Source organism: Aquarana catesbeiana, linkage group LG03, assembly GCF_042186555.1.
Source record: "Aquarana catesbeiana isolate 2022-GZ linkage group LG03, ASM4218655v1, whole genome shotgun sequence".
Classification (NCBI taxonomy): domain Eukaryota; kingdom Metazoa; phylum Chordata; class Amphibia; order Anura; family Ranidae; genus Aquarana; species Aquarana catesbeiana.
Window position 1 is genome coordinate 545,193,505 of NC_133326.1, and position 117,827 is coordinate 545,311,331.

The following is a 117,827-nucleotide window of genomic DNA, read 5'->3' on the forward strand; positions in this document are numbered from 1 at the left end:
GTCCTTGGTGTACAGTTTATGTTATATTTAGGGTTGCCACCTGTCCTGTATTGACCCGGACAGTCCGGGTTTAGACACCCATGCCCTGTTTTCAGTTGATACCTGGACACGGGGTCGGGACAAATGGCGGTGGAAAGTGGGAGGAGCCCTGGGCGGAACAATTTACTGGGGGAGGGGGCGCAGGTGAAATCCCTCACCGTTCAGAGATGGTTGCGGTATGCTGAGTCCACTCCTGCTGCACCCGGCACATTCTCTTTCCTGTCAGGCGGAATAAGCTCCGCCCGACAGATGCCTTCTAGGGCCGGCCCTGCCGTGACATCATTCAGAGGCTCGGGAGGCGGGATAGAAGAGGAGAAGGAAGTGCTGCGGGTGTCTTGCCGAGAAAGTTCCCCCGGCAGGTAAGGACCCCCCCGTACTGCGCAGGCGCAGCGCTTGCGCAGTACGAACTACTAGGAGCCGCCGAAGATAGCCGAAGCTGAAAATCTTCAATCAGCTGTACACGGCGCCTGCGCCCTGGGTCCAGGTTCAAGCCCCACCATCCAAGTGGACCTAGGAGGGAGAAGCGAGCGAAGCGAGGCCGTGCCCGAAGCGTGGCGAGCGAAGCGAGCCCGCGAGGGGCCCTCTTACAGGCGCCGTGTACAGCTGATTTCCAACTATTCGGCTTCGGCTATTTCTGCTGGCCCCTACTGCGCAGGCGCAGCACCTGCACAGTAGAAGGGGGTCCTTATCCGCCGAGGGGAACTTTCTCGGCAGAACACCGGCACTGCGAGGGAACAGTGTGCATGTGAGTAATAACCTGTCAGATGATCCGTTCTTCTGTTCACGCACACACTGCATACTGCGAGGAGCCCAAGAGCAGCTCAGCCCCCCAGCTCAGCTCTCACACTTCCCTCCTTGCAGTGGCTCCCGGGTCCTGCTGGTAAGACATGAATGGATGTCTTAAAGAGGGCAGGGGGCGCTGTTATAAGGGAGGGGGGTCTCTCTGATCTCTGGAGGTCTCTAAGGAAGGGGGGGCTGTGAGCTAATGGGGATCTCTAAGAGGGGGTACTGACTGCTGATCTAATGTGTGGTAACCAACCATTAATTCAGCAGCACCTCCCTTGGAGACCCCCATTAGCTCACAGTCCCCCTTATATCAATGCCCCCCCTTCCTTATCAGTGATGCCTGTCAGTGCCCATCATTGCCGCCTATCAGTGCCACACATCAGTGTAGCCTTATAAGTGCCACTTCTTCAGTGCCCATCATTGCCGCCTATCTGTGCCCATCATTGCCGCCTATCTGTGCCCATCATTGCCGCCTATCAGTGTCGCACATCAGTGTAGCCTTATAAGTGCCACTTCATCAGTGCCCATCATTGCCGCCTATCTGTGCCCATCATTGCCGCCTATCTGTGCCCATCATTGCCCCCTATCTGTGTTGCACATCAGTGTAGCCTTATAAGTGCAACTTCATCAGTGCCCATCATTGCCGCCTATCTGTGGCCATCATTGCTGCCTATCTGTGGCCATCTTTTCCGCCTATCTGTGGCCATCTTTGCCACCTATCAGTGTTGCACATCAGTGCAGCCTTATCAATACCGCCTATCTTTTCCCATCATTGCTGCCTATCAGTGTCACATATCATTGCAGCCTCAACAGTGCCAATCATTGCCACCTATCTGTGCCCATCATTGCCGCATATCAGTGCCCATCAGTAAAGGAGAAATATTTAATTTGAGTACAGTGTAATATGACTGCGCAATTGTCATTCAAAGTGTGACAGCGGTGAAAGCTGAAAATTGGTCTGGGCAAGAAGGAAAGTGCCTGGAAGGCAAGTGGATATATTAGCATAGCAACCCCCCCAGAGACCCCCGCATTGTATCAGAGTCCCCTTTTATCAGTCCCCCCCTTAGAGAATAGTTGGTCTCTAACGGGGGGGGGGGGGGAGTCACTGATATAAGGGGCCCCTAATCTAAAAAAGATGAATGAATGAAAAACGCAGTAAATAAATAGCTGCCATCACTTATATATGTTCCCACACCTCAATTTTAAAAGAAAAATACAGCGCCCCCCCCCCCATATGATTATATTTATTAATTCATATGTGAAATATATGGATTAATATAGTTATAGGAGGAGGGTGTGCTGCATTTTTTTGTTTTTTTGTTTTTTGGGTCTCTAAGGGGAGCACTGATATAGGGGGGTTTCTGATCTAATGGGGGTCTGTGAGGGAGGGGGGTCACTGTTACAAGGGGACACTAAGGGTGGTCTCTCTCCTGGGGGGGGGCTGTATTATTAAGGGGGTGACACTGACCCTGTATTATGGGGGTGTGATACTGACCCTGTCTTATGGGGGGGGGGGTAGTGACACAAACCCTGTATTATGGGGGTGTGACACTGACCCTGTATTATGGGGGGGTGGTAGTGACACTCACCCTGTATTATGGGGGAGGGGGTAGTGACACTGACCAGTGCAGGGACAAGGCCATTTGGTGCCCAGGGCGAAGATGGCAAACTGCGCCCCCCCCATCTCCCCCACTGTAATATCCACATCTCCCCCCACTGTAATATTCACATCTCCCCCCACTGTAATGTCCACATCTCCCCCCACTGTAATGTCCACATCTCCCCCACTACTGTAAAATCCACATCTCCCCACTGTAATATCCACATCTCCCCCCACTGTAATATCCACATCTCCCCCACTGTAATATCCACATCTCCCCATTGTAATATTCACATCTCACCCACTGTAATATTCACATCTCCCCACTGTAATATCCACGCCGTCCCCCACTGTAATGTCCACATCTCCCCCACTGTAATATTCACATCTCCCCCCACTGTAATATTCACATCTCCCCCCACTGTAATATTCACATCTCCCCCACTGTAAAATCCACATCTCCCCACTGCAATATTCACATCTCCCCCACTGCAATATTCACATCTTCCCCACTACTGTAAAATCCACATCTCCCCCACTACTGTAATATCCACATCTCCCCCCACTGTAATATTCACATCTCCCCACTGTAATATCCACATCTCCCCCACTGTAATGTTAACATCTCCCCACTGTAATGTCCACATCTCCCTCACTGTAATGTCCACATCTCCCCCAGTATAATATTCACATCTCCCCCACTGTTATACCCACATCTCCCCCACTGTAATAACCACATCTCCCCCATTGTAATACTCACATCTCCCCCACTGTAATATTCACATCTCCCCCACTACTGTAAAATCTACATCTTCCCCCACTGTAATATTCACATCTCCCCACTGTAATATCCACATCTCCCCCACTGTAATATCCACATCTCCCCCACTGTAATGTCCACATCTCCCCCACTGTAATGTCCACATCTCCCCCACTGTAATGTTCACATCTCCCCCACTGTAATGTTCACATCTCCCCCACTGTAATGTTCACATATTGTGGTGGACAAATCGGAAATTCTTTAGTTTTTTTCTCTAAAGATTCGCACTTGTCACTTTCTGTCATTGTACAAAAAAAAAAGTAGGTGTGATTGCACAGCAACCAATAAGATTATTTCTTTCTTTCTTTTTTTTTTTTTTACATGGAAATTAAGATTTATATCTCTTCACCCAGAATCTAACGTTTAGATTCATCTTTGACGAAGATAGACAACAATTGAACTTGGAAAAAGAATTGGCTGAAAGGACCAAACACTTCTCAATGCAAGCATTTAGGGCCCTGCGTGATCTTATGCTCCTATACGAGGAAGGCTCTGAGAATGAGGACTCATCGGCCTCATCTCAAGATCCCCCTCTATCTACACCCCTAAATGTTCCTGTCCCCCCTCCTATAATAGTTACAGAAGACCAACAACAAAAAAGTTTAAACTCAAGTCACAAAAATTTCCTGATCTAATGACTTGTCCAGCAATATGGGCTTTTTTACATGAATCAGTTAAAACACTTAAGAAGCAAAAATTGTCAAGATACCTTCGAACCTAACTAAAAAACAGACACAGGCCTTAACTAAACTACATGTCAGGAAAGGTTCCCCCCCTCTAATAGCACTGTCTGACATTTGCCGTGCAGTACTGATGTCCACCAGCGGGTGTCTCCTGGCAGTCTGGAACTGTCAGGGAAGCTTTCCCCTGCTGATGGTACTATGTGATCTTTGGACCACAGTACTGGCGTCCACCAGCGGGTGGTTCCTGGCAGTGTGGAGCCGACATCATCTCCTGCGATCAGGCGTCACCTGAGCCTGATTGCAGGAGATGTGTACCCGGCAAGCACACACACACACACACACACCTTGCCTTGGTATGTTCCTTGTGCCCTGACCTGAACCTGAGAGCTCTGTACCTGTATCTGAACCTGAACCTGATCCTGTCTCTGTACCTGAACCCTGAACCTGAACCTTGTCCCTCCTGTGATCCTGTTACCCTCACCCTTGCCCTGCAGCCTTATCCATCCAACCTCTCCTTGTCCTGTTTGTTCCCTGTCCCGATCTGCTGACCTCCCGTTGATGACCCTGGCCTGGCTACGTTTATGATTCCGGTATTCCCCATTGTGTATATCTATCTATCTATCTATCTATCTATCTATCTATCTATCTATCTATCTATCTATCTATCTATACACACACACACACACACACACACACACACACACACACACACACACATATATATATATATATATATATATATATATATATATATATATATATATATATATATATATATATATATATATATATAGATCTATATATATATAGATAGATCTATATATATATATATATATATATATAGATCTATCTATATATATATTTATATAGATATACCGTATTTATAGGAGTATAACACGCACAGGTGTATAACATGCACATTAATTTTAAGAGGGAAGTTTCAGGAAAAAAAAAATTACATTTGAAATAAGGAACTTTGAAGCAAAATAAGGGTCAGTGCCCATCTGCAGTTTCACCATTGCCACCAATATAGCCCCATCAGTGCCCATCTGCAGCCTCACAAGTGCCATCAATGTGACCTCATCAGCCCACATCAATGCAGCAGCCTCACCATTGCCATCAATGCAGCAGCCTGATCGATGCCCATTTGCAGCCTAGAGGGGACAGGGAGGGGGGCGGGACGAGCACCAAAAGATTATATACAGTGAGAATTTCCTATGATAGACAGAACAGTGGTCCAATGGCGGCCCAGGAGACGGGACTTCCTATTACAGAGGCCGCCAAGTAAACAGGAGATTCTCACTATATGTAATCTGACAGCGCTCATCCCGCCCCCCTCCTTGTCCCCTCCGAGGCATCTAAAATTGAAGAATTGGCGTATAACACGCACGTGCTATTTGCACCCAATTTTTAGGGTGAAAAAGTGAGTGTTATACGCCAATAAATACAGCATCTCTCTCTCTCTCTCTCTCTCTCTCTCTCTCTCTCTCTCTCTCTCTCTCTCTCGAGAGAGAGAGAGAGAGAGAGAGAGAGAGAGAGAGAGAGAGAGAGAGAGAGAGAGAGAGAGATCTATATATATATATATATATATATATCTGTCTGTCTTATTATTATTATTTGTGGGTCTCTGTTTGTGATTTGGTTGGTTGTGCACTGTATTGTATTTGAGGTGGTTGTGTTTATATGTTTCACTTATCTTAATAAATCATAATGTTTTCACTTACATACGTCTGGGTTCCTCTCTTGCTGTCCACACAGTTCTGTTCACACCTGATACGTGACACTACAAAAACTCCCAGATACGATCATCAAATGATCTGATAAAGGCGGGAACACATTTTATATATATATATATATATATATATATATATATATATATATATATATATATATATATATATATATACATATATATATATATATATATATATATATATATATATATATATATATATATATATATATATATATATATGTGATGACACATCATCAATACCAAAAAATGTGCCTTGATGTTTTAGGTAATTGGACTTGATATAGACCCATTAATGATACACTAATACAGCAGTTTATTGGGGAATTTCAAGGACTCTGGGAGGGCCTGATTGACAGAGATACTTTAGATTTCATCAGTACAAAAACTCCATGTATGCCCACTTTTTATACACTTCCTAAACCCATAAAAATCTAGACTGCCCACTAGGAAGACCGATAGTCTCAGGAATAGGCTCCCTAACAGAAAATGCTAGCAAATTCATAGATACATGTTTGATGCCCCATGTCCTTAGCCTACCTTCATATATTTGGGATACAACAGATTTACTTAAGCACATTGAGGGAGTCCAGGTCCCTCCGGATGCCCTGCTCGTGGCTATCGATATCGAGGCACTTTACTCGAGTATCCCCCACGAGCAGGGCTTCCGAACGGCTGGTACCTTCCTAATGGAGCAGGACAAAAATACCTTGCCTTTGAATCTTTTTATTTTGAAATTGCTGGAATTTATCCTTACCAAAAATTACTTTATTTACATAGATCAGATTTACTTACAAACACAAGGTGTGGTCAGTGGCACATCCTGTGCACCCTCATATGCCAACCTATTCTTGGGAGGATGGGAGAGGACAGTCTGTGCTGATGAGACACTCCAACCCTTTCTAGATCAGGTCCTTTGCTGGCATAGATTTATCGATGATCTATTTATAATCTGGACAGGAACAGAAACAACTTTAATAAAATTTGTTGAATCACTTAACAACCATTTCAATCTTCGCTTTACCCTTAGCTACGATCACAGCAGCATCCCATTTTTAAACTTGAGGATTGTTAAAGGTCGGAACGGCCAAATCAAAACAGACCTCTATCGCAAACCCACGGCCGGAAATACGTTACTCCACGCCTCCAGTGCACATCCTCGCCCTCTGGTTCGCAGTATACCTTATGCCTATACTTAAGACTACGTCACAACTTCACAGAGGACGAGGATTTATACACTCAGGCTTCTGCCCTACGCGAACGCCTACTGCTAAGAGGCTAAACTCGAACTAACCTTAAAAAAGCCTACAATAAATCTTTGGCACATACTAGATCTTCGCTCTTATATGGCCCTATTCGCAGCAAACAGCCAGAAACAGTAAAAACAATAACCAAATTCTCCGCCCATCATAACCAATTAAGAAATCTCCTTTCTAACCAATAGCACTACTGATCACCATATCCTTAAAAAATACGTTAGACCAACTCGAGAGCTGGTATTTCTTAGAGCAACCTCATTGAAAGATAAATTAACAAGTAACCACTATCAGGAAGGACCTCGTGGCCCAAGGAATCCTCGCTGCATTTTTCGCTGTGGACAGTGTGCGCGATGTCCTTGGATACAGGAGGGCACAAAATTTATACTCTCCATTGGAGAAATATTTGCACCTACCTTTCATGTCAATTGCAGCACAAGAGGAGTCGTCTATTTGATGGTTTGTGTTTGCAATGCGTTTTATGTGGGAAAGACCATAAGAGAGCTTCGCTAAAAAATAGGAGATCACCTATACTATTCCACTAATGGTAAATTTAGCACAGTGGGACGACATATAGGCCTGCACCACAGATTCAAGCCTGAAGTGGCCAAATTTGTGGTGCTTGAAAGAATCCCAGATGATGTTCGTGTAGGAGACTGGGATTGCATAATGGATTGAGCATTTTTTACGCTAACATACCCCTCGGTCTAAACGAAAGTCATACATTTAAAGCATTTCTGTAACCAGTTTTTGAAATATCTTTATATATTGATTAGGTTGGACCTGTCCCTATCTCTATTGTACGGGACCAACACGCTCGTTCTGGTGAGACCCACTGATTCAACTTCTTTCTTTTCGACTCTAATACAGAATCAAAACGAATAATTATCACAATATCAACTAAAATGCGGAGTTTAATATATCAATATCTCTGTATTTATATGTATCTGTTTGTAATTAGGCTAGTAGGACAGCCATGGTTAATCTTTATAACCAGGTTGCCCCCTATCCTATGTCTATGCAAAGTTATAAACTGTTATGAATGCTGTATCTTGCACTGCCCCTAGATTGACTGTGGCGTGAGACAGCTTGAGGTTTAGCTCCCCCAGTGGCGGGCACGCACCTCTCCAGGAAATGCTCCTTAGAGAGCTACAATCCGTTCCCACCAGGACGATGGCCGCGCCCACTATTTGGTCACTGCACGTGCGCAATCTCGGCTGAATTGGAGGAATATAAGGATGCTGAGAATGGCCCCTAGCAAGGCGGCCGCCCCCCGCGAATACATGGAAGCAGGAGTTAAACGGTGACTCATGCGATATCTAAACAGCAATTTACCTACATATATGCCGACCCCATGCTAACTGTATACCGTATGCATACTTGCCAACTGTCCCGAATTTCCCGGGATGTAGACGTTTTTCACGATTTTATTGTGTCCTGGGAAATCGGTTTTTTCCTGATTTTTTTCACCGCAGCTAGGGGTCCGCGGCCAGCGGAGACTTTCCAGTGGCCACCATTTTTAAGAAGACCAGAAGAAGAACAATAGAAGCTGCGGCGCCGACACCCCCCGCCCCGCTGCCAGTCTGTCTCTGACCTGTTATGGAAAGGGGCGGTGTGGGCGGTGCCGCAGCTTAATTTCTATTGTAGCCACGCGGCCGGCTCTGCCTCTATTTTGTTCCCCCTCGGGGAACGGAGAAACCGTAATGGCGGCGGAGACACCGCTATACCTGATGTAAGGGGGCTTCAATCGGGGGGACTGATGTAAGGGGGCTCCAATGGGGGGACACCTGATGTAAGGGGGGCTCCAATAGGGGATGCCTGATTAAGGGGGGCTCAAATGGGGGAACCTGATGTAAGGGGGCTCCAATGGGGGGACACCTGATGTAAGGGGGGCTCCAATGGGGGGACATCTGATGTAGGGGGGCTCCAATAGGGGGACGCCTGATTAAGGGGGGCTCCAATGGGGGGGCACCTGATGTAAGGGGGGCTCCAATGGGGGAGGACATCTGATGTAATGAGGGACTCTGCTGGGGACGCCTGATGTAAGGAGGGACTCCGCTGGGGATGCCTGATGTAAGGAGGGACTCCGCTGGGGATGCCTGATGTAAGGAGGGACTCCGCTGGGGGCATCTGATGTAAGGATGGACTCTGCTGGGGGCACCTGATGCAAGGACAGACTCTGCTGGGGGCACCTGATGCAAGGACGGACTCTGCTGGGGGCACCTGATGCAAGGACGGACTCTGCTGGGGGCACCTGATGCAAGGACGGACTCTGCTGGGGGCACCTGATGCAAGCACGGACTCTGCTGGGGGCACCTGATGCAAGCACGGACTCTGCTGGGGGCACCTGGTGCAAGGACGGACTCTGCTGGGGGCACCTGGTGGAAGGACGGACTCTGCTGGGGGCACCTGGTGCAAGGACGGACTCTGCTGGGGGCACCTGATGCAAGGATGGACTCTGCTGGGGGCACCTGATGCAAGGACGGACTCTGCTGGGGCACCTGATGCAAGGATGGACTCTGCTGGGGGCACCTGATGGCATCTGGTGGCAGGTGACATGCTCAGGGATCCCACTGCATTATGGTGAGTTGAATGATTTCATTTTATATTACAATGTAATAATATAAATAATACGCTTCAATCATCCTGACACCATAACAACCATGGTGCTGGGATGATTAAAGCGCTAACACCAGATGTTTGGAGTATCTTTATCTGTTGATTTGTTAAACTCTGGAATACACATTTCTATTGTGGTGTAGGATCTGGGCCTGCTGTCCCTCCATCCCCCTTTCCTTCCCTCCCTCTTTCTTTCCTTCCTTCTCTCTCCTTCCCTACTTTCTTTCTTTCTCTCTCTCTCCCTCTTTCCCCCTTTCGTTCTACCTCCATCCCTCATTCATCTCAGACTCTAACCACACCCCTTTAAGCCACGCCCGTTTAAGCCACACCCACTATTTGGTGTAAACCACTCCCATTTTTTGCCGCAGCAGGCCACATTTTTATTTTTCTATGCCACGCCTACAAACGCATGCCGCCCCTAATTATAATAAGACTTCGCCTGCAGCCAAAAAAGTGTCCCTATAATTTTTTTTACAATGTTGGCAACTATGCAAATGCCAAGCTTGGCACCGGAGACAGACGCATGGCTATAGGCATTAACTGCCATGTAAATATGGCAGGAAAAACCTATTATATATCCACTTTCCCTATTGATCTCTGACTACTCTAACTATGTTTATCTATCAGGGGATGCTATCTTGCTGTGACACATCGTATGAATAGATCACCGTTTAAACACTAGTCAACAACTGCCTGGCAATAGATCATGAAGCAGCTGACCTGATTGAGCACAAGGTTTACATAAACATGTCTCCATCCCGGTATTTAATAAAGAACAAGAGAAAGGGGTAATGGGACTTTAAATGAGGCATGGGTATGTCTTTGAAATGGTCTAGGATACCTTAAATTAAATTTAATGTCACATTCCCAGGAGGGAAAACTGTATAGACATAGAGAATTGCTGATCAATCAAATACATAGGAATCAATTCATGAGTAACAAATATATATAATGTATCATAATATTCAATACATGAATCATGCATATCGAAGCATAATAAGAAATAGTAGTAGTCATGTTGATATAAATGCTGTTTATAAAATAGACATGATTGATACAGACAATCACAATTAAAAGATTGAATGGATATACAAACAAAGTGAACATGGTAATCCTAATAAAAGAATATATAAATGGCATACGATAGAATTCATAGATAAGGCAAACTTGAACTGGCATCCCTGAGTGTAGACTCTACGCATTTCATGACGTTTACAGCCAATCATCAGGAGTGGAATGCATCAAAAATGGCTAAAGAGATGAAAATAAATAAATAGATTAATGGAGTCTCGAATACAATCATGCTTTCAAGAGAGAGAGCAGGTTTTGAGATATATAAACACACATTACCTTTTGGCAACTCCCAAATGGATTACCCAACAGTCCACTAGAGGGAAGGTGAAGGTGGCCCTGAAAGAGCTGTCTCCCCTGGGCCGGGGTTGAGGCAGAGACACACATGGCTAACCCCTAAACCAAGACTCTCCATGAAGGACGGAGAACCGGAGAGGGGGTGGGGGGAAAACAGCAGCCATGGAGAGAATCAGACAGCCATACTACATTACCAGAGTGTGAGGTATGCAGGTATGGGCCACAGATCGAATTCTAAAAAAAAAAAAAAAAAAAAAATGAAAGGAAAGAAATGATGAAATGTTGGAAAAAATAATAGGAACCAAAGAATGTAAATGTGTGTATCAAAAAGATTAAAATGAGAGGAAGTGGATAAGTAAAACCCAAGTGGCAATTGGGTTTAAGTCTGATGCCTGCCCAGAAAGTAACTGGGTAATAGGAACCATCAAAAAATATATACTAATATATATATATAATATATACTTGCCTGGCAATAGACCGCTAAATAACAACCAACATTAACTATCAATACTCCTGCATCTCCTTTTCCTGAGGTGTTATACTGGACATCCTGACTTAATAGGTCGGTAGTCTAATATATTAGTCTTTTAACCACTCTCACTTTCTTCTATTGTTAAACACTTAATTTTTACTATTTCCTTCTATCTGATCCCACCATGTTTCTTTTTTCTCCCCCTCTTTGTTTCTTCTTTTTCCCCCTGTATTCCTTTCCTCTTTTCTTTGTTTTTCCCCCCTTTTCTACCCCCCCCTTTCTCCCCCCTTCCCCCCCTCATTTCCTTTTCCCCCATTCCACCCCCTCCTAAATCGCTCCCCCCTCCTCTTTAAACCCCCCTTTTCCCTTGACCCTCACCCCCCCCCCCTTTTTTCTGCCCCCCCTTTCCTTTTTTTTTTTTTTCTTTTAATTCTGTTTTCTTGCACAACACACCTTATAGATGATTGCCAGATGATATACCATACTACCTATAAATTTTATAAATCTAAAATTCAGTGGTCCTAGTTGCTTCCCGTGTCCGCTGTAGGGGGAAAATTGCCTTTGGGTGCCTCTGTAATTGCTGCCACACTGCCGCGGTCTCCCCCTTCTCTAGGTAAGCAGTGCCTTTGTATCCTTCTCAGAACTCATATCAATCTTATACGATATTAAAGAAAATAACCTTCATGTTTTGAAATATATATCAATGTCATAAACAATGGTTTAAACATGAAAATATGATTATTATTTATCTCAATAGATGCTTATGACTGACTCATTCTGAATTGCTGCAAAATTAGTTAAGGACAATCGCCAAGATGCATCATATCCGATACCACCCCACTTCAACACTAGGGGTCACCTTCATTTCTTGTAAAATTGTTTGAAGCAGCATACAAGGCTGTAATTATCAATTGTATCTAACTATTTTGTCAATGTGGTTTTGTCCCACAATGTTTTTATATTTTATATATTATTACATTTATTTTATATAAAATTATATATACTCTTGTCTATGTCCTTGAGGTACCGAATAGTCCAAATTTTTCTCCTTTTTCCAGGGGCACTTCTGAGGTGACCCCAGGCACCTATTTACATGGAAATTAAGTGTAAATCTTACTGGCTGCATCTAACAGCACAGAAGCCCTTCTGCACTCTTTGGCAACCCATGCATGATTTCTTTTCTTTCATTCAACTAGCGGGTTACACAAAAGAAAATTAATCGATTCCCCCATCCGCACATTGGAGGTGGATGGGGGAATCTTTCCTACGGAGCTATTGTATTCTAACAATGGGGAGTCTTGAGAATGCACTCATCAGCACCGCTGGCTATAGCCAGAAGCACTGATTGAACAAAGATTTTCCAGGAGGCTAGTTGTACAAAAGTCGGTCAAGAGATCAACTTCTGTACAACCAGCCTGCCGATAGATCGAAATTTGTTCGATCCCTGCTGAACTGGCCGAATTTTGATCCATCTATGGCCGGCTTTAGTATTACTATATCACTAATTTTATTTGGCACTACATTCACTGTAGCACCTCCGTGATTGGAGGAAAGCTAAATGTATGAAATGTTATATTGTTTGTTCAATAAAGACTTTTCCATTTGATACTTTAAATTGTCTCCTAAATTCAAATTATTGGACTGTGTCTAGGAGCTTCAATACTTTTCAGTCACTGACCCAAAACAGGTTCTGATTTTATGGTCTTCATACTACTTTCAGGTCAGTTAGTAACGTGTCATTCTAACACTTCCAGGTATTTATTGTCTCTCACAGAAATCACAGTACTGTATGTTAAAAAACTTGTATGTTAAAAAATTAAAATAAAGATAAAAAAAAAAAACAGTACTGCTCCCGACAATGCCTTAATCTGTTTGTAAGGGGGCTCGCGGCCGGATGTGTGTTGCCGACAAATGGTGCAGTTCTCTGCCCTGCATCTTCTTGGATAGGACAGCTACCCACCTGCTGGCAGTTGTAGCCCTTTACCATATTGTGTCAAGCTCCTGGCCATAGGCCCACTGTGGTTGGCAAAGGTGATGGTGTAATTGTGTATGGGAACACTTTCTTAATGCCCAGTGAGAGTGCAGACCAGCACAGGAGTAGGGAGGGGGGCAATTGATACTGGACAGGGTTCAGTTCAACCATGCACAGTGTAAGTGCACCCTTAGATGGATGTGAAGTTTTAAATGGTCTTAAGTAGTGGTGCAACGGATCGTCACCGATCCGTGATCCAAACGGGTCAACCTGTTCGGATCGGCACACCATGCGATCCGCAGAGCGCTCCGCTGCCTCAGCCATAGAAGAGGCCGCAGCTTCGGCCTAGCTCCGGAGCGGCGGCCATCTTGGTACACCCGGCGGCGTCTGCTGTCTCGTCAGGAAGTGAGGTTTCGTCGCCGCCATCTTGCTACACCCCACACTCCTGCACAGTAATGATAGAGTGACAAGGGGGCAAGCGGAAATTTTGTTACACCCACCGGAATTTTAGATTTTACAGTTATTTTCAACACAAAACAGAGCTTATATGCTTAAATATAGTATTTGTAAATCCGACAGACTGTTTAGATGTTAAATTTTAAAAGCAGCAGCAAACCTGCTGACCTTACATGGTTGCTAATGTGACAGAACACCTCTGATTTTCAAATAAAAACCTAACTCCACCTTAGACCTATTAAAACAGTATTAAACCCATCAATTTAATGGTTTCCAAAAGCAGGTATGTTCAAGACATGCTGTGAATGCTAACTGTCACAGTTGCTTTTGCTCTCACCTGAACTGGCAAACCATCAAATGGGGGGTGTCATATAACTGATCACCTGTGCAGCACCATGGCAGCCATGGCAGCTGCAGATCAAACAGAGGCTAAAATGGCAGCTTCCTTGGCTGTAAAGGAAAAGAGGGTTTAGTTTTACTTTAGGCAATTACAACAACAGTTCTTTCTTTATTTTGGAAAAAATCTAAACTACATTAATAAAAGCTGACTTTTGCAAGCACCCCCAGCATTGTTATATGTACCTGTCTCTTTTTTTCTGGACAGCTTGATCTGCATGAAAGTGCAGGAAAAAAACAAAACAAATCGAAGCATTTGGAATTAAAAAGACAAATTCATATACTGAATACTATCATTGCAGGTATTAACCCATGTAGCTACCAGGATACAATACTTTTCAGTATGGGGGCTCTTTCAGGTTACAGCTATGAATCAGCAGGCATCCCTGTCAGTTGATAATGCTGTATTTACAAGTATACTGTAAGAAAAACACAGGTCAGGTCTGATGTTAATGGGAGGTAAACATAGTTGCCAACATTGTAAAAAAATTTATAGGGACACTTTTTGTCCCGTGGGCGGAGTCTTATAGTTAGGGGGCGGTGCATTCGTTTGACTTAGAGGGGGGAAAAAAAAATGCAGTGCGCACAGCATGCTGCAGTGAAAAATGGGTGTGGTTTAAGCAAACCATTGGGCGTGGCTTTAAGGGGCGTGACTCGGTGCGCCGCAGCGAAAAATGGGTGTGGTTTAAGCAAACTATTGGGCGTGGCTTAAAGGGCGTGACTTAAAGGGGTGTGGTTAGAGTCTGAGATGAACGAGGGATGGAGGGGAGAAACAAAGGGAGAAAGAGAGCAAAAGAAAGAAAGAGGGGTGGGGGGACAGCAGGCCCAGATCCTACACCACAATAGAAATATGTATATTTCAGAAAGTTTAACAATCAGCAGATAAAGATACTCCAAACACCTGTTGTTGCCTTTCCCGGCATTCCCAGCGGAGTCCCCCTTACGTCAGATGTCCCCAGCGAAGTCCCACCTTACACCAGGCAATCCCAGTAGAGTCCCTCCTTATACCAGGCAATCCCAGCGGAGTCCCTCCTTACATCACGTGTCCCCAGTGGAGTCCCTCCTTACATTAGGCATTCCCAGCGGAGTCCCTCCTTACACCAGGGAATCCCAGCGGAGTCCCTCCTTACACCAGGCAATCCCAGCAGAGTCCCTCCTTACACCAGGCAATCCCAGCAGAGTCCCTCCTTACACCAGGCAATCCCAGCGGAGTCCCTCCTTACACCAGGCAATCCCAGCGGAGTCCCTCCTTACACCAGGCAATCCCAGCGGAGTCCCTCCTTACACCAGGCAATCCCAGCAGAGTCCCTCCTTACACCAGGCAATCCCAGCAGAGTCCCTCCTTACACCAGGCAATCCCAGCGGAGTCCCCCTTACATCATGTATCCCCAGTGAAGCCCTCCCCTCATCAGGTATCCCCCAGTGCAGCCCCCCTCTCATCAGGTATCCCCCAGTGAAGCCCCCCTCATCAGGTATCCCCCAGTGGAGCCCCCCTCTCATCAGGTATCACCCAGTGAAGCCCCCCTCATCAGGTATCCCCCAGTGGAGTCCCCCTCTCATCAGGTATCCCCCAATGGAACCCCCTCTTATCAGGTATCCCCCAGTGGAGTCCCCCTCTCATCAGGTATCCCCCAGTAGAGCCCCTCTCTCATCAGGTATCCCCCAGTGAAGCCCCCCTCTCATCAGGTATCCCCCAGTCAGAGCCCCCCTCTCATCTGGTATCCCTCTGCAGTGGAGACTCTCTCCGCCGCCATTACAGAAAACCGGATCGAACAGGCAGAGTCAGTGGAACAAAATAGGCAGAGCCGGCCAGGTGGCTGCCAAAAGAAATTGAGCTGTGGCGCCACCCACCCCCCGCCCCTTCCCACATCAGGTCACAGACAGACCGACAGCAGGGCGGGAGGTGGGCGGTGCTGCAGCTCAATTTTTATTGGCAGCCACCTGGCCTCTTGTTTGTTGTAGTCTTCAAGAAAATGGCGGCCGGTGGAGACATTGTCTCTTCTGGCCGCGGACCTCTAGCACTTTCCCCCCCCAAAAAAATGGGGGGAAATATCTGTGTGTCTTATGGAGCGAATATTGACCCGCCGCCGCCGTGTTAGAATAGTCCTCCTCTAAAACCTAGGTGCGTCTTATAGTCAGGTGCGTCTTATGGAAAGAAAAATACAGTATTTAATATCAACACCAAACTATCCAAACTGTGAAGCATGGTGGGAAAATACATTTTAAGTAAACAATATTGTTTGCCAGGCTGTAGCATCTCACACTTTACAGTAATTACCCAAACAATACAAAACAGGAAACACTGAGGGACTTTTAAAGTACAGAACTTGTCTATCCAAGTTTCATATCAGCTTAAAATTATTATTTTTATTGGTATATATATTATATATATATATATACCAATATATATATATATTGGTATATATATATGATTAAAGTTTATCATAAAACAATACTGGGAGACATCAGTGGTGGCTGGTGAGGTTTTAGGATGGGGGGGCGTCAGACCCTGCCCTTCCTTTTTGACACCTCCCACTTTGTGAAAAAGGGCTTGGTTTCAGCGAAATAGTGGGCGTGGCTCTAAGGTGGTGTGGTTAGTGTCTGAGATGAACGAGGGATGGAGGGAGAGGGAGAGGGAGAGAGGGATGGAGGGACAGCAGGCGCAGATCCTACACAACAATAGAAATATGTGTATTCTAGAAAGTTTAACAATCAGCAGATAAAGATACTCCAAACACCTGGTGTTAGCGCTTCAATCATCCCGGCACCATGGTTGTTATGGTGTCAGGATGATTGAAGCGCATTATTTCTATTATTACATTGTAATATAAAATGAAATCATTCAACTCACCATAATGCAGAATCAGTGGGAGCCCTGAGCGTGTCACTAGCCACCTCTCCTGCCTCCAGATGCCATCAGGTATCCCCAGCGGAGTCCCTCCTTACATGCAGCCTGTGTCACATAAAATGCAGCCTGTGTCCCACCAAATGCAGCAGCCTGTGTCACCACCAAATGCAGCAGCCTGTGTCCCACCAAATGCAGCAGCACGTGTCACCACCAATTGCAGCAGCATGTGTCACCACCAATTGCAGCAGCATGTGTCACCACCAAATTGCAGCAGCACGTGTCACCAAATTGCAGCAGCATGTGTCACCACCAAATTTCTAGCAGTATGTGTCACCATTAAATTGCAGCAGCATGTGTCACCAAATTGCAGCAGCATGTGTTACCACCAAATTGCAGCAGCATGTGTTACCACCAAATTGCAGCAGCATGTGTCATCAAATTGCAGCAGCATGTGTCACCAAATTGCAGCAGCATGTGTCACCAAATTGCAGCAGCATGTGTCACCACCAATTGCAGCAGCATGTGTCACCACCAATTGCAGCAGCATGTGTCACCACCAATTGCAGCAGCCTGTGTCACCAAATTGCAGCAGCCTGTGTCACCAAATTGCAGCAGCATGTGTCACCAAATTGCAGCAGCATGTGTCACCACCAAATTGCAGCAGCATGTGTCACCAAATTGCAGCAGCATGTGTCACCACCAAATTGCAGCAGCATGTGTCACCACCAAATTGCAGCAGCATGTGTCACCAAATTGCAGCAGCATGTGTCACCAAATTGCAGCAGCATGTGTCACCAAATTGCAGCAGCATGTGTCACCACCAAATTGCAGCAGCATGTGTCACCACCAAATTGCAGCAGCATGTGTCACCATCAAACCCCCCTCCCCTGGTTACTTACCTTGCTGTGTGTTGTCCTCTCCAGCGGTGTCTCCTGTTGAGAGCTCCGTTCCTCTCATACTTCCGGTTTCCTGCCTCTCCTGGGCGCAATTGGAGAGAGAAACAGGAAGTGACATCATACTCAGATGTCAATCAAACCACCCGGCCATAGTAATAGATACTAGCGCCGGGCGGAAGCTACTCTGCGTTTCAGGAAGCACCACAAGGCGGGCTAAACGCATGCAAATGGAGCGCCGTGTCTGCAATCGGACTGTGTCCGGCGTCCGAACACAGTGCACTTAAAGCGGAGTTCCACCCTAAAGTAGAACTTCCGCTCATCGGATTCCCCCCCCCCCTCCGGTGCCTCAATTGGCACCTTTCGGGGGAGGGGGGTGCAGATACCTGTATAATACAGGTATTTGCATCCACTTCCGGGAATAGCTAGCCGCAGCTAGCCGCAAATGCCCACCCCCCCCCCTTTGTGTTGTGGGAAACACACAATTCCCACAACACAACGGGGACCAGTGTAGACGCACAGCGCTTCTTGCGCATGCGCAGTAGGGAACCGGGCAGTGAAGCCGCAACGCTTCACTTCCTGATTCCCTGACCGAGGATGGCGGTGGGGGCAGCCGAGAGACGAGCGATCGATCGGCTTCCGCTGCCGACATCGTTGGACCCTGGGACAGGTGAGTGTCCATTTATTAAAAGTCAGCAGCTGCAGTATTTGTAGCTGCTGGCTTTTAATATTTTTTGTTTAAGGTGGACTCCCTTTTTAAGGACCTTTTTTTGTAGCAGCAGCATGTGTCACCACCAAATTGCAGCAGCATGTGTCACCACCAAATTGCAGCAGCATGTGTCACCACCAAATTGCAGCAGCATGTGTCACCACCAAATTGCAGCAGCATGTGTCACCATCAAACCCCCCTCCCCTGGTTACTTACCTTGCTGTGTGTTGTCCTCTCCAGCGGTGTCTCCTGTTGAGAGCTCCGTTCCTCTCATACTTCCAGTTTCCTGCCTCTCCTGGGCGCAATTGGAGAGAGAAACAGGAAGTGACATCATACTCAGATGTCAAACCACCCGGCCATAGTAATAGATACTAGCGCCGGGCGGAAGCTACTCTGCGTTTCAGGAAGCGCCACAAGGTGGGCTAAACGCTAAACGCACGCAAATGGAGCGCCGTGTCTGCAATCGGACTGTGTCCGGCGTCCGAACAAAGTGCACTTAAAGCGGACTTCCACCCTAAAGTGGAACTTCCGCTCATCGGATTCCTCCCCCCCCTCCGGTGCCTCAATTGGCACCTTTCGGGAGGAGGGGGGTGCAGATACCTGTATAATACAGGTATCTGCACCCACTTCCGGGAATAGCTAGCCGCAGCTAGCCACAAATGCCCACCCCCCCATTGTGTTGTGGGAAACACACAAATCCCACAACACAACGGGGACCAGTGAAGACGCGCAGCACGTCTCGCGCATGCGCAGTAGGGAACCAGGCAGTGAAGCCGCAACGCTTCACTTCCTGATTCCCTGACTGAGGATGGCGGTGGGGGCAGCCGAGAGACGAGCGATCGATCGGCTTCGGCTGCCGACATCGATGGACCCTGGGACAGGTAAGTGTCCATTTATTAAAAGTCAGCAGCTGCAGTATTTGTAGCTGCTGGCTTTTAATATTTTTTGTTTAAGGTGGACTCCCTCTTTAAGGACCTTTTTTTGTATTTTATTTTTTATTTTTTAAAGGCCAGCTTTAAAAAAAATGTTTTTTTTGACATTTTTTTTTTTTTTGTGATGACTGCCTGTGGGGGGGGGCGCCCAGGAGCCCCCTATGGACGGGCTGCCACTGGCAGACATATTACTGCTGCCTCTTTGCCTAAAACCCAGTCCCAGGTGTTGATCAAGGGCTTGTTCACACTGTGTGTGGTGGCCTACGTTTTTCCACATTGCATAAACGCAGGACACTGCTAGGACACAAAGAAAACAAATGTTTTCTATGTGCCCTGTTCACACCACAACGCTGGTTTAATGTGCAGTGTAGAAAAATGCAGCATGCATTTGTGGCACTTAAAGTATAGTTGAGAAAAAAAAAAAAAAGCAGTACTATGTGCTGAAACATACATCACACTGCTCCCTGCCAGGGCTGTCACTGTACGGTAAAAAGTTTTGAGACATATACTATTGACAGTGGTTCTTACAATGATTTTTACAAAGCAATGATTCTTACAAAGCATTTTGTATGTTAAACTTTTATCTCCCCCAAAAAAAAAACAAAAAAAAACCAAAACTGTTGCTGTAACTGCTTAAAGACTTATGCCCCGTACACACGGTCGGATTTTCCGATGGATAATGTCCGATCGGAGCGTGTTGTCGGAAATTCCGACCGTGTGTGGGCGCCATCGGACATTTTCCATCGGATTTTCCGACACACAAAGTTGGGCAGCAGGAGATAAAATTTTCCGACAACAAAATCCGATCGCGTCAATTCCGACCGTGTGTGGCCTGTTCCGACGCACAAAGTGCCACGCATGGTCAGAAGAAATTCCGACACGGGACAGCTCGTTCTGGTAAACTTAGCGTTCGCAATGGATACAGCACTTTCGTCACGCTGCAATGTAAAAAATGGTTTAATACAGCGCACTCTCTTCTTCTTTATAATGTGACAAGAATTAAGTCGTTTTGCTGCTCATATTCACACACACTTCTCACAAACTTTTCTTTGTGTTTTTTTAGTGGGATTCCCTCAATATATTGTTATTAGTTGTCACATCTGACAGTTTTATATTTTTTATGTTTTTTTTTTTTTTGGTTTTTAAGCCTTTTTTTTCTTTAATGTTTGGATTTTTTCCAAGGCTGATCTTTGTTCAATGTTATTTTTATTTTTACTCCAGAATATTTGTGTGTGTGTTTTGTGTGGCAAGTTACCCCAACACCATTGATATCTTTTATTATTTAATCTCCATGAGATTTTTTGTTGTTTGTGTCCCTTGTTCATTTCACATTGTATATTAGAAATGTACCTGAATCCTCACAAACAAACCATCATTTTTGAAGTAAAACACATAGGAGAGTATAATTCAAAACAAAAATCCTTTATTAAGGGCTCAGAACCAAACAAAGAGGAAGGCAACACTGGATCAACAGGAGAAATTAGTGAAGCCTGGGACCCCCACGGCAGACATCAATTCTTGAACATCAAAATTGGTGGCCTGAGGAGTCCATATGTAAGGGAGGGCAGTCTGGTCCGGGATTCACAGAGACTCGGATAGCAGCAGATGACATCAGTGTCCCCAGGCTGTGTTACCACAAGAGGCTGCATCTTTTGGCCGACCAGACTGGATCCAGGGTCCTCACTGTCTGGTCTTCCTTTCACACTTCCTTCCGGGCTGTTGCTGTGCAGTTGGAGATGTGGCAGGAGGAGGAGTAGGACCTGGAGGAGGAGTAGGACCTGCAGGAGGAGGAGGAGGACCATCCCAAAGCTGTGTGTGAGGTGTAATTTGGCCCCTCATACCTTTAGCCAGAGCCTCAGATATGAGGGCCTCACACATGGCTTTTTGGCCCTCCTCCATCCTCTGCATTTTATATGCAATGAAGGCAGCAAAGTTCTCCTGCCTGGTGTGTGGTGCTCCCAGGACCTCTGTAGCCCTACAAAAAAATCTGATAGCTGCCTCCTCTAGGGCACTCCTCCTACTGCCACTTTCTGTTTCCAGGGGGGGTGGAGGGACCTGCAGATCAGCCAGCCGGCTCGGCCCGGCCACCTCCTGGCTGAGACTTCCCTGTGTATGAAAAAGGGACATGGTTTTAGTTTTTGCATCATCAATCACAATCATAAATTACTACTCCAAACTAACATCTAGTTAACATCATTGATTGGACAAGCAGAAATATTTAGAGTAATGCTATACCTGGCTCAATCTGGGCTCCTCCACATGTGGCCTGGAAGGCCCAGGTTGGGCGTCAGAAGCCTCAGCCGGGGGGGAAGGAAGCGTGGAAGGAAGACCGGAGAGGGATGGCCTGGGTTCAGTCTGGCCTGCCAGAAAGTGCAGCTTGTCGTAGTACAACATCCTGGGGACATAGATGTCACCTGCTGCTCCGGATCTCTGTGAATCCAGGACTTTATAGCGCTCCCTCAGATATGTGTTCCTCAGGCCACCAATGATAAACTTTAAATAAGTGATGTCTGCCGTGGGGATCACCTGCTTCACAAATTCACACAATTGCTCCAGTGCTGCCTTCCTCTTTGTTTGGTTCTTGTAATGGGGGTGTTTAATCTCCCACAGACAGGGCAGCTCCCTTAGCATCTCTATGAAGACTGAAATGAAGTCCTTATCTTTCAGTACCATATCCATGTTCACTGCAAGACACAACACAAGACAAAGCCTAATGTCACACAAAACTCTCCTAATCTTGTAACAATATAGGCCTCAATCTAGAAGCAGTATAGGCCCAAGTTTGTCTCTTACCTTCGTTCGTACGTTCGGCGCGTCCAATGCTCCTTCCTCCGCTCACAGATCCAACGTAATACGCACGCGTGTTACGCTTTATATACACTGCGCATGCGTGTAACTCCGCCCGCCCCTGACGTTCTTTCTAGTGTATTCCCCGCCCCTTTTCGTTCGGCGCAGTGGGGGAAGAGCATGATGGCGGACATACAGCAGGTGCGGGCTAATTGTAGCAACGAGGAGGAGGAAAGGGCGGATCCAGGCACGTCCCGATCCAGAAGGAGACGTTTTAAGGCCACAAATATGTCGTTTGGGGAGATGTTGGAGATGGTCGACATCATGAGGAAGTCCGACTATGACGGAAAATATGGGCCTTACCCCAACCCCAACATCCGAAAGGCCAAGATCATGGCGAAAGTGGTCTGGAGTCTAGAGCGGAATTTCGGGGTACGAAGGTCTAAAGATCAGCTCAGGAAGCGGTGGTCGGACCTGAAGTTGAGAGAGCCAGAGCAGTACCGAAAGATCCGGAGAGTGCTGCAAAAAAGTAAGTAGTTGTGCTGTGTTCCTATTCTTTTTCTGTCTTTATTACGTTCGTTCTGCTCCATATGCTTTCATTAGTTGTAACGTTTCCAAAGGTCAACTTTAATGTTCATGGGCACATTATTCGTTCGTATCAAACATTTTTCTTTCGGCCTCTAGAACACCATTGTTTAGGCCATATGCATTTTCACACATTTTTGGGGGTGTTTGGGGTAAAGCACTACTATGGAGCTGATAAAATACATTGTTAAGTGACTACATGAGGTGAATATAGGGCAGGAGACACCATGCTGGAGAGGTTATTGAAGGGCAAATATGTATGAAGGACCTAAAATAATAATTACATAAAAATCCAGCATGCATGAGGACAAAGGGGACATTCACAGCATATTACAATCATGGTAATTAGGGAATGAGGGAAGAAATACAATATATTATCAAACATTCAATACAATAAAATGTGATATAAAAGGATAAAAATCTTACCTTCATATACTCCTTCTGCAGGACCTGGATGATAGCAGAACAGGTCTCTGGGATAATGATACCCAGAGCCTGGGGGGAGATGCCTGTCGAGAACTTGAGGTCCTGCAGGCTTCTCCCTGTGGCCGAATACCGCAAGGTAGCGACCAACCTCTGCTCCGCAGTGACGGCTTGCCTCATGCAGGTATCCTGCCTGCTGATATAGGGGGTCAGCGAAGCCAACAAACGGTGAAACACGGGGTCCGTCATCCTGAGAAAGTTCCTGAAATCATCAGGATTATTCTCACGGATCTCACGGAGCAAAGGCATATGACAGAACTGGTCACGCTGAAGCAACCAATTCTTGGTCCATGAACTCCTCCCCACCCTGTTCATGGACTGGACTTGTGTCAAGGTCAGGACCCCAACACCAAGCCCCCGCACAGCACGAACTCTACGAGGAGTACGCATACGCAACATGGCTAGAAAACGGTCGGCTGCTCAGAACGAAGTAACAGAACGCACTGAAGAACAGCAAGGCCTGTGAAGAGCGACCTGAAAAACAGCAACGAACGAACAAGAATACAATGACTAAGTCACGCGGAACTTGCTTGCACGCACTGAAGAGCAGATACAAACCCACAAGCACAAACTGAACGTCAGAAAACGATCTGAAAGCCACGAGTCTGAAAAAGCGCGAATCGTCTCTCACCAAACTTTTACTAACACGAGATTAGCAAAAGGAGCCCAAAGGGTGCCGCGCTTGGTTCTGAACCGGCCTTTTCTAGTCTCGTCGTACGTGCTTGACGTCACCCGCGTTGTTGGCGATCGGAAATTCCGACAACTTTGTGCGACCGTGTGTAGGCAAAACAAGTTTGAGCCAACATCCGTCGGAAAAAATCCTAGGATTTTGTTGTCGGAATGTCCGAACAAAGTCTGACCGTGTGTACGGGGCATTAGTTCACCTTTGTTAAACTTTTTTTTGTTTTTTCTAAATTCCAGCTCCAGGGCCATCTTTAAAATTGATTGGACCCTGGACAAATGTTTTCTTGGCCCCCCCCCCCCCCCCCATACAATTTCGCTCTCCACCTGCTATGAGACATACAATAAATAGCAGCTAGACTTAAAATCAGTTTACTGTATCAGATCAGGCAGCGATTGCGATTGGTTGCCAGAGGTTACAGTGCATCATTACCTCTTACTGACTGGTTGCGAGAGGTTACAGCACACATTACGCCTCACTAGTTAGTTGCTAGATGTTACAGTACATGATTTCTGCTTGTTGATTGGTTCCTAGAGATTACTGTACAGTAATACTGCTTACTGATTGGTTGCTAGAGGTTACAGTACATCTTCTCCTCACTGCAGGGGGGCATGATATACATATGAATGCCGCCTTTATTTACACATCTATGCCTCCAGATGCAGCTATTTACATATGGATGCCGGCTATTTCCATGTAAACACAGGTCTGAAGGTGAGTCATCTGTACATGACAATAGGGCAGAGCTGAGCAGCATTAGTAGCAGCACTTCACACTGAGAAATCAGGACACAGCAAGGGACTAAAACTTCAAGGGACAAGGGAATTTAAACTGGGATAGTTGGCAAGTATTAGGCAGCTGCTTTTGGCCCCACAGCAATGACAGGGCCCAGGGCAGCTGCCCCTTTTGCCCTGCCTTAAAGATGGCCCTGTCCAGTTCCCCTATGTACCAATATAGCATTAGTGTACTTCTTTTGCAAAAATAAAACAGCTTTCCATTTATTCTACGCTTATTTCACTCTTCCCATTGCTGTTGCAAAACACGTAACCATTACTTCTGCCTTACTTCCTGGACAGACTATAGGTCACAGGAAGGGGTTGACCAGCTGATCTTCTTAGCACACTGCATCATCTACCCTTCTACCTACCCACCCACTTCCAGATGCATGTTTTTTAAATGAAATGCAAACAATCATTGATCGCTGTTCTCTACATCGATTTTTTTTCTTACCTTAACTTTAATCTTGCATAGATTGTTCATTTGGCATTTTGAAGCATGCAGGAAATGAGAAATGAGATAACAGCCTATGTGGATAGAGCTGTAGTATTGAAAACAGGAGAAGTGTGCTCTGGGTTCACCTTAGGCTGCCCATACATTATACCATTTTCTTGTTCAATTTCCTTTTAGATTTACCTTCAACTATGTAGTACGAGGGCCTGCCTGATTGCATAAAAATCGAAAGTGTTTAGGTTTGACCTCATATTGTATGGTTTTGGTAAATCTAAAGGAAAATTGTACAAGAAAATTGTGGCCAGCCTTACACTATACAATCTGATTGTACAATCTCCTTTAGATCTACCATGTGCAAGGGCCTGTCTGATTGGATACAGAGTGATTGGGTAGATAGTAGACATGTGCGATTAGTTTTGTACGAATCGAAAATGCATACGAAGTTCCGTAAATTCGTACATTTGGGAGGATCCGAAATACGAATTGCTATCCTTCCGAATTTTGTACGAAATACGAAATTTCGTTTACGAATTTCGGATCCAAATTCCTAACGAACATTCGTAATTGTTATGAAAAGTTAACAAATCTAAAAGTTAAAAACCCAGGAAGTCAGCACAGCACAGGGATGGTGGGAGTCCCTCATAATGATAAATTCATCATAACGAACATTCGTAGTTGTTATGAAAAGTTAATGAACCTAACGAAAATTCGTATTTCGTAGGAATTTAAATTGAATTTCAGACACGAATTACGAAATACGAATTAATTCTAATACGAAACGGAACAAAATGATTGATGGTGCACATGTCTAGTAGATAGGTGTTTCCACTTAGAAAATTATAAATATTTTTAAGCAGAGGCCCTAGAGAATAAAATGGTGGGTGTTGTCATTTTTTATGTCTGCGGTATGTGCACAGCAGTTTTTCAGATGCAATTTTGTGTGAAAAAATACACTTTAGGGAGTTTTAATGCACAAAAACACTAGATAATACCCAATTGTTTGGTAGGAAGGTTAAAGATTATGTTACGCTGAGTAAATAGAAACCTAACATGTCACGCTTTAAAATTGCACAGATTTGTAGAACGGCGCCAAAATACGGTACTTAAAAATCTCCATAGGCCACACTTTATAAGCCTTTACAGGTTACCAGTTTGGAGTTGCACAGGAGGTCTAGTACTAGAATTATTGCTTTCACTATAACGTTTGTGACGATACCTTACATGTGTGGTGCGGACATCGTTTACATATGCATACATAACCTATATATACATTTGCATTTACGCATGAGCATGGAGGGATGGGGGCGCTTTAAATTAAGGCCAAGGTCTGATAGGTTCAAGCAACCATCGCCAGCATCTGTATTATATGATGCAGGAATATCTAGGGGCAAGAACAGACTTGGAGACCTTTCTATCAGAGCATCCACTGGGTTACTGGGTCTTGAGGATAGACCACTGGCCAGAACTTGCTCAATATGCAGTCGAGCTACTGGCCTGTCCTGCATCCATCGTGCTTTCTGAACGCACATTCAGTGCTGCTGGATGGTTTGTAACGGATCAAAGAGTGCGCCTGTCCACAGAGTCCATTGATAGGCTCACATTAATAAAAATTAATCAGTCCTTGATCAGCAGCTATCAAGCACCTGATGCTGATGTAACTGATTGAATTTGCTATGGATCTGGGATCCCTTGAAGACTACTTATGCTACCTATCCTATTCCTCCTGAATCTTGATGGTGCTAGCTTCCAACAATATTTTTGGTTTAGGGCACCAACACCACCTAAGGCCCAATGTTTTTTCCCCTGTTTAACAGGGGCATGTAATTACAATTTTTGAAATAATATTTAACATCAGGGCCCAGTCCTGCACCCAACAAGAGTAATGCCCCGTACACATGGTTGGACTTTGTTCGGATATTCCGACAACAAAATCCTAGGATTTTTTCCGACGGATGTTGGCTCAAACTTGTCTTGCATACACACGGTCACACAAAGTTGTCGGAAAATCCGATCGTTCTAAACGCGGTGACGTAAAACACGTACGTCAGGACTATAAACGGGTCAGTGGCCAATAGCTGTCATCTCTTTATTTATTTTGAGCATGCGTGGCACTTTGTCCGTCGGATTTGTGTACACACGATCAGAATTTCCGACAACGGATTTTGTTGTCTGAAAATTTTATATCCTGCTCTCAAACTTTGTGTGTCGGAAAATCCGATGGAAAATGTGTGATGGAGCCTACACATGGTCGGAATTTCCGACAACAAGGTCCTATCACACATTTTCCATCGAAAAATCCGACCGTGTGTACGGGGCATAACTGTGAGGGGTACAGTGTTGTGGCACCATCACCACCCAAGGCCCAATGTTTCTGCCCCTTTTTAACAGAGGCATGCAATTACAATTTTTGAAATAATATTTAACAGCAGGGCCATTTCCTGCGCCCAACAAGAGTAATGCCCTGTACACATGGTCAGATTTTCCAACGTAAATTGTGTGATCGGAGCTTGTTGTCAGAAATTCCGACCGTGTGTAGTCTCCATCGGACAGTTCCCATCGGAATTTCCATCGCACAAAATTTGAGATCTGTTTCTCAAATTTTCCGACAACAAAATCCATTTGCGTAAATTCCAATCGTGTGTACACAATTCCGACGCACAAAGTTCCACGCATGCTCGGAATTAAGCAGAAGAGCAGCACTAGCTATTAAACTTCATTTTTCTTATTCTAGTCCAGTAGTACGTCATCACATTCGAAACAATCGGACTTTGGTGTGATCGTGAGTAGGTAAGTCCGTTTCGTTGGAACTCCGTCGGAACTCCGTCGAAAAGTCCTGCAGAGTTCAGTCTGACGAAAAGTCAGGTCGTGTGTACACGGCATTAGAAGCAGTATGGGCCCCCTCTGAAGTTGCAGTGATCCACTGTAGGGGCCCTCAGAAAGAAGACTCCCAAGTGGCTAAAGGAAATAAAAAAGCAGATCAAGCAGCCAGGGATGCAGAACTCCAGCGGCCCCAACAACAGATTATGGCCCCCCTGTTCCCAGTGCCACTCTCTGAATGGGATCCAGTTTATACAAAGGCAGAACAGAAATGAATGGTGGTATCAACCAATGTCCCCCCCCCCCTCCAGGCAGCAAACAAATAAAAAAAAGTAAAAAAAAAAAAAAAAAAAAAAAATTTTTATTACTGGCCCTTTAAAAAAAAAAAGGAAAAAAAAGGTCCTTAAGTGCACTGTGTTCGGACGCCGGACACAGTGCACTTATGGGAAGCGCCATGTCTATGCAATCACAAGATTGCAGACGTGGCGCTGCATTTGCGGGCGTTTAGCCCGCCTTGTGGCGTTTTCTGAAGCGCCGAGTAGCTTCCGCCCGGCCATAGTAATAGATACTACAGGCGCCGGGTGGAAGCTACTCTGAGTCAGATGTCACTTCCTGCTTCGCTCTCTCATTGCGCCCAAGAGAGGAAACAGGAAGAATGCTGCTGCCAGTGTGAAGGAGACACCGCAGGAGACCCAAGGTAAGTACCGCTGTGTGGAGAATGGGGGGGATAGAGGCTACATTTGGGGGGACAGAGGCTGCATGTAGGGGGGGGACAGAGGCTGTATTGGGGGGGACAGGCAGCATTTGGGGGGGGATAGAGGCTGTATTTTGGGGGGGACAGAGGCTGCATTTGGGGGGGATAGAGGCTGCATTGGGGGGGGACAGAGGCTGCATTTTGGGGGGGACAGAGGCTGCATTGGGGGGGCAGAAGCTGCATTTTGGGGGGGACAGAGGCTGCATTGGGGGGGCAGAGGCTGCATTTTGGGGGGGAACAGAGGCTGCATTTGGGGGGGCAGAGGCTGCATTTTGGGGAGGGGGATAGAGGCTGCATTTGGGGGGGGCAGAGGCTGCATTTTGGGGAGGGGGATAGAGGCTGCATTTGGGGGGGCAGAGGCTGCATGTAGGGGGGGACAGAGGCTGTATTGGGGGGGACAGGCAGCATTTTGGGGGGGATAGAGGCTGTATTTTGGGGGGGGACAGAGGCTGCATTTGGGGGGGATAGAGGCTGCATTGGGGGGGACAGAGGCTGCATTTTGGGGGGAACAGAGGCTGCATTTGGGGGGGCAGAGGCTGCATTTTGGGGAGGGGGATAGAGGCTGCATTTGGGGGGGGCAGAGGCTGCATTTTGGGGAGGGGGATAGAGGCTGCATTTGGGGGGGGGGGGCAGAGGCTGCATGTAGGGGGGGACAGAGGCTGTATTGGGGGGGACAGGCAGCATTTTGGGGGGGATAGAGGCTGTATTTTGGGGGGGGGACAGAGGCTGCATTTGGGGGGGATAGAGGCTGCATTGGGGGGGACAGAGGCTGCATTTTGGGGGGGACAGAGGCTGCATTGGGGGGGCAGAAGCTGCATTTTGGGGGGGGGCAGAGGCTGCGTTTGGGGGGGCAGAGGCTGCATTTGGGGGGGCAGAGGCTGCATTTTGGGGAGGGGGATAGAGGCTGCATTTGGGGGGGCAGAGGCTGCATTTGGGGGGGACAGAGGCTGCATTTTGGGGAGGGGAGTAGAGGCTGCATTTGGGGGGGGCAGAGGCTGCATTTGGGGGGGGCAGAGGCTGCATTTTGGCGGGGGACAGAGGCTGCATTTTGGGGGGGATAGAGGCTGCATTTGGGGGGGGACAGAGGCTGCGTTTTGGGGGGGGACAGAGGCGGCATTTTGGGGGGGGACAGAGGCTGCATTTGGGGGGGCAGAGGCTGCATTTTGGGGGGAGACAGAGGCTGCATTTTGGGGGGGGGACAGAGGCTGTATTAGGGGGGACAGAGGCTGCATTTAGGGGGGGATAGAGGCTGCATTTGGAGGGCAGAGGCTGCATTTTGGGAGGGGATAGAGGCTGTATTTGGGGGGGACAGAGGCTGTATTTTGGAGGGGACAGAGGCTGTATTTTGGGGGGGACAGAGGCTGCATTTGGGGGGGGACAGAGGCTGCATTTTGGGGGGGACAGAGGCTGCATTTTGGGGGGACAGAGGCTGCGTTTTGGGGGGGCCGGAGGTGGCATTTTGGGGGGGGACAGAGGCTGCATTTGGGGGGCAGAGACTGCTTTTGGGGGGAAAGAGGCTGCATTTAGGGGGGCAGAGGCTGCATTTTGGGGGGGATAGAGGCTGCATTTGGAGGGTAGAGGCTGCATTTTGGGAGGGGATAGAGGCTGTATTTGGGGGGACAGAGGCTGTATTTTGGGGGGGACAGAGGCTGCATTTGGGGGGACAGAGGCTGCATTTGGGGGGGACAGAGGCTGCATTTGGGGGGGCAGAGGCTGTATTTGGGGGGGCAGAGGCTGCATTTGGGGGGGGACAGAGGCTTCATTTGGCGGGGGGACACAGGCATGCTGCATTTGGGGGGGGACAGAGGCTGCATTTGGGGGGGACAGAGGCTGCATTTGGGGGAACAGAGGCTGCATTTAATGGGACACAGGCATGCTGCATTTGGGGGGGGGGGGGGACAGGGGCTGCATTTGGGGAGGACAGAGGCTGCATTTGGGAGAACAGAGGCTGCATTTAATGGGACACAGGCATGCTGCATTTAATGGGAACAGAGGCTGCATTTAATGGGACACAGGCATGCTGCATTTAATGGGACACAGGCATGCTGCATTTGGGGGGGGGCAGAGGCTGCATTTGGGGGGGACAGAGGCTGCATTTGGGGGGGGCAGAGGCTGCATTTGGGGGGGGGGCAGAGGCTGCATTTAATGGGACACAGGCATGCTGCATTTGGGGGGGTCAGAGGCTGCATTTGGGGGGGACAGAGGCTGCATTTGGGGGGGGGGGACAGGGGCTGCATTTGGGGAGGACAGAGGCTGCATTTGGGAGAACACAGGCTGCATTTAATGGGACACAGGCATGCTGCATTTAATGGGAACAGAGGCTGCATTTAATGGGACACAGGCATGCTGCATTTAATGGGACACAGGCATGCTGCATTTGGGGGGGGGGACAGAGGCTGCATTTGGGGGGGGGACAGAGGCTGCATTTGGGGGGGGCAGAGGCTGCATTTGGTGGGGACAGATGCTGCATTTGGGGGGGGACAGAGGCTGCATTTGGGGGGGGGGGACAGAGGCTGCATTTTGGGGGGGCAGAGGCTGCATTTTGGGGGGGGACAGAGGCTGTATTGGGGGGGACAGAGGCTGCATTTAGGGGGGCAGAGGCTGCATTTTGGGGGGGATAGAGGCTGCATTTGGAGGGCAGAGGCTGCATTTGGGGGGCAGAGGCTGTATTTGGGGGGGGGCAGAGGCTGCATTTGGGGAGGGACAGAGGCTGCATTTTGCGGGGGGACACAGGCATGCTGCATTTGGGGGGGGACAGAGGCTGCATTTGGGGGTGCAGAGGCTGTATTTGGGGGGGACAGAGGCTGCATTTGGGGGAACAGAGGCTGCATTTAATGGGACACAGGCATGCTGCATTGGGGGGGGGGACAGAGGCTGCATTTGGGGGGGGGGACAGGGGCTGCATTTGGGGAGGACAGAGGCTGCATTTGGGAGAACAGAGGCTGCATTTAATGGGACACAGGCATGCTGCATTTAATGGGAACAGAGGCTGCATTTAATGGGACACATACATGCTGCATTTAATGGGACACAGGCATGCTGCATTTGGGGGGGGGGGGGCAGAGGCTGCATTTGGGGGGGGACAGAGGCTGCATTTAATGGGACACAGGCATGCTGCATTTGGGGGGGACAGAGGCTGCATTTGGGGGGGGGGACAGGGGCTGCATTTGGGGAGGGCAGAGGCTGCATTTGGGAGAACAGAGGCTGCATTTAATGGGACACAGGCATGCTGCCTTTAATGGGACACAGGCATGCTGCATTTGGGGGGGGGCAGAGGCTGCATTTGGGGGGGACAGAGGCTGCATTTGTGGGGGGGGGACAGAGGCTGCATTTGGGGGGGGGACAGAGGCTGCATTTGGGGGGGGACAGAGGCTGCATTTGGGGAGACAGAGGCTGCATTTGGGGAGACAGAGGATGTATTTGGGGGGGCAGAGGCAGCATTTGATGTGACACAGGCTGCATGTAAGGAGGGACTCCGCTGGGGGCACCTGATGTAAGGACGGACTGCTGGGGACGCCTGATGGCATCTGGTTGTAGGCGACGTGGCTAGTGACACACTCGGGGCTCCCACTGATTCTGCATTATGGTGAGTTGAATGATTTAATTTTATATTACAATGTAATAATAGAAATAATGCGCTTCAATCATCCCGACACCATAACAACCATGGTGCCGGGATGATTGAAGTGCTAGCACCAGGTGTTTGGATTATCTTTATCTGCTGATTGTTAAACTTTCTAGAATACACATATTTCTATTGTTGTGTAGGATCTGAGCCTGCTGTCCCTCTCTCCCTCTCCCTCCATCCCTCGTTCATCTCAGATGCTAACCACACCACCTTAGAGCCACGTCCACTATTTCGCTGAAACCACGCCCATTTTCACCAAGTGGGAGGGGTCAAAAGGGAAGGGCGGGGTCTGGCGCCCCCCCCATCCTAAAACTTCACCAGCCGCCACTGGTATCAACTGCAGGACGGGAGAATTGTCATTCCAGCTGCTGTAGCAACTGAATTAGTGTCAGAATTCCACAAAAGAACACACATGGGCAAAACAGGGATTGAAAAGGCCCTAGAGAGACACTTTAGTATTCCCCAGCCACCTACACTGGCGCAAGCTGCAGCCAGCAAATGTGTAGAATGTGCCCATAACAACCCAAGACTAGGGTTTATACCGATCCCTGGAGTACAGGCTGTAGGAGCCTCACCGATAGAAGAATTACTGGTTGACTTCACTGTCATGCCTCTCTCAGGAGGATACAAATTTGCTACTGGCAGTTTGTACCTATTCAGGCTGAGTGGAGGCATGTCTTACACGGACTGAGACTACAAAAGTGGTGTCAAATGCCTAATCCAGGAAGTTATCCCCAGATATGGAATCCCCTCTTCTATAGGCTCAGACAACGGCCCTGCCTTTGTTCACAAGTGCCTCCAGAAATTAGCAAAAGAAAATAAAGGGAATAAATGATCGCGCTTACGGATCTGTCTTGGTATGCTGCCTCCCCTAATATAGTCCCCCAAAGGGGTCTATAACCACCCCTCTTTATTCATACAATCAGAAATTAGCAAAAGCACCCAAGATTACTTGGAAATTACACATTGCTTATAGCCCCAAAGCTCTGGAAAAGTGGAACGAATTAATCATACTCTTAAATTGCAACTGGCCAAACTCTGTCAGGAAACCCAAATGAAGTGGACCTTGATGCTGCCCATTGCCTTGCCCATTGATTTACACCAGATGGGGGGGGGGGGGGGGGTTGTGAACCGTGAACTGTTATAGAGACTAGGGGATAATATGCAGGACATAGGGAAATGGGTTCAGGAGAAACTCCCCATAAGCTTGTCTAACCCAGTCCACCCATTTGTACCAGGAGAAGCAGTGTGGGTAAAAGAGTGGAACCTAACCCCTTTAGGGCCCAGATGGAGAGGTCCTTACACTGTTCTGCTGTCTACCCCAACAACCATTAAGGCTGAGGTGACCCCCTGGATACACAACTCCAGGGCAAAGCGAGCTGCTGACCACACAGACTCCTGGAAAGATATAGTAGACCCTCAAGACCCCTTAAGGCTAAGACTGACCAGAGAAATCAGAGGGAAGAACTCCAGCCCTGCCCCTGGCACATGCGTGGAAGCTGCCAAGTCAACGCACAGTGGAAAATAGTTGGACTGCAGCCCTGCTCCCAGCACATTCTGGGAAAGCTGTTGGGTCAACACACAGCGGAAGAAAAGGACACGTCTGATATCTGGTAGCTCTGCTCCAATCACACGCCGGAAGCTGATTGGTCGATGCACAGCCAAAGCTTGACCCGTGTATCAAAACCACTAGAGTAGGGTCCATAACCACTAGAATGTTACTGTGGCATTCTCACTATTAATGCAAGGACACAGTAACTGGTGCTTGCATGCATAATGAGACTACCTATTCAATGTGCACCGTAGGGAATCAGGTAGCCTGTTATGACTCCAACTATGCACCCACCAAAACCTGGCTAACTGTTCGGAGCTTCAGCTCCACAGGCAAGCTGATAAACCACACCCTGATAACCAACCCTAATACAGCAATGAGCCTAATTTTTGATGTGCGCTCTGCCATTAACATCAGCCATTTCCCAAGGGGAAATTGCGGGGGGTTAGAATGGGAAAATGAGTACCTGGCAAATGACAGATACATCTGTTCAGGGAAGCTAGGAAATGGTTGCTCTGGAATAGAATAGAACTATTGTTCCCAGTGGAATTGTGTTGCTTGGGCAAGGACGAATGAGCATGCTACCCTGCAGTCTTTGCCTAGTTCACCCAGCTGCTTAGTGGGGAGCTGCACCCTTGTAAATTTCACCATATATAATCCTAACAGATTTTTGGCACAATGGGGTAATAGGTTTGGGGTAAGCATATATGGGAAGGGATCAGCCCCCGGGGATCAGACCCCGTATATATCAATGGAAACAGAAAATACCAAGAGCGCCACTCATCAGTTTTTCCACTCCCTCTATGAAGAACTTGCCATCGGCATAAAAATACCCCCTAGTACCAAGAACCTGTTCATAGAACTGGCGGAGAGAGTAGCTGACAATTTAAAGGTATCTAATTCTTTTTGTGTGTGGTGGAACTAATATGGGGGACCAGTGGCCTTGGGAAGCCCAAGAAATAGATTACGATGTGCCATTCAATGCCATATCTGAGAAATCCTCCAAGCTAGTAAAATCAGAATGGCATCTGAAAACATGGGAAACATGGCAAATACTGTATAGCCAAGTTAGGCCCACTGTATAAACTCATGTAGGAGAAATGGCCTGCATAGGGCAGCAGTTTTACAATAAAAAGGGAAGAATATCTGCGTTAAACCTTAAATATGTGCATTAAAAAATGAACATAAATAAATGCAACAAGGAGGGGAAAAGGTGCAGCAGCAAACAAAACCAGAACCTCCCTCCTAGATTGTAAGCTCTAACGAGCAGGGCCCTCTGATTCCCCCCTGTATTGAATTGTATTGTAATTGTACTGTCTGCCCTAATGTTGTAAAGCGCTGAGTAAACTGTCGGCGCTATATAAATTCTGTATAATAATAATAATAATAATAATAATAATAATAATAAAAGAATATCTGGTTTGAGAAAATGTGTAAAAAAGCGTATATGCGCAATCCAAAATTATTAATATAATGGTGTATCGACCATGAAATTAAACACTAAATATCATACAGTGAAACATTTCCCCTATTATATAGTCCAAAGACTGCTGTAAAAAAAAAGTCCAAACCAAAATAAAAGTGAATAAATGTTTGCCACACTCTGCCAAAACAGTGTAACAATGTGACAATATAACTGTGTTGTTTTAAAACAAACAATAGTGATATCCGTAGAAAAGTATTCTCATATAATAGTCCACAATCTATAGGTGTTAGATCCAAAAAAATCATGAGGCATCAGAAAGACATTTGGAGAAGATTGTGTTCTGTTCATCAATATTCAAAAAAGCAAACAGCGCCGCTTACCAGATCAGGTGGATCTCAGATAATAGAGAACATATGGGCACACACACAAAGCATGGGATCGTCAGCAGATGAAGCAGTCAGCAGTGACAGAAAGACTCCTCCACACTAATACGATATTGGTCTCTGGGTCCTCTAAACGAAAAACACTCCAAGCGCGTGTATATCATAAGATAGAAGAGAAAGGCTTCATGGTGCAGTACTTATTTTAAAAAGGGGGTTTATTTCTCAATAGCACTGACATCCAAGCACAAGCGGTATACAAAGCACTTCAAATACAGCCACGGCTCAAGCCAGCCAATGCATGATGTCGTCACGTTCTAAAACTCCACCCGATGAGTTTCCCCGTAGAAGGCATCAACTGGGAAAGGAGGCTTCCCAGTTGCTTGAAGCCTCCTTTCCCAGTTGATGCCTTCTACGGATTCCATGCCGGCAGCTGACTTGGGTCCTGGTTCCCTAGTACATATGGGCTGAAGGCCATATTAGGAATAGTTGTGATAATACTGGCAGCCTGTCTCCTCCTCCCCTGTCTAATCCCTCCTGGGACTGGAATGATCCAGAGTTTCATTGAGGCCACTTTAGAAAGAAAGGCTGCAACCCATGTAATGGCCATGTGGTATTTCCACATGGCCATGTAATGACCATGTGGAAGTAACAACCCTTAGTTCCCCAGGACTGAACAAGGCTACCTTAGGCCTCTTCATGCTCCAGGGGTCTCCCCTAGTCCCAGTTGCCTGTTAATGGAGCTATATAATGCTTTGTGATGCTAAGGCAAAATGGAAGCTATGACAAGATGAACCTTTCTGACAAACATGTTTAAGTTATAGCAAATTTCTGATATATATAACGGAATTTCCAGACACCTGTTTATAAAACGAACTCCCCCGCATGGCATTGAACACAGGTTGTATGGGCAGGATGTTCTGCAACTAAATAGCTGATGCGTGGAAGCGAGAAACCGCAAATGTCACTGACTATAGCAAGCTTTTAACATGATAAAAATATTTTAAGATGTGTTAAGATGATTTAAGTGTTAATTTTTGTAAAAAGGAAATGTATTTTGTGACGTAACTGCATATATATATATATATATATATATATATATATATATATATATATATATATACTGCCAACGCCCATAGACAGGGCACTTAACTTCCTGGAGTTAGTCGGAGTTGGGTGTCTCGCTAAGGAAAAATAAAAAGTTTGTTTTCCTGCAAGTCTATTGTTCGCAGTTATCTCTGGTATCCCAAAAATTGAGCAGTTTGCTGCAACAGTAGGAACCCCCTTCCCTCAGGAAGCTGCCTTAATATATTCCTCAAGGGAATTTCCCAAGAGAAGCTCGCCTTTGAAGGGCTCGCACAGAAGACACCTTTTACGAGGGTGAACCATCAGCCAAACTTTTAACCCTGAAATTCTGCATGTACAGTATCTCACAAACGTGAGTACACCCCTCACATTTTTGTAAACATTTTATTTAGGGCTGTTACTGATTAAAATTTTCGTGTTCGATTAATCAATCTTTTTTAAATTGATTAATCGACTAATTTCAATTAATTATAACGCACATACAGATCCAACTACTTTTAGCTGACGTCATGCGTAGCTCCTCCCCCATATGCGTTACGTTCAATCTGAACTTCCTCAGAACTTCCTCAGCGGGGCGGGGCTACGGAGTCACCCTACAGTCTATTCAAATAACACAGTTGTGCATCAGGGGGACCGATGGAGAGCCAGAGACATCCATCACCTGCTGAGACAGCAAAGTGTCAGCTCTTTGGAAAAAAAGTGCTCTCGTCATAAATGTTTCTTGATTGCTGGATAACCATGTCATTTCATCATCAAACTGACTTACAGCCAGTAAAGCCCTCAGATATGTTGATTTTCATAGCCAAGTCCAGGATTTACATAGATGTTTATCTGAATACTTTGACCAGTGAGATGAATCAAATCGTTCAGATCTGTCTTCCTCAATTTATGATTTCACGGACATCGACGTCACCAGACTCCTCCCCCTTCCCTTCGTTAGCAGACGGAGGTACTTGGGGAAGGGGGGAGGAGTCAGGTGACGTCGATGTCCGTGACGTCACCAGATCTCCGACGGAACTCCCTGAAGACCCGGAAGGCGGCGGAGAGGTGAGTCCTGATCAAAAGAATTTTGATCAATCAAAAAAATTAACAATTAATCGAGGAATTAATCTTTAATTTTCCCAGCCCTAATTTTATTATATATTTTCATGTCACAACACTGAAGAAATTACACTTTGCTACAATGTAAAGTGAGTATACAGCTTGTATAACAGTGTAAATTTGCTGTCCCCTCAAAATAACTCAACACACATTAATGTTTAAACCGCTGGCAACAAAAGTGAGTACACCCCTAAGTGAAAATGTCCAAAGTGGGCCCAATTAGCCATTTTCCCTCCCCGATGTCATGTGACCCGTTAGAGTTACAAGGTCTCAGGTGTGAATGGGGAGCAGGTGTGTTAAATTCTGTGTTATCGCTCTCACTCTCTCATACTCGTCACTGGAAGTTCAACATGGCACCTCATGGCAAGAAAATTGTTGCTCTACATAAAGATGGCCTAGGCTATAGGAAGATTGCCAAGACCCTGAAACTGAGCTGGAGCACAGTGACCAAGTGATTTAACAGGACAGGTTCCCCTCAGAACAGGCCTCGCCATGGTCAACTAAAGAAGTTGAGCGCACGTGCTTAGCGTCATATCCAGAGGTTGTTTTTGGAAAATAGACATATGAATGCTGCCAACATTGCTACAGAGGTTGAAGGGTAGGAGGGTCAGCCTGTCAGTGTTCAGACCATATGCCGCATACTGCATCAAATTGGTCTGCATGGCTGTCATCCCAGAAGGAAGCCTCTTTTAAAGATGATGCACAAGAAAGCCCACAAACAATTTGCTGAAGACAAGCAGACTAAAGACATGGATTACTGCAACCATGTTCTGTGGTCTGAGACCAAGATAAACTTATTTGGTTCAGATGGTGTCAAGCATGTGTGGCGGCAACTAGGTGAGGAGTACAAAGACAAGTGTGTCTTGCCTACAGTCAAGCATGGTGGTGGGAGGGTCATGGTCTGGGGCTGCATGAGTGGTGTCGGCACTGGGAAGCTACAGGTCATTGAGGGAACCATGAATGCCAACATGTACTGGGACATTCTGAAGCTGAGCATGATCCCCTCCCTTCGAAGACTGGGCCGCAGGGCAGTATTCCAACATGATAACGACCCCAGACACACTTCCAAGATGACCACTGCCTTGCTAAAGAAACTGAGGGTAAAGGTGATGGACTGGTCAAGCATGTCTCCAGACCTAAACTCTATTGAGCATCTGTGGGGCATCCTCAAAAGGAAAGTGGAGGAGCGCAAGGTCTCTAACATCCACCATCTCCATGATGTCGTCATAGAGGAGTGGAAGAGGACTCCAGTGGCAACCTGTAAAGCTCTGGTGAGCTCCATGCCCAAGAGGGTTAAGGCTAGGGTTGCCACCTGTTCCTGATTCACCCGGACAGTTCGGGTTTTGAAACATGCGTTCGGGTTTCAGACTGTCTGAAACCTACATTACTCAGACTGGACTATGGCTTCCCAGCAGGGTTGCTGGCTGTGGTTGTCTAAGCCAAAAGTGTCTGTTACACTCGCTTTCACACTGCCCAAACCCAGTACTAACAGTCCCCCCCCCCCCCCACACACACACAAAGACACAGGCACACAGACACATGGACGGGAGAGGCAAGAGGGCTCTCAATCTGTTCCTTTTCCTCCTGCTCCTACCCCTCTTTGTCTGCCCACACTCCAATCCCTGGCACTGTGCGTCAGGAAAGGGAAGTGGGGGTGGGAAATTTGAAGCCCAGCATGCCACAGATACATCTGGATGAGAGGTGCTGACTCCCAATCGGGAGTGAGCTCACCATCCATCCCTGTCTGTAACTGAAGTCCCCCCCCCCTTCTATCTCCTGCCTCTGAGTAAGTACACTAAGGTAAATCAGGGTTCTCAGAGCACCCTTTACATCAGAGTTCCCCTTTACACCAGAGGCCACAGTGTTCCCCCTTACTTACTTACCATATTGCCCCCTTTAACATCAATGACAGCTTGAAGTCTTTTGTGGTATTTGTGGATGAGGCTCTTTATCTTTTCAAATGGTAAAGCTGCCCATTCCTCTTGGCAAAAAGTTTCCAGTTCCTGTAAATTCTTGGGCTGTCTTGCATGAACTGCATGTTTGCGATCTCCCCAGAGTGGCTCAATGATATTGAGGTCAGGAGACTGAGATGGTCACTCCAGAACCTTAACTTTATTCTGCTGTAGCCAATGACAGGTCGACTTGGCCTTGTGTTTTGGATCATTGTCATGTTGCAACGTCCAAGTAGATCCCATGCGCAGCTTCCTGGCTGATGAATGCAAATGTTCCTCCAGTATTTTTTGATAACATAATGCATTCATCTTGTCAACAATTTTGACCAAATTTTCTGTGCCTTTGTAGCTCACACATCCCCAAAACATCAGCGATCCACCTTCATACCTTTCATCATAGGCCTTGTTCACTCCTCTCTAAATGTAACGTTTATGGTTGTGGCCAAAAAGCTCAATTTTGGTCTCATCACTCCAAATGACTTTGTCCCAGAAGGTTTGAGGCTTGTCTCTGTGCTGTTTAGCGTATTGTAAGCGGGATATTTTGTGGCATTTGCATAGTAATCATGGCTTTCTTCTGGCGACTCGACCATGCAGCCCATCTTTCTTCAAATGCCTCCTTATTGTGCATCTTGAAACAGCCACACCACATGTTTTCAGAGTCCTGTATTTCACCTGAAGCTATTTGTGGGTTTTTATTTGCATCCCAAACAATTTTCCTGGCAGTTGTGGCTGAAATTTTAGTTGGTCTACCTGACTGTGGTTTGGTTTCAACAGAACCCCTCATTTTCCCCTTCTGGTTTAGAGTTTGAACACTGATGATTGGCATGAAAGATGCAAGAGTCTGTCAGGAGCCCAAAAACTCATTGACCTTTTATACACACACACTAATTACAAGCAAACAGATCACAGGTGAGGATGGTTACTTTTAATAGCCATTCAAACCCCTTTGTGTCAACTTTTGTGCATGTTATCAGGCCAAAATCACCAGGGTATGTAAACTTTTGATCAGGGTCATTTGGGTAGTTTCTGTTGCCGTTATGACTTAAAAAGAATAAACGCAGTTGATTGATAATAAATGGCTTCAGCCAAACATTAACCATGAGTGAAAGAAATGTTTTTGTGTTATCATTCATATTCTCTGAAAAATGGCCAAGAAATCATAAATTCTGCCAGAGTATGTAAACTTATGAGCACAACTGTAAATACCTGTTTAGAGCTGTCTGCAGGCTGGTCACATGACTTGCGGCGGTTGTCGGGGAGATCAGCCGGGGAGATCAGCCCCTCCTGAAGTAGCCCTGGAAACTGTCCGAGAGTCAAGTGACTGGCCTGAAGATCACGCTAAACAGGTATTTACATGCCTCATTTTTATAAAAGAATAACACAGTGTGCTATGCCTGCCTATAATACAGGGCTGGCAGTGATCTTCTCAAATTTTTTATTTTACAAATAGTGGCCGGGGGGGGGAGGGGGGGGGTGTAGATGGAGACATACAAGGAGGAGCTGACAGGCAGAGAGGAGGGGGTGAGGGGGGGGTAGAGGAGAGCTGAAGGGACAGCTGCGTATGACGGAGGGATGTACTCTAACCATGGTGGTCAGGGCTCAGCAGCCCTGATTATCGTGGTCAGTACAGAGAGGGGGAGACAGGAAGCGGCAGGATCAGGGAGGTTTTTTACAATTTAGAGAGGGGAAGATTACACAGCACAAGCACTCTGCTGTTTAATCTGCTTTAAGGGACCAGGATCTGTATTTTTTATTTTTTTGGGTTAACAAACACTTTAATAGAACCTCTCTGAGTTGGACCATTCATTATATAGGGGTCATCTAGTCTGGTATGAAGGAATCGCATTAACCCAGGCATCAACTGAGATCCGGAAGTTCCCTTCCCCCATCCCCCAAATCTAAACCACAATAATGAATGAATTGCCTTGGCAATGTTAAAATGAATTTGGTTCTGCCAATACAGTTTATTTGAATCTGAGAGAGTGCAAGAGAAGGTGAGAGAGAGAGAAGTGAAAGAGAAAAAGAGAGAGAGAGAAGAGGGATAGAGGGAAAAAGAGAGAAGGGAGAGTAGGCCCTGGTTCATACTGATGTGGCTTTGAGAGGTATTTGCTGTGAGAGGTATTCAGGCTGCAGGCATTGGGTGACTGTGAGACGTTGTTTTTTTGCTAGAGGTGCCATTGTGGGGGCGGGAGCGGGCAGCAGACAGTACAGGTCAGGTGTAGGGGGCCCGGGCCCCAACAGTAACACAGGAGGCCCCGTGATATTCTTCCAGTCCTCTCGTGTCCTCTCCCCCTACAGTGTCCTCCGGTCCATCCACCCCCCACAGTGTTCCCCTGTGTCCTCCACCCATCCACGTATCCCCTGTGTCCTCCACCCACCCACTGATCCCCCTGTGTCCTCCACCCACCCACGGTGTCCCCCTGTGTCCTCCACCCACCCACAGTGTCCCCCTGTGTCCTTCACCCACCCACGGTGTCCCCCTGTGTCCTTCACCCACCCACGGTGTCCCCCTGTGTCCTCCACCCACCCATGTTGTCCCCCTTTGTCCTCCACCCACGCTGTCCCCCTGTGTCCTCCACCCACCCACAGTGTCCCCCTGTGTCCTCCACCCACCCACGGTGTCCCCCTGTGTCCTCCACCCGCCCACGGTGTCCCCCTGTGTCCTCCACCCACGGTGTCCCCCTGTGTCCTCCACCCACCCAAGGTGTCCCCCTGTGTTCTCCACCCACTCACAGTGTCCCCCTGTGTCCTCCACCCACCCACAGTGTCCCCCTGTGTTCTCCACCCACCCACAGTGTCCCCCTGTGTTCTCCACCCACCCACTGTGTCCTCCACCCACCTACAGTGTCCCCCTGTGTCCTCCACCCACCCACAGTGAACCGTGTGTTCTCCACACACCCACAGTGTCCCCCTGTGTTCTCCACCCACCCACTGTGTTCTCCACCCACCCACTGTGTCCTCCACCCACCCACTGTGTCCCTCTATGTCCACCAACGGTGTCCCCCTGTGTCCTCCACCCACCCACAGTGTCCCCCTGTGTTCTCCACCCACCCACTGTGTCCTCCACCCACCCACAGTGTCCCCCTTTGTTCTCCACCCACCCACTGTGTCCCCCTGTGTTCTCCACCCACCCACTGTGTCCTCCACCCTCCCACAGTGTCCCCCTGTGTTTTCCATCCACCCACTGTGTCCTCCACCCACCCACAGTGTCCCTGTGTCCTCCACCCACGGTGTCCCCCTGTGTCCTCTACCCACCCACAGTGTCCCCCTGTGTCCTCTACTCACCCACAGTGTCCCCCTATGTCCTCTACCCACCCACAGTGTCCCCCTGTGTCCTCATCCCCCCCCCCACAGTGTCCCCCTATGTCCTCCACTCACCCACAGTTTCCCACTGTGTCCTCCACCCATCCACTGTGTTCTCCACCCACCCACAGTGTCCCCCTGTGTCCTACACTCACCCACAGTGTGTCCCCCACTCACCCACAGTATCCCCCGGTGTCCTCCACTCACCCACAGTGTCCCGCTGTGTCCTCCACCCACCCACAGTGTCCCCCTGTGTTCTTCACCCACCCACAGTGTCCCCCTGTGTCCTCCACCCACCCACCCACAGTGTCCTCCACCCACCCACAGTGTCCCCCTGTGTCCTCCACCCACCCATGGTGTCCCCCTGTGTCCTCCACCCACCCACGGTGTCCCCCTGTGTCCTCCACCCACCCACGGTGTCCCCCTGTGTCCTCCACCCACCCACAGTGTCCCCTGTGTCCTCCACCCCCCCACAGTGCCCCCCTGTGCCCTCCACCCACCCACGATGTCCCGCTGTCCCTTCTCCCTCCACAGTGCCCCCCCCCCGATGGCTGCCCTGAGAGACACTGTGCTGAGTCTGGAGGATCCCAGTGCTCTGCTGTGTGCCCTGTGTTTTAGTTTGTGCCCTGCTATTTGGCCTACTGCGTGCCCCGTGGTCTGTGATGTGCCCAATGCCCTGTGATGTGCCCTGCTGCTAAGGTGGGCAGATTTTTAAAATGAAATCTGGGGAAATTTTTTTTTTTTTTATTGGCAAATGGTAAAATATTTTATAAGCATAAAATTGTACGAGATCCCCCTAACGGGGCTTTAAAGCAGTCAATAAAATACAGTATTGATAGTTGAAAAAATTCAGTTTTATTGGTACAAAAAATATATAAGTAGCATATTATAAAAATCACTGAGGATAGGTACTGACTATTCGAGTCAAGACATGATCTGAATGTGACATACCATTACAGTGAACAAAGCATACAATTAAACCAGGTGCTAGGCACAATGCATTAAATGGCGACCAAGGTTATCTTAAAAGTTAAATTCTTAAAAGAGGTAGCAACAGATATTGCCTGTGATACCATACATGTATGTGGAACAACAGAAGTTGTATACGTGAAATCTGATGCGTTTCGACCCTTCCCGGGTCCTCTTCAGAGGATGGTTGCCCACTGTGAAAAGGTCAACATGTGTCAGACATAGCATCAAATCCAACAGTACCAAACTTATGTATGTGCACCATCTACTAAAGTTGCCTAGATCATATAGTTACCTATTACAGAAATTATGACGTTTCCGCGTGCAGTTTAAGCATTGTAGGTTATTGTATTTTTAGGTGGTGCAGTTTCTCTTTAGTTCCCCTGTCTCTCCCGTGTCGGAACAGCTCCCAGGAGAGCGGGCGGTGGGCCAGGTGTGTCTTGCGAGGGATCACATCTATCAACCCCCATATAGGAGGGGGAAGGAGGGGAGGGGGGGGGCAATGAACAACCCGAAAAGCACCTGAAAGGGTATACGTTATTGCTAGAAGTAGAAAAATATTGAGTGTTAAATACTGAAGAGCGAGGGGTCACTTAATTAATCCACACAGATTGGGAAATTTCCCAGCTATGGAGATTTATAGAGATGTTGGATAGTAGGTACATGGGTGTGCAGAGGGCATAGCTAAGGGAAGGGAAGAAAGAGGAGGAAAAGATATAAGGAAGAGGATAGGGAAGGGGGAAAGACAGAAAGAGGAAACGAAGGAATGAGAGGGAAAGTGAGAAGAAGTGAAGGAAAAGAAGTGACCCAACGCGGTGTGTGTGGAAATAGGACGAGTGGAGGATAGCAAATGCCCTGCTGCCAATCAATCCCCATGTACCGTAGAAAGTATATGCAAAGAACAATAGGTAAAGGTGCCGACAAACCACCAGTGAATGGACGGAGAGAGATGAGGGGGGGGGGGAAGAGGGAAGGGGAAAACCAACCAAAATGGATTGGAGTGGTGGAATAAATAGAAAAGGAAAGGGGAAAGAAAGAGGGGGAGAAAGAGGGAATGGGGAAGGGTGGGAAATGGAAGGGTGACCAAGGGAAAAACGGAGAAAGGGAGCGGAAAAAGGGGAGGGGGAGCGAAAAAAGGGGAGGGAAAGGGGGAAGAGACGGGAAAAGAGGGGAAGGTGCTGCGGGGTGGGGGGGGGGAAAGGAGGGGGGGGAAGGAAAAACGGGAAGGAGAGGAAGGGGAAAGGGAGGAAAAAAGAAAAAAGAAAGGTGGAAAGTAGGGTTGGGGGTGATGGGGGGGGGGGGGTGGGCAGAGAGGGTGGAGAAGTAAAAGTGGAGTGAAAAGCAGAGTGTGAGGCAGAGAGGGACGGGGGGTAGAACGATACAAAGAACGATACAAAGCACATGGTCCATTTTGTTGAAGCCAGTAACATACACATTAATATGCATCTCGTACATATGAGCATGATGAAAAAAACAGTAATAATGATGACTTTAATGGTTGTGTGTGGGGAAAACCAGGCAGCGATATACACAAAGCTGGAAACGCTGATGAGAAAAATGTAATGGGGAAAATTGGCTGGGACGTAGCGGCGCCTGCGCAGTTGCGGCGGAAGCGACGGGCACGCCCGAAGGTGTCTTCCTTTCCGGAACGCCGGGGGACCACACTACGGCGCACAGCGGTGCTGCTCATTTCCCCCGATGGAGGGGGAGGAGGAGGGACGCAGGGCACACGGACACCTGAAGGGAGTTAGCCAATTGGCACTCCCTATAAATATGGGAATTGACAGGGGACACTCATTGGATTCCTTCCTAACTGGAGACAGGTCACACAGACTGACAGCAAACACTGGTAAGCACATATGGAATGAATGTGATGTCTTTCTAACGACTTGGTTCTTTTAAATCATTGCTGACCCGGTGAGATTCATTTATACCTTAATTTTTCAGCATCAAGAATATTTCAGTTCTTCCATTCAGTTCAGTTGAATTAGGTAATCAGTTCCGACACCCCCTTTGTATTTTTTCACACTGTTTGTCACCTTCACTTTTTGTTCATTGCATTGTGCACAATTGCTTCACATGGTTTTTTTCACTCCAGCCCCCACATGTTCCCCCCCCCCCCGTCCCACACCCTGTTTTTCACCTCACTTGCACTTCCCCTTCTTCTTTCACTTCCCCTCCCTCCCCCCCCCCCCCCCTCCCTCTCTGCCCCACACCCTGCTTTTCACTCCACTTTTACTTCTCCACCCTCTCTGCCCACCCTCCCCCCCATCACCCCCAACCCTACTTTCCACCTTTCTTTTTTCTTTTTTCCTCCCTTTCCCCTTCCTCTCCTTCCCGTTTTTCCTTTCCCCACCTCCTTTTCTCCCCCTCCCCCCCCTCCACATACATGTATGGTATCACAGGCAATATCTGTTTCTACCTCTTTTAAGAATTTAACTTTTAAGATAACCTTGGTCGCCATTTAATGCATTGTGCCTAGCACCTGGTTTAATTGTATGCTTTGTTCACTGTAATGGTATGTCACATTCAGATCATGTCTTGACTCGAATAGTCAGTACCTATCCTCAGTGATTTTTATAATATGCTACTTATATATTTTTTGTACCAATAAAACTGAATTTTTTCAACTATCAATACTGTATTTTATTGGCTGCTTTAAAGCCCCGTTAGGGGGTTCTCGTACAATTTTTTGCACTTTATGGGGTGTGCGGCCTACCTGTCTACACTCATGTGAGTGCCCATGCTATATATTTTATAAGCATATTTTCCTAAATGATATATGCAGTGTATGTGGTATGTGAGTATGGAATGATTGTAAAAATGATATATATGTTATTTCTCACACTTCCTCCATGAGATAAAAAAAGATACATCTTAGAATTTTTTGGGAGGGGAGGGATGGGGCAGCTAAATTCAAATCCAATCCGGGCAGGGGCGGCTCCAGACAATTTTTTTGGGGGTGCTATGGCGGTACTTGAGGTAAAAGTGAGGGTGCTAGTGTGGTGCACTACCTGTGGGCGTGGCCAAAAGTGGGTGTGGCCAGCAAGTTGCCGCTGTCAGAAAGTGGAGGTTTCTTCATGGCGTACAATGGTGATCAGTATATCCTGGCCTCTGTATACCAATAAAAAGCCAAAAAATGCAGTACAACTCTACTCTTCCTTTATACAATTCTACAAATGGACTTATAAGTGCAATGGTAAAACCTTTAAAATAATATCCAGTGCAAAACAACCAATGTATTGCAATATAGTAGTGATGGTGTCACCCCCTCTGCAAAAATATTTTGAGAAATTGCAGAGCTTCAATGTGCAAATCATGGTGAAACCCCTATATATAATCATAGTAATAAAATGTAAAATATGTACATCAATTGTACATTTTATTATGTTAATATATAGGGGGTTTCACCACGATTTGCACATTGCAGCTCTGCAATTTCTCAAAATATTTTTGCAGAGGGGGTGACACCATCACTACTATATTAATATTGCAATTCATTGGTTGATTTGCATTGGATCTTCATTTATAGGTGTTACCATTGCCCTTATAAGTCCATTTGTACAAATTTATAGATAACGTGTAGGGCAGCGCTGCATCTTCTGCTTTTTATTGATTTGCGTTAGATGAGGGAACCAGCTAACAAGATTCTCTTATTGTTTTTGAGATTTTTTTTGTTGCTTGGCAGTGGTTTTACTTTGTTATGTCCTCTGTATACTGGTAACCACTGGCCCTGCATATTGGTGGTCAGTGTGCCCCCTCTATGCTGGTGGTCAGTGCGCCCCCTGTATGCTGGTGGTACCTGCTGGGTGCAGGAGGATTCTACGTGCAGTGTGCAGGAGGATGCTATGTGCAGGGTGCAGGGCTTAGGAGGATGCTACGTGCAGGCTTCAGGAGGATGCTACATGGAGGGTGCAGGGCTCAGGAGGATGTTACATGCAGGCTTCAGGAGGATGCTACGTGCAGGCTTCAGGGGGATACTACGTGCAGGGCTCAGGAGGATGCTACATACAGAGTGCAGTGCTCAGGAGGGTGCTACGTACAGAGTGCAAGGTTCAGGCATGCATTACATACAGAGTGCACGGTTCAGGAGTGCATCGTACAGAGTGTAAGGTTCAGGAGTGCGTTGTACAGAGTGCAAGGAGCAGGAATTAGTTAAACTGCAACACCAATTACCGTATTTATTGGTGTATAACATGCACTTTTTGGGTTGGTGCGTGTTATAAGCCGATCCCCGCTCCGCTGAGGGGAGAGGAGCGAGCGCCGCCGATATACACATAGCCGAGTGTACTCGGCTAGGCTCGGCTCCTCTTGGCTCCGCTCACAGTCACGCCCAGTTCCGCCATTGGACCTGTGTTAAGTCCATCATAGGGGCGGGACTGGGAGGGACTGCGAGAGGAGCGCTCGCTCCTTTCCTCTCGCAATCAGCTGAGATCGGCGCCAATTTTAAATAATCAGCCTGCCTGGGCAAGGCTGCAATGACACAAGGCTGCAAAGACACTGGGCGAGGCTGCAATGACACAAGGCGAAAGGTGAGAGGTGCCATAAGTGCAGCCATGATTTTGTGTAAAGACTTTTCTGGTATATCATTAGTTAACAGAAAGAAGTTGTAGGTAGCTGAGTAGTCTTACTTACAGTGTCTGAGGGGGAGGGGATGCCCAGGTATGCAGCATGCAATCTGTGTGTGCTCCTGAGATTGTGAGGACTTTGCAGGGGGGGGACTTTGCGGGGGGGAGAAAAGGCCCGTGCAGCAGCAGATAGTTGAGATGGAGTTTTGATAGAAGAGTGAGCAAAACTGCTATCTTCAGAGGTTGTGTCTCTGGTGACTGCACTGCTCCTCCTTCTCTCTTCAGGATTTGTTATGCCTGGGTGCAGTGATTGGTGGGTACAGCTGGTCTCTCTATATGTGCTGCTCTGTAGGGGGAGGTCAGAGCTCCCCAGGGAAAGATGCTGGACAGAGATGTTGATCATAGACATCCAAGACACCCCCCCAGGGTTTCCGATTTGTGCCCCAGGACTGCCTGAGTAGTGAGAATGAATGGAGCTGTCAAGTGCAACCTCTGATGTCGGGATGGGTGGGGCCAATATGCGGAGCTATGCCCACTTTGTCAGACAGCCTATGCATAGATAAATAGCCGGTGTTTATGCATTGGTGGGCGGGGAGGCAGGGGGCAGGACCAATTGTAACTAGTGTATGTGCACCCACAGCGGTGTATAATAAACCTGAATTATACACTGCTGTGGGTACATATACACTAGTTACAATTGGTCCTGCCCCCTGCCACCTTCCTCCCCGCCCACCAATGCATAAACCGCGGCTATTTGTTTATGAACGGGCTGTCTGACAGAGGGGGCAGAGCTCCGCATATCGGCCCAGCCCATCCCGACATCAGAGATTGGGTTTGACAGCTCTGTGCCCTGCTGTGTACTCCCTGATGTGCCCCGTGCTTTGCTGTGTACCCCCTGATGTACCCTACTGTGTGCCCCATGCCCTGTGATGTGCCCTGCTGTGTACCGCCAAATGTGCCCTGTTTCCAATGATGTGCCCTACTGTGTGCCCTGTGCTCTGCTCTGTGCCCTACTATATGCCAATTGCCCTGTGATGTGCCGCATGTCCTGCTGTGTACCTCCTGATGTGCCCTGTGATGTGCCCTGCTGTGTACCCCATGATGTGCCTACTGTGTGCCCCATGCCCCGCTGTGTACCCCCTGATGTTCTCTGTGCCCCCTGTGATGCACCATGCTGTGCTCAATAATGTGCCCTGCTGTGTACAGCATAATAAACCCTACTGTGTGCCCCATGATGTGCCCTGCTGTGTGCCCCATGCCCTGCTGTGTACCCCCTGATCTTCCCTGTGCCCCCATTGATGCACCATGCTGTGCTCAATAATGTGCCCTGCTGTATACAGCATAATAAACCCTGCTGCGTGCCCTGTGCCCTGCTGTGTACCCCCTGATGAGCCCTACTGTGTGTCCTGTGATGTGCCCCATGTCATGTGATGTTCTCAGTGCCCTGCTGTGTACCCCCTGATGTGCCCGACTGTGTGTCCCGTGATGTGCCCCATGCCCTGTGATGTTCTCAGTGTCCTGCTGTGTACCCCCTGATGTGCCCTTTGCCCCATGATGTGCCTTCCTGTGTACCCTGTGATGTGCCCTACCGTGTGCCCTATGCCCTGTGTTGTTCCCTGCTGTGTACCCCTTGATGTGCCCTGTGCCCCATGATGTGCCCTGCTGTACGCCCCATGCCCTATGATGTGCCTGTGCCCTGCTGTGTGCCCCCATGATTTATGTAGGTGGGGCTTGCGTGTGGGTGGGGACACAGGGGGCCTCATGATCGTCTATTGCCCGGGGGCCCCATGAGTTGTCAGTCCACCCCTGATGTTACGTGTTAAACCCACATTTAGGGTAACATGTCAAAGGCTCCAGCACATCCCCCCACACCCCTTAACAGCCAGCGGGGGCTCCTCTCCCCTGCAACTGATGTCGCATTCAAATTGGCCAGGGCAGATTTTTCTGCAAAATCATGTACATTTATTATTTTTTCCCCAAAGGTGAACTAATGCCACGTACACACGATTGGAAATGCCGCCAGCAAAACTCAGATGAGAGCTTTTTGTCGGAAAATGCGACCGTGTGTATGCTCCATCGGTCATTTGCTGCCGGAATTCCAGCCAGCAAAAGATTGAGAGCATGTTCTCTATTTTTTGGTTCGGAAAGGTTCCTCGGCGCGTCGTAGTGTTGTACGTCACCGCATTGTTGGCGGTCGAAAGTTCGGAGAACTTTGTGTGACCATGTGAGCGGAATTCCGTCGGAAAAACCATCCAAGTTTTTTCTGACGGAAATTCCGATCTTGTGTACGTGGCATTAGCCTTTAAAGGAGAAAGAGAGTGAGAGAGAAGAGAAAGGAGAGAGAGAGAAAGAAATGAAGAGAGGGAGAAAGAGAAAATAGATGAGGACAAGGAAGAAAGAGGGAAGAAAATGTCTATCTTCCCAGCTTCAGAACTGGGCAATGGCAATAAATTAGTTTTCAGTGCCAGTGATCTGCAGTTGCTGTTATTTTGTTTGTCCCTCCCCCCCTCCCAAACACAAGAAATAGAGGCTGTCCTGTGTACATTGGCAATGTTGCTCACTTTTAGTTTCTATTCTCACACATGATGTGGATGACCCACCCTCTGATTTTCTCTGTTCTAACCTGTCAAAGTCACAAAGATACAAACAAGGAAAGTTCAGCAGACATTAAGCCATATCAGGGGCCTCAGATATCAGTCTGTATTGGGTCCCTGGCAGCATGTCCGACCCCACAGTCACTGCCTATCTGACCAAGCTGCTTTGTTCACACAGCGGTCGACTAGAGAGAAATCAGTTGGACAATCTACTGGATCTCTCAGCACAGCAGACTGAGCAGATCCTGCAAGAAGAGCTGCTCAGATTCCCACAGAGTTCCCAGCTTGTACTGGCCCGGAGCCCCCTGAGGATTTGCACCAACTACCTGCACCCGAAGGGCAAGGAAGAGGAGGAGGAAAAATGCCGTAAACTGCACCTTTGCTGTGACTACCTGAGGGGCCAGTGTCTCCCAAACCGGAGGTAGGTTCAGGAGCAACAGGAAGGTGTCGGAAATGCTGGAGCAAAAGGAAGGCGATCCTAAGTATAGATCTAAGGTTATTGGGAGTATGGACAGAGAGAATGCAGGAGTATCTGGTCAAGAAAATGGTTACTGTGTGGGTTCAGAGACAAAAAACTGTTACCCTAGGTAGTTTGGCTGGGGGTGAATCTGGAAGTATAGGTTTAAAATTAACCAAACATTTTACAATCTAAGGCTACAATATTCTTTAGATTTAGTGTGTATGGCAAGGACCTATCTAAACCATTCATTTTATTTGTGTTCTATCAGAAGGGCCTTCACGCTGCACAGTTATTGAAAGGTCTAAGGGTCCTTTCCTTTCACGCGGTCCGATCAGGTTCACCTGTCAGTTTTTCAGGCGGACCTTCCAGTCTCCTCTATGGAGCGGCGGATGTCAGGATGTCGGATGGATGGTGGTCCTATTTTCCATCCGACTGATCCGCCACCGTATGGTGAGTTGGGTCCACCACTTCCGGTAAGGGTACCCCTTTTCCCTCTGTGTCCCCTTGATGGTGACGGCACTTCCGGATGCACACTTACCACCGAACATATCTACCCCAGAGACTGTCTGATTTCTGTTGAAACTGCCTCTACTTATCACCACCATTTTTGGGACGCACACATTTTCATTAGACCCTTTATTGGATTTTTCTATATATGTCACATTGCTTGATTTGTTTTCACCAGTCATTGTATTTTGTATTTTTTCTTTTAGTTTATTGCACCCACAGTGCTTTCTGTCACATTTTTATTACCAGTGACACATCATAGTTTTGCTGATGAGCGAATTTATATTGTATGACATTGATGTGTCTATTTATTATTATTTTTATCATTTACATTCTGTATAGTTGGGAAACACCTTCCTTAAATACATGTTCCTAACAGAGGAACCACCTCTCTTATATAGCCCCTTATCTTTATCCCTGCATTCACATTTTTAGCGCCTCACTTTATACCTTCACTTCTATTTTCCATCCGTCTGGTGGATTGGATCAGATCAGATGGAAACAGACAGACAGTCTGTTTCCATCCGATTTCACCATAGAGGAGAGCAGGACTGTGTCTGTGTCCGCTTTGCACAGCGCAGCGGACACTGACCTGTCATCTGCCTGCTCAGCAGGGATCATGTAATGACAGCATCTGGGCATTAGTATTTTATGTTTTTTTTTGTTATGTTTTTGATAACTGATACGTTTTATATTATTACCCATCACATGCCTCTGTGAGTTAATTGCTTGCATATTTATTATTTACTAGTGCAGCCTGATCAGTGCCCATCAGTGCAGCCTCACCAGTGCCTACAAATGCAGCCTGATCAGTGCCTATCCAATGCAGCCTCACCAGTGCAGCCTGATCAGTGCCCATCAATGCAGTGCCACCAGTGCCCGTTAGTCCAGTGTCACCAGTACCCATCAATGCAGCCTGATCAGTGCCCATCAATGCAGCCTGATCAGTGCCCATGCAATGCAGCCTCACCAGTGCCCATCCAATGCAGCCTCACCAGTGCCCATCAATGCAGCTTGATCAGTGCCCCTCAGCACAGCTTCATCAGTGTAGCTTGATCAATGCCCATCAATGCAGCCTGCAATAAAGAGAGAGGAGAGCCGCCAGATTACACAGTGCGGGGATCTCCCACTTACCCAGTGCTGCCGCTGTCATATGAAGCCCCGCCTCTTGGACCGGCTCCTATGATAGACGTCACCAGTCTGCTGTCTATCATAGCAGCTGATCCAAGAGGCAGGACTTCGTATGACAGTGGCCACCAGGTAAGCGGGAGATCCCCACTCTGTGTAATGCAATAAGCAGCCCAATGGGCCCAGCGGAACCCCTCCCTCTGCCCCAGCTCGCAGTGCACCCACCCAGGATCGGCCCTGCAAAGCGGGGACAAACTTGGTCCAGGGACAGTGTCCTCAGTTTGGGGACTGTCCCTGGAAACCAGGGACGTCTGGCCACGCTAGGCTAGTGGCCATCAGGCCCCACAGGCCATGGCCAGCAGGACCCACAGGTGTGACCTGTGAGTCCTGCCGGTCGCGGATCGGTGGGTCCTGCTGGGAGTGGTCCTGCTGGGAGCTGACCATGGCCTATGAGCCACAGACCATGGCCAGCTCCCAGCAGGACCTACAGGCCAGCTCCCAACAGGACATACAGTGTTAAGGCCTTTTTTGAGGTACTGGGTGAGCAATAGGCAGGTTAAATGAGCGGGGGGGGGGGGGATAGATGGGATGTGGGGTCAGCTGGCCCTGGGGGTGTCAGGGCCTCTCAGCTCATGACGGGTGCCAGTACCAGCTCATCAGGTCCTTGAATGGCCTCCTCCAGTCCTGGGGGGGGGGGGATGCTCCTGTTCTGGGGGCTGGGGTCAAGTAAAGTTGCAGCCTGAGCCAGTCGCATGAGCCCAAGTCCCGACTCCCTGGCGTGCTTTGCCTCCAAGATCTGGGAGTTGTAATTTCCTGGCTGTGTTGCTTCTCCAGGAGCTTGAGCCTACACGGAGTGAACTACAACTCCCACAATGCAGACATCCCAACCTGCAAAAACTAATTTCAGGAAGGTGGTAAACTCATTTCAGAGAGGTGGCCCGAACATCCCTCCCCAGCTCCCCTCCAGGCCCCCCACCCCCGGGCGGCAAAATTTTTTTTAAATCATTTTTTAAATATTTTTTTTTTCACAGTGCTTCAGGGGAAGGGGGTGGGGAGTATGTGGCAGTAGAGGTTGTCAGTATTTTTTTATTTTTACATATAGATTTTTTTTACAATTTAAAATATTTTTATATTTTTTTCACAGTGCTTTTTTGGGGGGGGGGGGGTTAAGGGCAGTGGACAGTGTTGGTAGGGCTGGGGGAGTGGTGTCAGTAGTTTTTTTATTTTTTTATTTAATTTATCCAAGTTTAACCCCCTAATATAAATACAAAACAAACAACTGGACTGTTCCTTGCCTCAAGTGTGCTGTGAAAACAGGGCGTGCCTGGCTGTGCAGGGTGGGGAATCCCTTTCTACTTGCAGCTCCTTGAGGGGTGCGCTAAACACATATAAATATCTTTCTTCCACCAATAAAAAATACCCATTTTATTGGTGGAAGAAGGGTATTTATATATGCGTGTGATTTTTGATACTATTTTCTATTTTCATTCAATATTTGACATTTATAAAGATATTCTGTATTTACGTAAATTGATACTAAAGTCTCGTTTTTTGTTTTGTTAAAAATAACAAACATGTCAAACATGTTACACAAGCGTTTTCCCCGCACCAGGTTGTATCCAAATCAGGTATAAACTGAATGTTGCTCTCCAGAGTTGAAAAGCCCCAGGTGCTGGCTAATGCTAATCCATGTTGTGAGAGAAGAAAAAAGTCCGGACAGCCGCACACCAGGAGAATATAATCCAACGAAATTTCTTTATTGTAAAATCAGGAACAAATCATGTACAAAGCACCATGGATAGAATGTACAGATAATCAGCTAACGCGTTTCACGCTCTGCGGAGCGCTTACTCAGAGCTATGAGTCTAACATGTTACCTGCTCTGTGTAATGGGTTTGCACAGAGCAGCCCAGATCCTCCTCTTCTCGGGTCCCTCTTCGGCACTCCTGGCCCCTCCCCTCCTGTTGAGTGCCCCCACAGCAAGCAGCTTGCTATGGGGGCACCTGAGCCAAGCTGCAGCTCTGTGTGTCCATTCAGACATGGAGTCGTGGCCCGCCCCTGCCCCATTGGCTGACTGACTTTGATTGACAGCAGCGGGAGCCAGTGGCGTAACTAGAACCTTCAGGGCCTCAGTACAAGAAACCATGAAGGGCTCCCCTTACCTCTGGCCAAGGCCCTTCCCACTGATCCCAGGGGCAGCAGGACCTGAATAGGAGGGGCAGCAAATAGAGGAACAAATCCCCTCCATTTCCTCCTGCAGTCACTGAATGCCTATGGGAGGGAGAGGAGGAGAAGCAGGCTTTTAGCGGCTGCAGGAGAAAAATTGAGGGGATTTGTTCCTCTGTATGCCCCCCCCCCATCCAGGTGTCCATGGGCAACATGTGCGCCATTGCAATTGTGACCCCTGTAGTTACGCTGGGATGAGTGGCAGCGGTGGTGGTGGGGGATGGATTCATTGGTAGCAGTAGTGGTTGGGTGGGGATAGGATCAGTGGTCGTGGTGGGGGATGGGGTGAGTGGCAGCGGTGGGGGTGGTGGGGGGATGGGATGAGTGGCAGCGGTGAGGGGGGATGGGAACAGTGGCAAGGGTGGTGGTTGGGGGGGATCAGTGGTAGGGGGGTTTAAATAGGGATGAGTGACAGAGGTGGTGGTTGGGGGGGGTGGGATGAGTGGAAGCAGTGGGGGCATTGGATGAAATGAGTGGCAGCGGTGGTGGGAGGATGGGATCAGTGGCGAGGGTGGTGGTTGGGGGGGATGGGATGAGTAGTAGTTGAAGGGTGGGATTGGATGGGATAAGTGGTAGTGGTGGGGAGGGAATGGGATCAGTGGCAAGGATGGTGGTTGCGGGATGGGATCAGTGGCAGCAGTGGTCATGGTGGTGTGGGGGGTATAAGTGGTGGTGGTGTGTGTGGGGGAAAATCAGTGGCAGTAGTGGTGGTGGTGTGGGGGGTATCAGTGGCATTAGTGGTGGTGGGGTGGGGGGGAAATCAGTGGCAGTAGTGGTGGTGTTGTGGGGGGGTATCAGTGGCACTAGTGGTGGGGGTTGTATGGTTGGGGGGGAAATCAGTGACTGTAGTGGTGGTGGGGGGGTATTAGTGGCAGTAGTGGTGGTGAGGAATCAGTGACAGTAGTGGTGGTGGGGGGTATCAGTGGATGTAGTGGTGGTGGTGTGGGGGGGTATCAGTGGCAGTAGTGGTGGTGGTGTGGGGGGGGGATCAGTAGCATTAGTGGTGGTGGGGGTATCAGTGGCAGTAGTGGCTGGGGGAATCAGTGGCAGTAGTGGTGGTGGTGTGGGGAGAATCAGTGGCAGTAGTTGTGGTGGTGTAGGGGGGGGATCAGTAGCATTAGTGGTGGTGGGGGTATCAGTGGCAGTAGTGGCTGGGGGGAATCAGTGGCAGTAGTGGTGGTGGTGTGGGGGGGATCAGTAGCATTAGTGGTGGTGGGGGTATCAGTGGCAGTAGTGGCTGGGGGGAATCAGTGGCAGTAGTTGTGGTGGTGTGGGGGGGGGATCAGTGGCAGTAGTAGTGGTGGGGGGTATCAGTGGCAGTAGTGGCGGGGGGATTCAGTGGCAGTAGTGGTGGTGGGGAAATCAGTGGCAGTAGTGGTGGTGGGGGGTATCAGTGGCAGTATTGGTCTTGGGGGGGTATTAGTCCATGGCAGTAGTGGGGGTGAGGGTATCAGTGGCAGTAGTGATAGTGGTGTGGGAGGGGAAATCAGTAGCAATGTTGATATGAGGGATGGGATCAGTGCCACTCACTTGAAGATTACTCTCAGATCACTTGCTTCCTCTCCTTGCTAGGTCTTGCTTGGGCGGGAAGAAAGGATGGGCGGGGCCTGTGAGTACCCATAAGTGCTGGCGGGGACTGTGTGCCCGTGAATAACCAGTGAGTGTACTATCTCCTGGGCAGTGGCGGCCCCCCCTACAGTGGTAGAACTCAAGGGCCCAGTCGCAAATGCGACTGCTGCGACCCCGGTAATCGCGGCCTGTCTCACCCAATGAGGAGGGATAGTTCCGGTCAGCCAAGTTTCTCGTGCAACATCGCTGAATCCAGATGGGCTCAGGTAAGTATTAGGGGGGCTGCTGCACACATACGTCTTTATATCTTAATGCACAGAATGCATTGAGATAAAAAACCTTCTGCCTTTACAACCACTTTAATTAAGCTTGGTTGTTTTTTAAACGCCACGTGTGTCCTGTGAAAGCAGCTTTCCTTTGGTTGGTATTCCAGTCACCTTTTTTCTTTTGCAATAATACATACTGTATGCTGCCGGGACTGCACTGACTTAGTGAGTGGGCATATTTCTATGGTTTAAACCACTGTATCTCTTTATTAGCACAAAACTGACAGGGGTTCTAATTCTTCTCCACTGTATCCATCCCACTGGATATCGCATGAGACAAAATACTGCATGGTTTCATGAGATAAATTTCATTTCTTAAAGCGGTAGATACCGCTTCGTGAATGGAGTCCATTGTGCATCCATATGTGCCAAAGTGCAAAAGAATTTCATAATGACATAAAGTGAAAAATTACAAAATCTATTTCATAGACAGTCATAAAATTCTAATAAAATGAAAATATATATATGTTATATGTAAGGTGCAATATAACCAATGTGCATAAACAAAAAAGTGCCTGTGACAAAATTAATATTTAAAAAACCCCAATTTCATTATAAAAGTCCATTAGATACTGTGTGGTAACAGAAGAGTGCGGATTCACTGCAAGCCATTTACACCCACTTCAGTACACCTTTACCAAGGAAGCTCCTACATCATCTGCTTACCAGAACACTAGACCTCTGGAGATATGAGGTCATATGTTCTTAGTATCAGGTTGGTTATGATTGCTTTACATATCTATAGGTTACATATCTTTCATATGGTGATACTCTTAGTATGGCGGCAGTACACCGCCCCATGCAATATAATCACAGTGATGTACAACCTGGCAAGGAAGAGAATAACGCACACTATAGTGCATTAACAGGCCTAAAAGGTTATGCTATGTAAACCCAACATTTCTTATCCCTGATATGTGCCTGCTGTACCATGTACTTGTATGAGAAAGTATCCTGTTCTCTTTGTATTACTTCCTGTGTGTGAAATACCTGGTGATCCTGCCAGTCCCTCCTGCTTTTCCATCAAAAACTGACCACACTCGGCATGAGATCACAGTGTGGTCAGTTCTCTAGCTGTGCTGGAACTCGGCCTGCTCTCTCCTCCAATGATCAGACTTGTGCTGACATACCCCCTTCCCTCGCAGAGCCATTCACTGAGAAGACCAGTGTGCTGCTGTTTCTCCTCCCCGAGCTCCTTATGCAGCTGAGAACAGAGGGGATGTGATCACTTATTTATAAAAAGGGGAAAAAAGGTATTTATATATTTTTTTATATGTATACACAAATGTTTTGCCTTTTTGTTTCTATTTTAAACTGAAAATATTTTACAAGATATTTTACAAGGTGAGGGTTTACATATACTAAGTCATAGGTCATGTACTTACAAAATTCCAATAATCGTAGCAACAAACTGATATGTAATTTTGGCACATCGCTCCAACTTGCATATGAATGTGAAATAAGAACCTTAGATCGTAAGCTGCTTGACGGTAGGGACCGATGTGAATGTACAATGTATACTGTATGTAAAGCGCTGCGTAAATTGACGGCGCATAAGTACCTTAAATAATAACAATAATAATAATAACTTGCAGCCATGCATGACGTTGCTGCCAAAAGCTCCCAATGCGCTTTGTCTACTGACATCTTCAGGGGATAGCTAATGGCACAAGACATCATTCAATCCTCTTATAGTATTCATTGAATGGTGCGAGCCCTTGGAAGAGATACAAAAGTTCAAACACATGGCTATAGTGCACCTTTGCCCACATTTCCACAGTGCCAGGTTTGGGCTCACCCACAATTCCCCAGTGCCATTCCCTGCTTACATTTCCCATAGTGTCAGGTCCCACTCACGTTTCTAATAGTGACAAGCCCCACCCACATTTCCACCAGTGACAAGCCCCGTCCACATTTCCACTAGTGCCAGGTTTAGCCCAATTGTGAGAGGCCCCGCCCACATTTCCAAGAGTGACAGACCCCACCCACATTTCCAACAGTGACAAGCCCCACCCGCATTTCCAATAGTGACTAGCCCTGCCCACATTTCCACTAGTGACTAGCCCCACCCACATTTCCACTAGTGCCAGGTTTAGCCCTATAGTGACAAGCCCCACCCACATTTCCAATAGTGACAGGTTCCACCCACCTTTCCAACAGTTATAGTCCCCGCCCACATTTCCAACAATGAAAGGCCCCGCCCACATTTCCAATAGTGCCAAGCCCCACCCACATTGCCAATAGTGACAGGCCCCACCCACATTTCCACTGTGACAGGGGCCAACCCACATGTCTGGTAGTGGTTGGCCCCACCCACATTTTCGACAGTGACAGGCCCGCCCATGTTCCTTGTGTGTAGAGTCAGCAATCAAACCTAAAAAATATGTAATGCATGATAATAAGGAATTAAAGTAAAGCTAATAGTGACAGACCCCACCCACATTCCCAATAGTGGCAGGCCCTGCCCACATTTCCGGCAGTGGTAGGCCATGCCCACATTTCCAATAGTGGCACACCTGCCCACGTTTGCAATAGCGTCAGGTCCCGCACACATTTCCAATAGTGATAGACCACGCCCAAATTTCAATAATGACAAGCCCCAACCACATTTTTAATAGTGATGGGCCCTGCCCATATTTCCACAGTGACAGGCCCCACCCACATTCAAAATAGTGAAAAGGCCAATCCCACATTTCCAGTAGTGACAAACCCTGCCCACATTTTTACAATGCCAGGTTTGGCCCCGTCCACATTTTCAGAATGCCATGCCTCACCCACCTTTTTCAATAGTGACAGGTCCCACCCACATTTCCAATAGTGCCCTGCCCCACCCACCTTTTTCAATAGTGACAGGTCCCACCCACAATTCCAGTGGGTGGGACTAGTTCCAGGTTTAGCCCAAAAGTGACTGGCCCTGCCCATATTTTCAATAGTGACAGACCCTGTTTACATTTCCAGTAGTGAAAAAGCCAACCCACATTTCCAACAGTGACAAGTCCATCCCACATTTTCAATAATGACAAATCTGCCCACATTTCCAATAGGGAAAGGCCCCACCCACATTTCCACAGTATTGCATTATATTGTAATAAAATGATTTTTTTGGTGTCTATGAAATTGATTCAGTAAATTTGTACATGTTTTTTGCACTTTCTTTTCTTTTTCTAATTCTTTTACACCCATCTCCACCCAGAATTAGAATCCATGGTGTTCTTTTATTCCAGGCCACGCTGCAGATTCTCCCACAATGTCTTCTCTGACCACAACTATGCTGTGCTAGAAGCCAATGAGCTGAGCGGACTGAATGAGGAGGAGATCAAAGTTTTACTTTTTCAGAATGACAACCAGCTGCTGCCAGTGGTGAGTGCAAGTACTGCTTTCATTGTGCCCCCTGCCTTGTGATTTAGAGTGGATGTTATGGAAAAAATGCTGGCCAATCCAGATGTACCTTGCTAATATTGCTCACGACTGGATTATCACACCCTCCAGCATCACTATCCAAAAAGTAGAAAATACTCTGCTTCTGAACTTCTACTGTTTTGATTACAGTCCCCCTTGGAATATCACCCCCCCCCCCCCCAACATGGCCTTCCATATGGTAGAAAATAAATTGTTACTGGCCCCTTCACCAGCTTGTGAAAAATGATCAGTCAAATTCACACCATGCTGTCACTGATACGTGACAAAGACACAATCAGCCTCACCCTGCCCAAAATTTTTCCAGCTTGAGGGACCACAATCTAAGTGCCAGCAGACTGAGAGCGATCATCACTGGGTTTTACTAAGCAATATACTCTTTACTCTGTCACCAGATAGAGTTTGCCCTATCAGCTGACAATTTTACCACTTTCAAAGAGTGTTTAACCATTTCAGCCCCGGAAGATTAGGCTGCTCAATGACCAGAACACTTTTTACAATTTGGACCTGCGCTGCTTTAACTGGTAATTGTGCGGTCATGCAATGTTGTACCCAAACGAAATTTACATCCTTTTTTCCCCACAAATAGAGCTTTCTTTTTGATGGTATTTGATTGCCTCTGCGATTTTAATTTTTGCGATATAAACGGAAAAAGACCAAAAATTTTTTAAAAAAATGATATTTTCTAATTTTGTTATAAGAAAAATCCAACAAACTCAATTTTAGTCATACATTTAGGCCAAAATGTATTCAGCCAAGTCTTTTGGTAAAAAAAATGTCAATAAGCGTACTATACTAACTATGGTACATTTTCTGGAATTTACACAGCTTTTAGTTTATGACTGCCATCTCATTTCTTGAGGTGCTAAAATGGCAGGGCAGTACAACCCCCCCCCCCCCCCCAAAAAAAATGACCCCATTTTGGAAAGTAGACACCCCAAGGAAATTGCTGAGAGGCTTGTTGAGCCCATTGAATATTTTATTTTTTTGTCACAAGTGATTGAAAAATGACAACAAAAAAAAAAAATCACACAAAGTTGTCACTAAATGATATATTGTTCAAGCATTGTTATATGTGGAATTACACCCCAAAATACATTCTGCTGCTTCTCCTGAGTATGGGGATACCACATATGTGAGACTTTTTGGGAGCCTAGCCGTGTACAGGACCCCGAAAAACCAATCACCTCCTTCAGGGTTTCTAAGGGCGTAAATTTTTGATTTCACTCCTCACTACCTATCACAGTTTCGAAGACCATAAAATGCCGATATGGCACAAACCCCCCCCAAATGACCCCATTTTGGAAAGTAGACACCCCAAGCTATTTGCTTAGAGGCATGTTGAGTCCATGGAATATTTTATATTTTGCCACAAGTTGCGGGAAAATGACAAACTTTTATTTTTATTTTTGGACAAAGTTGTCACTTTTCAAAGTTTTGAAAATTAAAAAAAAATATATTTTTCTTTTCTTTCTTCATTTTCAAAAACAATTGAGAGCTGCAAAATACTCACCACGCCTCTTAGCAAATACCTTGGGGTGTCTACTTTCCAAAATGGGGTCATTTGGGGGGGTTTTGTGCTATCTGGACATTTCAGGACCTCCGTAACTGTGATAGATAGTGAGGAGGAAAATCACCATTTTACGCCCTTAGAAAGCCTGAAGGCGGTGATTGGTTTTCGGGGCCCCGTACGCGGCCAGGCTCCCAAAAAGTCTCACACATGTGGTATCCCCATACTCAGGAGAAGCATCAGAATGTATTTTGGGGTGTAATTTCACATATGCCCATGGCATGTTTGAGCAATATGTGATTTAGTTATGACTTCGTGCAAAAAATAAAAAAGATTTTTACATTTTCCTGCAACTTGTGTCAAGATATAAAATATTCCATAGACTCAACATGCCTCTCAGCAAATAGCTTGGAGTGACTACTTTCCAAAAAGGGGTCATTTGGGGGGGGGGGGGTTGAACAGTTCTGGCATTTTTTGCACAACATTTAGAAGCTTATGTCACACATCACCCACTCTTCTAACCACTTGAAGACAAAGCCCTGACACTTTTTGTTTACATGAAAAAGTATTTATTTTTTGCAAGAAAATTACCTTGAACCCCCAAACATTATATATTTTTTTAAAGCAAAGGCCCTACAGATTAAAATGGTGGCTTTTGCAATTATTTTATTCACACAGTATTTGTGCAACGATTTTTCAAATGCATTTTTTTTTTAAAAACACACTTTTTTTAATTTGAATGCACTAAAACACACTATATTGCTTTGACTAAATAAAAAAAGATGATCTTATGCCGAGTACATGGATACCAAACAAGACATGCTTTAAAATTGCACACAAACGTGCAGCAGCGACAAATGATACATTTTTAAAAGCCTTTACAGGTTACCACTTTAGATTTACAGAGGAGGCCTACTGCTAAAATTACTGCCCTTGAGCTGACCTTCGTGGTGATACCTCACATGCATGGTGCAATTGCTGTTTACATATGACACCAGACCCGATGCTTGCGTTCACCTTTGCTTGAAAGCATGGGGGGACAGTGGTGCTTTTTTTTATCATTTTTATTGTTATTTCAGGGAATGTAAATATCCCCTATGATAGCAATAGTTAGCGACAGGTACTCTTTTTTGAAAAAAATGGGGTCTATTAGACCCTAGATCTTTCCTCTGCCCTCAAAGCATCTGACCATACCAGGATCGGTGTGATAAAATGCTTTCCCAATTTCCCAATGGCGCTGTTTATATCCGGCAAAACCTAAGTCATGAAATGCTCATAGCTTTCAGTTTCTTAGGCCATACAGATGATTGGAGCCGTTCTGGTCTCTGATCAGCTCTATGGTCAGCTGGTGGAACCACCGGCTGCATTCTCGGGTTCCCTGTTGGGACAGGAGAGCCCGAGAAAACCATGGAAGATGGTGGGAGGAGGGGGAGGTTCCCTCCCACTGCTTGTAAAAGCAGTCTAGAGGCTAATTAGCTGCTAGGATTGCTTTTACATGAAAGCTGACCGCTGGCTGAAAAGAATGATACCAAGGTGATACCTAAACCTGCAGGCCTCATTCTGGTATAACCACTCAAAATCCAGCAACATACCAGTACGTAGCTGGTCCTTGTTGGGCATGCATTGTAATGTTCTTTTTTTTCATGCCGCCTGTGGGCTGAACAAAAAGAAGAGATTGATCGGTGTGTATGCCCACCATTAGAATACTGCCTTTCATCCCCCCACTTCTAATGATGGGCATACATGTACCATTTTTTTTTAACTGTGGTGGTGAAATCACCTCCTATACAGCGCTGGAGTCGCTGATTTACGTATCGTGGGAGTAAACGCTGTTGCTGTCAAGGTAAATAAATAAGTGCTGCAGCTGAATGGCATACCTGCTAAGCAAATGATGGTTAACAATAAAACAAAGTAACATTACAGTATAACAGTAAGACATACCATACCTGCAAAGCAAATATAATAAAACATAGTAAAAAATAAAACAGAGAGAGAACAATAGATAAAGAGCAATAGTGAGCGAACAATAGAGCGGACAGTAGAGAGCGAACATGGGAGAGAGAACAATAGAGAGAGAGAAGAAAAATAAAACCACAACTATTTTTGGCTTTTTTATTTTATTTTTTTTTTGTGTTTTTGTGTGTGTGTTTTTTTTTTCACTTTTTTCACTTTTATAAAAACTGTAAAAGTTATGTGTTTAGTGTTTTTGTAAGTGACAGTGATCGATTGATACTGCACTTGGGTGGGCTGGGCTGGGCTGAGCTGGGCGGAGGGGCTAAACGCAGGTGCTAGCAGGTATCTGGGCTGATCCCGCTAACACTGCGTTTTTGGAAACCCTAAACTGTTAGGAACGCTAGTATAGATCTGATCAGATCAGATATTGATCCGTTCAGACACTATACTACTAAGGGAGGTGTATGGTGCGTGCGTGGGTGTTAGCGCTACTGGCACTAATCTGACGCTGCCTGGGGCGACGCAGACCCTATCTGACACTAAAACCTAACTGATTTAACCCACCGGGTCATCAGGGGGTTAAACCTTTATTTAGGTAATATACGGCGGGTGCCCTGATGCTATAAAAATAAACTAGCTAACCAGCGTCACCATGACACTATTACAGTGATCACTGGTGACAGGGGGTGATCAAGGAGTTAAACCTTTATTAGGGGGGGTTGGGGGGGTCCCTAGACCTATCTAGGTCTACCACTAAGTACCCTAACACTGATTTGTGTCACTAATGACACCAGTACAGTGATCAAAAAAAAAACATGAACACTGCACTGGGTGACACAGTGACAGGAGGTGAAGAGGTTAACTGGGGGAGGATCGGGGTGGTGATCAGGGGGGTGACAAGTGTACCTTTGTGAACTAGTGTCAGTGTAGTACTCTAAGATGTCTTCTCTCCTCTCTCTGGAATGGAAAAGAGTTCCACGAGGAGAGATGACATCACTTCCCCTGCTGTGTTTACACTTACACATGCAGGTGAAGGATTTCATTCGCCAGGACCGATCACCAGGTCCAGGCCAGAAACCATTGACCTGGACCTGGGGATTGATCAGTTCTGAAGCGAATCCGATCGTCGCAGTGCGCGCCCCCAGACGGCCGCATGTGACGTATAGCTACGACGCTTCGCGCAGCCGGGCCACCCTGGCCCGGAACTGATTAACAATGGAAAAGGTAAAATAGCACAAATAAAATGCAGCACTACCTCTGCAGGAGGAGCTGGTAGATGTGGTCCTATTTCCCCCCTTGAAACACAGAGCCAGGCACACAACATTTTCTGAATTTTTATGATAGTTTAATAGATCAGTCTAGGGCAGGGGTCCTCAAACTTTTTAAACAGGGGGCCAGTTCACTGTCCCTCAGACTGTTGTGGGGCAGGATCAATGCAGCCTCACCAGTGCCCAGTAACTCAGCCTGACCAGTGCCTAGAAATGCACCCTGACCAGTGCCTAGAAATGCAGCCTGACCAGTGCCCAGCAATGCAGCCTGACCAGTGCCCAGTCAACCTGACCAGTGCCCAGCAACACAGCCTGACCAGTGCCCAGCAACGCACCCTGACCAGTACCCAGCAGCACAGCCTGATCAGTGCCCAGCAGCACAGCCTGATCAGTGCCCAGCAGCACAGCCAGCCTCACCAGTGTCAAACAATGCAGCCTGACCAGTGGCCAACAATGCAGCCTGACCAGTACCCAGCCATGCAGCCCGACCAGTGGCCAGCAATGCTGCCTTACCAGTGCCCAGCAATGCAGCCTGACCAGTGTCCAGCTATGCAGCCTTACCAGTGCCCAGTTGTGCTGCCTGACCTGTGCCCAGTAATACAGCCTTACCAGTGCCCAGTAATACAGCCTTCTATGATGGGCATAGAAGCCATACTCTGTAACTTCAGACCCTGTGTCGGTTAGGCATGGGACCTCCAGGCCATTGACAATGGCGGTCACTACTGGGCTAGGGGCAACCATGGACTGTGGTTGGCTAGGACCTTATGTTGTTTGTCCCAGGGGTCGTCCCTCTGCCCTGGGAGCTGCTAGTTTAACAGCAGCCTACTGTGCTTTTAGGCCTGCCACAAATCTTGCTTAAATGCCCAAAACGACCACACCGCCAGCACTTACAATCTTCCTCTGGGTCCCTCTGTAGCAGGCTCTCACCCTTAGAGTGTGTGGCGAAATCCAGTTTGAGCGTGGATACCTGCTGCTTCAGGGGATCTACGCCTAAGGCAATTTTCTTTAGTGTTGTTTGTATGGCGGACAGAGGTGTGGGAGCCGCCTCTTCTTTAATATGCAGTGGATCATACTTTTGTTCACTACCACAGTTGCCTCAGCATCTTCCTGTTCCCCTGCAACCGCGTCTACCACAATGTCGTGGGAAGAGATGGCGGGTTGTACTTTGATTCGCTAATGCAGGGCCCTCTTAACTGGGCCTGCCTTTAGTCTGGCCACGAACTGACATCTCCAGGATTTCTGCACAGCCATGTGCATCCTTCTTTTCCAGCTGTTTCCAAAGGTGCTGGAGTGCCAGCGCAAAGTGTGTGAATCCTCCTGCTGTCTCCGGACAGAGAATCTGCACCTCAGCTCCAGGACATCGCGTTTTCTCCGAACAGGACCTCTAGGCATGTCATGATTTTCTCCAGTGTGGCCTGGACCTCTTCCAGGCAGAGCCATCACCACTTGTTAGACATCAAATTCCAAGGAGTTAACGGCTAGTTCCGTGATCAGCCCCGTGGGAACCTGGTACAGGTGTGCAGTGCTCTCTAGCCTCTCCTTCCACTCTGCCAAGGGCATACTGGAGCCATTAAACTTAGGCACCAGGGCCAGGGCTGATCCTAGTAGTGCCATGATGGTACCTGCTCCTCCTTCCACACCTGCTGCGGGAAGTGACATCCTGCAGACTGCCGCCATGTGAGGATGGATGCAGCGTGGTGTGGTGACAGTAACACATACACAGTCCAGATGCAATAGAAAGAACTTGTATTGTAGTCGGAGTATAACAGTTCACCACAAGGCCCACAGGAAGGCTGCCCAACCGCGAAAACTCATGGAAGAACAGCAAATTGTAGCAAAGCAGATCTCAGCCGAGCTCACAGTGTCTGTCTTAAGGGGCGTAATGCGGCCTGGCCGGACCATGCCCAAGCAGGAAGGTTTCCAGGAAGATTGGCAGATCCCTAGGCTTTCCCTACTGGTCTGGAACCTTTCCCTACAGCTATTACTGTCCTTGACAGACAGGTCGTCTTAAATAGACTCAGCCTGACCCAAGATGGCCACCAGAGTCACATGCAACCAGATTGCTGACCCTGTGACCCAGGAAACCATAGAGGAACTACGTTCCTCTTGACTTCCTCTCCCTCTGCACGGTGGCTGCGGTTGAGTGCCACCTGCAGTGGAGAAAATGGACTACACCCATCACTGAGATATCACAACCTCCATAAAGTAGACTATACTCTGCTCCTTACCTTCTCTGTACCTTTCTGATTACACTAAAATGACTCTAAGCGAACACTTCATGAGAATTATGTAGCCGACTGCCAGCTGTGCCATGTAGCTGCAAATTCTTCTGCCTCCCCTTACCTACCCACCCCCACCTGCCTACACTGTTACACTGGGAGCCAGAGCAGCCTGTGTAAAATCCTCTGCTCATGCAGGCTGTGCTTTCCTCCACCACCCCTCACTTCCTGGCAGTAGAGCAAAGTTTCAATCAGAGAGCATGAGAGCTAGCTAAGCAGTTGCATAGACTGTAATGAAGAGCGTTTGGGATCATGGGAGATGAAGTCCAAAACGGCATTTGTATAATGCAGGAATTTACTTTCTGAAATACAAATCCAGATGGACTCTGAGACTCAGGTGTAGCTGAAGGAGGATTTATAGTACACTGCCTGGGAAAACCTCCGTTAGCCCATTTCTCTCGTCCCAAGAGCCAGTTAAAGTGCTTTGTTAGCCGCACTGGAGGCACCTGGAACCTAAAACCCAGAGAGGCTGGAGCATCCATCCATTATCTGCTTACACCACTGTTCACCGGAGGCTTCAGGGAGAGACTGAGAGGGCCCCTTCCACTTTGGAGGCTGCAACTGAATCCAGGGGACTAGTGAATGGGCTATCGGCCCATACATTACACAGGGATTGAGTTGCTGAGAGCAGGATGCCAAGTGCACCCAGCGCATACCGCATTAATTCCAGACCTATGCTGCACCAGCACCTTATAACCGTTATACTGAACTGTCACCACATCTGACTCACCTTTATCCAGTACTGGTCACACATGTACATTGCATCCCTGCAAAGACTATACCACCCTTGTAGAAATTCCTAACAGCATGAAGGTTCATCAGGACTCTCGTGAAGTGCACCAACACTTCTTACAGGGTCCCAATGTAAAGCAGGCAGAAGAAACATCTCAAGGACTGCCCCTATCGTGCAATCTGCACACAAACCCCTTATATTTATCTGTACCCATTCTTGACCTCTTAACTACTGACAGTGCTTACCAGACAGTTTTAGGCCTAGCATAGCCTCCATTTGTGCCCTCTGACAGTATAGTGCCAATGGTTTATAGTTCAACTGTTTTACTGCTCATTGCTGCACATCAGGTGGCGTTGTTACTATTTATGCTGTTGTGGGCGGAAAGTTTAATCTTTTGCCTTGTCCTTATTGCTAAATAGTCTGTATACTAAGTATATTAATAAATAGTAATAAAGTGATCAGTTGCGCTTATATTAACCTCATCTGCCCATTAAAATAGTGAAAGAAGAAAATAAGATACTAAAAAAATGCCTCCAAATAATCTTAATCTACAAATGCTTTCAAAATGAATTTAAAATAAATAAAAAAATAAATATATAGATGAATAAATTAATCAATCTAATCCCATCATTATGCATATAATTAACTCATAAAGTGCATTAGTGATAAAACTTGCTCAAATGTGCATGTGCTTTTCAACATATCTATTATTCATATTAAATACATGGCATATGTCTGATTAAATATATAAAATCGACTTTTTCACGTGGCAGTGACGTAACATGTAGGAGGAACCCTTGGAAGTCCCTAGTATTTGCAGTGTGTGAGATAGCAGCAGCGGTGAATGAAGTGTCTCACCGCTGTGCTCCGGTTTTCTGCAGCTGATCAATGAAAGCGATCCCCACTAGGTGGTTATGTGAGTGGAACAACCTTATCTGATAGATGGTATTTAAATCAGTGGTTGATCTCTGCGCAATGGATTTTTAATTTCTTTTTTTACATGCCCGCAATCTGAGTGGAGGAGTGATTTAAGAAAAAGTGAAAAGAAGGAAAGTAACACATTTTGTTTTCACTTAGGCTCGGTTCACACTGGGGCGACTTGGGATCCGACTTGTACGCCCTCAAGTCGCCCCAAGTCGCCCCAGAAATAGTTTCAATGGGAGTGAACGCTAGCGTCTTAATAGACGCTACTGAAGTCGCTCCGACTTCAGAGCGTACTCCCTGTACTACTTTGATCCGACTTGGTAGGCGACCTGTACCATAGAAATCAATGGAAGTCGCCTCCAAGTCGGATCTCTCTGTAAAGTCAAGCGACTTTGCAGGGAAAACCCCTCCTTCCCCCCCTCCCTCCCAGAGAGCTGATTGGCCACAGGCGAAGTCGCCTGTCATGGAGGCGACTTCAAGTCGCCTTGTAATTTGCTGAAGTCGCGCTGAAGTCGCGCTGAAGCCGCGTTGAAGTCGCGGTACAAAGTCGCGCTGAAGTCGTGTTGCCCCAGTGTGAACCGACCCTTAGTTTATATAATTTGTTTCAAATTCACATTATATCTGATACTGAGGAGGTTTTGGTTACATAATACTGTTGTATTGGCCAGAGCTCACAGGAAGGTTTTTCAGATAAAAGAAAGATTTCTTGCACATTCTTGGCACATTTATATTTATTGTATTTTTGGAAGTTTAAGCAGCACGATTTTATATATTTAATCAGACATATGCCATGTATTTAATATGAATAATAGATATGTTGAAAAGCACATGCACATTTGAGCAAGTTTTATCACTAATGCACTTTATGAGTTAATTATATGCATAATGATGTGATTAGATTGATTAATTTATTCATCTATATATTTATTTTTTTATTTATTTTAAATTCATTTTGAAAACATTTGTAGATTAACCACCTCAATACAGGGCACGTACACCCCCTTCCTGCCCAAGCCATTTTTCAGTTTTCAGCGCTGTCGCACTTTGAATGACAATTGCGCGGTCGTGTTACACTGCACCTTAATTAAATTTTTATCATTTTTTTCCCACAAATAGAGCTTTCTTTTGGTGGTATTTGATCACCTCTGCGGTTTTTATTTCTTGCGCTATAAACAAAAGAAGAGGGACAATTTTGAAAAAACACAATGTTTTTTACTTTTTGCTATAATAAATATCCAATTTTTTTTTTTTTTTTTAACAAATTTTTTCCTCAGTTTAGGCCGATACGTATTCTTCTACATATTTTTGGTAAAAAAAAATTGCGATAAGCGTATATTGATTGGTTTGCGCAAAAGTTATAGCGTCTACAAAATACGGGATAGATTTATAGCATTTTTATTATTTATTTATTTTTTACTAGTAATGGCGGCGATCTGCAATTTTTATTGTGACTGCGATATTGCGGCGGACACATCGGACACTTTTGACACATTTTTGGGACCATTCACATTTATACAGCGATCAATGCTATAAAATTGCATTGAATACTGTGTAAATGTGACTGGCAGGGAAGGGGTTAACACTAGGGGGCGCTCGAGGGGTTAATGTATTACCTAAGGAGGTGATTCTAACTGTGGGGGGAGGGGACTGACTGGGGGAGGTGACCGATCGCTGTCCCTATGTACAAGGGACACGCCATCGGTCTCCTCTCCTCTCTGACAGGACGTGGATCTGTGTTTACATGCACAGATCCACGCTCCTGCTGTGTTACCCGGCAATCGCGGGTGCCCGGCGGACATCGCGGCCGCCAGGCACGCGCACCGGGTCCCGAGTGACACGGCGGGCGCGCGCGCGCGCCGGCGGCGGCGCGCGCGCGCCCCCTAGTGGCTCGGGAAGGCGAGGACGTCATATGATGTCCTCCCAGAATAACAGAAGCCTCGTCCAGCCGTCATATGACGGTGGGCGGTGGCTTAGTGGTTAAGATTATTTGGAGGCTTTTTTTAGTATTTTATTTTCTTCTTTCACTATTTTAATGGGCAGATGAGGTTAATATAAGCGCAACTGATCACTTTATTACTATTTATTGATTTATTACTCACTTAGTTGCAGCTATATTATTTGATCATCTTATCTTATCCATTCGGTTTCCATATCAGTATTTTAGTAGTAATTTTTAACCACGTCAGCGCTTGAGCCTTTGTATATACTAAGTATATTCTTACCATTTTTATTAATTTCACCTTTTGTCTCTACTTGCCCTTACCGACTTTATTTTGTAACAATATACAAAGTTTGTTTCTCTAATTTGCTTGGTGCTTGTGTTCTTTAAATTTAGCATTATATTTGGGCACTGGTACATGACTGTCAGGAATTTCACGGTGATTCTCTGTGATACTCTGTGTTTAAGTTCTCAGTTTGGTGTGTCAGAGGGGCTGAGGTCTTTGAGAAGTTTGAGACCCAAAAGATGGGACCCATCTTATCAAGCAGTTCCTTCAGGGCAGCAATACAATTCGTTGCCTAAAAATTAGAACAATATGAAATATGTAATATGAAAGGAAAGAAAACTAACCAGCAGATTGTTTTGTAACTACCAGAGTGGGTCATGTTGGACTGTTGAGTCAGGGGGTAATTGATCAAAAAAAATATTGTAAAGCTGATGACCAGTTAGGAAGTTACTAAAGTACTGGCAACTGTCCCTTTTCCCTTTTGCTTTATGCTGCATTGTTTTAATAGAAATTCTAGGAGAAATATGAAATATTCCCTGCTTATACACTATTGGCTGGTCTTTTTGCCACTCAGTTGCAAGTCAACTCCGCGTGTATGTAGCAGGCCACTCTGTGTTTATGTAATTTTTAGCATGTAATATTTTTTGGAACTTCCTTTTGCAAAACACTTACCGTCTCTTGTATCACACGGGTGTCATTGATAGACTACGTAGTAGTATCTGCTCTTTTCCTACATTATTGTTGCATACTTTCCAACTTTCTGAGATAGGAATGAGGGGCACCTGTTAGCAAATGCATGTAGGCATAAGACACACACCCTGCCACACCCCCTTAAAGAAGAATTATATTAAAAAAAAGATTGTTTAAACCCACAATTGCTTTTTTTCCACTACTATTCCTTTATGTTGGCTTTTGAAATGAACAAATGAAGCAAATTAGAAACTGGATGAAAGGTTTAGAAACTGTAAATTAATTTTTGATAGATAAGTAGTGCATTTAATATACAGCTATATAGTTCAGACCAACATGAGGGACAAATGAGGAGGAATGAGGGACAGAGGGACTTTGTTCCAAATCAGGGACAGTCCCTCAAAATCAGGGACAGTTGGGAGCTATGTTATTGCCAAAAGCAGAGCCAAGTAAGCCAATTCCAGTCGTAAACTAAATTTAGAAAGTGGATTAGGGTTGGGTTCCTCAGCAAAAAAGGCCTGGTCACCAAAAGTGCCATCAGCATGTTTATTCCTGCCCCAACAATGACAAAATTATGAGTTCCACTTTATTGAACTCACTGTGTCCCTATGTTTCCCATTCCTTTGCAGGCCTGTCGGAAATACATGTACAACAACTGTGACAAAAAGGAGGACTGCACACGCCTCCATGTGTGCATTTATTTCTTGCAAGGGGAATGCAACAGCCACTCATGTAAAAGATCACACAACCTCCTGGAATCCAACTTACTGCTCATTTGCAGCTGGCTAAGCAAGGAGACCATCCAGAACTTTCAGATGCTCTGTGTGCTGACACACAATGAGAGGCGACAGATGCTGAGGGAGGAGCCTAGAAATGAGGAGCCCAGGGGTATGAGAGGAATGTCACAGGGCATAAGGAAAAGAAGGCGAGGAAAAAGAAGAGCTGGATCTCAGGATAGGAGCAGTGAGAGAAGGAATAAAGGTACAGATAACTGGTTACATAATGAAATAAATAATTTATTTGTATAGGTATTCCCCAAATTTGTCCCCAAACCTCCCTCTCCCAACATTATTATTTTTCCTTTACCTCGTTCCTGTAGTAAGAAACAGCTTTTACTGTTTTAGCTATATTAATAAAACCATATTTCTGTTCTACCTGATAACCAATCTCAGGCACAGCATTCATGTCCCGTTGTGCTAGGTAGTTTATCATCTTGAGAGGAGAATAAACGTGTGTGGTTCATTTTGTTTCCAAATCAAAATTCGGACAAATTTTTCATTATTCGGAAATTTGGATGTATCCAAATTTCCAAATTACAATAATAACTAATTTAAACGATTCAGAAATAACAAAACTAAAATTTCGGATGAAATTCAAATCAAATTTGAAACTTTCTAATGTGATTTGAATCATGTTCGAATTAGATTCCAATTTCCAAATAGAAAAAATAGAATAGAAAATAAAGGAATAGAATAGAAATAATAGAATAATAGAATATAAAATAAAGGAAAATAATAGAAAAGAATAGAATATAAAATAAATAGAATAGAAAAGATAGAATAGAAAAAAACAATAGAATAGAATCAAAAAAGTAACCATCTTTTAAAATGTGAATTTCAAATAGAATAAATTCGAACTCCAATAGAATAAAAAAAAGAATAGAATAGAAAATTAAATAATAGAATAGAAAAAACAATAGAAAATAATGGAATAGAAAGAATATAACCATCTTCCAAAATTCAAATTTCGAATAGAAAAAATTTGATTTAGAATGGAATTCGATTTGAATTAGAATTAAATTAAAATTTTCCAAATTTGAACGAATTGAGTTCAATTTTAACAAAACAAATGTATGTATATAATACTAACTGAAACAAAACAAAACTAATTTTTACCTTCCATGGCTTACGGTTTCAACTGCCTGCAACAAATTTTGTGTTGCTAAATAAAGTGAACAACAAATGGGAGTTACCTTCCAATTACAATAACTGCTCTCAGCACATACAGACGGTCATCATTTCTTACTCCTATTAAAATTCCTAGCAACATTTTCACTTTTTCAAACTCCTGAGATTTGTGTCTATGGCATACCTCCTTCTCTGTCTGATAATAAACATGTATCTGCTTAATTTCTAAAAGGTGAAAAATGATGAGGTTAAAGAGATATCACTTAGAAACCATATCTCAAATTTACCCCCCAGACCACATCCCAGGTTTAAAATACTTCCTTTGACGTCACCACTAGGCTTATAAAATTATCGCAAGGACTTTGCAGGGAAGTCAGTTCTATCTGACATAAGCACACTCTCCAAAGCTATGTCTCCCAAGAGCCCTTTCTCTACACACAGTATGTGGGCAGGCTCTTGGGAGTCAAAGCAGCAGTATTGTTTTACTGGGAATAAAAACAATGTATGTATGTTAAGAGGGACAGGGAGGGGTGAGGGTAGGTGGAGTTCTGTAGTCCAGCAGAGGAGAACTCAGGTAGGGCTGAAAGCACTGCTTGAGATTTCAGTGCATCATAAGTAGTGTCGCATAAGCAGAAAATTAGGAGATCCCTGGATTAATGACAGAATTGCCAGGTATTTTTCTGTACTTGCAGCATATTAAAGAGAGAAAATAGAAAAATGTGCATGTATTGCAGAAAATGCAGAGAACAGAGTTTGAAAGAAATAGAGAGAAAGCTGTTGACTTAGTGAATGTAAAGCCAGGTGTGTGAATTGCATTTATGAGTTATAGAGTTTAAATTTTGTGTTATTCCCAACATCTGAAGGGCCTCACGTCCATCAGCAATCTGACAGCAGCCTACGATCCCGATCTAGTGCGGGCCAATGTTTGGGAGGTAAAAATTACAACTGTGATGATGAGAGGGATCATAGTCGCAAAATTTCCACAACAAGGCTTCAAAGTCTCATGGATGACTGGTTTAGCCCAAACATATCACCGCTAGAAAATGTACAAGGGAAAAGTTCAAGAACATCTGCAGAGGTGACACCACAAGAAGGAACAAGATTTGTACCATCTACTAAAGACCTGTTTGTGTCGTCTAACGTAAACGAGCCTGAACTGCTTTGTACTCCAGTTCTGCCAGTAGAATTCTATAATTCTAAAGTTGCCCAAGCATTCCCTAGTGCACCATTCAACTTCCCAAAAATGGGTCCACCAAATACAGCTAGTGTTGCATCAATTATTTCTCAGCCCTACACTCAGTCTTCATACCCAACTGCTGCTCAGACAAAACCAGCTGTCTCTCCTCCAGTCAAGTATTCTAATTTGTCAAACACATCTATGATTCCACCTGGAAAAGGGATGTCGACTTATCACCCAGCACTACTTAGTACACCCAGTCAACCAACATTCACAACCTTGGAGAGTGGCCCAAGCATTACTTCACCGGGAGTCTTAACTTCAAGCACATCCTTCAGTCCTTCAAAAGGAGGTTCATTTACTCAAGTAAAACAATCTACTGGATCTGCTAGTCTTTCAACTGTTTCATCAATACCTTCATTATCATCCAAAACATTGGTGACCTCTTCTAGGGAGAGTTCATTTATTGCTGAGCCAAGTATTTTTCAATCTAGAATTTCAGTAAAAGCATCCTCAGTATCTGTAAAATCAGAAAAATCTTCTACAAGAAGTCCATCTACTGCTAACCAAGCTGCTACACCTTCAAGAAAACAAACGGATGTAAAACCAATAATAAAACCTGATGCAGCAAATCGCAACCAACAACACCCAAGTGGTTTGGTTGATCTGCAATCAAAGTCCACCAACTCAACTGCTTCTGAACCTCAACCAGCCACAAATATTTCCTCTGTAACGCCTCAGAAATGTAAGTGGAAGGGAGTAGAAATATGGAAGTAATAATGATAATTATGAAAGGGCAATGTCTTTTGAATTTATAGGTGAATTTCCAGCAGCAATTATGGGGAACATGGGGACTTTTATTTAAAGTTATTTCTTAAAGTGTATCTAAAGCCAAATTATTCACCATCTGTATTTGTTCTGATGACTATTGACACCCAGACAAAAAGTTATGGGAAGTCTAAAATTTTGCACCAGAACAGGAGGAGAGGGGAAATCTGCTAATGTGTCAGGGACAGGAAGTGAAGAGGAATCTCCCAAATGGGACACAGACTTCAAATAGACCTACTGATGGGTTTAACCGTTTCCTAATGTAAAACTACAAAATAGTTTTGGCTGTAAATATACTTTAATTCTTTTTTTATAGGATGTGGATAGATTTAATCCTTCAGTCCAATGAACAGAGTTTATGGGTCAAGTGTTTTTATTAAATTAAGAATTAAGAACCCTTATACAGAACCTTTTTTATAACTGAAAAATCCCTTTACAATTCCTCCAAAACAGGGGTCTCCAAACTGTGCCCCGGGGGCCAGATGCGGCCCTCTGCTTGCTTTTATGCGGCCCTTGGGGGAATGTTTCATCCACTGATACTAACAATGGGACATATCACCTCCCCCCCACTCACACCAATGAAGGGACATAATTTCTCCCAATTACACCAAAGATGGGGCACTATCCCCCCCCCCCAATGATACCAACAATGGGGCACATTTTCTCACAAGGACACCAATAATGGGGCCCAATGACACCAACGATGGGGCACATTTTCTCCCAATGACACCAATAATGGGGCACAATTCCCCCAATGACACCAATGATGGGGCACATTTTCTCCCAATGACACCAATAATGGGGAACAATTTCTTCCAATGACACCAATAGCGAGGTCCAATTACATCAATAATGGGGTCCAATGACACCAATGATAGGGGACAATTCCTCCAAGTGATTCCAACAATGGGGCACAATTTCTCCCACTGACACTAATGATGGGGCACAATTTCGCCCAATGACACCAATGATGGGGCACAATTACTCCCTTTGAGACAAACAATGGGGCATTATTTTTCTCTCAATGATGTCGGGACCTTTTCTACTCCCAATGACCACAGTCTGGCCCACCCAAAAATCTGAAGGACAGTAAACCGGCCCTTTGTTTAGAAAGTTTGGAGACCCCTGCTCTAAAATACAAGATTTATTCTGTCCAAAGCTATCATTTTAGGTGTAAAGTAAAAGGTGGATCCATGACAAAAAACATATGCAGCTTGGCCTTTCTTATCCACATCTAGAAGCTAATTGAAACTAGAGTTGGGCCGAACACCCCCCTGGTTTGGTTTGTGCCAGAACTCTCCAACATCGCAAAAGGTTGGACCCAAACCGCGAACCCTATTAAAGTCTATGAGTCTTGAACTTAAAAAATCAAAAGTGCCAATTTTGAAGGCTTATATGTAAGTTATTAGCCATAAAAGGGCCATGCTGCTCTGGGGGACATGAATCAAGGCAAAACTTTTTTAAAAAAGAGGTTGTTTTTACAGGAGCAGTGATTTTAATGATGTTTAAAGTGAAACAATAAAAATGAAAAACTCCTTTAAATATAGTGCCTGGGGGGTCCCCTTAGTCTGCCTGTAAAGTCATACTGTATAGAACCTGCTGCAGCAAAACTGCCATTTTTAAAGAAAAAAAATTACATTTAAATTGCCGGCAATACAATACCATTGGCGGCAATACAAAAATGTTTTTAAAAACGGCGTTGGGGTCTCCCCCCCCAATCCATACAGGCCCTTTGGGTCTGGTATGGATTTTAAGGGCAATCTCATGCTCTCCTGTGACTCATCCCTCTTCTACTCTCCTGCCCCCAACCCCGCTTGCTAGCAAACTCTCATGAGAGTGGGCTGTATAAGGTATTTACTGGCAGAAAAAAATGTTTACTATCCAAAGTTAAAACAACAAGGGCATAAACTTTAATAGGTGGAAAGATGAGAAAATGACTGAAGGCCGGCTTTAAAGTGCTTGTTACCCCAACATTTCATATTCCTGATATGTGCCTGCAGTACTATGTACTTGTATGATAAAGCATCCTGTTCTTTTTATTGCTTCCTTTGTGTGAAATCCCTGGTGTTCCTGCCAGTCCCTTTATTTTCCTTTTAAAAACTCACCACACTAAACAGGAGAACACACCATGGTCAGTTCTCTAGCTATGCTAAGAACTCGGCCTGCTTTCCTCCAATGTTTAAACTTGTCCTGACACACCTCCACTGCACAGCCTTTCACTGGGAAGATTAGTGTGCTGCTGTTTCTCCTCCCCCGCAGCTTTTATGCAGCAGAGAACAGAGGATATGTGATCACTTATAAAAAAAATGTATTTAGAATGTTTTTATATCTATACACAAATATTTTGCCTTTCATTTCTATTTTAAACTGTATTGGTTGTTTTACAAGATGTTCATATACAATCACTTTAAACTTGCCCTTACACTTCACTATTTCTCTTAAATTTGTTAATCTGATGGCTCAAATAGCATACAAATTTTGTGTCCAGTAATATGTGTGAATTTGTCACAGTGGGCAAGGAGCACTGTTAAATAAATCTTTAGATCATTTAAAAACTTGTTTATTTGCAAACAAATATACAGGAAAAGGCCAACACATTCTGGGGTTTAAGCCCTTCTTCTTTAAAGGCTTGGAAATGTGGGTCTATCTGTGGTGGATTAGTGGAACAATGGGGGCATGTTTAGTCAGTCTGGGTACGTTCCAAACGTCACCCAGGCTGATATCGCACTGCGACAAATGCTATACCGTGAAGGGACCAACAGATCTGGTATCTCTCCACGAGCTGAACAGCCATAAGGAACCCCTATCTAGCTCACATGTGGAAACAGAGTGTATGTATTTGGAAGGCCATTATATTTTAATGGCTTATATTCCCCTCTTCAGGTCATAAGGAATCCTAAAGGGTGTACTATCAGTCCAGAAAAAAAATATGATTATAAATGTTCACTTTGTTAATAAATGTGGAGATGATCGACAAAGTTCTGAAAAATTTCAAAGAAACATACCACTTATTTTCCTGGTCAAGAGGCCATCAAAGTCCAGATGCCAGACTGAATTTAGCAGCGTTGGTATACTTAGGTCAACTTGACAGTAAATCTATGACTAATTTGCCTTCCTACATCATTTTTACATTGGTTTTAAAAGAAATATAAGGCTTTGATTTGGTATGCTGTTTTAATAATTGCCTTGTTCACCTTTTTTCTATTTTTTAGCTGACAACAATTTGAATGAGTTAGGTACATGGACTAAGTATCAGCACCTGGTAAGTGATGCTTTCAGAATACATTTGCTAATTCAACCAGAGCTGAGGTTTTATTTATAGGTGGGTCTGGTATGCTCAATTATCATCTGGCTTCTAATATCTCTTGGGGACTCCAGCAATGAGATCTATTTTAGGTATTTATTGATTCTAATGGAGATTACAGAACTGTGCCCTGAAAATGCCTTTATCTGCTTTTCTCTCAAGAAAAATGGCACCATCTTTGTTCAGTCACTATCTTTTTCACAAATGTTTGACACAGATCAGCCCCCCTGATACAGCCTCTCACCTTGTGACTTGCCACCAAATTACAATGTTGCAATCTGATTACAGCACAGTGAGGAAGTGAATGCTATATAAGTCATCTGCCCTTAATCAAGATGGCCATGGCTAGAAATGTGGGAAGGGTTTTTAAAAAAAAAAAAATAAACAAAATAAATCAAGGAGATATGGATGGATGGGGGAGTTTGCTGGAATATTAAAAATGAATTAAATATAATTTTAAGTTTGTTTTGCTCAGATGCAGTTTAGTTCTGCTTTAAGGATGGTGAAGACTAGAACTCCTAGTTCTGTCTGTGTCCCTGTTGCAGGTTTGTCACTATGACAATAAGCCTGGGTTCACACTGATGTGGCTGTGGGTCACAGCAGGGGGTCCAGTGCGCCCCTGTTCACTGATTTGGGTGTGAATCAGGTCTGAATTTTTGTGTAGCAGCGCTGGCCCTTTAAATACATAAATACATAAAACAGTGTATTAATGTGCTAAAAATTTGCCATAAAAAAACCTGTTATACAAATGTGAAAAGTCCCAAAACAAAAATAAACATATGTTGAAATATGAACCAAACAAAGTCCAGATAAGTTGATTCTCTGTGCTGAACAAATGGTGACTTCCAAAGCAATCATGTTGTGATTGACCACCACCATCCAATCTATGTGCTAACCAAAAAGTAGTTATAAACAAGGCTGTGTATAGCCTTTCTTTAATCCTCCATGTAGGTGAGTAGATATGTCTCCACCAAATCCCAGACTATTCTCTTATGGTTCTCCACTTAAAGCGGAGTTCCACACCAAAATGGAACTTCCGCTCATCGGATTCCTCCCCCCCTCCGGTGTCACATTTGGCACCTTTCAGGGGGGAGGGGGGTGCAGATACCTGTCTAAGACAGGTATTTGCACCCACTTCCGGCATAGATTCCCATGGGAGTCTATGCTTCTTCCCGTCCCCACCGCGCTGTCTGCTGGGAACACACAGCTCCCAGGAGAGAGCAGGGACCACTTGGGACACGCAGCGCGACTCGCGCATGCGCAGTAGGGAACCAGGAAGTGAAGCCGCAACGCTTCACTTCCTGATTCCCTCACCTAGGATGGCGGCGGCAGCTGCCGAGAACCGAGCGGGTTCTCGGCGTCGCCTGCCAACATCGCTGGTCCCTGGGACAGGTAAGTGGCCATGTATTAAAAGTCAGCAGCTGCAGTATTTGTAGCTGCTGGCTTTTAATATTTTTTTTTTTTTGGCGGTGTGGGTGGACCCCCGCTTTAATATAGTTCTTAAAAGACAAAAACGGCCATCATTGTGTAAAATTCCATACTTTAATAGGTAAAGAGGTCATATAAAAAATTTGCACTCACATGTATGTGTGCCTTAAACCGGTGTCTTGCCGCAGTACGAAGCTTGCCGAAAAAGTTCCCCCGGTGGAGAACCGCCGAAAATAGCCGAACATACACAGCTGAGAGTCAGCTGTACACCGCGCCTGCGCATTGAACACCACGCGCCTGCACAATAAGCACTACATTCTAACAGACGCTCCTGATGCTACCAGACAATGCCGCACGCTCTCGATGCTCGTGCAAACAGTTCTGCCCTTTAATTTAATATTCAACCTCTTCTGTAGCATCAGCCCCTTACCACGATATGTGAGTAATACACCTGCCCCTTGCAGAGTAGCACGAGCATCGGGAGCGTACGGCAGCATCAGGCACAATGTCCTGCTCATTGCGCAGGTGCCGTCTACAGCTAACTCACAGCTGTTCAGCTTTGGTGATTTTCGGTGGCTCCCTTGTTGTTCGTACTGCGCAAGCGATGCGCCTACAAGGGGGGTCATTATCTGCCGAGGGGAACTTTCTCGGCAGAACACCGGCACTGAGTCTCTCCAGCCTTCCAGTATTTGCTTATAATGGCTGTATACTACTAAGGGGCCGGCGTGCGGTTCAAGCCTCGTTTTCAGTGCGGTACATTTGGCAGGAAATGACGTCACAACCAGCCTCAATGCATTATTTATGCGAAATGCGCTGAGGCTTGTTGTGTGCCGCTGACGTAGTTTCCTGCCGAATGTACTGCACTGAAAACAAGGCTTTAACTGCAGGCCTTATTGTCAGATTGCTCGCTGCACCATCGCTGTCCCATTATAAGTCGCTGATCCCCGCCGTTACTAGTTTAAAAATAAAATTCCAATATATATACCATAGTTTGTAGACACTATAACTTTCACGCAAACCAATCAATATATGCTTATTTGAATTTTTTTTTACCAAAGACACGTAGCAGAATACATGTTAGCCAAAATATATGAAGTCATTCGATTTTTAAATTGGATATGTTTTATAGCAAAGTAAAAATGTTTTTTTTTTTTAAATCCATATCACAAAAAAAACGAAAAACCAAGTGGTAAGATCAGATACCTCCAAAAGAAAGTTATATTTGTGTGAAAAAAATTATATCAATTTTGTTTGGGTACAGTGTTGCATGACCGCGCAATTACCAGTTAAAGTAGCGCAGTATTAAATGGCAAAAAATGGCCTGGTTATGAAGGGGATAAAGCCTTCGGAAGCTCAAGTGGTTAAAAAAGCAGTATGGGTTTTTTTTTTTGATTCCTACTTACCTCGGTGGATGGAGCATCAGACCAATGCTGCAGCTGTCCCCCACCGTCTCTGCACTGAGAACCGATCCATCGAACACCACTAATAGCTCAGTTCTCACAGATCCCCGAGAGGAAAGCTGCTGACTGTCAGTCAGCGCTCTCCCCTCTCTGATCCTCCATGCTCATTGGAGTGCTGAGCTGTGGAGGGGCGGGGAGAGGCTGTCTCAGCGTCTTGATGAGACGTTGAGACTGCCGTCAATCAAGGCAGCTGGCGGATCCAGACTTGAAAGTCGGGATGACACACTGCCTCGACTGATGGCAGTGACGTCAGTGGAGAGTGGACTTCAGACCCCTATCCGCTGAAAATGGGTCACAGGTGTGCAAATCGAATTGCGCTCCTGTGACCCAGAGGAGAAGCCCTGCCTAAAAAGCTCAGGCTGGACTTCTCCTTTAACAAGGACTGCCAGTATGGGTTCATCTTACAAAATGGGGACTTCTTCATTCCAACATTACATAGTTGTATGCTGCCTAAATATGGGGCCGTGTGCTCCTTGATACAAGGTAATGACTTCCATGTTTCTCTCTGCTATCCTAGAACACAAAGAAAGTGTGTTCCTCCATTCTATCATCAGAACTGGAGACCATCTACATCTCCAATCCCACAAGGACCATCCAGTTCACTGCCGGAAACCAGAAAGACGATCCTAACTGCCAAAGTGAGCATCAATGTTCCAGCAAACATCTACTTGTTAATATAGTTAAAAATAATTCTTGGGGAACAATAAGAAAGTAACTGAAGAAAGATTAGCTCAAATTTTATAGAACTTTAAAGTGTATTTTTAGCCAGTTGTTTCTCTGTTAGTTTTGGGAGCAATTATAGCTGCTGTCAGATTTTTTTTTTCTGTGTGTGTCTGCATCCTATAGAGCAGATTTTCCTTCACTTCCCTCTCTGGTGACAAAGTGGTCACTGTGACAGCAAGTGAGGGGAAAATCTTGAAAGGGTACGGGCAATAAAAAGATAAGCGAGGGTCTAGCCTTCTCCCTGCTATTTCCTAGCTGTAGATTTTGTTCTGTTGCAGGCTGACAATACTAAGCCTCTGCCTCACAACCAGCGGCTGCATTGCCAGCAGTGGTAGTGCGTCCATAAGGGCGCGTGGGTGCCGCCCCCTCTCTCCTGCCACCCCCCTAGCACCAATAGATAGATTCATGCATTGCATGAATCTATCTATGGCCACCACTGCCACCCCCTATTCAGGTCCCCGGCCCCTTTTCTGGCGCAGGGCGCCTGAATTACAGAAGAGGGGTGTGGTTTTGAAGCACCTGATTAGAGCCATAAGCTCTAATAGGCATCAAAAAAGTTGACCTGCGAGCTCACTCAGCTGTGTGTTAGAAAAGTGAATGAATATTCGCTTTACTAAAACTAAACCACCTCTCTGCCAATCAGGTGCTCCGATCTGTTACCCGTCACCTGATTGGCTAGGGCTGACAACACTGCTTGAGATTTCAGTGCATCATAAGCAGTGTCGCATAAGCAGAAAATTAGGAGATCCCTGGATTAATGACAGAATTGCCAGGTATTTTTCTGTATTTGCAGCATATTAAAGAAAGAAAAATGTAAAAACTATGTGCATGTATTGTAGAAAATGCACAGAACAGTGTTTGAAAGAAATAGAGAGAAAGCTGTTGACTTGTAAATTGTAAAGTGAATGAAAAGTCAGGTGTGTGAATTGCATTTATGAGTGATAGAGTTTAAATTTTGTGTTATTCCCAACATCTGAAGGGCCTCACGTCCATCAGCAATCTGACAGCAGCCTACGATCCCGATGTAGTGAGGGCCAACGTTTGGGAGATAAAAATTACAACTGTGATGATGAGAGGCTTCAAAGTCTCATGGATGACTGGTTTAGCCCAAACATATCACCACTAGAAAATGTACAAGAGAAAAGTTCAAGAACATCTGCAGGGGTGACACCACAAGAAGGAACAAGATTTGTACCATCTACTAAAGACCTGTTTGTGTCGTCTAATGTAAACGAGCCTGAACTGCTTTGTACTCCAGCTCTGCCAGTAGAATTCGATAATTATAAATTTGGCCAAGCATTCCCTAGTGCACCATTAAACTTCCCAAAAATGGGTTCACCAAATACAGCTAGTGTTGCATCAATTATTTCTCAGCCCTACACTCAGTCTTCATACCCAACTGCTGCTCAGACAAAACCAGCTGTCTCTCCTCCAGTCAAGTATTCTAATTTGTCAAACACATCTATGATTCCACCTGGAAAAGGGATGTCGACTTATCACCCAGCACTACTTAGTACACCCAGTCAACCAACATTCACAACCTTGGAGAGTGGCCCAAGGATTACTTCACCGGGAGTCTTAACTTCAAGCACATCCTTCAGTCCTTCAAAAGGAGGTTCATTTACTCAAGTAAAACAATCTACTGGATCTGCTAGTCTTTCAACTGTTTCATCAATACCTTCATTATCATCCAAAACATTGGTGACCTCTTCTAGGGAGAGTTCATTTATTGCTGAGACAAGCATTTTTAAATCTAGAATTTCAGCAAAAGCATCCTCAGTATCTGTAAAATCAGAAAAATCTTCTGCAAGAAGTCCATCTACTGCTAACCAAGCTGCTACACCTTCAAGAAAACAAACGGATGTAAAACCAATAATAAAACCTGATGCAGCAAATCGCAACCAACAACACCCAAGTGGTTTGGTTGATCTGCAATCAAAGTCCACCAACTCAACTGCTTCTGAACCTCAACCAGCCACAAATATTTCCTCTGTAACGCCTCAGAAATGTAAGTGGAAGGGAGTAGAAATATGGAAGTAATAATGATAATTATGAAAGGGCAATGTCTTTTGAATTTATAAGTGAATTTCCAGCAGCAATTATGGGGAACATGGGGACTTTTCTAATTTTCTAATTACACTAATGATGGGGCACAATTTCTCCCAATGATGGGGCACAATTACTCCCATTGAGACAAACAATGGGGCATTATTTTTCTCTCAATGATGTCGGGACCTTTTCTACTCCTAATGACCACAGTCCGGGCCCCCTTAAATCTGAAGGACAGTAAACGGGCCCTTTGTTTAGCAAGTTTGGAGACCCCTGCTCTAAAATACAAGATTTATTCTGTCCAAAGCTATCATCATTTTAGGTGTAAAGTAAAAGGTGGATCCATGACAATAAAACATATGCAGCTTGGCCTTTTTTATCCACATCTAGAAGCTAATTGTAACTAGATTTGGGCCGAACACCCCCCTGGTTTGGCTTGCTCCAGAACTCTCCAACATCGCAAAAGGTTGGACCCAAACCACGAACCCTATTAAAGTCTATTGCCCCGTACACACGGTCGGACTTTGTTTGGACATTCCGACAACAAAATCCATGGATTTTTTCCGACGGATGTTGGCTCAAACTTGTCTTGCATACACACGGTCACACAAAGTTGTCGGAAAATCCGATCATTCTGAACGCTGTGACGTAAAACACGTACGTCGGGAATATAAACGGGGCAGTAGCCAATAGCTTTCATCTCTTTATTTATTCTGAGCATGCGTGGCACTTTGTCCGTCGGATTTGTGTACACACGATCGGAAATTCCGACAACGGATTTTGTTGTCGGAAAATTTTATAGCCTGCTCTCAAACTTTGTGTGTCGGAAAATCCGATGGAAAATGTGTGATGGAGCCTACACATGGTTGGAATTTCCAACAACAAGGTCCTATCACACATTTTCCATCGGAAAATCCGACCGTGTGTACAGGGCATAAGAGTCTTGAACTTAAAAAATCAAAAGTTCAAATTTTGAAGGCTTATATGCAAGTTATTAGCCATAAAAGGGCCATACTGCTCTGGGGTACATGAATCAGGGCAAAACTTTTTTTTTTTAAAAAGATTGTTTTTACAGGAGCAGTGATTTTAATGATGCTTAAAGTGAAACCAAAAAATTAAAAACTCCTTTAAATATAGTGCCTGGGGGGGTCCCCCTAGTCTGCCTGTAAAGTCATACTGTATTGAACCTGCTGCAGCAAAACTGACATTTATAAAGAAAAAAAATTACATTTAAATTGCCGGCAATACAATACCATTGGCGGCAATACAAAAATGTTTTTAAAAACGGCGTAGGGGTCCCCCCCCCCAATCCATATAGGCCCTTCGGGTCTGGTATGGATTTTAAGGGCAATCTCATGCTCTCCTGTGACTCATCCCTCTTCTACTCTCCTGCCCCCAACCCCCCTTGCTAGCAAACTCTCATGAGAGTGGGCTGTATAAGGTATTTACTGGCAGAAAAAAATGTTTACTATCCAAAGTTAAAACAACAAGGGCATACAATTTAATAGGTGGAAAGATGAGAAAATGACTGAAGGTCGGCTTTAAAGTGCTTGTTACCCCAACATTTCATATTCCTGATATGTGCCTGCAGTACTATGTACTTGTATGATAAAGCATCCTGTTCTTTTTATTGCTTCCTTTGTGTGAAATCCCTGGTGTTCCTGCCAGACCCTTTGTTTTCCTTTTAAAAACTGACCACACTAAGCAGGAGAACACACTGTGGTCAGTTCTCTAGCTATGCTAAGAACTCGGCCTGATTTCCTCCAATGTTTAGACTTGTCCTGACACACCTCCACTGCACAGCCTTTCACTGGGAAGATTAGTGTACTGATGTTTCTCTTCCCCCGCAGCTTTTATGCAGCAGAGAACAGAGGATATGTGACCACTTATAAAAAAAAGGGGAAAAAATGTATTTATAATGTTTTTATATCTATACACAAATATTTTGCCTTTCATTTCTATTTTAAACTGTATGGGTTGTTTTACAAGATGTTCATATACAATCACTTTAAGCTCGCCCTTACACTTCACTATTTCTCTTAAATTTGTTAATCTGATGGCTCAAATAGCATACAAATTTTGTGTCCAGTAATATGTGTGAATTTGTCACAGTGGGCAAGGAGCACTGTTAAATAAATCTTTAGATCATTTAAAAACTTGTTTATTTGCAAACAAATATACAGGAAAAGGCCAACACATTCTGGGGTTTAAGCCCTTCTTCTTTAAAGGCTTGGAAATGTGGGTCTATCTGTGGTGGATTAGTGGAACAATGGGGGCATGTTTAGTCAGTCTGGGTATGTTCCAAACGTCACCCAGGCTGATATCGCACTGCGACAAATGCTATACCGTGAAGGGACCAACAGATCTGGTATCTCTCCACGAGCTGAACAGCCATAAGGAACCCCTATCTAGCTCACATGTGGAAACAGAGTGTATGTATTTGGAAGGCCATTATATTTTAATGGCTTATATTCCCCTCTTCAGGTCATAAGGAATCCTAAAGGGTGTACTATCAGTCCAGAAAAAAAATATGATTATAAATGTTCACTTTGTTAATAAATGTGGAGATGATAGACAAAGTTCTGAAAAGTTTCAAAGAAACATACCACTTATTTTCCTGGTCAAGAGGCCATCAAAGTCCAGATGCCAGACTGAATTTAGCAGCGTTGGTATACTTAGGTCAACTTGACAGTAACTCTATGACTAATTTGCCTTCCTACATCATTTTTACATTGGTTTTAAAAGAAATATAAGGCTTTGATTCGGTATGCTGTTTTAATAATTGCCTTGTTCAACTTTTTTCTATTTTTTAGCTGACAACAATTTGAATGAGTTAGGTACATGGACTAAGTATCAGCGCCTGGTAAGTGATGCTTTCAGAATACATTTGCTAATTCAACCAGAGCTGAGGTTTTATTTATAGGTGGGTCTGGTATGCTCAATTATCATCTGGCTTCTAATATCTCTTGGGGACTCCAGCAATGAGATCTATTTTAGGTATTTATTGATTCTAATGGAGATTACAGAACTGTGCCCTGAAAATGCCTTTATCTGCTTTTCTCTCAAGAAAGATGGCACCATCTTTGTTCAGTCATCATCCAGGGTCACTATCTTTTTCACAAATATTTGACACAGATCAGCCCCCCTGATACAGCCTCTCACCTTGTGACTTGCCACCAAATTACAATGTTGCAATCTGATTACAGCACAGTGAGGAAGTGAATGCTATATAAGTCATCTGCCCTTACTCAAGACGGCCATGGCTAGAAATGTGGGAAGGGTTTTTTTTTTTTTTGAATAAACAAAATAAAGTAAGGAGATATGGATGGATGGTGAAGTTTGCTGGAATATTAACCACTTAACAACCGGCCCATAGCCAAATGACGGCTACAGGGCGGTTGCTTAACTCTGGGAGGGCGTCCAGGGACGTCCTCCCAGAATTCGTCTCTCGCGCGCCCCCTAGGGTGCGCACTCGAGAGCATCCGTGACCGCCGGGTCCAGAGGATCGCGGCCGTTTACCATGTGATCGCATCGTCAAATGAGGCAGTCATCAGATGACGCCGGTTCCTCTCCTCCCCTCCTGTGTACCGATCTTTACACTGTGAGCGGAGAGGGGGATGGATGGATGGTAGCAGCGTTGTGGGCTGCATCTGTAGTGCCCACAGCGCTGCACAGAGACATCCAGCCATTCATCCATCCATGCTCAGCCATCCCTCACTGCTCTGCAATGCCCCACAATACTCTGCCATACCCTGCAATGCCCTGAAATACCCTGCAATACTCTGCCATACCCTGCAATGCCCCGAAATACCCCGCAATACTCTGCCATACCCTGCAATGCCCCGATATACTCCGCCATACCCTGCAATGCCCTGAAATACCCCGCAATACTCTGCCATACCCTGCAATACCCCGCAATACTCTGCCATACCCTGAAATACCCCGCAATACTCTGCCATACCCTGCAATACCCCGAAATACCCCGCTATACTCTGCCATACCCCGCAATGCCCCGAAATACCCCGCAATACACTGCCATACCCTGCAATACCCCGAAATACCCTGCAATACTCTGCCATAACCTGCAATGCCCCAAAATACCCCGCAATACTCTGCCATACCCTGCAATACCCCACAATACTCTGCAATACCCCACAATACTCTGCCATACCCTGCAATGCCCTGAAATACCCAGCAATACTCTGCCATACCCTGCAATACCCCGCAATACTCTGCAATACCCCGCAATACTCTGCCATACCCTGCAATACCCCGAAATATCCCACAATACTCTGCAATACCCCGCAATACCCAGCCATACTCTGCAATACTCAGTGATACCCAGTCATACTCTGCAATACTCTGCCATACCCAACCATGCTCTGCAATACCCCGCAAAAATCTGCAATACTCTGCCATAACCCGCAATATTCTGCCATACCCAGCCATACTTTGCAATACCCCGCAATACCCAGCCATACTCTGCAATACTCGGTGATACCCAGCCATACTCTGCCATACCCAGCCATACTCGGCAATACTCAGTCATGCTCAGCCATACCCTGCCATGCTCAGCCATACCCTGCCATGCTCAGCCATACCCTGCCTCTGTATGTGGCCAGGCTGTGGAAGTCTCACACATGTGGTATCGCCGTACTCAGGAGGAGTAGGAGAATCTATTTTGGGGTGTCATTTTTGGTATGTATATGCTATGTGTTAGAAATATTGTATAAATGGACAACTTTGTGTTAAAAAAAAAAAGTGTTTTAACCACTTCCCGCCTTCCGTCATACGACGTCCTTGACTTTGTGCAGGGATATCTGAATGATGGGTGCAGCTACAGGCATCATTCAGATAACAGCTTTTTGCAAAAAGTGACAATAAAAGTGCAGAAAATAAATATTTGTATATTCACAAAAATCCACAAAAAAATCCTACTGTGTAAACTCTCTAACCGCTTAGGCTCCATGCACACTGGAGCTGATAAGCTGCAGTTTATTGGAGTTTGGGCGTTTTCTTTAAAAGCCCATAAACTCCACTCTATGTTATCCTATGTGTCCATGCACACATGAGTTTATGGGCTTTTTTCTGAACGCCAGAAATTTGCGTTCGAAGTGCTGTTTTTCACCGCCAAAAAATGCCAAACGCCGATAAACGCTCATAAACGCGCTTTAATTAGTGTTCAGCGTTCTATTTTTTCAATGCATTGTGGGAGTTTGGAATGCATTGTGGGATTTTTGGAGTGTCCTCTGTGTATTTTTATTAAAAACGCCCATAAACGCTAACGCTAAAAAACGCTCATAAACGCTCATAAACGCTAGTACAAAACGCTGTTCAACCAGAGTTTTCTGCCAGCAATCTGGCGTCCAGAAAAAGCTTTTTTTGAGCTTCAGTGTGCATGGAGCCTATAATATATACTGTTATGTTCAAACGAAAATAAAATAAACACAATCCTGTGCAAAACCTGCAATTCAAAGTGACATTTCTGTGCAAAAAAATCCAAAATATATGACTGGTGTATATTGTTGCTGTGAAACTGGGTTCAGAAATATGCATATACCGTCCTTAAACCCTGGTGTATATATAAAAAAAAAAAAAAAAAGTCCAATAAAGTGACAATGTGCTCCTTCAAATTGTTCTGTGCTTCTTGGAAAACAGTGCCCCATAAGAAACGCACTCATCGCTATTATTCACCCCACAAGGAGGTATTTCATCTTCACAGTATGAGCCACTGTGTAGCCTGTGGAGTGGGAGGAAACTTCCTGTCCTGTGTTCTCCAAGTGCCTCATTGCCTGCGATGTAAGTGGTCTCCTCACTGTTAACCTCTTAGATGTTGCCCACATGTAGAGAGGAAAGAGACTCCATAGGTCTCATAGTTCATAAGACTTCAGACCGCTCTCTGCTGAAAACGGGTCACAGGTGTGCAAAACAAATTGCGCTCCTGTGACCCAGAGGAGAAGCCCAGCCTAAAAAGCTCAGGCTGGACTTCTCCTTTAACAAGGACTGCCAGTATGGGTTCATCTTACAAAATGGTGACTTCTTCATTCCAACAGACAAGACAAGGGGCTTCCATCATAACAAATGTAGAGTGTGGTGGTCTCATCCCTAACAGAATGAACCATAGAAAAAGAAATCCCCCTTTATTTGGGACTTTAATAGGCCACCAACTCTTAGGATAAAAACATAAAAATGTTATTAATATGCTTAAAAAAGACGTGAAAGAGTCTATAACATACAAGATAAAAAATCATTCCATAATAAATACAGAATCGAAACAGAAAATATGTATAGGGTGACAAAAAATAGATGTACTCTCACAGGGGTAATGTACCCCGATACCCAACGCGTTTCCGATATTCTGGTACCTTCATCAGGGGTTTGAGAGTTGTGGATATTTTGTGCATATATGGATTCCAAAAGGAATGACTCTGTGTTCAGATAGCACCCATATCCCCTGGGGTTAAATAACGTATTTTCGTAAGTGCCAGACCAGGGTTATATAAGAATAGTGCTAACACTGACAGGGGAAGGCACCCCTCACTGGACCTGCATACTCAAAGGGTCTTAAATAGGAGTTTGAACACTTTGTTCCCTAGTTGGCTCACCCATTATACCTTCTGATATCAGTAACTCAATACACGCACTATTCTTATATAACCCTGGTCTGGCACTTACGAAAATACGTTATTTAACCCCAGGGGTTATGGGTGCTATCTGAACACAGAGTAATTCCTTTTGGAATCCATATACGCACAAAATATCCACAACTCTCAAACCCCTAATGAAGGTACCAGAATACCGGAAACGCGTCGGGTATCGGGGTACATTACCCCTGTGAGAGTACATCTATTTTTTGTCACCCTATACATATTTTCTGTTTCGATTCTGTATTTATTATGGAATGATTTTTTATCTTGTATGTTATAGACGCTTTCATGTCTTTTTTAAGCATATTAAGAAAATTTAGATTTTTTTTATCCTAAGAGTTGGTGGCCTATTAAAGTCTCAAATAAAGGGGGATTTATTTTTCTATGACTTTTCATTCCAACATTACATAGTTGTATGCTGTCTAAATATGGGGCCATGTGCTTCTTGATACAAGGTAATGACTTCCATGTTTCTCTCTGCTATCCTAGAACACAAAGAAAGTGTGTTCCTCCATTCTATCATCAGAACTGGAGACCATCTGCATCTCCAATCCCACAAGGACCATCCAGTTCACTGCCGGAAACCAGAAAGACGATCCTAACTGCCAAAGTGAGCATCAATGTTCCAGCAAACATCTACTTGTTAATATAGTTAAAAATAATTCTTGGGGAACACTAAGAAAGTAACTAAAGAAAGATTAGCTCAAATATTATAGAACTTTAAAGTGTTTTTTTAGCCAGTTGTTTTTCTTTTAGTTTTGGGAGCAATCATAGCTGCTGTCAGATTTTTTTTCTGTGTGTGTCTGCATCCTATAGAGCAGATTTTCCTTCACTTCCCTCTCTGGTGACAAAGTGGTCACTGTGACAGCAAGTGAGGGGAAAATCTTGAAAGGGTACGGGCAATAAAAAGATAAGGGAGGGTCTAGCCTTCTCCCTGCTATTTCCTAGCTGTAGATTTTGTTCTGTTGCAGGCTGACAATACTAAGCCTCTGCCTCACAACCAGCGGCTGCATTGCCAGCAGTGCTAGTGCGTCCATAAGGGCGCGCGGGTGCCGCCCCCTCTCTCCTGCCACCCCCCTAGCAGGTCCCCGACCCCTATTCGGGCGCAGGGCGCCTGAATTACAGAAGAGGGGGGTGGTTTTGAAGCACCTGATTAGAGCCATAAGCTCTAATAGGCATCCAAAAAGGTGACCTGCGAACTCACTCAGCTGTGTGTTAGAAAAGTGAATGAATATTCGCTTTACTAAAAACGAAACCACCTCTCTGCCAATCAGGTGCTCGGATCTGTTACCCGTCACCTGATTGGCTGAAACAACAGGTGCTGTGATTGGACACCAGGCGTCCAATCATAGCAGAGGAGGGGAAGAGAAGACGGGAGAAGACATCGAGCAGCTGTTCCACCGAGACAGGTAAGTGCTAACGGCGGGCCGGCGGGGGGCACAATGGCAGCATTTAATATGGCACAGTGGCTGCGTTTAATGGGGCACAGTGGGAGCAATTGATGGGCACGGTGGCGTTTGATGGGCACAGTGGCGGCAATTGATGGGCACAGTGGCTGCGATTGATAGTACAGTGGTGGCGATTGATGGTACAGTAAGGCTGCAATTGATGTTTTTTTTCAGAATTTTTCAGTTTGTTTGTGCCCCCCCAAAAATTTTGAGCACCAGCCGCCGCCGATTGCCAGCCAGTCTTTTGCAACCCTTTAGGCCTGCAAAGAGAAAAAGCAGCTGTTCAGCGGTGCCTCAGGGTTCTATCTGCACATCAGCTGAGCAAGGAGAGGGGGGGAGGTGTAGTGAGGAGGAGAGAATTTGTGTTCACAACAGAATGCATTTGCGAATCAGATGCATTCCCATACAAGATAACGTGCTTGTAATTCGCACCACAATGCCCAGAAAAAGCACACGTTTTTTGGGCAATGCGCAGTGCGAATGCAACGCACATATGTGAACCAGATGCATTCAAATGAATGCATTTTAAAATGTCCTGCGAATTGGATGCGGTGTAATCCGCATCTAATTCGCATAGGTGTGAACGGGGCCTTAGATGGCAGTTGTGATGCTGGCAGCGGCTTAGCGTTGTCAGCCTGCAACGGAAAGTGCGGTTGCTAGCAAGATCTCCAGGTATGAAACTTTGCACCTCACAAAATGATTTTCTTAGAAAAACTTTATACAATGAGGCATGATGTCAAAAATACTGAAAATACAAGCTTTAAGGTTTCTATACACTGTAAGTAATTTATCTTTAATCTATTTATTTTTTTTCTACTTTTAGAGATGAAGCAGGTTAATATGCATCACCTGCTGGAGAGTGAGATGCACCACAAACTAGAGTTCTTGGACTCTGACAGGGTAAAAATGTCGAAAGGAAGGTAATAGGGAATATCACAACCTAATGACCTCCTGTGCATACAGCATATAGGAATTGTTATTGGATAAGTGACCACTGGGTGGCGCCTGACTCTCACTTGTTGTTTTCTTTAATTGTACAGCATAAAATCTGATACAAACCATTCAAAGCAGAAGCCAGTGAACTCCCCCTGGAAGGTGGTAAATTATCCGCCAACGTGGGACTTGAAGGCCATGCCTGCGACAGGGTGTAAGGTATGGGAAGGAAACTTTACAACTCATAGAATTAAAGCGTATCTGAGACTTTTTTTAGGTGTTTGTAGACAGTAGGGAATGGGTAAAATATTGGTCTGACGTGGTGCTAAATAGAGGTACTGTTCGCAATGAAACTATGCACTATCTTGTTTGCTTTTCTTTATTTAACTGTAACTCATTATATGTAAAATGCTGACAGCGATGAGAAGATCCTGACAATTTTAAGTGTGAGGGGTATACTGTTTTTCACACGTTTGGATAGGCAGAAGAGAGTGTATTTGTTTGTTTTTCCTCGACCTTGAAGTGATTACTACATAGGTAAATGTTTTGATGTTTCCAGGAACTCTAACGGAGTAATTGAGGACATTCTGTTCTCATTTTCTGTCAAATATACAAATAAAAATTTGTTAGAAAAAAAACATTGGTCTGAGTCTCTTTGGGGAGATTTTTCTTCACTTCCTGTTCCTGTTCCACAACAGGAAAAGACGGAAAGTCTCTGCAAACTGAGGGAGAGTTGTCATTGGAAGCCCACTGCAGGGCAAATCTAGGGGGGCGCTGGGGTGGCTTGTGCAGACATTTGATGGAAGGAGGCGCTCTGATTTGGACAGTCCCTGTAAGCATACCTCCCAACTTTTTTAGATGGGAATGAGGGACACCTATCAGCAAAAGTATGCAGGCATAGGACACACCCCTTGCCACACCCCCCTTAAAGGAGAATTGTACAAAAAAACAAGATTGGTTAAACCCACAAGTGCTTTTTTTTACCACTACTATACTTTAATATTGGCTTTTGGAATTTACAAATGCAGCAATTTAGAAATCAGATGAAAGGTTTAGCACTTGGAAACACTTTTCGATAGATAAAAAGTGCATTTTATATACATCTATATAGATCAGACCAAAATGAGGGACGAATGAGGGACAGAGGAACATTGTTCCAAATCAGGGACAGTCCCTCCAAATCAGGGACAGTTGGGAACTATGCTGTAAGGGATGCCTCCTTGCATGATGTAAGGAGGCACTCTGATTGGGACAATCCATGGAAGGGAGCACACTGATGGTGACACCTACTATAAGGGGGCACGCTGATGGTGACAGCTGATGTAAGGGGGACTCTGATGGGGGCACCTGATGTAAGGAGGCACTCAGATGAGGGATGTCTGATGTAAGTGAGCACTCTGATTGGAAAAATCCATGTACGGGGGCACTGTGATGGGGATACCTGATGTAAGGGGATACACTGATTAGGACACCTCTGCTGTAAGGGGGCACTCTGATGGGGCACCTGATGTAAGAAGGCACTCAGATGAGGGATGTCTGATGTAAGGGGGCACTCTGACGGGGACCCTGATGTAAAGAGGGACTCTGAAGAGGACTCCTGATGTAATGGGGGGCTTTAATAAGGACACCTGATATAAGGGGAAACAGGATCTGTTTAATCACCCTAATCTAATGACAGGCTAATATGTACTAGTGTTTCCCAGGTCATGACAGGCTGTCGGTGACTTGCACACAGTGTTGACATTATGCCCCTATACTGCACCCCCAGATCAGACAGACTAGATCCGTCCCTGGCCCATTGGACGATTGCCTCTCACCTCTTGTTCCAGTGGCAGCTGTAGAATTTCAGATCGCCGATTGCTTTCTGTTTTGGTGATAATGATCAAGAGGGTAAATCTCCCCAGCAGGGAAATAGACAGTAGTAATGACCTAACAGGGGTTCTAACTCTTTCATACTCCATCTAAAACAAAACACTTATGGATTTATTTACTGTAAATCTGTGCCTGAACTCAACCTCATTGGCTCCCACGGTTCCTGGGATTTAGTACCCGAGTACGGGGGTCAAATGACAGTGACTGTGGTTTAGGATTTTAGGATAAAATGTGTGCTGAATGTGGCAGTGTATAAGCGAGGTGGCACTATCGTTAAAGCCCTGATTTGAAATCGAGGCTGCGGATGTGACATTTATTGAATTCCAATGATAGTAAATGTTACTGAGACATAGAGTGTTCTGTAAAGCCCAAATTCAGTCACCAAAATAGATACTCAGACAATACTTGTACTAACAGCCTCCATCATCTCAGTTGTGCAGGAAGTCTAAATATGACTGTGCAGGCCAATAGGCACCGGAGCTAGATCCAGCGCACTTGGTAATCAGCTCTAAGGAACAGTCTCAGCCCAGGAAAGCCCCATCTCTGCTCAGACACATCCACTCTTCTGCTCGGCAAAGCTGTTACTCAGCTCTGTCAGCACAGAGCACTGGAGGGGGAGGACTGAAAGCAGCAGAGTAAAATGTGTTGTAAAGGCATTTCCAAGCAAAAATCAGTTGCAAATAAAGATACTCGGGATTATGAATATATAAAAAGATGTGAGACTTCTAATGGGTTTTAAAAAATTTTGAATTCTGCTTTATTAGCGAGTCATTCTGGCAATCGTACAGCTACAGTGGGGAAAGTATTCAGACCCCCTTAAATTCATTTTTTCTTCCTCATTAATGTACACACAGCACCCCATATTGACAGAAAAACACAGAATTGTTGACATTTTTGCAGATTTATTGACCAGTTCCCGACCGGCGCACGCCGATGTACATCGGCAGAATGGCACGGCTGGGCAAATGAACTTACAGGTACGTCCATTTGAATTCCCCGCCATGCCATTGTGTGTGCGCCGCCGGTGGAGCGCGCACGCGCCGGCCGGGAGCTCCGTGAGTCGGGTCGCGGGTCCCGCAGACTCGATCGCCGCGGGGATACCCGCGATCGCCTCACGGAGAGGACGAACGGGGAGATGCTGATGTAAACAGCATCTCCCCGTTCTGCCTAGTGACAGTGTCACTCGATCTCTGCTCCCTGTCATCGGAGCAGAGATTAGTGACGTCACACACACAGCCCATCCCCCTACAGTTAGTAATCACTCCCCTAGGACATACTTAACCCCTCCCCGCCCCCTAGTGGTTAACCCCTTCACTGCCAGTGTCATTTACACAGTAATCAGTGCATTTTTAATGACAATGGTCCCAAAAAATGTGTCAAAAATGTCCGACATGTCCGCCATAACGTCGCAGTCACAATAAAAAATCGCTGATCGCCACCATTACTAGTAAAAAAAAAATTATTAATAAAAATGCCATAAAACTATCCCCTATTTAGTAAACGCTATAACTTTTGCGCAAACTAATCAATAAACGCTTATTGCGATTTTTTTTTACCAAAAATATGTAGAAGAATACGATCGGCCTAAACTGAGGAAAAAAAATGTTTTTTTATATATTTTTGGGGGATATTTATTATAGCAAAATGTAAAAAATAATGCGTTTTTTTCAAAATTGTCGCTCTTATTTTGTTTGTAGCGCAAAAAATAAAAATCGCAAAGGCGATTAAATACCACCAAAAGAATCTCTATTTGTGGGAAAAAAAGGACGTCAATTTTGTTTGGGAGGCACATCGCATGACCGCGCAATTGTCAGTTAAAGCGACGCAGTGCCGAATCGCAAAATACGCTCTGGTCAGGATGGGGGTAAAATCTTCCGGGGCTGAAGCGGTTAGAAAAGAAAAACTGAAATATCACATGGTCCTAAGTATTCAGACCCTTTGCTCAGTATTTAGTAGAAGCACCCTTTTGATCTAATACAGCCATAAGTCTTTTTGAGAAAGCTGCAACAAGTTTTTCACACCTGGATTTGGGGATCCTCTGCCATTCCTCCTTGCAGATCCCCTCCAATTCTGTCAGGTTGGATGGTAAACGTTGGTGGACAGCCATTTTTAGGTCTCTCCAGAGATGCTCAATTGGGTTTAAGTCAGGGCTCTGGCTGGGTCATTCAAGAACAGTCACAGAGTTGTTGTGAAGCCACTCCTTCTTCGTTATTTTAGCTGTTTGCTTAGGGTCATTGTCTTGTTGGAAGGTAAACCTTCGGCCCAGTCTGAGGTCCTGAGCACTCTGGAGAAGGTTTTCGTCCAGGATATCCCTGTACTTGGCCGCATTCATATTTCCCTCGATTGCAACCAGTCGTCCTGTCCCTGCTGCTGAAAAACACCCCCACAGCATGATGCTGCCACCACCATGCTTCACTGTTGGGACTGTATTGCACAGGTGATGAGCAGTGCCTGGTTTTCTCCACACATACTGCTTAGAATTAAGGCCAAAAAGTTATATCTTGGTCTCATCAGACCAGAGAATCTTATTTCTCACCATCTTGGAGTCCTTCAGGTGTTTTTTAGCAATCTCCATGCAGGCTTTCATGTGTCTTGCGCTGAGGAGAGGCTTCCGTCGGGCAACTCCGCCATAGAGCCCCGACTGGTGGAGGGCTGCAGTGATGGTTGACATTCTACAACTTTCTCCCATCTCCCGACTGCATCTCTGGAGCTCAGCCACAGTGATCTTTGGGTTCTTCTTTACCTCTCTCACCAAGGCTCTTCTCCCCCGATAGCTCAGTTTGGCCGGACGGCCAGCTCTAGGAAGGGTTCTGGTCATCCCAAAGTCTTCCATTTAAGGATTATGGAGGCCACTGTGCTCTTAGGAACCTTAAGTGCAGCAGAAATTTTTTTGTAACCTTGGCCAGATCTGTGCCTTGCAAAATTCTGTCTCTGAGCTCTTCAGGCAGTTCCTTTGACCTCATGATTCTCATTTGCTCTGACATGCACTGTGAGCTGTAAGGTCTTATATAGACAGGTGTGTGGCTTTCCTAATCAAGTCCAATCAGTATAATCAAACACAGCTGGACTCAAATGAAGGTGTAGAACCATCTCAAGGATGATCAGAAGAAATGGACAGCACCTGAGTTAACCAGTTACCAACCGGCCCATAGCCGAATGACGGCTGCAGGGCGGTTGGATAACTCTGGGAGGGCGTACAGTGACGTCCTCCCAGAATCCCGTTATCGCGCGCCCCCTGGGGCGTGCACCCGAGAACATCCGTGACCGCTGGGTCCTGAGGACCCGGCGCATCAAGGATTCTGGTAAACAGCTGCTAATCGCGGCCGTTTACCTTGTGACCGCTCCGTCAAATGACGGAGCGATCACATGTAAACAAACCGGCGTCATGTCATCGGTACAGTGTCAGAGGAGAGGGGGAGAGGTCGGATGGCAGCAGCGCTGTGGGCTGGATGTGTAGTGCCCACAGCGCTGCTCTGTGACAATTGCCATCCATCCATTCATCCATGCTCAGCCATCCCTCAATGCTCTGCAATACTCTGCAAAGCTCTGCAATACCCTGCAATACTCTGCACTACCCTGCAATACTCTGCAATACCCTGCAATACCCTGCAATACGCTGCAATACTCTGCAATACCCTGCAATACCCTGCAATACCCCGCAATACCCCGCAATACCCTGCAATACCCCGTAATACTCTGCAATACTCTGCAATACTCTGCAATACCCTGCAATACTCTGCAATACTCTGCAATACCCTGCAATGCCCTGCAATACTCTGCAATACCCCGCAATACTCTGCAATACCCTACAATACTCTGCAATACCCTGCAATACCCTGCAATACCCTGCAATACCCCGCAATACTCTGCAATACCCCGCAATACTCCGCAATACTCTGCAGTACCCTGCAATACTCTGCAATACCCTGCAATGCCCTGCAATACTCTGCAATACCCCGCAATACTCTGCAATACCCCGCAATACCCTACAATACTCTGCAACACCCTGCAATACTCTGCAATACCCCGAAATACCCTGCAATACCCTGCAATATTCTGCAATACAACGCAATACCCCGCAAAACTCTGCAATACCCTGCAATAGCCTGCAATACCCTGCAATATCCAGCCATACTGTGCAATACCCAGCCATACTCTGCAATACTCGGTGATACCCAGCCATACTCTGCCATACTCTGCCATATCCAGTCATACTCGGCGATACCCTGCCATACTCAGCCATACCCAGCCATGCTCAGCCATGCTCAGCCATGCTCAGCCATACTCGGACATACTCAGCCATGTTCTGCCATACTCGGCCATACTCGGCCATACTCGGCCATACTCGGCCATGTTCTGCCATACTCGGCCATGCTCAGCCATACTCGGCTGTACTCGGCCTCTGTATGTGGCCAGGCTGTGGAAGTCTCACACATGTGGTATCGCCGTACTCTGGAGGAGTAGGAGAATCTATTTTGGGGTGTCATTTTTGGTATGTACATGCTATGTGTTAGAAATATTGTATAAATGGACAACTTTGTGTTAAAAAAATGCGTTTTAACCACTTCTCGCCCGCCAGCCGTCATATGACGTCCTTGACTTTGTGTGGGGATATCTGAATGATGTCTGCAGCTACAGGCATCATTCAGATATTAACTTTTTCAGCCGGCGATTCCCTACACCATAAGAATGATCATAGCGGCTGTTCCACTGCTTGATCGTTCTTATGGGAGGCGAGAGGGGATGTTCCCCCCCCTCCCGCCGCCCTTCGGTGCTTCTACCGACTCACCGCTACGATCAAAGCCAGGATCATTTTTTTTTATTTCAGGCTTCCTAGCCTAGAGGTGAGATGTTGGGTCTTATTGACCCCATATCTCGCTGTAAAGAGGACCTGTCATGCCATATTCCTATTACAAGGGATGTTTACATTCCTTGTAATAGGAATAAAAGTGATCAAAAAATTAATTTTTTGGAAAAAAGTGTCAAACCAAAATAAATAAAGTAAAATGAACAATAAAAAAAAAAAATTTAAAGCGCCCCTGTCCCCGTGAGCTCACACGCAGAAGCAAACGCATAGGTAAGTCCCCCCCACATATGAAAACGGTGTTCAGACCACACATGTGAGGTATCGCTGCGAACGTTAGAGCAAGAGCAATAATTTTTGCCCTAGACCTCCTCTGTAACTCAAAACATGTAACCAGTAAAAAATTTTAAAGCGTCGCCTATGGGGATTTTTAAGTAGCGAAGTTTGGTGTCATTCCACGAGCGTGTGCAATTTTGAAGGGTGACATGTTAGGTGTCTATTTACTCGGCGTAACTTCATCTTTCACATTATGCAAAAATATTGGGCTAACTTTACTGTTTTGTTGTTTTTTTTAAAGCACAAAACAGTTTTTTTTTCCCAAAAAAAACGCGTTTGAAAAATTGCTGCGCAAATACTGTGCGAGATAAAAAGTTGCAATGACCGCCATTGTATTCTCTAGGGTCTTTGCTAAAAAAACATATATAATGTTTTGGGGTTTTGTAGTTTTCTAGCAAATACATGATGATTTTTACATGTAGGAGAGAAACGTCAGAATTGGCCTGGGTGCTCCAGAACGCCTGAAGGTGCTCCCTGCATGTTGGGCCTCTGTATGTGGCCACGCTGTGTAAAAGTCTCACACATGTAGTATTGCCGTACTCGGGAGTAATAGCAGAATGTGTTTTGGGGTGTAATTTGTGGTATGCATATGCTTAGAGATAACCTGCTAATATGACAATTTTGTAAAAAAAAAAAAAAAAATAAAAAAACTTGATTTTGCAAAGAATTGTGGGAAAAAATTACAACTTCAAAAAACTCACCATGCATCTTTCTAAATACCTTGGAATGTCTTCTTTCCAAAAAGGGGTCATTTGGGGGGTATTTGTACTTTTCTGGCATGTTAGGGTCTCAAGAAATTAGATAGGCCATCAGTACTTTAGGTGTGATCAATTTTCAGATATTGGCACCATAGCTTTTGGACTCTATAACTTTCACAAAGACCAAATAATATACACCAATTTGTACAAAGATATGTAGCATATACAGAATTTTCAGTCTTTTTTCTTTTATAGCTCAAAAAATAAAAAACCCAACAGTGATTAAATACCACCAAAAGAAAGCTCTATTTGTGTGAAAAAAACGACAAAAATTTTATATGGACACAGTGTTGTATGACTGAGTAATTGTCATTCAAAATGTGAGAGCACCGAAAGCTGAAAATTGGTCTTGTTAGGAAGGAAGTTTAAGTGCCCAGTGGTCAAGTGGTTAAATATATGAGCGTTACAGCAAAGGGTCTGAATACTTAGGACCATGTGATATTTCAGTTTTTCTTTTTTAATAAATCTGCAAAAATGTCCACAATTCTGTGTTATTCTGTCAATATGGGGTGCTCTGTGTACATTAATGAGGAAAAAATTAACTGATTTTAGCAAATGGCTGCAATATAACATAGAGTGAAAAATTTAAGGGGGTCTGAATACTTTCCGTCCCCACTGTATGTCCCACTGGTCAGTAAACATTCTCACTACATGAAAAGACTTGATAGGTTGCGTGCAAAAAAGCGCCAAATGGGCGAAATTGGATATTTATGGCTCTTTGTGAGGAAAATCATGGGCTGGACCTTCATAATGGTTAAAAAATATCACACAGGTACTCTTTTGTCACTTCCTTGAATTTATATATAACTTAACGTGTTTGTCAACCTCAGACATGAAATATGAATAAAGCATACCATATACCATACCATAGTACCATACCATAACATACCATAGTACCATAGCATGTACTTGTCTCAACCCAGAGCACCAAGTATAATTTCTGTCTGCTGCCTTGTTCCTCTGCTATCTGCATGAGTCCCTTCTGACAAGTTTTCTTGACACCGAGAGGTGAAAAGACAGTGGGGGAGCTTCAGTACACAGTCTGTGATTGATAGCCACAGCTCTGTTTCTGTGAGTTGTGGGAGGGGTGTCTCTTGCTTCCAATCAGCTCTCAGTGCTTTCCTCACTAAGCTCTGCAGAGTGTGATTTCAGCGCCCTGCTTACTGCTTTCTAAAAGCTCAGACCAGCTGTAAAAATTATGCACTTTGAAGGTAGAGGAGAAAGGTCTGCAGATAAACAGGTACAAATTGTGTAGGAGAATATGTGTATCACCTGTGGCCAGTCTCTTCAATGAGTATACGTGAGAGTTTACAATCATTTTAAGAATTGAACATACAGTTGCGCTCATAAGTTTACATACCCTGGCAGAATTTATGATTTCTTGGCCATTTTTCAGAGAATATGAATGATAAAACGAAAACATTTCTTTCACTCATGGTTAGTGTTTGGCTGAAACCATTTATTATCAATCAACTTTATTTACTCTTTTTAAATCATAAACACAACAGGAACTACCCAAATGACCCTGATCAAAAGTTTACATACCCTGGTGATTTTGGCCTGATAACATGCACACAAGTTGACACAAAGGGTTTTGAATGACTATTAATAGTAACCATCGTCACCTGTGATCTGTTTGCTTGTAATTAGTGTGTATAAAAGGTCAATGAGTTTCTGGACTCCTGACAGACCCTTACATCTTTCATCCAGTACAAAAAAAACAAGATAACTTTGCGCTTACTCAGTGTTGTAAGCGGCTAACACAACAAATAGAAATTTTGCTATAAACATCAAGTGTAACAAGGTGTAGCGCTAAAAAATAAAATACAAATAGAAATAAAAATGGTGATTTAAGAAAATCTCTAATGTCTTCTTTTAAAAGTCCATCATAATAGTGAATCGCAGTCCATCTTAACATGAAGCCATCATGATCACCCCGTGCATAGGTATGAAAAGATGTGAAAGTACCACCACCAATATGAATGGAGGCCTACCAGAAAGTTTGAACCCAAAACAGCATACGCTCTATGGGTTAAACCGGCTTGTATTGCCCACTGGCAATGAGAAGAAGTCCTTGGTAACCAGCAAGAGATGGAGTCCCAAGAGCCTTCCCGAGAGTGTCATAAGCATATAAATGTGAGGATACCGCCACCAAAGTGAATGGAGGCTTACCGGAGAGATTGAACCCAAAACAGCATACGCTCTATGGGTCAAACTAGCTTGTATTGCCCACCGGCAATGAAAGGGAAGCCTTGGTGGCCAGCGAAGGATGGGGTCCTAGGAGCCTTCACGGACGTATCTTCTCCGTAGGAGTGGTTAAATATTCCAGGACATGGCCCATAAAGAATAAAAAAGGGGCCACATAGTGTGATTCTGTAAACAGTAAACTTTTAAATAAAGGAAAACACTTACATTTGAGTAGTTTAAAAAGCGCTTGTACATAAAAAAGTGGCGGCAGTGGAGTCCTCCCGACGCGTTTCGTCTTACAAGACTTCGTCTGGGGTGCCCATCCACTGCAGCCAAACTCGTTAATAAAGGCACTGTGACCCCTATGATGAGAATCCAGCTCCTTCGTTTTTGGATCCGGCACTTCCGGGTCGTCCAAGATGGCGGACCCGCGTGCATTCCAAGCATCTCTAATGGGACGCACCTTGCGTTCCGGCACTACAAGGTATATCATAATGGTCCCCATATATAAAAATAATTTACACCTCCCATATTATGTCTTGTGGAAATATAGATTTTTTCAAATGCAAAGATATACAGTTGTAAACATACTATACGCCGGACGTCTTCCGGTTTGCGAGGTGGTATACTTCCGACACTCAACCTCGCAACCTTACGTCACGGCGTTGGCACGAGGATGCGTTCCAAATAGCTTCGCTATGGAACGACTAAGCTGGCGTGCGTTCCACGTCTCTAAGTATTGCACCAACGTGCGTCATGACGTCATACACATGTTTCATACACACACGCTTATGGAGAATGTCCTAATGGTATGGCCTATGTATTGCTTGTGACACGGGCAAGTAATAAGATACACTATATATCCTGTGCTACATGTACAGAATGATTTTATAGTGTATCTCCTTCCAGTGACGGTAGATGTAAATTCTGTCACTTTGCGTCTCTCTAGTGTGTTGTGTTGACACACAACGCACTTTCTACATGGAAAAAAACGGTCAAATCATGAAAAAATGAGGGGCGGGCAGGTGGATTAATAACATTGGGAGCTACCCGACCTTGTAAGGTTGGTGCTCCTCTAAAAATGACTTTGGCTTCTTCTGGCACTAACGTGCCCAGAATGTTATCTTATCTGAGGACCTCCCAATGTTTCCTTATGATGTTTTTAATTTTCTTATGCTGTATTGAAGGAGATGTCAACACAGCCCACTTGAACTTCTCATCAGGTTCTTTTTCTGGCTTTATTAATCTTTCATCCAGTGCTGTATCTTTGTTTCATTTGCAGAACATTCCCGTACCGCAAATTGAACATATCTTTGTTTCTTTTGCAGAACATTCCTATACCGCAGACGTGTGATGAGTTTTCAAATGTTGCCGAAATGTTCAGCAAGACAGTCCAGGGATACAAGGTTCGGAAAGTGTGGCGGATTCAGAACCCCACCCTCTGGCAGGCCTATCAGAGGTATGTCAGCAATGGCCACAAACCTCAGGATGGCCAAGATGGCTTGAACTAAAATGAGCATCCTGTCTTTTTTTTTTTTTTTTAAACTCAAAAGGGGCATTTTAATTCCACAAAAATGGCAAAAGATTGGACTTTGTGATGATAGTTCCCAGTGTACACAAATCATACTGTGAGGTTTGCCTGATTTTCAGAATTTGGGAAGCAGAAATCACTGATCGTTTGGGATCTTAGGAAGTTACAGGACTGATTGAAGTCGGGTTAAAGATTTGGAATTGGAATTGGGATTTAAAGTGATGCTAAAGTCTCTTTTTTTTTAAATAAAAAATGCCAAACATGTTATACTTACCTGCTCTGTGCAGTGATTTTGCACAGAGCAGTCCAGATTCTCCTCTTCTCGTGTCCCTCTTTGGCGCTCCTGGCCTCTCTCTCCTGCTGAGTGCCCCCATAGTAAGAAGCTTGCTATGGGGGCACCTGAGCCGAGCCGCAGCTCCGTGTGCCCATTCAAAAACGGAGCCGTGGCCCGGGCCCCACCCCCTTTATCTCCTCATTTGCTCACTGACCTTGATTGACAGCAGCGGGAGCCAATGGCGCTTCGCTGCTGTCTCAGCCAATAAGGAAGGAGAATCCTGGACAGCCAAATTTCTCATGCACATTGCTGAATCTAGAGGGGGCTCAGGTAAGTATCAGGAGGGCTGAGTGGGGCTGCTGCACACAGATTTTATCTTAATGCACAGAATGCATTAAGATAAAAAACCTTCCGCCTTTACAACCACTTTAAAGTGTATTGATTGCCAAAACTTTTTCTTGTTGTTTTGGACAGAATAGGGAAGGGTTATACCCCTTGGTATATTACCGCCTGATCACTGGGGGAGAGGAGACTGAGGAAATGCTTCCTTCTGCCTCTAGCAGACCAATAATATCATCTCAGCCTAGACAAAATCACTGACCCTAGCTGGGCTCCACCTTTTTATCATGGCTTTTTTTAATGATAAAAGGTGAAGCTTTTCTATAATACTACTGTTGCTGTATATGGTGACATGTCATGAATTTATTTATGGAGACTTGTAAAGTTACTGACAGTCTACTTTAACCAGTGTGAGTAAAAAGATATATTTTCTAAGAAATAATCATTCTGCTAATTCATTTTCTTGCAACTTTGACATTTTCTTGTGTCACAGGCAAAAGGATCAGATGAAGAAGAAGAATGTTGGCATTGATGTGAATGAACAGCAGCTATTCCACGGCACGGACTACGTCAACATCACCACCATCTGCGAGAACAACTTTGATTGGAGCCTCCCTGGCACTAATGGTATCTTGTATGGACAAGGTAAATCTTAAAGGATGACCCCACTAAACACCATTAGTATTTACTGTACGTTGGCCATTTGATGTTAATTCAATGCCATTTTTCTCTGTAAAAAAAAGCAGTTATCCACAGGCCCTTTGTTCTGTGCTTGGAGTATATGAACCTATGCTGAGTCCAGTTGTTGTATTATTCACAGGGAATAGCCCACAGTCCTTACATAGAAAATAAAACCACAGACCCAACACTGGGGTACTGTACAGTGATACTTTTCAGAAAAAAAATGTGATTAATGGAGTGTGGAAAGCTTATTTCTGTCTGTCTTACAACTCGGGAAATTCCTCCCATTGTAGGACTGGAAGTGTTGGGACATTTCTGTATTGGTGACACAGAAATAAGATATTTTTATCCAAAAGTGCAAAAAAAAACATTGTCTGGAGTTATTAAACTTTTGGATTTTGTAGCAACCGGCAGGTCCCCTTTTGCAGAACGCAACAGCTTAGGGTTCTTTCTCTGTCTCTTAAAGCCCAACCCTGGGCGCTTAAAAAATTAACTGCCACTGCCTGGGGTTATGTCTAGTGGAACAATAAAAAGAGATATACTGTATATCTTATGCCGGATCGTGGAGGAGCAGAGGATCAGATAGGTAAAACGGTTCTTTCGTTGCAAGGGATAATGCGCTTCTGGAAGAATGGTCAAACATTCCCATAGACACACTCCTAAACCTTGTTGGCAGCCTTCCCAAAAGAGTTGAAGCTGTTATAGCTGCAATGTGTGGGCTAACTCAATATTGAACCCTACGGACTAAGACTGGGATGCCATTAAAGTTCATGTGCGTGTAAAGGCAGTTGTCCCAATACTTTTGACTATATAGAGTATACAATTATCCAAAAACTGGAACATTTTGAAAATGTTTCCAATGTCATGGGAAATCCTCTTTTAGACAGTTGTCACCCAAGAGGAGATTTCCCCTCACATTGAAGAAATGTCCAAAATTTTACAGTTATCACCTTCATGTTATCTGACACAGATCAGCCCCTGCTGCAGACTCTCACTTTATGAATTGCTACAATGTTACAATGTTTTTAGTCTAATCACTGGGGGAGAGGAGACAGCTTTATAACTTGTAAACTTTCTCCTAACAGGAAATTACTTTGCCAGAAATGCATTGTACGCCCATAATTACTCTCCTGCCAATCCTGCTGGGACAAGGACCATGTTTGTGGCTCGGGTGCTGGTCGGCGACTTCATCCAAGGAGATCTCACAATGAGATGCCCACCTCGAAAAAGCAGGAGCACTGAGAGTTATGACTCCTACGTGAACAGTGTCACCAGTCCATCCCTCTTCATGGTGTTCGAGAAATCTCAGGTCTATCCAGAGTACATCCTGGAGTATAAGAAGAAGAAGGAGAAGTCAGCCTGTGTGATTAACTGAGAGGGAGCTGTGATTTTTATTTTTTTATTTTTTTTTAAAATTCTTCATTTGTGTAAATCTCATACACTTTACAGAAAAACAGTGTACAAATTAAATTATTCAGGAAGAACAGAGCAAGAAGCATGATAATTGTGCAGGTTAGAAGGCATCTGTTGGTTTACACAGGTCAATGCAATCTGAGCTTCCGCATACATTATAAAGTACAAATAATGAAACAAAGATATAATCCCAGTGTGTAAATGTCTCCCAGTTTTTATTTGAGAAACAAGAAAATCCATAGCTGGGAAGATACCCCAGCGTAGCAGGAGGAATAGATGCTAGTATAGAAGAGAAGAAGAGGAAGAATAAAAGAGTCTTGCGGTCATGGTCCACAGCGGGGCCTCAGTTCGTCAAGGGAGAGGGGAGGAAAGAGAAGGGGAAAAAAAGGAGGGGGGGGGTTGGCGGAGAGACCAGAATTATATGGGTAAAAGAAGATGAAATTACAATAGCAAGGGATCCATCAAGGTTCAAAATACTGTCCAGGAGCTGTGATTTCAATGCATGGTTAATCCAATACAAAGAATGGTCACATGCCAGTGCACATGTCCAAACCCATTATATTGGCACTACAACCAGCTCTAATTTATGGCTTGCTGTGTTTTACTCGCTGAGTTCTACAACTCTTCCTACAACCTTTTCATACTTAAAGGAAAAGTAGGGGATCACAAGAGTGCACTTAGTTCTGCACTCCTGTGATCTGTATTCAGCCAACAGCAGTCTGAAGTTAGCTGTCAGAGATCCTGACTTAAATGTTGCGATCCACCCAGATGTCTGGACCAGCAGCTGGCTCAGCCTCTCAGTGCATCACCGAGAGCCTGAACCTGCTGTTCTTGCTCGACTTCTGTTCAACTACCCCAGGGGTCTCCAAACTCTCTAAACAAAGGGCTAGTTTACTGTCCTTCAAACTTTAGGGGGGCCATACTTTGGCCAGTGAGAGTAGAAAATGTCCTGGTGTCAGAGGGACAAAACAATGCCCCATGACTGGTATTAGGGAAGTAAAAATGCTCCATCATTGATATCAATGGGAGGAATAGTGCCCCTTCATTGGTGTAAATGGGAGGAATAGTGCCCCATCATTGGCGTCAGTGGGAGGAATAGTGCCCTATCATTGGTGTAAATGGGAGGAATAGTGCCCCATAATTGTTGTCAGTGGGAGGAATAGTGCCCCAATGGCAGTCAGTGGCAGGAACTATGCCCCGCTGTTTCTGACAGTGGAGAGAACAATACCCCAGGGGCCGGATGAAAGCAAGCAAAGGGCCGCATCCGGCCCCCCGGGCCATGGTTTGGAGACCACTGAACTACTCTATCAGTATATTTTAGCACGATCAGCTGCAGCGCTGGTCAGTGTATTCTGATAGTGGGGCATTCTTTTTGCTGTCAGAATACAATAGCTCAGCGGGGAGGATTCTTCCATCCACATCGAGTGTGTGGATAGGGCAATCAAGTCAGTTTTTTTTTGTTCAACCTGCTGAAAAAAACTGACACACGTATAACATCAATCTACTAGTTACTGGTTTGTGAGCTCTCACACTCCTGTAATTCACCACTGTGATTTGTTTATAAATTTGGAGCATGTCACCAGACATAGAGGGGACACGTGGGACATCTGACCTATAACATGCTAGTTACAGGTCTGTGAACTCTTACATTTTCCTAATAAAAATATATGTAAATCCAAAAAAAATTGGAATTCCATGGCACAGGGACCAAAGAACAAACCTAGATATTTTAACCATTTCCTTCGCTATCCAAAAGTCCAGAAACATTTTGGCTCTATGTGTACTTCAGCCAGTCATCCAGTGGCAATGGCTAGTATTTTTTAGAACAATGTTTCTCAACTCCAGTCCTCAAGTACCCCCAATAGGTCATGTTTTCAGAATTTCCCTCAGATGAAACGGTTTGTGGTAATTACTAAGGTAGTGAAAAGCCTGAAAACATGTCCTGTTGGGGGTTGGAGTTGAGAAACATTGATTTATTACATGCTGTCAGACAGAAAAGGTAGCGCAGAGAAGATATGACCCATAAACTGCTAGTTACTGATATGTGAGTTGTTTGTATAACTTAAAACTGAACTTTGGGATAAGTAAACATTGTGTAAATACAGGAGCCATGTGTAACTTCCTGTAATAAAGACCGGTCAATTTTTTTTTTTTAATTTTCTGTTAAAAAAAAATAAAGACCGGTCACTGCTGCTCTCCCTTATTGTACAGAGTGACTGGTCTTGTCTCCGCCCCCTCCTGTAGTTTTCTGTAGGCAGCCTGTAGTGGGTGGGGCCAGCTGGGTCCCTCCCACAGCTCTGCTCTCTGCATGAGTTATGTACAGCACAGTGATGCTGTCTTGCTACTTTTACAAAATAATATCTGAGTTTGTTAAGCCATTTGATGCACACAAACTAAATTTTACATCTTTGTGTCTGTTGAGGAATATATTTTAATAAAAATTTTTGTATACAAAGTTCAGCAGAGCATAACTGAGGAAGGAGCAGTGTTATAGAAAATGATGTTGCAGAGCATTATTGAGGAAGGAGCTGTAGTAAAGAAAGAGATGCAGCGGAAAACTGTGATTATACTCATTGTGGGACACAGGAAGTTCTCAGTTTTTTAGAACATCTATGAACAGTATATTCAGCAGTCTGAGTGAGACTCTTAGTCAGTGTTTGTATTAACCAACAGTCCTAAGCTGGCCATAGACATATTGAAGTAAAGAAAGTTCAGCAGAACCGACTGAATTTCGATCCATGTGGCCAACTCTGTTCAACTGAAGTCAGTCCAAGCGGACATGATGGAAAACAATCAGTGGCTGCAGCTGATTGGCCATGTTTCACTGTCAAAATACAATGTCCCTGTGGGGGGTATTCCTCCATCCACCTCGCTTGTGTGGATGGAGAAATTGGTTCATTTTTTTTTTCGCTAAGCCCACTGGGTCAGCTTTAGAATTCCTTTTAAGTTCTCTTATACAAAGGAGGACTTCTTTCATTTTATAATATTGATCTGATTTTAGGTCACATGAGGCATGGTCTGTTTTATCCTAGTTTTGTACAGCCATGTAATATATATGCACTTTATTTAAAAAATAAAAAATAAGAAGTGTAGTAATAGTTTATTTTGGGAGTTTTGCTAATCAGGTAATTCCTGTAATAGGAACATGGTATGGTCACTTGTGGATTGTCACTCTTTAGCATGCTGCAAGTCATGGAAAAAATTAATCTATAATTCAGACCTGCAGCAACCAATCAGAATTTTCCTTACAAAGTGATTTTTCTCTGCTCCTGATAATGTTAAATACTGCGGGAAGACACTACAAGACATTTTATTGAAGTGTGAATATATAAATTGTTGAAAGTTATTTTCAATAAAATAATTTTTTTAATACAGATTTATCATGCTTGTGTTGTGTTCTAGATGAAAGTATATACAGTGTGTATGAATATATATACATTATATTATTTATTTTTTTTCATTTAATGCACATGCCAGTTTATTTTTTCTTCCTAATGTCCCATCAAGGAGATTTCCTTTTACTTCCTGTTCCCAAGAGACACAGCAGGAAGAAGTGATCTCTCTAAAGTGAATGGATATCCTGTTACTATATAACAGGTTTATCCACTGGATGTTTTTTGCTCATCTCTTGTTTCGATGACAGTTGAAAATTGTTGGATTTCTCATCCATTTCCAAAACGAAATTTAAAAAAACTGGCTTTACGTATACTTTACTTTAAAGCTGAATTCCGGGGAAAATTCAAAACTACTTGCAGTGGGGCTCTCCCTGCTCTGTATGCCTAGGGTAACATTAAAAAAACACTTTTACTTACCTTATCCCTTGCTCCCTTGGTAGATGGTGCTCATCTCTTTTGTCTAGGGTTTTGGTAGACCCTTTGCATCCTCACTTACAATGCAGGAATTGTGGTCCTGCATTGTATGTGATGATGTCACAGCTACAACTGCCAGATGGAGCGCTAAAGAGAGGAGGCTTGGGTGGACTGGTGGCACAGAGAGGGGGAGCCTGCAGGGGGGGGGGATAAGGTGAGTAAAACCGCATAGTACCCTAGAGAAAATGAACATATAACCCTTGCAGTGTGGGCGGAGCAAAGCTGCAAGTGAGGGAATTGATACAGAAACACTACACACCTTCTTCTGCTATTTCATATTTTAAACAATTGAAAACTCAAAATAGTTACATAAGGTAAACAAACACCTACAGTATGTTTTACCTTCAGGCATTAAGGAGTTAATCCCTTAACAACCAAGATCAAAACAAACCTTTAAAGAGGTTGTGAACCTCCAGAAAAAAAAAACAAAAAAAACCCTGCAAGACAAAGGCATAATGAGCAAGTATACAACCACTTTAATGCCCAAACCCAATTTTGCAACTTTGAAATGTGTCAGTAAAATTGTGCCTATAGCAACTACTGTATCCAGATTATATCATGTGTTTTTTTAGGACAGATTGGGCTTTCATTTGGTGGGAAATGTTAACAGATATTTCTTCATTTTGTTTTATTATGAAAGAAAAACTGACCCAAAATAGTAAAAAAAAAAAAAAAAAAGTCCTACCGAAACTGACACTCACACAAAATATCAATTCTTTTTCTTTTCTTACCTAAAGAACAATGACTAACACCACCACCATCTGTGACACTGACTGATGCCTGCTGGCTGGCCAGCTTAAAGTGGTACTAAAATCTTGTTTTATTTTGTTTAAAAATAACAAACATGTCATGCTTACATGCTCTGTGCAGTAGGTTCTGCACCTACTGAAAACTCAAAATAGTTACATAAGGTAAACAAACACCTACAGTATGTTTTACCTTCAGGCATTAAGGAGTTAATCCCTTAAAAACCAAGATCAAAACAAACCTTTAGACCCCTTTCACACTGGGGCGGTTTGCAGCCGTTATTGCGCTAAAAATACGCCTGCAAACCGCCCCAAAACAGCCTCCGCTGTTTGTTCAGTGTGAAAGCCCGAGGGCTTTCACACTGAAGCGGTGCGCTGGCAGGAGAAGAAAAAATCTCCTGCAAGCCGCATCTTTGGAGCGGTGAAGGAGCGGTGTATTCACCTAAACTGCTCCTGCCTATTGAAATCAATGGGACAGCGCGGCTATACCGCGGCTATAGCCGCGCTATACGAGTGGTTTTAACCCTTTTTCGGCCGTCAGCGGGGGGTTAAAACCGCACCGCTAGCGGCCGAATACCGCGGTAAAACAGAGCTAAAAATAGCGCTGTTTTACCGCCGACGCCCCCTACCGCCCCAGTGTGAAAGCAGCCTTAAAGAGGTTGTGAACCTCCGAAAAAAATGCCCAAACCCAATTTTGCAACTTTGAAATGTGTCAGTAAAACTGTGCAGCCCAGATCCTCCTCTTCTCCTGTCCCTCATCGGCGCTCCTGGTCCCTACCTTCTGTCGAGTGCCCCCACAGCAAGAAGCTTGCTATGGGGGCACCCGAGCCGAGCCGCTGCTCTGAGTGTCCATTCAGACACAGAGCTGTGGCTTGGCCCCACCCCCCCTCTCTCCTCATTGGCTCGCTGACTTTGACAGCAGCGGGAGCCAATGGCGCTCACTGTGTGTCTCAGCCAATCACGGGGGAGAGTCATTGTTGGATTGAGATGGGGCTCAGGTAAGTGTTAGGGGGGCTGAAGGCGGTTGCTGCACACAGAAGGTGTTTTACCTTAATGCATAGAATGCATTAAGATAAAAAACCTTCTTTCTTTAGCACTTTAACACTTGCTAAACTAGATCAAGCCATCATCTAGTTACTCTTTATTTTTTTTCCCGAACAGTCTTTTCTTTTTTTATTTAACAGACTTCTTAAGCAGGAGGAAAAGATTCAATATATCATCACTAGGGATGAGCTTCGTGTTCGAGTCGAACCCATGTTCGACTCGAACATCGGCTGTTCGATCGTTCGTCGAATTGCGAACGATATGGGCCGTTCGCGCCAAATTTGTGTGGCGCGTCACAGCCCATAATTCACTGCGGCATCGCAGTGCATTGCTTGCTGATGATTGGCCAAGCATGCACTATGACCCGCATGCTTGGCCAATCACAGCGCCGCCTTAACAGAGAGCCATAATTGGCCAAAGAAAAAGGAGGCTTTGGCCAATTATGGCTCAGGGGATTTAGTACACGCCCCACACTATATAAGGCCGCCTGCACGGCGGCCCTGTGCAGTGTGTTCCGGTGTGCTTAGAGAGAGAGAGAGAGACAGTGTCATTTCATTTGAGTTAGCTAGATTAGGCAGGACAGTCAGTCAGTTAGCTGCACTTAAAGTGTATTGTGTATATATATGCATCCCAGGTGTTGCATATATATATATATATATACACTGTATTCAGTTTAGCTAGATCCATTCCTGTTATCTTCTAGACTATTTACATTTAGTGCAGTGCGTCCTGCTCACAGTGTTCAGCTAGATCCGTTCCTGTTATATTCCTACTGACAGGCAGGCTTGTCTTGTTACAGCATTTTGAAGAAAATTACTGGTGTTCTTTTGATCCTATTAGTACCACAGTCAGGCAGCTAGACTATTTACATTTAGTGCAGTGCGTCCTGCTCACAGTGTTCAGCTATCTGTTATCTTCTTACTGACAGGCAGGCTTGTCTTGTTACAGTATTTTAAAGAAAATTACTGGTGTTCTTTTGATCCTATTAGTACCACAGTCAGGCAGCTAGACTATTTACAGTTAGTGCAGTGCGTCCTGCCCACAGTGTTCTGCTAAACCTACAAGTAAGTGGGGTGCGTCCTGCTCACAGTGTTCAGCTAAACCTACAAGTTAGTGGGGTGCGTCCACCTCACAGTGTTCAGCTAAACCTACAAGCTAGTGGGGTGCGTCCTGCTCAGTGTTCAGCTAGATCCGTTTCTGTTATCTTCTTACTGACAGGCAGGCTTGTCTTGTTACAGTAAATACAGCTACCTGAAGAAAATTGCTGGTGTTCTTTTGATCCTATTAGTACCACAGTCAGGCAGCTAGACTATTTACAGTTAGTGCAGTGCGTCCTGCTCACAGTGTTCTGCTAAACCTACAAGTTAGTGGGGTGCGTCCTGCTCACAGTGTTCAGCTAAACCTACAAGTTAGTGGGGTGCGTCCACCTCACAGTGTTCAGCTAAACCTACAAGCTAGTGGGGTGCGTCCTGCTCACAGTGTTCAGCTAGATCCGTTTCTGTTATCTTCTTACTGACAGGCAGGCTTGTCTTGTTACAGTAAATACAGCTACCTGAAGAAAATTGCTGGTGTTCTTTTGATCCTATTAGTACCACAGTCAGGCAGCTAGACTATTTAGAGTTAGTGCAGTGCGTCCTGCTCACAGTGTTCTGCTAAACCTACAAGTTAGTGGGGTGCGTCCACCTCACAGTGTTCAGCTAAAGCTACCTGTAGAAGGTTGGTGGTGTTCTCATACTACAGGCAGGCAGTTGATTTTGCTAGCTGCAGTATCAGTACATATATATATATATATATATATATCCCAGCTTAGTGCAGCTACAGGCCATTAGTATGTCTGGAAGGCCAAGAAGGAGAGGCAGACAGTCACAAGCCAATAAGAGAGGGCAAGCAGGCTCTGTGTCTAGTGCTGGTCGTGGAGACGGTGCATCCTCATCAGCACGTGGCCATGGGACACGCTTGGCCTTTTTTTCGGCAGCTGGCCATGTTGAGCCGCAACATGCGGAAGACTTGGTCGAGTGGATGACCAAGCCGTCCTCATCCTCCTCATCCTCTCTCACCCATGCCCAGGGTACTTTGTCTGGCAAAGCAGCGGCCTCTTCCCTCGGCTCAATGTCATCAGTGACTCCTTCCCTAGCCCCACCATGTCCTCCTGAGGAGTCCCTCGAACTGTTTGACCACAGTGTTGGGTACATGCTCCAGGAGGATGCCCAGCGTTTGGAAGGCTCTGATGATGATACTGAGCTCGATGAAGGCAGTAACACGAGCACGGACAGAGGGGGTGCCCAAGAAGGACAGCAATCTGGCAGTCATGCTCCCCCTGCTGCAGCATACTGCCAGGTTTGCTCCAGTGATGAGGAGGGAGGGGATGATGAGGTCACTGACTCAACGTGGGTGCCTGATAGGAGAGAGGAGGAGGAGGAGGAGGCGGCACATCACCAACGAGGCAGGATGCCCTCCAGGGGCCAGCCTAAGGGCAGCACATTGACTGCATCACACCCCAAAGCTCCACATGTGCAGGGCGCTGCAGTCTCTGCGCGTTATTCAAAAAGTTCTTTGGTGTGGGCCTTTTTTGAGACGAGTGCATCAGATCGCACTGCTGCTATTTGCAACATATGTCTCAAGCGTATCTCGCATGGCCAAAACATCTCCCGCTTGGGTACCACATGCTTGACCAGACATATGTTGACCTGCCATGCAGTTCGTTGGCAAGCGTATCTAAAAGACCCACACCAAAGAACAAAGAGGACCTCTGCTTGCTCCTCATCAGCTGAGATTTCCAACCCCACTAGACCTTCAGTCCTCTCTGAGACCTGCACTGAGAGGAATGAAGGTGTAGAATTAGGTGTGTCACAGCCACGTACTTGTGGGCAATCTGATTTTGGTACACCGACGTCAGATTGTACCAGGCAAATTTCCCTGCCCCAGCTGCTGCACCGCCGAAAGAAGTTTGCTCCCAGCCATCCACATGCCCAACGGTTGAATGCTAGCTTGGCAAAATTGCTAGCACTTCAACTGCTGCCTTTTCAGTTGGTAGACTCTGCCCCCTTCCGTGAGTTTGTGGAATGTGCGGTTTCTCAGTGGCAGGTACCCAAACGCCACTTTTTCTCACGGAAGGCGATTCCGGCTCTCTACCAGCATGTGGAAGGCAATGTCCATGCCTCGCTGGACAGGGCGGTCAGCGGTAAGGTGCATATTACCGCTGACTCATGGTCCAGCAGGCATGGACAGGGACGTTACCTAAGTTTCACGGCGCATTGGGTGACTCTGCTGGCAGCTGGGAAGGATGCAGGACAAGGTGCAGTAGTGTTGGAGGTTGTTCCGCCACCACGCCTCCAAAATGCTAATGATTGTGACA

At 45.3% G+C, this 117,827-nt stretch overlaps 1 protein-coding gene across 2 annotated transcripts; it reads left to right on the forward strand.

Annotated features, from left to right (window-relative positions):
- Nucleotides 1-51,483: 51,483 nt before the first annotated feature.
- On the forward strand, nucleotides 51,484-112,189 carry LOC141132730 (zinc finger CCCH-type antiviral protein 1-like). 2 transcript variants are annotated; one of them, XM_073621494.1, is made up of 14 exons: nucleotides 51,484-51,920; nucleotides 60,940-61,075; nucleotides 73,344-73,695; nucleotides 75,485-76,543; nucleotides 79,839-79,888; nucleotides 83,336-83,456; nucleotides 84,521-85,549; nucleotides 88,404-88,453; nucleotides 92,727-92,847; nucleotides 94,509-94,605; nucleotides 94,726-94,837; nucleotides 105,904-106,034; nucleotides 107,213-107,364; nucleotides 108,486-112,189. In XM_073621494.1, the coding sequence occupies exons 1-14, from the start codon at nucleotides 51,625-51,627 to the stop codon at nucleotides 108,773-108,775; spliced, it is 3,996 nt and encodes a 1,331-aa protein (XP_073477595.1). In that variant the 5' UTR covers nucleotides 51,484-51,624; the 3' UTR covers nucleotides 108,776-112,189. The 2 variants fall into 2 exon arrangements, with proteins under 2 accessions (XP_073477595.1, XP_073477596.1); XM_073621495.1 differs by lacking the exon at nucleotides 75,485-76,543.
- The last annotated feature ends 5,638 nt before the right edge of the window (nucleotides 112,190-117,827 follow it).

What these genes read in the sequence shown, in the direction of transcription:
- LOC141132730 (XM_073621494.1), top strand. Translation starts at nt 51,625, where the DNA reads ATGTCCGACCCCACAGTCACTGCCTATCTGACCAAGCTGCTTTGTTCA. An exon ending in ACAACCAGCTGCTGCCAGTG is followed by an intron (nt 61,076 to 73,343) that starts GTGAGTGCAAGT and finishes ATTCCTTTGCAG; the next exon opens with GCCTGTCGGAAATACATGTA. An exon ending in CAGTGAGAGAAGGAATAAAG is followed by an intron (nt 73,696 to 75,484) that starts GTACAGATAACT and finishes CAACATCTGAAG; the next exon opens with GGCCTCACGTCCATCAGCAA.